The 142894-nt window shown below is 27.4% G+C and overlaps 32 protein-coding genes across 33 annotated transcripts in view; 19 read left to right on the forward strand and 13 right to left on the reverse strand.

The window, feature by feature from the left end:
* The window catches only part of OCT59_019391 (uncharacterized protein), a 1411-nt gene extending 1044 nt beyond the window's left edge, over positions 1-367 (forward strand). The window contains exon 3 of the mRNA XM_025319780.2: positions 85-367. Within this exon, the coding sequence (XP_025172962.2) occupies positions 85-109 (25 nt within the window). The 3' untranslated portion in view covers positions 110-367. The remainder of the gene's footprint in view (positions 1-84) is intronic.
* Positions 368-2833: 2466 nt separating this feature from the next.
* On the reverse strand, positions 2834-3400 carry OCT59_019392 (uncharacterized protein; the record flags this gene model as incomplete). Its single annotated transcript, XM_066143501.1, has 1 exon — positions 2834-3400. The coding sequence occupies one exon, from the start codon at positions 3398-3400 to the stop codon at positions 2834-2836; it is 567 nt and encodes a 188-aa protein (XP_066005241.1).
* Positions 3401-8852: 5452 nt separating this feature from the next.
* Positions 8853-9628, reverse strand: OCT59_019393 (uncharacterized protein; the record flags this gene model as incomplete). Its single annotated transcript, XM_066143502.1, has 7 exons — positions 8853-8877; positions 8959-8988; positions 9066-9102; positions 9191-9199; positions 9271-9393; positions 9462-9494; positions 9553-9628. The coding sequence occupies 7 exons, from the start codon at positions 9626-9628 to the stop codon at positions 8853-8855; spliced, it is 333 nt and encodes a 110-aa protein (XP_066005242.1).
* A 205-nt stretch (positions 9629-9833) lies between these two features.
* On the reverse strand, positions 9834-12530 carry OCT59_019394 (uncharacterized protein; the record flags this gene model as incomplete). Its single annotated transcript, XM_066143504.1, has 20 exons — positions 9834-9857; positions 9938-10075; positions 10141-10199; positions 10349-10518; positions 10681-10821; positions 10912-10926; positions 11015-11056; positions 11128-11165; positions 11240-11271; positions 11357-11381; positions 11458-11472; positions 11545-11603; positions 11688-11715; positions 11792-11827; positions 11916-11950; positions 12047-12062; positions 12144-12152; positions 12243-12290; positions 12385-12420; positions 12528-12530. 20 exons carry the CDS (start codon positions 12528-12530, stop codon positions 9834-9836), a joined length of 969 nt encoding a protein of 322 aa, XP_066005243.1.
* Positions 12531-12761: 231 nt separating this feature from the next.
* OCT59_019395 (uncharacterized protein) lies at positions 12762-13665 on the forward strand. The gene is made up of 3 exons (XM_066143505.1): positions 12762-13080; positions 13152-13265; positions 13367-13665. Exons 1-3 carry the CDS (start codon positions 13041-13043, stop codon positions 13435-13437), a joined length of 225 nt encoding a protein of 74 aa, XP_066005244.1. The 5' UTR covers positions 12762-13040; the 3' UTR covers positions 13438-13665.
* A 429-nt stretch (positions 13666-14094) lies between these two features.
* OCT59_019396 (uncharacterized protein) lies at positions 14095-17177 on the forward strand. The gene is made up of 3 exons (XM_066143506.1): positions 14095-14400; positions 14480-14515; positions 14595-17177. Exons 1-3 carry the CDS (start codon positions 14182-14184, stop codon positions 16746-16748), a joined length of 2409 nt encoding a protein of 802 aa, XP_066005245.1. The 5' UTR covers positions 14095-14181; the 3' UTR covers positions 16749-17177.
* A 65-nt stretch (positions 17178-17242) lies between these two features.
* On the forward strand, positions 17243-20130 carry OCT59_019397 (uncharacterized protein; the record flags this gene model as incomplete). Its single annotated transcript, XM_025319777.2, has 16 exons — positions 17243-17279; positions 17349-17537; positions 17626-17643; positions 17753-17767; positions 17841-17901; positions 17985-17999; positions 18098-18213; positions 18286-18566; positions 18640-18662; positions 18737-18990; positions 19060-19126; positions 19209-19271; positions 19366-19457; positions 19547-19642; positions 19716-19833; positions 19902-20130. The coding sequence occupies 16 exons, from the start codon at positions 17243-17245 to the stop codon at positions 19954-19956; spliced, it is 1500 nt and encodes a 499-aa protein (XP_025172958.2). The 3' UTR covers positions 19957-20130.
* Positions 20131-23954: 3824 nt separating this feature from the next.
* OCT59_019398 (uncharacterized protein) lies at positions 23955-24209 on the forward strand (the record flags this gene model as incomplete). The annotated part of the gene is made up of 1 exon (XM_066143507.1): positions 23955-24209. One exon carries the CDS (start codon positions 23955-23957, stop codon positions 24207-24209), a length of 255 nt encoding a protein of 84 aa, XP_066005246.1.
* Positions 24210-25888: 1679 nt separating this feature from the next.
* Positions 25889-26677, forward strand: OCT59_019399 (uncharacterized protein; the record flags this gene model as incomplete). The annotated part of the gene is made up of 2 exons (XM_025327097.2): positions 25889-26576; positions 26646-26677. The coding sequence occupies 2 exons, from the start codon at positions 25889-25891 to the stop codon at positions 26675-26677; spliced, it is 720 nt and encodes a 239-aa protein (XP_025172956.2).
* A 1664-nt stretch (positions 26678-28341) lies between these two features.
* Positions 28342-29540, reverse strand: OCT59_019400 (uncharacterized protein; the record flags this gene model as incomplete). The annotated part of the gene is made up of 4 exons (XM_066143508.1): positions 28342-28350; positions 28415-28954; positions 29072-29422; positions 29523-29540. The coding sequence occupies 4 exons, from the start codon at positions 29538-29540 to the stop codon at positions 28342-28344; spliced, it is 918 nt and encodes a 305-aa protein (XP_066005247.1).
* Positions 29541-37095: 7555 nt separating this feature from the next.
* OCT59_019401 (uncharacterized protein) lies at positions 37096-38483 on the reverse strand (the record flags this gene model as incomplete). The annotated part of the gene is made up of 6 exons (XM_066143509.1): positions 37096-37343; positions 37421-37621; positions 37705-37917; positions 38119-38145; positions 38226-38370; positions 38478-38483. 6 exons carry the CDS (start codon positions 38481-38483, stop codon positions 37096-37098), a joined length of 840 nt encoding a protein of 279 aa, XP_066005248.1.
* Positions 38484-38521: 38 nt separating this feature from the next.
* Positions 38522-40119, reverse strand: OCT59_019402 (uncharacterized protein; the record flags this gene model as incomplete). Its single annotated transcript, XM_066143510.1, has 5 exons — positions 38522-38526; positions 38610-38771; positions 38856-39245; positions 39324-39477; positions 39889-40119. The coding sequence occupies 5 exons, from the start codon at positions 40117-40119 to the stop codon at positions 38522-38524; spliced, it is 942 nt and encodes a 313-aa protein (XP_066005249.1).
* Positions 40120-40376: 257 nt separating this feature from the next.
* On the reverse strand, positions 40377-41511 carry OCT59_019403 (uncharacterized protein). Of its 2 annotated transcripts, XM_066143512.1 has the most exons (5): positions 41166-41511; positions 40927-41079; positions 40714-40861; positions 40623-40641; positions 40377-40550 (listed from the first exon to the last, which is right to left on the reverse strand). In XM_066143512.1, exons 1-5 carry the CDS (start codon positions 41419-41421, stop codon positions 40491-40493), a joined length of 636 nt encoding a protein of 211 aa, XP_066005251.1. In that variant the 5' UTR covers positions 41422-41511; the 3' UTR covers positions 40377-40490. The 2 variants fall into 2 exon arrangements, with proteins under 2 accessions (XP_066005251.1, XP_066005250.1); XM_066143511.1 differs by having other exon boundaries at positions 40377-40641.
* A 103-nt stretch (positions 41512-41614) lies between these two features.
* Positions 41615-44719, reverse strand: OCT59_019404 (uncharacterized protein; the record flags this gene model as incomplete). Its single annotated transcript, XM_025319775.2, has 6 exons — positions 41615-42377; positions 42470-42804; positions 42873-43127; positions 43253-43416; positions 43928-43968; positions 44595-44719. The coding sequence occupies 6 exons, from the start codon at positions 44717-44719 to the stop codon at positions 41984-41986; spliced, it is 1314 nt and encodes a 437-aa protein (XP_025172953.2). The 3' UTR covers positions 41615-41983.
* A 553-nt stretch (positions 44720-45272) lies between these two features.
* Positions 45273-46031, forward strand: OCT59_019405 (uncharacterized protein; the record flags this gene model as incomplete). Its single annotated transcript, XM_066143513.1, has 6 exons — positions 45273-45397; positions 45461-45495; positions 45590-45616; positions 45741-45755; positions 45839-45916; positions 45997-46031. The coding sequence occupies 6 exons, from the start codon at positions 45273-45275 to the stop codon at positions 46029-46031; spliced, it is 315 nt and encodes a 104-aa protein (XP_066005252.1).
* Positions 46032-63957: 17926 nt separating this feature from the next.
* OCT59_019406 (uncharacterized protein) lies at positions 63958-64410 on the forward strand (the record flags this gene model as incomplete). Its single annotated transcript, XM_066143514.1, has 1 exon — positions 63958-64410. One exon carries the CDS (start codon positions 63958-63960, stop codon positions 64408-64410), a length of 453 nt encoding a protein of 150 aa, XP_066005253.1.
* A 3885-nt stretch (positions 64411-68295) lies between these two features.
* OCT59_019407 (uncharacterized protein) lies at positions 68296-70185 on the reverse strand (the record flags this gene model as incomplete). Its single annotated transcript, XM_066143515.1, has 8 exons — positions 68296-68382; positions 68466-68855; positions 68929-69099; positions 69217-69431; positions 69498-69551; positions 69622-69698; positions 69768-69991; positions 70069-70185. 8 exons carry the CDS (start codon positions 70183-70185, stop codon positions 68296-68298), a joined length of 1335 nt encoding a protein of 444 aa, XP_066005254.1.
* Positions 70186-75035: 4850 nt separating this feature from the next.
* Positions 75036-76790, forward strand: OCT59_019408 (uncharacterized protein; the record flags this gene model as incomplete). The annotated part of the gene is made up of 5 exons (XM_066143516.1): positions 75036-75061; positions 75305-75719; positions 75789-76025; positions 76158-76499; positions 76554-76790. The coding sequence occupies 5 exons, from the start codon at positions 75036-75038 to the stop codon at positions 76788-76790; spliced, it is 1257 nt and encodes a 418-aa protein (XP_066005255.1).
* Positions 76791-79560: 2770 nt separating this feature from the next.
* On the forward strand, positions 79561-80038 carry OCT59_019409 (uncharacterized protein; the record flags this gene model as incomplete). Its single annotated transcript, XM_066143517.1, has 3 exons — positions 79561-79700; positions 79795-79843; positions 79913-80038. 3 exons carry the CDS (start codon positions 79561-79563, stop codon positions 80036-80038), a joined length of 315 nt encoding a protein of 104 aa, XP_066005256.1.
* Positions 80039-80249: 211 nt separating this feature from the next.
* OCT59_019410 (uncharacterized protein) lies at positions 80250-80807 on the forward strand (the record flags this gene model as incomplete). The annotated part of the gene is made up of 2 exons (XM_066143518.1): positions 80250-80451; positions 80677-80807. The coding sequence occupies 2 exons, from the start codon at positions 80250-80252 to the stop codon at positions 80805-80807; spliced, it is 333 nt and encodes a 110-aa protein (XP_066005257.1).
* Positions 80808-84152: 3345 nt separating this feature from the next.
* On the forward strand, positions 84153-84800 carry OCT59_019411 (uncharacterized protein; the record flags this gene model as incomplete). The annotated part of the gene is made up of 1 exon (XM_066143520.1): positions 84153-84800. The coding sequence occupies one exon, from the start codon at positions 84153-84155 to the stop codon at positions 84798-84800; it is 648 nt and encodes a 215-aa protein (XP_066005258.1).
* A 5576-nt stretch (positions 84801-90376) lies between these two features.
* On the forward strand, positions 90377-92719 carry OCT59_019412 (uncharacterized protein). Its single transcript, XM_066143521.1, has 4 exons — positions 90377-90687; positions 90832-90994; positions 91179-91303; positions 91557-92719. Exons 1-4 carry the CDS (start codon positions 90427-90429, stop codon positions 91803-91805), a joined length of 798 nt encoding a protein of 265 aa, XP_066005259.1. The 5' UTR covers positions 90377-90426; the 3' UTR covers positions 91806-92719.
* A 395-nt stretch (positions 92720-93114) lies between these two features.
* On the reverse strand, positions 93115-94296 carry OCT59_019413 (uncharacterized protein). The gene is made up of 6 exons (XM_025319772.2): positions 94219-94296; positions 94021-94147; positions 93884-93927; positions 93736-93813; positions 93487-93661; positions 93115-93413 (listed from the first exon to the last, which is right to left on the reverse strand). Exons 1-6 carry the CDS (start codon positions 94266-94268, stop codon positions 93258-93260), a joined length of 630 nt encoding a protein of 209 aa, XP_025172944.1. The 5' UTR covers positions 94269-94296; the 3' UTR covers positions 93115-93257.
* An 88-nt stretch (positions 94297-94384) lies between these two features.
* Positions 94385-95135, forward strand: OCT59_019414 (mitochondrial 54S ribosomal protein uL16m; the record flags this gene model as incomplete). The annotated part of the gene is made up of 1 exon (XM_025308893.2): positions 94385-95135. The coding sequence occupies one exon, from the start codon at positions 94385-94387 to the stop codon at positions 95102-95104; it is 720 nt and encodes a 239-aa protein (XP_025172943.2). The 3' UTR covers positions 95105-95135.
* OCT59_019415 (uncharacterized protein) lies at positions 95093-97312 on the reverse strand (the record flags this gene model as incomplete). Its single annotated transcript, XM_025319771.2, has 10 exons — positions 95093-95387; positions 95457-95538; positions 95605-95629; positions 95689-95754; positions 95822-95906; positions 95993-96466; positions 96593-96664; positions 96737-96785; positions 96863-97019; positions 97087-97312. 10 exons carry the CDS (start codon positions 97310-97312, stop codon positions 95343-95345), a joined length of 1281 nt encoding a protein of 426 aa, XP_025172942.1. The 3' UTR covers positions 95093-95342.
* A 158-nt stretch (positions 97313-97470) lies between these two features.
* On the reverse strand, positions 97471-98573 carry OCT59_019416 (Ubiquitin-conjugating enzyme E2 7). Its single transcript, XM_025319770.2, has 6 exons — positions 98463-98573; positions 98359-98394; positions 98253-98298; positions 98066-98184; positions 97820-97998; positions 97471-97744 (listed from the first exon to the last, which is right to left on the reverse strand). Exons 1-6 carry the CDS (start codon positions 98524-98526, stop codon positions 97670-97672), a joined length of 519 nt encoding a protein of 172 aa, XP_025172941.2. The 5' UTR covers positions 98527-98573; the 3' UTR covers positions 97471-97669.
* Positions 98574-101209: 2636 nt separating this feature from the next.
* On the forward strand, positions 101210-103387 carry OCT59_019417 (uncharacterized protein; the record flags this gene model as incomplete). Its single annotated transcript, XM_066143522.1, has 16 exons — positions 101210-101238; positions 101407-101445; positions 101511-101549; positions 101616-101654; positions 101722-101760; positions 102148-102185; positions 102253-102292; positions 102359-102399; positions 102489-102504; positions 102570-102608; positions 102675-102713; positions 102907-102920; positions 102987-103028; positions 103110-103151; positions 103231-103272; positions 103350-103387. 16 exons carry the CDS (start codon positions 101210-101212, stop codon positions 103385-103387), a joined length of 576 nt encoding a protein of 191 aa, XP_066005260.1.
* Positions 103388-103440: 53 nt separating this feature from the next.
* On the forward strand, positions 103441-105276 carry OCT59_019418 (uncharacterized protein; the record flags this gene model as incomplete). The annotated part of the gene is made up of 15 exons (XM_066143523.1): positions 103441-103457; positions 103598-103624; positions 103704-103754; positions 103837-103877; positions 103966-104008; positions 104089-104120; positions 104180-104251; positions 104356-104377; positions 104476-104514; positions 104595-104635; positions 104728-104752; positions 104829-104860; positions 104940-104982; positions 105056-105083; positions 105157-105276. 15 exons carry the CDS (start codon positions 103441-103443, stop codon positions 105274-105276), a joined length of 633 nt encoding a protein of 210 aa, XP_066005261.1.
* Positions 105277-119319: 14043 nt separating this feature from the next.
* On the reverse strand, positions 119320-121132 carry OCT59_019419 (uncharacterized protein). The gene has a single exon (XM_025319769.2). It carries the CDS (start codon positions 121101-121103, stop codon positions 119880-119882), a length of 1224 nt encoding a protein of 407 aa, XP_025172937.1. The 5' UTR covers positions 121104-121132; the 3' UTR covers positions 119320-119879.
* A 9046-nt stretch (positions 121133-130178) lies between these two features.
* Positions 130179-131736, forward strand: OCT59_019420 (uncharacterized protein; the record flags this gene model as incomplete). Its single annotated transcript, XM_066143524.1, has 10 exons — positions 130179-130200; positions 130289-130335; positions 130429-130475; positions 130712-130750; positions 130943-130987; positions 131079-131122; positions 131338-131386; positions 131461-131500; positions 131586-131629; positions 131721-131736. The coding sequence occupies 10 exons, from the start codon at positions 130179-130181 to the stop codon at positions 131734-131736; spliced, it is 393 nt and encodes a 130-aa protein (XP_066005262.1).
* Positions 131737-139872: 8136 nt separating this feature from the next.
* Positions 139873-140738, forward strand: OCT59_019421 (uncharacterized protein; the record flags this gene model as incomplete). Its single annotated transcript, XM_066143525.1, has 3 exons — positions 139873-140077; positions 140202-140350; positions 140430-140738. The coding sequence occupies 3 exons, from the start codon at positions 139873-139875 to the stop codon at positions 140736-140738; spliced, it is 663 nt and encodes a 220-aa protein (XP_066005263.1).
* Positions 140739-141196: 458 nt separating this feature from the next.
* Positions 141197-142023, forward strand: OCT59_019422 (uncharacterized protein; the record flags this gene model as incomplete). Its single annotated transcript, XM_025311323.2, has 3 exons — positions 141197-141316; positions 141392-141775; positions 141847-142023. 3 exons carry the CDS (start codon positions 141197-141199, stop codon positions 142021-142023), a joined length of 681 nt encoding a protein of 226 aa, XP_025172935.2.
* Positions 142024-142894: the final 871 nt, after the last annotated feature.

The following is a 142894-nucleotide window of genomic DNA, read 5'->3' on the forward strand; positions in this document are numbered from 1 at the left end:
GTAAATATCAAAATTTTTAATTTTTAAAATCTTTTCTAAGAAAAATTTGCAACTACTAACAAAAAAAAATTTTTTTTAATTTAGTAAAAAATTTAGGATTGTTCCATAAAATAATTTCTCGCTCAATTTTCTAAATAGTATAGTAAAACATCTAATCCGTAAATCGGGTTATAATTATTGGTACTTTACTGCATTTCTTCATTTCAATAAACCTAAAATTTATCGTAAAGTATAAATGATGTTAATCTTTTAATTATGTTGCAGAAATCTTTTATTTGTTTTTCAATTTTATATTAAATGTACTGCAGTGTCACGTTTATATACAAAATAATTAAATTGATCCCTGCATCAACGCATATATATCGCCATATCACCATATACAGTATTGTATAATTTGTATATACAATTATTGTTCATATTAGGAGTTAAAAAGTTTATATGTATTATAAATGATTATTTTGTCATATACCACCAATTATCGTAATACCAGTATATACTATATAGTATATCTAATGGAACAGTTTTTTAAAAAATGTTGGAAAGCTTGTACAATAGTCAATAGCCCTATAAAAAAATTCTGGAAAAACTCTCATATTTCTAGTTTTTTATTCCAAAGAAATTCAGACACGTGATCATTTTTCTGAAAAATTTTTTATAGGGTAGATGCCAATCAAAGCAGTGTATGATTCACTCGAGACCATTTTTCACAATAAATATATATAATTTTTTTCAATTTTTATAGAAACTTTTATTAATAAGATCATGACCTTTTCAAATATATGAAATAATTTAGCAATTTACATAAGTTATAACTTTCTTACAATACACATCATTAAATGTTATATAACTTAAATTAAAGCAATTTTTATTAGAACCTTTGCAACATTTTTTACAATTAGGCGAAGCAAAGTTATAAAATTGGGTTCCATATCACAATTTGCCCTTTTTGAATTCAGCTGCTCCAGATTTTTTTTTAAAAAAATTTTTAACCAATAAGATTTAAATTCGTTATACAAATTTTGTACTTAAATACCATAAAGTCCCATATATAAGCAACCTTTTTTTGTTATAAGGATGCTTATATTTGGGTAGTATTGGCCAAAATTATCATAGTGTTGGTCAAGAGTGTTTATTTTCGGTAACATAAAAATCTGGAAGTGCTTATATTCGGGAATGCTTAATTCAAGACTTTATAGTATTTACACTAACTACTTATTTACCAAAAAATTTGAGAGATCGTATATTAGAAAAATCCTTAAAAATTTTTGCCTCCAATAAGTTTATATAGCTAAGATACACCCACCTGCCAAAAGTATCTGGGCACTTCTAAAAAATAACCATTAAATCACATTATCTTGACATTCAGTGATCAGGATTTAATGATTTATGATTCGTTGGATTCGTCTAATTGAGACGCATCTAACCGCAGTATTTTCAAGTCTGTAGGTTCAATAGATCAGAAGTTATCGATAAATGTTTAAAAACAGTAAAATGCAAATAACTTTTGATCCATCAATCCTAGAGACTTGAAAATAATAGATACAATGTACCTTAACAAGACAAATCTAATGAGGCATATTTCATCTTACTAGGTTTAATAGGGAAGAAAACGTTATGAAATTTGTATTTGCTAAAATTTTAAAGATAAAAAATGAATTAGCGACAAATTTGTGTATAGGTTTCTATCCAATGCCAGGAAACTGGTGCTTCTGTTCTCATATTATCTTCCGAAATATATTCTGCATACACAGAGTGGCCATTAATATGATCCTTTTTCCACAATTCGCATAAAGTTTTTCCAGAGTAAGCAAAATTCCGACGTGTCAAATTATCATCAATTACTTTTCCATTTCGCAAATGATTGCCATATTTATCATGGGAAAGAGTAATTCCTGCAAGTTTTTCAGATAATGATGCCATACTTCATTTCACAGGATTGTAAGCAGATTGACCAGGCGCATGTGTACGAACTGTCATGTAATCCAAATCTGCACTACGAAAATACTGACAATATTCTTTTATATTTTTTAAATGACGTGAATTCTCATCAGGTCCTCCATCTACCAGAAGAACTAAAATTGGACGATGCATGTTATTATTATCCAAAAAAGATGCCTGAAAGTTTTGAAGATATTGAATTTTCTTTAAATCATACATGTGACTTGAAGCTGTTGTTGAAAGCCATAATTCTGGTCATACAAAAATTGCCAAACGTTCTGATCGCATTGACCCATTTGTATCAGTTGGATCAATTACAAGATATACTGAGGGAATTAATTTGTGTTTTGATGATACTGGAAAATCATGATCAGAAATAGATACAGGCTGATTTTGTGATTGAACTGTTGAAAAAGTACGACCTACTGCTGGAATTCCCAAAGGAACTTTTGCTTTATCATCTTGTGAAATAATAATTGAATTTTCAGGAAAAGTTTCTGCAAATTGTCTAGCATCTTTTACCGAAGCTAAACAATAATGCCCATCTTCATGTGAGTTCATTTCATTTCTAGATACTGCAACATTCCTAATAAGAGCTGGATGATAATGACATTTTGCTTGGGTGGAATTTGGATGACGTGGTAAAAGATATATTTGAAGACAAGATTTTGACATATATTGTTGATAGTTTTCTTTCATAGCTGTTCAAAGATGAGAAATAGTGTGAACTTTAATCCACTCTTTTCTTCGCTGATTATCTGCTGAACCGAATTCTACACATGCATGCAACTGATCATATAATTCTGGATTTTTGAGAGCATAGGAATTAGGAAGGTCTACCTGAAGAATCATATTTTTCTACAATATTATTTTCTAATAATTGCCGTTTTCGTTCCTAAAGTTTTTCTTGTGCTGCTGCATGTCGCTTTAAGTAGTTAAGTCGTTTATTTTGTTGTAGTATTACTTGTTTTTCTGTATTTATTTGATTCACAAGATGTGTACACATAGAACTATCTGTTGCCATATCAAGCATAGTAGTATATTCTGCTACTTTTTTTTGTGCACGTTCCTTTTCATTAATAGTATAACGTTGTGCTGTTGCATTTTGTGATATCTGATTTTCCTCATTAAATTCAGAACGGATTTGTGCAGTTTCTTGTATAAAAGGTCTAGGAGGTTGGGAATTTCTGAAATTTGAGACTTGAAACCTATATCTTGCTAATGGAACTGGGGTAGTTAGATAAGAGTTAATTATATTTTTAATTTCATTTATATCATTTTTTTTTATTTCAGTCCACTTTGTATTTGCTTCCTCTAACAATTGTTGTTTTGGTAGGTTTGGATTAGAAAGTTTAACCATCTTTTGATATGCTGATGCATTGCAAAACTCATGGTAAAGAAGTGTTGGACTCTTGTATAAATATTTTTTTTCAAATTTTGGGCTTGTCAAAAATGTTTGCATAGTTTATTTTTTTTAAAAAAAGCAATCGTGAGAATTTAGATTATCAATCAGCCACAGTATTTGATCACAAGGGGGGGAGGGAGTTGAACTCTATATTTATGTCTAAACACGTGATTTCTGGCTCTTCCCTTACAACTTCAGAGCGTAATTACACCCCTTTGGTCAAATGAAATCAACTTTCTAAATTAATTGAAAATTGTTCAGCAAGGTCGAAACTACCTACATGCTAATTTTTATGGGTATAAGTATAATACTTATGGAGAAATTGACATTTTTTGTAATAGTATTAATTTTGAATTTTTCTTTTGCTGTTTATTAACTTTATTAATTGAATATTGTTAATCTACTTGTATATTATGTTTAGTTTAGCTTCACAACATATTTAAAATTGGATTTAATAAAATATATTAATTAATAAATATATTTTATAAATTATATGTGTTATAATAAAAATTTAATTAGGTTAGAAGATCAATTTGCTTATTTTTATATAATTTTTAAGGTTAGCAATAGAGTTCTGAACAGGTTGACCAAATTCAGGTAACCTGAACCTGAATTTATCAGGTCAGGTTTAGCAATTGCAATTCAGCATCAGTTCAGGTTGTAACATCAATATAACCTGAATGACCTGTTGACCTGAAACTATGATTTTATATAATATAAATGATGGTATTATAATTCACTTTTTATATTGATTTTATATAATAAAAGTGAGCTGCGATATTGGGATTCACTTTTTTATATTGATTTTATATATAAAAAGTGAATTGCGGTATCGGGATTCACTTTTTTATACTGATTTTATATATAAAAAGTGAATTGCGGTATCGGGATTCACTTTTTTATACTGATTTTATATATAAAAAGTGAATTGCGGTATCGGAATTCACTTTTTTATACTGATTTTATATATAAAAAGTGAATTGCGGTATCGGAATTCACTTTTTTATATTGATTTTATATAAAAAAAGTTAGTTGCGGTATTGCGATTCACCTTTTTGTATGATTTTAATATAAAAAAGTGAATCGCAATATTTTCAAAAAAAATGTTTTGCACCATTTTTTTTGAAAATTTTCAGGTTTCAGTTCAAGTCAGGTCAAACAGATAACCTGATATAACCTGACCTAACCTGACCTGAAAAAAAATTTCAGGTCAGGTTTATCAATTAACTTAACCTAACCTGACCCATTCAGAACTCTAGTTAGCAATGCTTAGCAATCATAGTAAAAACCTATGCTCAGAGCTACTAATAAAAAATATTTTTGGGACCTTACCTATATAAATATTTTCTGGGGTCCTGTGGTTGTCCTCAAAGTAAAGTATGAAAACATTATGAGAAGAAACCACTCAAATCTGCTAATTATTTTTTGGCCAAATGTAATTATTGTAAGACATATTAGCCTCGTGGTCATCCAAATAAGCTAAAAGATCACTTAGCAAACAACTGTAGAAAAGTTCCAGAACTTGTTCATTCATTCTACTTAGGTGTACACAGGTCAAAAAGTGAAAAATCAGGCATCAATTAGTCACCAATCAGTGCCATTTGCTAACTTTTGATCCAGTAACAGAAAAGAATGAAATATAGCTCATTGGAATCATCTCAACAAGACGAATCTAATGGTAGTAAAATTGCAATTAAATAAAATATAAATGATATTTTTTATTTTTATATTATACCTATTTTCTCATCAAGTATTAATTCTAAAAATGCGATTTTACTACCATTAGATTTGTCTTATTAAGACGATTCCAATGAGCTATATTTCATCCTTTTCTGATCACTGGATCAAAAGTTAGCAAACTGCCTGATTTAGAGCTCCGAATGGATCAGGCCAGGGTCAGGTTAATTGATCAAACTGACCCGGGAATTCCAGTCAGGTCAGGTCAGGTCAGGTTATATCAGGTTATCTGTTTGACCTGACCTGACCTGAAACCTGAAAATTTGCAGAATTATTTTTATTAAAGTATTGAAAAAAAACGGTACAAAACTTTTTTTTTTTAATATAATATTATGAAAAAAACGTTTTTGTAACGTTTTTTATTAAAATATTAAAAAAAATATTGCAAAACGTTTTTTTTAATATAACATTATGAAAAAAATGTTTTCACAACGTTATTATTGAAATATCAAAAAAAACGTTACGAAACATTTTGAAAAAAAATTATTTTTAATATTATAGTAAAAAACGTTTTACGCAACGTTTTTCTGAAATATTGCGATTCAACATTTTTATATTAAAATCATATAAAAAAGTGAATCCCAATACTGCAATTCACTTTTTTATATTGATTTTCAGATAAAAAAGTGAGTTGTGATATTGCGATTCACTTTTTTACATTGATTTTATATAAAAAAAGTGAGTTGCGGTATTGCGATTCACTTTTTTATATAATAGGCAAGATAATTCTTATTCAAATAATAAAGATATCAATATAAAAAAGTGGAATCAACATCGCAACTCACTTTTTTTATATAGAATCATATAAAAAAGTGAATATCTATAGCTACTTTTATTATATAAAATCGAATATAAAAAAGTGAATTGCAATACTGCAACTCACTTTTATTATATAGTAGAATCAATAGCTTTCGGTCAACCGAGTCAATCAGGTCAGGTCAATCTTTATACCTGACCTGAATTTTTTTAAAAAATCTCATACCTGACCTGAATTTCAGGTCAGGTCAGGTCAGGTTACCTGAATTTGGCTGACCTGTTCGGAGCTCTAGCCTGATTAGTAATGGTATTTGGCAAAAATGCTAATCATCACTAATCAGTTACCAATCAGCTACCTGATTGATGACCGATTGGTAACTGATTAATACCTGATTTTTCACTTTTCAACCTGTGGTAGTTTCTGCATGAGATTTTGAAAGGGAAGATACTTTTTCTTCACCAGAAAGTAATAATAAAAGAAAAACTCAGGTGAATCAGTGGGAGTTAACTGATTAGTTTAAGTCAATTATAAACATAAATTCTCAAAAAAAGGCTTCTATTATTTGTGCTCTTGTGCACGTATTTATATGTTATGGTATTCTGTTCTCAATTATTAAGAATCCATTTTTTATTGAATTTTTTCATGAAATGAAACCAGAATATGAGCCTCCAATAAGCAAATTGCTAAGTGATAGACCTTTAAATTAAGAAACAGCAAGAATTAATGACAAGATTAAGAAATTTCCCGAATTTGCTGCTAAAAATTTTTTTTTATTATATGATACTTCCTTCTTCCTTAAAGTGAAATGGCATACCACTAACAGATAATGAAAAACTAATGATAATAAAGTATGCATAATTATCTTCCAAAGACTAATTTTACAAAAGAAAGTCATCTGGAGCTTAAATTACACAAGTAAGTTGCTGAAATACTAATTGTACCAAGAGTACAGTTGAGAGTATTGCATTAGACTGGAATAAGTACAGTGATTGCACATTTACACCACATAAAACACTTTGGATGGCCTAATCCAACTTTAAGCATGAAAAACTGGAAGTCAATATTGGGTTTCAAATGAATTACAAACACTAAAACTATTGGAGCTAGTTTAAATACACAAGAAAATGGTACCATTTTCTTGCATTAAAATAGCAAAACAATATGATCATGAAGTTTTTATATGTCATCTATTACTATGAACTACAGCTTAGAGTTTCACAATCTGACCCGACAGATCGGGTAACCTGATAGGTTTAAAGATGTTAGCCATAATTCAAAAAAGTGTCGTAATACAAAATTTTTATATACCGTAATTAATTAAGGCTATAAAAATCTTATAGCCGTAATTCAAAATTTTTTAAAAAATAATTAAGGCTAACATCTTTAGATAGGTTAACCCGAAATATTCAGGTCAGGAATTCGGTCAGGTTAGTACTGATTGGTACCTAACCCAACCCGTTGACCTGACATATATTTGGGTTAAATAAATTAAATAACGCTGAAACTTATAATGATTCTGGCGTTTTTACATGTAAAATCAAAAAAAAATGCTAAAACTATCAGTTTCAGCGTTTTTACATATAAAATTAAAAGAAACATGCCAGAACCAATGATTCCAGCATTTTTACATGTAAAATTGAAAAAAATGCCAAAACTAATAATTTTAGCATTTTTATATATAAAATCAAAAAGAAAAATGCCAGAATTAATAATTCTAGTGCTTTTACATGTAAAATCAAAAAAAATGCCAAAACCATCAGTTTCAGCATTTTTACATATAAAATCAAAAGAAAACACCAGAACTAATTATTCTGGCGCTTTTATATATAAAATTGAAAAAAAATGCCAAAACTCAGTTTCAGCGTTTTTACATGTAAAATCAAAAAAAAATGCCAGAACTAATTATTCTGATACTTTTACATGTAAAATTGAAAAAAATGCTAAAACTATTAGTTTTGCATGTAAAATTAAAAAAAATGCTGAAACTATCAGTTTTGGCATTTTTACATATAAAATCAAAAGGAAAAATGCTGAAACAAATAGTTTCAGCGTTTTATATATGTTGTAGGTGAAAACGGAATCTATGTGGATTCCGAATCCACATATGTGGATACGGGATGTTGGGCCAGAATTAAAGCATAGTGCCGGACTATGATTTCGTAATGCTGGCCAAGATCCGATTTCCACCGGTATTCAGAAACCACATACAACATATATAAAACAAAAAGTAAAAAATGTTACAAAATGTTTTTTACAATATTTAATAATAAAATTTTGGTAACCTGAGTTACCCGAAGTGATCTGAATACTTTTAGGTCAAATGGGTCAGATAGGGTCCCCGACCTGACCTGACCCGTGTAGAACTTTACTACAGCCAATTGAAGGTGTTTAAGCAGTTGTAAAAGGTGAAATTGTAAGATCCTAAATTATTGCCTGTTTGAAATATACTTTTAAATGCATTAAAAAATGAAATTAACTTAAAAGATTATAATGAATTTTAGAAAAAAGTGCTTAAAATACCAAGGCATATTTTAGTATATTTTGAGGCTAACGAAAATGTCCAATTAATTAATAAAGAATCTAATAATTATAGTGAATCCAATGGTGATACACAATTTGGTGTAATAATGATATTATACTATTTCTGAATATATACTAATAAGATTTATTTAAAAAAAAATGAAATTTAATTTATTAAAAAATTTTTTATTGACATTTTTTTTGATGTACAAATCTTTTTGCACTGGATCATATTAATTTATTTAATTAAATCAGTAACTAATACAATACAAATATTACATACAGTAAACAAGTAAACCAAAACTTTGAATGCATAGAAGTTGATCTTCTGATACATCACATGTTAAATGATGCTGACATTGATAAAATATTAATATTTGCATAGCTACAAAAATAATAGATTTCATGAGATTTCCACATAAGATCTTAAGAATATCTGAAAATTACAAACCTTTAAACAATTTCTCCATATCACCATAATATCCAGTAATATTCTCAACCATTGCATTTCCTACAACTTCTAAAAATTTGATCTTCATATCAATTGCGCTTCATCCTGAAATTTACCTGATGATTTTGGCCTTTTATTTCATTTCATTACCTTTTACATAATTTGCTCTCTATTTCTCTACTGGAATAAATAATAAATCAAATTTATCATATATGATACAAATAAAACCAAATATGATATACAATATAATAACATACATTTGGAATCTAATTTTATCATTTAAATCATCAAATGCTTTCAGAATTAGAGGATTAACAAATGTTTCCTATAAGTAATCTCCAATGTATTCGCATTATGAAGAATGTTAAAAGAAAAGTTGAACAAGCATATACTAAAATGAAATATGAAAATTAAATGGATTGTGTTAAATTATACAAGTAATAAGATATACAGTATGCTTACAATTGCCAATAGATATCTTGCACCATAAATTTTCATAATGTTTTTTGAAATCAAATTCATCTTTGAAAATAACCTTTATTGATGATGTTTGAACATTATCATCAAAAACAGATTCCACCTTTACTTCAAGGGCAAGTGCATAACTTATCAACCAGAAGTTTAATGCTTTCTTCCCATTTTGATCAACATACCATATTCTGTTTTTCTTTGGCAGATGGTTTCATCTGAAAGAAATGAAAAATTATTAATCTAAACTGATGTGATAGTTAATATAATACATACTTCCTCCCAGAATTTTCTTAACTAAATTTTTTTCAAAGAGGTTGATGATATGATATTTACAGTTCACATTTTCCATCTTTGAAATAAAGAGTTGAACTTTGGTTAATGACTCCTCATTTTCATTGACTTCTTCCTATTTTTCAAAAAAATCGTCATCAAAAAAATTGTCATCTGACTGAATTTGTACACAAGAACGTTGAACAGGAGTGCAATCCAGAGATTGGGAGGAAGAATGGTTACAGGAGAGTATTCTTCGGCTGGTCTTTTACTTTCTAAATGTGTTAAAAAAGAGAAGGTTCTCCCTCCTAAATCATTAGAACAATATACTTATGATTAAAAAGAGGGATCTTTTAATTGTATAATTGAAAATAACTAAAAGACCTACAAGTTCACTTTCTTCTTCCTTTTTTGACATAGTTTTAACTCTATTACTGAGGATACCCAACTGCAGTTCTTGGGAAATAACAGCACTTTTCATGAGATGATTATTTCCAAGCTTCAGTATATTACTGGCAACTTGCAACTAATAAAAGCAGTTACTGTAAATAACTTATTATGTGTTTTAATGCAACTTGAATAGAGAACAACCTCTAGAATCCTGATCCGATGTAATTCAGTCTGCTCTTCCCAGAATATTTTGACAGAATCTGATTTCGTTTCATACGAATGTTTATATATATATATATATATATTCCCAAAGAATAAGAATTATACGAATTTAATAATAATAACAATATTATAAATACAACTTGTAAGAATCTTAGGAAAAGACGAAGGTGATGATTAAACACAACACTAGCTCTGGGACCCAGGACGGAGCTGAAGTGTAGACATTGAGCCGTGTAGACTCCCCCAGAGGAGAATGCAACCGCCCCGTTCAGGATCATATGCTCGTCAACAGAGTTTAGAACCATTCCCATTGCAAGTACGTAACCCGCAACAGTAGTTGAAGATGTATCTTTGGCTCTGCCTTCATCAAAAAACAAAATAAATAAATAAATTATATCACCTTATAATCATCAAGCGTTTTTGTATATAAAATTTGCAGATTGTTCAAGGTCTTTAGCGTAATTCAAATGCTCAGTATCTTTCTTAAGTTGCTCATCTGGACACGTCTTTCTACGACACCTCAAAAAAGTCTCGAGACTTGGAGTATTTTCTTCCCAGTATTCTGCAACAAATGTAACGTAAAGATCATTCAATAATTGTTCTACTAAAATTGTAGGCTTTTTCTTCGGAAAGATCAAGTGAGGTTCAAGAGATTCGAGTCTAAAAGAGAAAAAAATGAAACTTTAGTAACCGTTTCATTATAAAACAATTTGAAGAAAAAAACTCACCTAAATCCGCGTCCAAAAAAACCGAAAAACCAACCACCTAAAAAAGAAAGAAAAAAAAAGAACTGTTAGTAACAGTTCGTTAAATTAAATAAAAATGTAGGAGAAACTGAAAATGGGAAACTTACACGTACAAAAAAAGGATCAAAGAGATCTGATGAGCAAGTTGCCTAAAAAGAAGAAAAAATGAACTGTTAGTAAGTTCATTGAAAAAAAAATAAAGAAAGAATCTTAATTTTACTTGCAGAATCCCGTATCAAAAGTAACTCTCCCAACCGTCTATATAAAAAGAAGAAAACAACATTTCGTTAAAGAAACTAAATTCGAAAAAAAATATATTCCGATTCCCTTACCAAATCTGAAATCCGAAATCCATGTGTCCCGTCTAAAAAAAAATAGATAAAATCAAAACGTTAACATTTGTTTCGTTAGAATTAATAAACTAGTAAAATAGAGAAAAAAAAACTTACCGAAAATGAACTGCCTACCAGTCACCTAAAAAAAAGAAAAAAAAAAATAACGAAACGTAAGTAAAGTTTCGTTAAATACAAAATTCATGTTGAAAACTCACCAAAATCCAACGTGTCTAAGAACCTTCGAAAAAAACAAAAACTCTTGGATCGGAAACACCTTTTCCGTTGAGTTTTTGGATTTTTACGTGAGAATGTCCTTGAATCCTTCCAGGGTTTGAGGGAAATTTTCCAAAGAACCGATCACCTAAAAAAAAAGAAAAAAAAATAAGCAAAAGTACAGTAAGTAAAGTTTCGTTAAAATATGAAATCTAAGATATTAAAAACGTACCGAATCCAAGATCCAAAGTACCAGTCGCCTAAAAAAAAAGAAAGAAAATAACAAACATTAGTAACGTTTCGTTAAAATAAATAAAGAAAACAATGTAAACTTACCAAAATGCCACGTGCAAAGGAAGTCCACAGAACTGCCTAGAAAAGTAACGTTCAGTTAGAACGTTTCTTAGAGAAAGAAAAAGAAAAAAACGGAAGTTTTCGTGACGAAACGTACGAAACTTACCGTTTTCCGAATTTCTAAATTCCCAGAAACGGACCCTACAAAAAAGAAAGGAAACGTTAGTAAACGTTTCCTAATAAAAGAAAATTTTTCTAAAATAAATATTATAAGCTTCGTAACGAAACGAAACTTACTTACAACGATCAACTTCTCGCAGGGAAGAAGATTGTAGTTATTTCACAAATATTAGTCTTGAACTTGGACTTTTGAATGAAGGAGGGCGAAACAGACATCCCGAACCTATAAAAAAGAAAAGGAAGCGTTAGCAAACGTTTCCTAATAAAATAATTAAAAAAATAAATCCAAGTTTCGTAACACTACGAAACTCACCATTTCAAAGCTTCCGAATTCAAAGCTTCCGAATTCAAACTCTCCGACCTACAAAAAAAAAAATTAAAGGAAACGTTTCCTAATAAAAAATTAATAAAAAATTAATTTTAAAAGTTTCGAAGCGAAACTCTTCGGAACTTACCGTTTCCAAATTCAAGGTCGAACTCGCCGAAAAGCCCTACAAAAAAAAAAAATATATATATATAGAAAAATGTTAGTTACGTTTCCTAAAAGAAATTTTTAAAAAAAATTAATTTTATAAAGTTTCGAAGCGAAAAAACATACCATTTCGTTTTTTGAAAGATTCCGGTAAGGGTGAAATTGAGGGGAAGCGAAAGAAATTGAAGACCGTGAGAGAAAAAATTAAACTTTTGCTATGTAAAAAGCTTAATTTTTTTTCGCTATACCGCAGCAGGCGCAGCTGAAGCTGCGGAAAATTATTAATTTGATATCACGTGATACAAGTGATACATAACTTAATATAAATAGGATGCTTTCCCCCGAAAAAATATTTTTAGATATATATACTCATATACACACACATATATATATCTATTGATTTTAATACTTTACGAAAAGCCTCTCCTCTGTAAACAAGTAGATGCCAATTAATACCTATAGGGGGAAAGCCATTGCTACTCCCTTCACCTGTTTATAGTGACAAAAAGAGGGAGTACTGAAATAAAATAAAAGGCCAAAATTCTTGGATAAATTCTGGGATAAAGTATAATAGAATTCTAAAAATTTATATAAACATAAACAATATGGATCAGATTTTTAGAAGTTGTAAGAAATGCAATGGCTGAGGATCATGGTGATATGAAAAAATTGTTTAAAGGTTTGTAATTTTCAGATATTTTTATCTTAAAAACCTTATGCAGAAAGTTTATGAAATCCATTATTTTATAGCAATGCAAATTTTAATATTTTATCAATGTCAGTACCATCTAACACATGTTACATCAGACTCCTATGATGAGAAAACAGTTAAAAGTGTATTAGCTCAATTGTTTGGCAAAACTGGTTAGTTAATTGATTAATTTGTATTGTGTCAGTTACTGATTTAATTAAATAAATTAATATCAGATTTTGTCTTGTTTTATCATTTATATTTGACATTATAGAATTGAATTATGGATTACTATTTAAAGTTGCAAGAAGTATCACAGAAAGTACAGAAATATTCACCATCTGATGAAAATCCTCTAGAAGATCACCATCTAAAAGGAAATCGGCAAAACAGTAATAGTTTAGATACCTAATATTTTACATCACATTTTGCATGTCATAATTTGAAAAAAAATAACATTAATTAGTTAAATAATAAATGTAATAGTTTATGTAGGTTTACATTGGATCTAGTTAGAATTGCTCAATTATGTGATTTCTAATAAAACTCGTAGCGATCTTGCTACTTAGCCTAAAAAAAAAAAATAATTTTGTTAATATTACTCCAATCACTATGAAATTATCAGTTACTAATAAATTTCTACTAATGAAACGATTCTAATGTAGATTTATTTTGCTAATTGGTATTTCGGATTTTATCATAATACTTATTTATTGTTAAACAGTAAATGGCATATCACGTGATAATCACATAATATTTGGGTTGTGAAATTTTGCTATACTTTTTATGTATATTATGTATATTGTATATTTAATATGTTTGTGATTTATTATTATTGAAGATCTACTATAACATGTGTTTAAGGGAAAGATCCATGAAGTATGATTTGCATGCTTAAGGAAAATTTTAATATAATTTTATGCGCTGGGACAACCTGAAACGCTGATACATGTGCTTACCATATGGAGGTTATCTGACGACTGACGCTAAACGTGTCAATAAACTGTTCGATCAATTTCTTATCTTAAAATAATTTTACTCTCGTTTATTTTCTAACACCAATTTAAAAATTAAACTATCTACATTAAAATGGGGAAAAAAAGTGAAAAGAAAAAGAAAAATCAGCAAGTTACTCAACAAGAAGTACCATCCCCAAGTGGGAATAAATCCCCAATTGTAAATGGTATTTCTACTGAGAATACTGAGAAACAAAATGTTACTGTAGAAAATTTAATTACTGAGAATGAGAAGTCAAACGAACAAACTATACCCGAAACAATAACACAAAAGAGCGATTTCAATGATAAGGTTTGTTATGCGTTCAATGCTAATTTTTGTAAATTTTATATGAATTATTGAAACATTATATTACTATTAATATCAACAGAAGAATAACAAAAAGGAAAAGACAAAATCAAAAATTGTATGTGACAAAAACTAATTAATAATATAATTACAATAATTGATATCTCTGCATATATTAATTCAAACCTATTTTTTAGACGAAGAAACCAAAGAAGGCTTGTTTTTTTAGCCTATTCTCGATTAAGAGGCTTATCCTCTTTTATATCCTTACTGTCTTTTTCTGGTGCAACGGAAAAACTCAAAAACAATGCAATTCGTATGAGGAAGCGTTTTGTTTTAACGGAATCTCTCAACATATTTTAAATAATGATTTTTTTCACAAGTTCATTGAACCAGCAATAACTGTGGTTAAACAAAATGTTGATGTATATGGCAAACAGGCTTTGAATACAGTTTCTATTCAATATGAAGCTCATGCTAAACAATATGTCAACCCTTTGCTTGAATCTGCTCAGCCTCATTTGCAGACTGCAAGAGAAGTGTCTGTCGAATATGTATATAATCCAGTTGCAGAAGGACTAACCAAAGTACAAGAGTATTATAATGATAACGCTAAAGTGCATGTGGATAACTATTATAGTCAAGCAGTGAAATTATCCGCTCCATATGTTAGTCAAGCTCAAGAGCATGTGTCTTATGTCTATGAACAAGCTTCAGAGTATAACAAAAATACGGTTCGCCCTTGGTATCACAAATCGGTTGTTCCTTTTAAAGATAAAGTTATTATTTATTATGATACAAAAATGGTACCTTTTGTTTATCATATCTTGGAGATTATTAAAAACACCTATCACGAAAAAATTATTCCCGCTTACCATAATCATGTTGAACCACATATTTTGGAGCTTTTTTTAAAACCTAAGACTGAAAAAGAGACCAAGACTGAAGCGGAAAGGAAAGCCAAAGAAGAGGCTAATAGGAAGGCTAAGGCAGAAGCGGAAAGGAAAGTCAAAGAAGAGGCTAATAGGAAGGCTAAGGCAGAAGCGGAAAGGAAAGCCAAAGAAGAGGCCAATAGGAAGGCTAAGGCAGAAGCGGAAAAGAAAGCCAAAGAAGAGGCCGATAAGAAGGCTAAGGCAGAAGCGGAAAAGAAAGCCAAAGAAGAGGCCGATAAGAAGGCTAAGGCAGAAGCGGAAAAGAAAGCCAAAGAAGAGGCCGATAGGAAGAAGGCCGAAGAGGAAAAGAAAGCCAAAGAAGAGGCCGATAGGAAAAAGGCCGAAGAGGAAAAGAAAGTCAAAGAAGAGACCGATAGGAAGAAGGCTGAAGCGGAAAAGAAAGCCAAGGATGAAGCTATCAAGGCTGAAACAGTGGCCATTGCAGCTGCTAATAAGGCTGTCCGTAATGCTCTCAATAAAGAATTTCCTCTCGTCAAAAAAAATCTTACTTTAGCTCTCGATGATTATGAAAGGAAAGCTACATCCATGGCACAAGAAACTTTACGTGAGATTGAAGATAGAATCGTATCTTTAAAAAAATCTGGACCCGAAGATCTGGTAAATTTAAAAAAATTCGTAGAACAAATCAAGAAGGATAGCACAAAAGACCGTAAAGCAAAATTTAACGAAATAAAAGATTCGGCGAAGAAATTAGTAGATAATATTAGAGAATTGATCGAAATTTCGGAAAAATCATTAGATATACTAGAGGAGGAAAAATTTGATGAATTGAAAAAAGAGTTTAGTATTAATCTTGTTTCTCAAATTTTTACAACTAAAAATAATATTTACGATCAAGCTGACAATAAAGAAGTAGATGATAAATTAAAGGCTGAGATTGAAATGACAGCCAATAATATTGCTCAAGAATTAAATGAAAATAAGAATAATGCTTCGTTAAGAGTTCGGGAAATCTTTGCATTAATTAAAAATAAGATAGGTTTATTGAAGTCTATTGTAGATGATGTAATTAGAGATATTCATTCTTATATTAAATCAGAGAAAGAAATTTTAAAAAACGAAACTAACGAAAAGATACCTGAAAAGAGCGAAGAGAATGATAATAAGAATATGGATGAACCAATTATAGAGTCAAATTCTGTTCAAAACCAAATACCGGTGCAAGTAGAGAAGCCAACAGTTAAAGAAAAGACATCATCTACTCAGGATCTAGTTTTAGAAATTCTCAAAGCTCGGCAGGATCCAGTTTTAGATATACTAAAGAAGGGATATGAATTATTTAAAGCTAACGAGGCAAACGAACCAACAGTAAAGGTTCAATCTGTAGATAATGAAGATGATGAGGATGATGAGGATGATGAATCTGAAAGCGATGAATGTTTATCAGATGATCAATAATGTAAAAATAATATTTAGGCAGGTCCGTTTTTTTTTTGGTTTTTTTTTGAATTAAATTCTTTCTATAAACTATATACTTTACCTTTTTGGTATTATGAATTCATTAAATTATTATTAGTTTCTTTTGGTTGGACAATTTTTTTTGTAATATCCATATGTAAATGATAGATTTAAATATTATAACGGAAAAATTCGGTCATTTGATCAAATATAGTTTCCTGAAAATTCCGATATGAATTTTAAACGCATAAATGACATAAATGATTTCTAAATATAAATTTTGAATTACAACGAATAGAAATTTAAACTTTAAATTTTACTTTATCTCCACGGAACTTGTCGGATATGATTCTATTGTGAGAACGAAAAAAATAACTCTATATAAATTGTTAAATAAAGCTGCACGGTGTAACTTTGAAACTTTTTTACAAAAACTTATTTAAAGTACAGTAGGTCGAGAAAAACTTGGTATTTTTTCTTAGAATTGTAAATCAATGATTTTTATAATACCAACGCGAATGTTGTCGACCTGTGAGTAAATCTGTGCTAAAATTATTATTAAATCCATTTATATTAATTTGTTGTTTCTAATACAAATAGGTAGTCGAACCTTATTAACACGCGAGGTTTTATCACAGACTTATAATAATGTTCGTAGAAGTTTTCACCAAGATACTACTTTTAGTAAAAAGTTCAGTTTATTAACCGTGTCTACTAAATCGTCTTCGATCCAATCCATCCAATCACCGTTTGCCAAAAGAAATGTTGCTTCGTTGGGAAAAACACAAGGTAAATTGATTTATATTTAAAAATAGATTCGTCGATCAGTTTTAATTTTATGTAATCGGTTTCACCAATTTCCTTTTTTTTTTATTAGGGAGATTGGTTATACTAGGTATCATTGATAATTTCATTAAATATTTTTCATGTTTGAAACTTAATTTGAATTTTTTTTAAATAAAATTTATTTTGCAATTATTTGAAATTTTTTTTTCAAATATGAGGATCTGGATGGGCAGGTAAATTTTTTAATGCTAAAGTTAGATGCATGTTACTGAATAAAGATTAATTTGATCATTTGTCTTTTGTTAGGATATAAATTGATACAGGATATGGATACTAAACATTATGAAGTTATTGTTGTCTCTCCAAGGTAATATATAAAAATAATATGCGCAATTTATCATGATTGTATTTTTTTACTGATTCATTCTTTATTCTTTATGATTTAACTAGGAACTATTTTGTCTTGTAAATAATTTCTAGTATATACATATTCATGTTACAAACTGTATTTTTCTATTTGGACTTTTATTCCCAACTAAATACATATATATTTGCACATATAGTACTCCGTTACTTGCATCATCATCTGTAGGCACTTTGGAGTTCAGGTGTATATTGGAACCTATAAGGAAGTATTCTCCTAAAATCCAATTTTATCAGGCTTATGCAGATACCATAGGTAAATAAATATTTCAACATTTCTCATCATTTAGTTATTTCTCACTAACTTATCTAATTTATTGATATGTAGACCTTAAACAGAAGATAGTTTATTGTACCTCTAATCTTGAACGCAGTAAAAACAAATTCTCTCTTAATTATGATACTTTGGTTATAGCCGCTGGAGCAAATTCTAATACCTTCGGCATTAAGGGAGTTGGAGAAAATGCATTATTTTTAAAAGATGTATCTGATGCTCGCAGAATACGTCAAAGAGTGATTGAATGTTTTGAACATGCGGGTCAACCAAACATCACAGAACAAGAAGCATTTGGATTACTTCATTTCGCTGTTGTTGGTGGAGGTCCTACTGTAAGTATTATCACAGATGCCTTTTTATTAGGAAAGTACTCGATAAATATATTGAAAATTTTTTCCATTTAAGGGTATCGAATTCAGTGCTGAGCTGTAAGTAAATTTATCATTTATTTATGAGATACTTTTAATAATTACACTTCTCTACTAATAACTTGTATGAATAGGCATGACTTTATTACAGAAGACATGGCTCGTTTATATCCGGATTTGATTAATTTAGTCACAATGAGCGTGTATGACATAGCGCCTCAAATTCTTGGTTCCTTTGATCAATCTCTTAGAGAATTTGCTACTAAAAAATTTACAAGAAAAGGAATCAAAATCAGAACAGGACGTAAAGTAAAAGAAGTAAATGAACGTAAACTTATAATTGAAGAAGATGGAGAAGTGCCATATGGCATGTTAGTTTGGGCAACTGGTATGATATCTTAGCTAATATGTTAAAATATTTTGCATGTATAGTAATTAATTTGTTAATTGGTTATAGGGTTAACCGATAATCCATTAACACGGTCAATGGGTAATCAAGTTGTGAAAGACAAGTCGGCAAAAAGGTAATATTTAATCTTTATATTGAAATCTTACCTATAATGACTTTTTTTGTTAAATTTAATTAATAATTTAATTATCTATTAGACTATTAACTGACGGTTTTTTAAGGGTTTTAGACAAAGAGTCTTTTCAACCTATAGATAATGTGTAAAGTTAAATTCTATTCTTATTACATAATATTTTATTTTAATTTTATACTTTTTTTGCAGAAAAAACTTTAATCAATTTTTTATACAATTAGTTATGCTTTAGGTGATTGTGCATCAATTCAAGATTATGATCTTCCTGCTACAGCTCAAGTAGCTAATCAAAAAGCTGTATATTTGAGAAAAGGTATAATAATAATATATATTTAATTTATTAACTATTATTAAATATTTTATATTTAATTGATTTTATTTTTTATGAAATTATATTTATAGTTTTAACTCAAATTGCTAAAGATAATCCAATAATGGATATAAAACCTTTCAAATTTCTTAATCTTGGAAGTATGGCATATATTGGAAAGAAGGAGGGTAAGATAATTGTATTTTTTAATTGATTTTTTTTTATATATTTCTTTCTATTTAATTATATCATTTTTGTCAGCTGTTGTTGATATGACACCTGTAAGCAACAAAGCTAAAGAAAGTGGTAGATTAGCATGGATATTTTGGAGATCTGCATATTTTACAATGACAGTTTCATTGAGAAATAAAATGCTAATGTAAGTATAAAAAATAATTTTAGTAATAATATTTTAAGGAATTAATTTGATTTTTGCATTTTTTTTAGTCCTATGTATTGGATTTTAACATGGTTATTTGGAAGAGATATTAGTAGATTTTAAAAATTAATATTTGTATTTTTATTATATATTTTATCAAGTTTTTTTTTTTAAAAAAAAACAAATATATTAAAAATTATGTAATTTTATAGTCTGATTTGCTATTTAATTAATTATAAAAAATAATTATATATATTATTATTGATAAAAGTATTAAATAAAAACTATTTGTTATATTTAAAAAAAGAATTTTTTTAACTATCACCAGGGGTGATGATCACCGGTAACTAAAATTATGACAATAGATTAGCATTAAAAAAATATAGTGCCAGTAAAAATTGATAATCCTGACCAATGGTGATGATTATAAAAACCTTTTAAAAAAAAAAAATTATAATTTTATATTTATATTGGTAATAATAGCCATATTAAATTGGCCAAACCAAATTTTATTGGTTAAAATTGATGATTTTCGAATCCATAATTCTGGTCGAATTTTGCTTAATTCTGGCCAATTTTATAATGCCAGCCTAAATTTGATAAAAATTGAAAAATGCAGTTCAAATATAATATTGCATTTATATAAAATAACTTTCAAACTACTTATAATAAATTTACTAATAGTTTTTACTTTAATTATATTTATATAGTATTAAAAGTTTATATTTAACAATTTATTTATATTTATATTTTAAATATATTATTTATTTCTTTTAAAAAAATTTGTAATTTTATATCTAATTTTGCAAATTGTATAAATATTAATTATAGTACCAAGAGTTTATATTTAACAATTACTATATTAATTTTCTAAAAAATAATATATGTTAACTATATATAGTAGTAGTTTAATAATTTTTTAACCAAAAACATATATATATTTATATATTTAATAATTAGATTTTAATAATTTCAGTATTATTTAAATTAATTCATTAGAATGAATTAAATTATAGTAAAATCATCTTTTTATAATCAATATTAATAGAATTATAGTTTAATAAAATATTTAAATATAATTTTAATCAAATTTATATATTAATTATAAAAGTTTGCTAATTTGCATTCTAGATGAAAATCACACAAGATGATAATTATCACTCAGATGATTTCACCAGTATTTGGCTTATCATATTATTTTTATACATGGCCTGGTAATTTCCTATTTTCGTATAAATACATAATTCGTAATCCTGGTAATTAATTACCAGATTTTTTGAAAGAGTTTAAAATTTGTGTGCATCTACGCATATGTGCACCCTCATGGATATATTATATATAAAAGTCAAAAATGACATTCTAAACCCTTCATGGCTCATTAAGTAAAGTTGTAGAATAGGCAAAAATACGCATAATAAATAAATTATTAAGGCTCAATAATATGTACGTAAGAGTTGCGGCATGAATATTTAAAAAAAATCAGGATTTTACTAAAGTCACGTGATAAATAATGATCGACAAATTTACTATATAAAAATTACCACGTATGCGAAGCACAAATTTTATTTCCTTTTTGAAAAATACGTAAATATATAATTATTTATGTCATACGTAATTAGTGTAAATATTATTGGTTAATCATGGGTCATATGCTTTTTTTATACAAAGTCATTAGTCATATCAGTGGGATACTACATGTGATATAATTATATCACATATGGTATCCTACTTACTCTAGATTATAGTACCACATGTAATCTAAATATCACATATAATCTAAATACCGCATGTAATCTAAAATATCACATATAATCTGAATATCGCATATGATCTAAATATCACATATAATCTGAATGTCACATATAATCTAAATGATGTGATCTAATTACCACATATAATCTAAATAATATGGTCTAAATACCACATATAATCTAACATTTTATTATTTCTTATACCATTTTTACATTCTAGTTATGTCTTTAAGTCTTTCTTGATATTTGTGTTTTTTATGTTAATATACTTTTATTACCATAATTACCACACACATATATAATCTAAATATCACGCTTTTCTTCTTGTTTTTGAATCGTTTACATGCTAAATTTTATAATGCTATTGTCGACCTTTTGTAGCTGTTTGAATACCTACTAGTTTTATGTAGGACCGGAAAAACTTATAATAAAGGTCGGACCGGACAATAGTAAAATGATGGTTTTGCTGAAATTAATAAAAATTTTTCTTAAGTAATTAAACTAAAAATCTAACAAATCATACAGAAATGTCTGAAAAATAAAATGAATCATAAATTATTCTTTTAATATCAATATTAACTGAGATTATTAAATTTTCTGAAAAAAATTTTATAATAACGCGAACCACTTTTTAAAAAATTTACTAATTATGCGAACCACCTTTTTGTATTACACAGAATATATAAAAATCTAAATTGAATGTATAAATCATGCATTTAACTCTAAACTTAAACAGATAAGTTTAATCCACACATTTTGGCTTCATTAAAAATTGTATATATAAAAAATTCAATGGATTTTACTAGTGTGCCAGGTACTACAGTGACCTCCATTATAGGTTTTCCCAGTCCTTTTTATGTCGAGGTGATAAGCTTCTGCGCCTGATTAGGTGCTGGATTCTATATTGGAGTATTTACCCTTTGCGCCTATTTGGTTGCCTTTCTCGATACTGAATAAAGAAAAAAAGGATGGCGCAGTAATTTGATCTAGATCTGTGATTAATTTTAGCTGGACACTATGTCATAATTCTGGCCGATTTTTTGGGTATGTAATTTGAGAATCCAGTCTGGCACCATGGTATTTACCTAGTAGCTATCATGGAACTGTTATGGAACTGTCATGGAACTGGTAGTTTGCTAGCTTGGATGCTGAGTTGTTATATTCAAGTATCTGGCCAAAATTGTGAAATAATGCTGGCCGGTACTGCATCTTACTGTACAGTCACGTGACTTTCACTGACCCATGGGTCAGAGAATTTGAAATGCAAATATAAATATATCACATCTTATCCTATAAAAAATCGTCAAAGAAGGTACCAAAAGTACTTTGTTAAGTTTTTTTATCGTCCCTATAAAAATTTTCTATCCCTTCTTGAGGACGCTCTTAGGAATAATCTTGATATCATTTTTGGGCTTCTTAATACCCCTAGTAAAAGTAAAGTTAAAAAAAAAAAATATCGAATCCATCTTATATGTATGCCGTCACCAAGAAAATTTGTTAGTGACGCTCTTAGTGATACTCTTAGTGACACCCCTGTATACTTTTTTTGAAGTTTGGGAACGTTCAGTTGTCTTCCTTTATATCTGTCACTATGTCACTAAGAGTTACTAAGAAAAAGTAAAGTTTTAGGAAAAAAATCAAATTTTCTATGAGTATCAGTATGGTATATCTATCGATATGCTATATATATATATATATGTTATATGTATGCTATATTTTTATTATACCTATAGATAAAAAAAAATAAAAAGTAAAGTAGTCCAATTTTCTTAGTGACTTTTAGTGGCATGGTGACATTCATCTAGAAACCTTTTGATGGCTCTAAAAATACGAAATAGCTATAAATTTTGTCACCAAGAGCGTCACCAAGAGCGTCATCAAGAAATTTTAGTGAATTGAGTTCGTCTAAAAGGCCATAGGGATAGTGACAACTTTTTATTCTTGTTTAAGTTCTTTCGATTAGCCTAAAATTACTTGAGTGGAATCTCTTTGGGACCATCAGCTTGCTTAGCCAGCTTTTTCTGATAGTAATGTTCTTTTGATCTATATTTTTTTGCATGCGTATCATAATAGTCATATTTGGATCTTGTCATCTCTTTATATCCGCTTTCTTTGCAAGCAACTTGCCTAGAATCTCGATGGACTTTACATCCTTTTGGATTATAGCATCTCCGATTACACACTTCGCCAATCTTAAGAATATATGGACAATAATAAAAATTTCAGGGTGTCACCTTTTTTCCGCCTTCCATTTATGTATATCGATTAATAATCTCAGATAATTAATTTCATTTTAAACTTTTTTTTGCGAATAATATACCTTGAAATTTGGTATAACTATAAATTATCGTAAATTGCTTGAGAAAAAAAATGACTGAACAATCCAAGCTTTCAGAGTTCCTCGACGCGCCCTCCACCCTGTACTATTGTGGGTTTAAAGCCTCCAATATAGGTAAATCTTTATATAAAATTCGTGATGATAGTGTTAAATCAAGGCATTTTCTAGGTGCAGATAACGAAGATGAAATAGAAGCCATACTCTCAAAACGTGAAGGCCATTCTTTACACAAAATTATTGATGGAAATGAGCCACTCCGTCCTGTTATAGACTTTGATTTGCCATAAGAGGTGTACAATAACATTAACCCTAAACTTACGTGTAAAGAAATACTAGATTTACTCAATCATGCCTTTAGGGATGTCTGTCTTAAAGATGTTAGCCTTAATTATTTTTTAAAAAATTTTGAATTACAGCTATAAGATTTTTATAGCCTTAATTAATTACGGCATATAAAAATTTTGTATTACGACACTTTTTTAAATTACGGCTAACATCTTTAGTCTGTCCACTGGTCAAAATTAATACTATCGGATACCTATCAGGTACCTGATATATGTACAATATATGTGATATATGTGTATGATATTTAACAATGCTACACATATCAGGTACCTGATATGTGTAGTAGAAATGTAGAAAAACAGTGACACATCATGTAAATATCACATATACAGTACATTTTACACATATCGGATAGTTAAATATCAGTCACATATCATAGACTTATTGGGTACCCGATATATTATGATATATATCATATAGATATCATACAGATATCATACAGATATCAGACGGATAGATATAGGATAATGATTTCGTATTAATACTAGTAGATTTATAATTTAATTCAGGCAAAAAAATTATAAAATGCAATTATAATTTGTATTTTTTTTTTTAATTTTAATTCAAAACTTTATTACAATTTAAATTTATTTACACTTTTTAATTAAAAAAAACAATTATACTAATTATACTTGAATATTTGAATAAATATATATAATATATAACTTTTACTAAAAGTAGCATAAAAATAAAATCACTTGTTTGCTTATACCTGTTTGATTATTTAAAAGAAGCATTAATGATAAATATATTAGTAAGAGAAAAGAGAATGTTATTAAAAAATATTAGTATAGATATATAAATATAGAAAATATTAGTAGAAACATTAGCAGAAAGAAAAAGTTAATAGAATAAAAAATGTTAGTAGAAAGAGAACGTATATCAGTAGTAATATAATATTAATAGAAAATATTAAATAGTAGAAATATTAATATAGTAGAAAAAAATAATAGAAAATATATTAGTAGAAGTATTAGTAAAAGGAAAGAAAGAAACGAAAAAAATTGGTAGAAAAACATTAATAAAGAAAAGAAATATTGGTAATATATACCTTTTTATGCATTTCTAGATATAACAAATAAAAAAATATATAAAAATATGTATTTCTGAATATATTAAATAGATAAAAAATTGTTTTTTAAGTAAAAAAAAAAATTGAAAATGAAGAAAAGGTTTTAATAAGATAAACAAAAATGTGAAATGTAAATATTTAAATCATGTGATTACATGATACAGTCTACCCTTGATATAGCAAAGAAACCGTTCTGCACCTCAAATTCGTTATAGCAAGTTAACGAAGAATTTGAAGAATTTGATTGGTTACTTCGTTATAGCGAGGGAAAATTGACATATTTTATTGGCTAAGCGTCACGTGATTCGTTATATAAAAATTCGCTATAGGAAGGGTAAACTGTAATAATATTACGTAACTTACCACATATTATTTTATAGCCTGACATATGGGCTAATCTGACGCATAAACCAAATGTCACATGGCAAAACAATGTGATAAAATCGTGATTATTATGATCACTCAAAATTTGGATATGATTGGCTAATTATTTGAAAATCAAAATTACCGTGATTTGTGAAACAGGTCTAATTTTTATTCTTTAGAACAATGAACGCCAAGAATAAAAAAAGCTCTTTTAATAAAACTACGTGTTCTTTATGTCAATTTACTGACAATTCAACCCGTCTCTATACAAAAACTAAACTTTCTTTACACCAAAGACAACTACATCCCAATAATCACGTCATTCCACATATACAACAACTTTTACTTGATAGTATTTCTGATACTCAAGTTCGAAGTTTTTGGAGTTCCTTGCTAGTCAGAATTGAAAAAAAGCTTTCATATCACCGTTCCAAAAGTGGAGTCAGGCAATTGACATGTGAACCATTTAGTGAAGAATTATTTGTTAAAATTTTTTCTAATGAGGAAAGCTTCACCTATATACCTTATTTAAAAAAATATAAATGCGTATTTACAGGAGAAGCAGGATATAACCGATTAGGATACTTATTTGATTGTAAAGATTGGGGAGAAAAAAATCACGTTAGCGGAACAAAGGCTTATGTGTTTATGGAGAATGAAGAGCGGAAAAAGGATGTAACTTTTATTTGGTCTGATTTTGTAGTAACAAGAATTCGTGATGGCAAAAAACCTTTAATTTTACATAGTCCAAAATTGGTGGTTTCTTTTACAATTTTTGCCGGTTATTTTGTTCAAAGTCAAGAGGATGATACTAATGCAAACATTTTTAAGAAATGCGAAGAATGTATTATGAGTGATAACTCAAATAATGGTACGTTTTATTTAATTAAAGCTAATAATAATTTGTTTTATTAAAATTAATTCCATTTTTAAAATATAGAACCAAATTTTTATTTAGAAATTAACATTTAATTTTGTATATATGTTTTTCTTATTTTACGTTATAAAATTTCTCATATTGTTAAAATGTCATTTATAAAAGCTAACAATAGAATAAAATTTTTCGATAATCTTTCATATTTTTCACAATAAAAGATATTTTATATTAGTTGTATAATATTTTATAATTTTTTTTTTATTTTTTATAATTATATAAAAAATCAAGGATTTGAACGGATGATTCTTTGTTTAATACATCGGGGTGTATCATTAATTAAGTAGTATAATTGTCTATTTTCAAACGACATGATATCATGTAAAACGGAATGATTGTTGTTATTATTTCTTCCTCCCATAGTTGTCCCCCCAAAAAATAATTTCACCTAAAAATAAAAAAATAAATAATTAGTAATTTAACGCCAAGCAATTAAGTTACAATTAAATCATACATGTAAATGATTTTTCTTTTCTATACTTGAAGTAGAAAACTGTCTCATATTTAATCCTTTATGTTGTAATTTCCTTAAAAATTCTGGAATATGAAATACAAAAATATGCATATATGGAGTTATATCAGTAGGATTAAACATGCCTCTCTTTTGATTGATAGAATTTGATTTTCCGATAGTAGGTTCACAAAACAACTTGATCCAATTTTTCGCATTAACCTCAAAAGAGTCAATTTCAGCATCAGTAAATGAATCCTTGCATAAAAATTGATATAAACTAAAGAATTCTTTCCATAAAAATGATATTTTTCTTCCACGATCAACAGCAATAAATTTTGTTACATCAAAATGTTGTAACATTATCAATTTATCAGGTCCAGTCAAAGATGTCCAATCCCAAGACTTTCCTTTGAATTTTGATTCAAAAAACTGGAAATGTGTCAAACCAATTCTTTGCATTTCCTTTTCAATTAAAATTTTGGTAGCCTTTTTAAATTCATTTAAATCGATCATTAAATCTTGGAATAGACAATCCATTAAAACATCAGTTATTCTTAACATGACATGTAATTCGTCAGGGATCCAATGATCAAGTTCGATTATTGGAAAAAGACTTGGATGTTCAATACCTAAATAAATTCAACCTTTTGCAATATTAGTAATAGTAGAATTATTATCACAGACTCTTTTATCAATATCAATTTTTATATAAATAAACTATCAAATAAATACCTTTCTTATTTTCTGAAATATTCCATTGTAAATTTAAGTTTCCACGTGAATCTTTTGGGCATTCACAAAATAAACAAAAATATTTTGAATTTGCTGCTTTTAATCCTTTAACGAGAGCCATAAATTTCCAATCCCCACTAAAGTAAAATTCAATGCTCCATGTAATGTTATCTTGGTCAATAAATCCAGCACTTTTTAAAGAATCTAATTCATTACTGAATTTTGAGACCGCAATAGAAAGTTTTTCATATTGTTCTTTACCTATGTATAATAGGATACTTGATAAAATTTAAAATTAGAATACAATAAATAAATTACATTTATTTAATAAAAATTGATTTTACCAATATTGTTTATCAGGTTTTAATACTTCATCTCCTTCATTAAGTAAGCACATTGTAAACATAACGTGAGAATATTTATTTGTAACTATATGACTGTCACCACCAAATTTTAATTTAATATTATCGCCAATATTTAAAATTGATTTTTTTTTCCAAATTGGTATCAAAGTATTTAATAAATCTTTAATAGAACGATAAGAACAAATTCCACTTTGATCATTAGTTAAAGAAAAATTAGAATTTACAGAATTATTATTAGAAAAATTATTAGAAGAATTATTAGAATTATTTTGTACATTATCTAATTCTATTTTACAATTATAAATTGGAATGATTGTTTCCATATATTTAGAAATTTCATTTCGCCTATTACTAATTTGATATTCTCTTTCAAGATTTGGACTAATAGCTGCCAAATGTCTATACCCATCTCTTGGTATTAGTGCTTCATCACATGCACAAACAACCGCGTCCTGACGAATTCTAGTAAAATCTAAATTAACTTTTGATAGATCAATCCCAACTATTTCATCACCAATTTCGAGTTCAATATATCGAATTTTTGTGTTATCAAAATTTTGTTGTTTTAAAATTATTTGTGATGCCCTTTCAATATCTTTAGCTAGTAATTTTATACACTTGTTTTGTTGTGAACGTGATGTAAGAGCAGTGAAAGAATTTTTACGATTGATAGGTATCAAAATAGATTTTCGTGCTTCAATTAAACAAGGAATATCAAAACCAAATAGAATAGTTCCAGAAATACGAGTTTTTTTATTTAATAGCTAAATATTTTTTTTTTAAAAAAAAAATAAAATAAAATAAAATACAATTAACAAACAAATTCAATATAAATAATGAACAAAATAAAAATGATTAAATATAAAAATTCAATAAATTACCATTAAAAAGTCTTTGCCAACACCCGATGCAGAATTATTATTTGAGATATATCGATCAATACCTTGTGAATCTTTCCAGTTAAGTATAAACTTTACCGTCCCATTAGATGAATAATTTGTTTCGCAAATAATGTCATACCCTTCTAAAGTTGTTTCAACTTTATAATTATCTGGTATTTCATATTCAGGGCAATTTTTTGATGTTCTCTTTGTTTTTTTTACATTGGAAGGATAAATACCTAACGAATGAATAATGTACTTTCTCGAATGAGATTTGCCACCACTTTCATAATAGATGGTAGTAATTATATTGCTATTTGGATAATCATGAATAAAAGTGCGATTTGAATTCTAACAAAAAAAATAAATAAATAAATAAATAAATAAAACACAACAATAAGTAAAACAAATCAAACAAAAAAAATAGCAATATAATAATTTTTTTATATACTTGTTCCATATTATCCATTATAACTAACTGAATACTTTAAAAATTACCAAATTGGAACGTAATAGCAAGCGAAATTTGTAAAATATTTCAGGTATCGTTAATGTTAACTCAAAATAAAGAAAAATAAGGGTATTATTTATATACTTTAAATGTTTGTACTTTAAAAATTGGTATATTTTAAAACAAAACCAGTTTATATAATATAAGAATGAATAACCAATAAAACGACGATTCCCCGACGATTCTCCACTATATTGTTTTGTTGAGAGAAAATATTTTCTTCGCTCTCCTATTTGGCGATTATCAATATAGATTGTTTTGTTACACAAATTCCATATATATCCCTCAATTTTATCACCTGATTATTACTTAGTGAGTTGAGTCCGATTAGCCCATATGAATACATTTATAATTAAATTTGGTAAAATTACGTCGTAAAACAAAAATTTCTCAATCCAAACGACCCCTTGATTAAAAAATTATCAAAAAAAAAATCTTTCCAAATGAACCCTTAGAAAATTTCTCATCAAAAAAATATTTGAAATGACCCCTCTAGTTAAAAAATTTTTTTAAAAAATCTCTTCAAATGAATCCTTAGAAGATTTATTAAAAAAATCTCAAAAAATCTCCCAAATAAATTCTTAGAAATTTCTTTATTAAAAATAAAATGTCCCAAATGATCCCTTTAGTTAAAAAAATCCCAAAAAATAATTTTCCCAAATGAACTTCTAGAAATTTTCTGTTAAAAAATATCCCAAACAATCCCTTTGGTTAAAAAATTCTTAAAAATAATCTTCTCAAACAAACTCTTAGAAAATTCTCTATCAAAAATGTTTCAAACGATCCCTTGGTTAAAAAATTCTCAAAAATAATCTCCCCAAATGAATCCTTAGAAAATTCTCTATCAAAAAATGCCCTAAACGATCCCCTTAATTAAAAAATTCAAAAAATAATTTTCCTAAACGAACTCTTAGAAAATTCTCTATCAAAAAATGCCCTAAATGATCCTTTTAATTAACAAATTCTCGAAAAACCATTTCTCAAACGAACTCTTAGAAAATTCTCTATCAAAAATGTTCCAAACGTTCCCTTTAGTTAAAAAATTCTCAAAAATAATCTCTCCAAATGAATCCTTAAAAAATTCAATTCTGGGATGGTGTTGATTTACCTTCTACCGATTTGCATCCAACTGGTAAAAGAATCCAGATGGTGGTAATTTGCTGCAGCAATGACATACCAGCTGCTAGAAAATTATGCGGTCATATTTCAGCATTAGTTGGCTGCTATCGATGCTATAAAATAGCTAACATCAGCGGAAGAAAGCTTAATTACGGAGGGTTTGATGACATGACCAAGTGGTTCGTGCAAAAAGATCTAAATGAACATCGACGCAATGCCGAACGTTGGCGGTTGTGTAAATCTAAGTACGAAAGAAAAAAACATGTTTCCAAAACTCACGTACGTTGGTCAGAGTTGTTAAGATTGCCGTATTTTAACCCGATCAGATTTCTTGTGGTTGATCCAACGCATAATTTATTTTTGGGAATCGCGCATTGGATCGTGAAAAAGTTGTGGATAGATGGTGGGAAAATAACAAAAACCCCATCTTAAATTGATGGAAAAAAGAGCAAAAAAGATCCAAGTTCCAGTTGATTTAGGAAGGATACCTTTTAAAATAGCAACCGGAGAAGGATTTTCTGGATATACAGCTGATCAATGGAGGTCGTTTATTATGATTTATGCAACACCGATTATGTGGGATCTTTTAGATGAGGCTGATAAGAAAATTTTAGCAAATTTTGTAAGAGCCTGTACTTTGCTTGTTTGTCGAATTGTTAACAAAAGCGCACTGCTCGAAGCTCATTACCGACTGCACCAAGTAGCTCGTTTAATTGAGGAAAATTACGGACAGGAGAAAATAACTCCAAATATCCATTTATCTCTCCACATCGTTGAATGTTGCCAAGATTATGGACCGCTTTATTTGTTCTAGTGTTATTCATTTGAACGAATGAATGGCGTATTAGGTAAAACACGTTGATTGTTGAAAATCAAAATTTCTAATTGGCAAATTGGTAACGGATAAACTTATTGTTTAAATAGGTTCCCTTCCTAATAGTAAACGTACTATTGAATTAGAATTGTTGCGTATCATCGTGCAAAATTTGCGGTTAGACAGCTTAATATCCGCCTAATCGGATAATGCAAAATTGATGAATGCATTACCTTTGGTTCAATCTCGATTAACAACTGGAAGTTTGGCAGCTTATGATGGGTTTGATTTTAATGAACTTTACTATTTTATGCAAAATTTTCATCAAAATATCGATAACACGATTACTACTGGTAGCGAATAATTTTCGGGAGAGATGCTTACTCCAAGAAATCGAGTATCGTTACCAAATGCCACATATGAACTATTGGTAAAATATTATAATGATATATACGATTGGAATTTTACATCAATTGCTGATTTAGCTTCGAGTGATTTATCATCAGAAGATTCCAATCAATCAATCGTTGTATTGCCAATCGTAACCCAATTTGGTCATATTCGGATTGCTGCTGAAATTTTTGGGTCAAAAAGTGCACCCCGATATCAAAGAAGTTCATATATTCTGGCCAAATTTATACAGAATGATGAGTCCATAGACATTTACCCTGGTCATGTTCAGTATTATTTCGAGCATACAGTTCAGCTGCCAATCGGTCCTAAGACGCATCGGCTCGCTTTTGTCAACTGGTATTTATGAAGCTGGCAAATGAGAAAACAAGGTTTCATTGCAGAATCGGCAATTGGGATGATAAAAGTTGCAACGTTGAATTGTGGAAATATGATTTCCACAAATTATCTAGAGATGCCATCATGCCGATTCATAACATATACAGTCGATTCTTACCTAGCAAATTTACAGTTGGCACACAAAATCCAACTACTTATATGGCAGTCATACCAATTAATAGACAATTTCATTTGTAATAAAACAGAGTTCATTTACATTTAAAATAAGTTATCTGATAAATAAATTTATAATTTACTAACAATCGGATTACAATTTGTTTTAAATTTATAAATTACTAACAATCGGTCACTATTTGTTTTAAAGAGAGCAATCGGTAAATTAAACTAAATGATAATTATCAATCGGTAAATTTAAACTAAAAGATAGTTATCAATCGGGTATTAATCTGATTGATACCCGATCGAAGTGTACACCAATTTCTAACTATTGAATAAATCAGGTGACCGATCAAAAAAAAAGTTACCAATTGGGTAGATACCTGATTGGTCAGCATTTTACCTGTATTTATTAACAAATTTATTCTTTATTTAGAATTTATTTAGGATTCTGAAGATTACTAAAATAATTCAAATTTTAATATATAATTAAAATTTTAAAATGTGATATTTCAGTTAATATTATACTCAAAAAGATGAATTATCCCTATAAAAAGTATTTATATTTAAGGGAAAATGTCATTGGCGACCCGTATCGCCAGTGCGACCCTAAATCATTTGATCAAATTTGATTGGCTAACTAATATTTACAATTACGTCAGCCTTCAGTTCTTTGTTATTATTTTCCCCTTTTTTTCGTTATTCTTTTTCCCTCCTTTTTTTGTTTCCTTTTCTCTTTATTTTCGCTTTACTTGTTTTATTTTTTGACTTTTTTTTCATTTTATTTCCCTTTTCTCTTTTTTGATTTTATTTTCCTTTCTTTTTTTCCTTCTTTTTCATTTTTTTTTGGTATGTTTTTTCGTTCTTTCTTGCTATTTTTTGTTTTTTCTTTTTTTATAGGTCTTTGAGGTTCTTTACAGTTTTACAATTAAGGCGTACATCCTTTTTTTCGCCTTTGTTTTTTAATTTGTTCTTTACTGACTCTCTACGTTGTTCTTTAACTCCTTCCTTTTCAACATTATGTGACGCGTTTTACTCTTAACTTCACAGGTTTTGTTATTATTTGTTCTTTAACTCACTTGTTTATAAGTTTCATTTTTTAACCTTATTATAGGCTTTTTTTCGCGTTAAGTATTTTTTTCTTTTTTTTTCTTTTTTATTCTTTAGGTTCTTGTTTTCATTATTCTTTACTAACTATATTTTCTCTACTTTATGCCACTCTTTGACTTCGCAGGCTTTATTTTTCAATGTCATTGGTTTTGTTCTTTGATTTCATGAGTTTCATTATCATTTAATTCTTCAACTTTCTTCGTGGGTTTTGTTCTTCATCTCGATTTTGTTTTTTACTCTGTTGTTGTCATTTTTTTTTTGTGTATCAAAATTACTAGTTCTGTTAAAAATAAAATATAAATTTTACAATGTTTCTCTATTAGTAAACTTTAATAATTGATTTTTAACCATACAGTATATCATTATTTTATTGCGTAAATCAAAAAACTTTTTGCGAATTAAAGTGTTGCGAATTTTTTAACGAAAATAAAAAAAGTTGACCAATCAAAATATAGTATAAAATCACGTGATTAGGGTCGCCATGGCGACAGGGTCGCCATAAACTAACGCCCTATATTTAAAATATAATTAAAAACTTTTTAAAATATATTTAAAATATACTTAAAATATATTTAATTTAAAAATTGCGAAATACTTATAATATACTTAAAATGTATTTAAAATTATCTTAAAATATATTTTTAATATATTTAATTTTTGCCCAAATACTTAAAATATACTTAAATTATATTTAAATTAAAATTTAAGTATATTATAGATATATTTTTTACATACTTAAAATATTCTTATAATATATTTCATAATATATTTTAAGTGTATTTTAAGTATGTAAAAAATATACTTATAATAATCTTATAATATACTTAAATTTTAATTTAAATATAATTTAAATATATTTTAAGTAATTAAATATATTAGACATATATTTTAAGATAATTTTAAGTATATTTTAGATATATTAAAAATAGGGTTTTGTTTTTTATCGCCATGGCGATGCATCGCCAGTGTCACGTGATTTTATAATTCCGGCCGGAATTAAAAGATCGTCAAGAAATTTCCTTTTTTGGAAGTTTTGTGTAACAAAAACTTGAATTTTGCTGAAAAATAAAATTGCCTTTTTTGGATTGTGTAACGTTACCTAAAGATCCAAAAAAGGATATTTTGGCCAGCGTTATAAAATTTGGCCGAGATTAAGCATGTAATGTATAGGAAGTGACAAATAGTATTTTTTGCACTGAAAAAATTCTAAGTCCCCAGAATAAATAATAAAAATGGAAAACTAGAGGATGTGACGCGGGGTGACAAATTATTCATATATGTAAAGTCACGTGACACTTGCGACACATCGCTATGGCGATTTTTTATAAAATCCTTAAAAATATATTATAAGTATTTTGCAATTTTTAAATTAAGTATATTTTAAATATATTTTAAGTATATTTTAAGTATAATACTTTTTATAGGGTATATATTAAAATATTTATTTTGTTAAGATAAATTTAACAAGCTAAAGATCATTAAATCCAATTACTAGATCCCAAAATAGTAAAATCTAAAATTTACATATAACTTTGTATATTTAAAACAGAAATTAATTGTAAAGTTTATATAAATTCAGATCTGAATTTTTTTAGTAACCTTTAGATTCTATTTATTCAGATTAATTTTATTTGATTTTAAGAATTCATCTTTAATTTCAAATTATTTAGGTTTACAAAAGGCAATCAAAATTATCCGGCCATTTTATTTTGCTAAAATTTTGTTGATCATGATGTGTTAATGTTATATAAATAAGATATAATTTTGTATTTATAATCACAATAAACAAATTCCAATGCTTCATATTTTTTGAAAATATATATGAAGTCACCCTATTGTATGAATTTTATAAATTTTACAATTTTGTGTAAACAAACTTAAAAATATTAAAAATATCATAATTTCGCCAATATCGATCTGATCGACCTGTGCTTACCACCATTCGAATCGTCTCAATGAGACGGATCAAAAGAACTATAAATCGGAAAATTTCAATCACAGGATCAGAAAATATTGTAGATGACATTTAGGCTTTTAGAGCGTAATCATGTGATAAATATCGATCTTACAAACATTAAATTATTACCATTCAAATCCTCTCAATGAGACGAATCTGATGAACCCAAAATTTCAAAATTTCAATCACTAGATCTTAAAATAACCTTAACATACAATTTTAAATTTTAAAATTCATGAATTTCGCAAACTCGAAAAATTTATAATTTACATAGTATTACATTTGCATAATACCTGTAATTAATATGTAATATAATGGCATAATACTTTTTCAACATTATGCTTGCATACCTTATTAAATTTTCTAATAAAACTACTTGAAAAGTACTATGTTAAAGTTGCATTGAAAGGTATTCCTCCAGAATATTATAAAAAATCTATCAATAGCATATCTCTGTGAATTGGGGAGTTATTTTTGCAAATGGAGATAGAATTTATTATTAAAATTTTATCTGAATTAGTAAACAAAGACATAATGAATTTGTTTAACCTAAATTTTTATTGCTATATTATATATATATAAATTATTTCAACTTGAAAAGTGGCCGGATAATTCTGATCGCCCTCTGTATTTTAATTCAAATTTTAACAGTTGGAATTATTAGCTATGACTAATAATTTAATATATATGGTTCATAAGAAAATTTTCAAAATAGTGGAAAACTGAAAAATATATATATACGTATATATATAATTCAAATCAGTATTCTAAGATTACTATTTGGATTTACTAATATATGCAGATATTCAAATTCAATTAGAATTGAAGGATTAATTTTAATTGACCAGATTACAGATTAAAACATTACTATAGGAAAATTTTGTATTTATATTGTAAATAGTTTTATTAATAGTTTTAAAGTGTTATAGTTTCATATAAATTATTATAATTGATATAAATTTACTTTAGAGATGTTTAAAAAAACAGAATAAAATATGTTAATAAAATTAGGTTAAATCATCTAGGTGAAATCATTCTAAGTTATAATAATCCTATAGGATATATTATATAAAAAAAAAAGTTTTTTACTTCAAATCACCGGGGGTGAGTATCACCGTTGGCAAATTTTACTGGCACTCTATTTATTTAATGCTGGTCGATCGTCATAATTTCAGTCATCGGTGATCATCACCCCCGGTGATAGTTAGAAAAATTAAAAAAAAAAATATATCGTCATTAATTTTATTAACTAAAAAATTAATTATAATTATTTATGAATTATAATTCAAATTAGATAATTTCATATCCTAAATATAAATTTATAAATTTATGTAAATTTATACTTTATATATATATCTACATTGTTTTCACAATAAAATAGATATTGTGATAATTTGATATATACTTGTTTATACAAAAAAAATATTTAATATGTAATATATATTATATAATGATTTTTTTCTCCAATAAGTTCGATATTTATATTCAATCTTTGATTGTAACAGAATAACTAACTAGATAATAATATATATTATAATAATTCAACAATACAATAATAACTAATAAACTATTAAAATCTTTTACCTTTTCTAGGTAATATCTCTTTATTACCCATGAAGCTTACCATTTGGCCTACCGTTTAAAGCTTCCAAATTTGGATTTTTTACTGCCTTGGTCTTTTTTCTCTTAAGCTTTCTCCATTGGCCATTTGACAAATTCATTTCAAATATGAAAGTTTCTTGAATTTCCTTGCCTTCATTAGGGATTGGCGTCTTTTCTTCATGTAAAATAATATGGCGAATCTCATCTTCATTACAAGATACTCCACTTGATATACTCATAAGTTTTTCGCGTTCTAATTATTTGGGAAAATAGATATTAATATATCATAAATAGATAAAAAAAAAGAGATGTATTTTTGTTCAACATTACGTTCTGGTTTAGTGTGATGTCCACCTAAAAAGTTTATTATGAGCTGACGGTTGTCTCCGTGAATCTTATTAGATTTATCAAGAACTGCTCCGCAATTCATTTCGAATTGTTTTCTCATTGTTTCAGTCATTTCGATCTTGGGTATTTCTTCAAATTGTGATTTTGGCAGTTCTAAATCTGCAGCCATAGGATGTTCAGATACTAAGGGGAAGAAAAATAAAATAAAATAAAATATATGGGATTAGATAAATTATAATATGTAATAATAATGATGATGTTATTACCTGATGATACTGGCTCAGCTGTAGTTGATGTATTAACTGGATTTGAACCCGAACCGTTCTGTGATATCATAACAGTGTTGAAATTATCTGTTGAGTTATCTGGCTGATATAGATGCGTTGGTGATAATGAAGACGTAGGTGCCACCGCTTTCTTAGGCTTCTTGTGTGGCAATTCTTCATCCGATACAATTTCATCTTCAACTGTTTCATCATCTGTAAATATAAATTTATGAATATTAATTAAACCGATTAATAAATTATCGATTCGAATATATAAATTTAAAAAAATATTATTTAATAATTTTATCTATGAATTTGACATTGACATTTCATAACAATAGCAAATAATTTTAAAATAATAAATGCTAATTGCTATAAAGGCTATGGTCACAATGTGAAATAAAAATACTTTACTATTAATTTTCTTTTTTTTTCGTGTAACTGCTAAATAAATAAATAAAATTTCCTAAGTCAGTAAAACATAAATTAATTGTTTTGTTCTTAATAAGAGCGAATCTTACCGGGAACATTAGTCGGTTGTATGTCACCCATTTCATTAGAAGCCGCTGTTGCTGCTGCCGCCGCCGCCGCTTTTGCTGCAGCCTTTTCACGTTTTTCTTTCTCTTTTGCTAGTCTGGCTTCCTCCTTTAGTTTTGCTTTCTCAGCCTTTTCACGTTCTTTTTGTTTTTTTCTCCTCTTCTTCGCGTCTTTTTTCTTCTTGACGTTTTTCCCGTTCCTGTCTTCGCATTTCTTTCATTTGTTGTTCCTCTGACCGACATCATAGAAGAGAAAGTAATTTACACATTATCAAAATTGGCTACACTGAAATATTCCAGTCAAAGGAAAAAATATACATCAAATAATAGCCACACAATATGATAAAGTACTATGTGAAATATTCGTACCCATTTGTGTTTTAAGTTTTGTTTCTTCTTGATTTCGTGTTATAGTTGTTGCTGTTGTTATATCAAGCATTTGAATTTTCGTCGGTTTCACATATTTTTTTCCTTGAGTAATTTTTGGCTCTGTTGGTGAATCTGGTCCTTGTGTAGATCCAGAAAAAGATCCTTATAACAGCAAATCGGTATTAGGAACAATTAATTATTATAAGAACATTTATTTAATATATTAAATAACGCAATTTTAATTACCACGAGAAGGATTCGGAGGTCTGTGGAATGGTTGTGACAATTGTGAAGGTCGACGTTTAGGAGGAATAAATAACGAAGGCCCCGATGAAGTAGTTGATCGATTCGAAGGAAGGCCTTGTGATGAACCAATCCGATTCTGATCTGACATAAAATTAAATCCTGTTGCATTGACAGGAGAGGTTAATCCTGGCGAAGGTGGTGGCATTGCTACATTGTTCAGGGCATGTAAACGTTGTTGCTTTGATATTTCAATTCCCTGCCTTAAAGTAAAATGTGAAGAGGGCGAACGAACAGCTTCTGTGTTGATTGAAAGAGTTGAAAAGGCATCACTTATGTCACGATCTATAAAAGCATATTCTGTCGGATGAAATTTTATTCCAGTTTGTTGTACTTTACATTAAATGGTACTTTGTTAGTTTTGAATTTTAACAAATTTCCGCTTTAAAAATAGAAGAACATATATCTTACTGCGTTCCATTAAACTTTGAAGTCCAAGCTGAGCGTCCTCAGGAATATGTTGTTCTATGTTAAGGTCAAGTGTACCTGTGGATGGATAATTTTGTAACATTTTTGATACTAAGCGGACCCACTCGTCATTGTCATTGCATCCATTTGTAATTATCTAAAATTTGACATAATCGAAAAGAATAGAAGTAGATGAGTAAAGATTCATACGTAATAAAAAAAGATGGTTGTATCAGTTACAGTTTATTGAACAGGCGGTTAAGTATATTATTTAGTTTTAAATTTACTTAAGGCATTCCTCAAGATGTATTATTTTATTCCTCTAATAGTAATAATATCACAAGTAAACTAAAACTTTTCTTATACTAAATTTTATTTTTGGAATATAAAATGAATGACAATGTCTAAAAAAAGCGCGATGCCATAAAATCAGATGTAATGCATAAAAATTTTCGTATTAATAATCAACTCGAACATTACATATTTGTTGTTTGCCATATCTTTAAAACGCGATTCAATTTACAGTAATTTTTTTAAGCGATTACAGAATAAATCTTGCAACACATACCGCAGTCAGTTCATTTCCCATACTACTCAGCAAGAGTTTCCTAATGCACAAAAGTGCAAACAAAACTCCCAGCTTAATGTTAGAAGGATATAAGTTCCAACGACTACAAATATGCTGCAGTATTTCCCTTGTAAGTTCCGGACCTACGATCGAAGGAAACAACCAAGGATTGGTTGACGACTGAATCAACCAATTTTCAACTCCTTCTGGCGTATTGCGATCCGCGGCCATTAATAAAAGTTTATAAGTGCTTCAGTGGATAAAAATTACAACTTTCACAGTAGCGTTACGGACAAGTCTTTGTTGTTGAAACCGAACTGAATGATCAGTGCACGATCCCAAGTTGGGTGGAGAAGAATCTACTATTTTATACATACGTGTGTAGCTGGAGTGTGAAATAGCAGTTTTTGGTCTTTCTTCAAAACAAATTCACGTGATCATATAGTTAGTAATTGAATCAGCAAATCAAATGAGTTATCCGGGTTGAGTTCATTGCGATATATCATGTGCATTTTTTATTTACAAATGAAAGGAATTAATTGTATTTAAATATGCGTAATAAGTAATAATGAAAAGAAATTCAAGAAATTAATGTTTGTGAATTAATTTTGCGAAATTATTTCCAGAAAAAAGGAAGTTTGTGACTCGTTGGCTCCCATGCACTAAAAAAAAATAAATAAAAGATTAGTTAAACCATCCGATAAATTTATTTATTTTTCAGTTGATATTTCAACCTTGGGCTCAGTTTGACGTCTATAAAATTAACAATTATTACGTTATTAAATTAGTTAAACAATTAAATATATTTAAAAAAAGGAAATTAACCTAAAGCAAGTTTGAATGAATGATTTTTCAATCTCTTCTGCATTTAATTTGTATGCGCCTTGAATAAGTACTGACGGAGTAGATTGTCTCATAAAAGGGTTTTCGATAAACGCACGACCGTTATAATTCGCAAAAAGGATGGGTTGTTCTAGAAAATTTAAATTAATTTGAGTATTCATAGATAATAATGTTTAATCAATATATTTCACATACTCGGAAGTGCACGAATTTGTTGTTCATTTAAATGAATTGTTTTTTTCTTCTTTCGGGGAAAGTTGGGTGCTTTCCAAGCGAGAGTCGCGGCACTGTCTGCGTTATCTGTATAAGTCCTTTTAACCGACCTGTGTTGCGCCACAATTGAAGAACCTTTGTTTTTTATAAAATTCGTCTCTTCACCTTAGAATTAACGAATTGACAAGACCTTAATCATAAATTTTCGCCTTATACATTACTTGTCTTTTTAAACCTTCGAGAATCTTCTTCAATGTTAACTTCGTCAGTTTTCTTAGGCTTCGGAATACGTGAAGAAGTTCTAATAGCTTTTGTCTTGATACCCGATTTAGTTGATTTTTTAGCTAATACTTCAGGAGTCAAGATCTCGGATGGAAGTTTAAAAATCTGCTGATGGCAAACTTTTTCAAAGTCGACTAGCTTAAAATATCTAAAAGATACATGTTCTGGGATGACTACTTTAGAATTTGAAGACATTAATATTTCCTTTAATACGAAAGTTGGGAATATTTTATAGTTAAAAAACCAAATCAAAATCAGGTTAAGAATTATTTAAATAAGTTAATTATATATGAACATTAATTTTATTTACTTTTAAATTATATAAATCACGTTCTTTTTATCAATGAATATTATATATATATATGTATAATAAATTTTTCTTAGGAATGAAATATATCTGGAAAATAATAGTTGCTTATATCATGTAAATAATAAAACAAATACTAAATTATGCTAAATTCTTTTAAAATTAATCAAACAAAAATAAAAGTATGAGATTCTATCAAATTTTAGGATTTTTATATTAATATATAGAACCTATACAAATTCTAATAGTAAAAAAAAAAATATAAAGGATGATAAACAAAGTTGTACCAAAGTATCCACAATATTTTGACTGATCGCCCAAAAGAATAAATTTCACCATTGCTTTAGAAAGCATGAGAATCAGGGCATAAAAAAAAAATTGTTCAATACAAATAGATTTTCACTCAATTCTTTAACTTTGGAACGACTTATTAGGCAGATAACTGTAATTTTACCGATAAGGATGGTAGTTATGTTGTCCACGTACTTGGTGGCTACTGTACAATGCACCACCCGAACCACTATTATTCATGGAACTAGAATAAGAGGACCGAGTAGGTCCACTTCGAGAACTGTTGCCGCCACGACCATACATAGGAGAAGTCGGATGGTGGTGGTGGTGGTCTCTATAATTACTTTCATCCCGACCGGGAGAGTGTCGATATGCACCTAATCGACTGCTAGAACTTGGTCCACCCATTGCTGAGCCACTCCCAGATGATGGCCCACCTGAACCATAGCCGCTTTCTCCTCTTCCGTACCATTGGCTGTAAGATCCTCCACGACTTCCGGAACCTCCGTAACTGCTACTACTACCTCCATATTGACTATTATAACCACCATACCTACTAAATGTTTTTAAAATAAAAATATAAACGTAAAATAAACAATATATTAATAATAATTAATAAATTTCTAATTTGCAATCAAATATTACCTTGAAGAATAATAAGCATTCATAGCATTATATTGAGCATACCCGCTAGGATAAGAACTTGGATAATTATAATTGGGATATTGGCCGTATCCACCATAGCCCGAATATGAACTAGGATTGTAACTGCCAAGACCAGAATATCCCCCGGAACTCCCATCTTTCCCAACACCGGACATTCCATATGGGGAACTATATCTGCTACTAGCTGAGCTAGCTGAAGAGGATAAACCAGACATAGCAGCCGCGGCTGATGCTGGAGACGATGATCCGTAATTTCCTTGATAAATATTAATTCTTTGTGATTTGTGTTTAGGCATTGCACGCTTCACTTCAACCTATATATTAAAATTAAATTGATTAATAAAGTACAAATAAAATTACAAATAAAATAGAATCAATTTACCGGTTTATTTTGAATTTCCAAGTCGTTTCTACCCATAGCCTTCTCAACTGGTTCAGAAGAATCAAAAGTGATAAACCCAAAACCACGAGGTCTACCAGTATCACGATCAACCATCAAGGTCGCATCAATGACATTTCCAAATTGAAGGAAATATTCTTTAAATTCTTCTTCAGATACTTCCGGCGCAATACCTCCTACAAAGATTTTTTCGGTTTTTTCTTGTTCTTCACGTGGGATGGCTCGTTTGGGATCAATCTATATTTTAATATTGATTTACATAAATCATTTTTTATTCACAAACATGAAAATCGACAATATCAAGGTTTTCCTTAATTTCGGGCAGTACTATGAAGATTTGTGATTATAATATTCCTACTTACAATTTTCCCATCCAATTGATGTTCTTTCACCAATACGGTATTGACAATGGAAGGATCTACAAATGTGAGAAAACCAAAACCACGAGATCTCCCTGTATTCGGATCTCTCATAACTATACAATCCGTTACTTCACCGTACTGTGAAAAGTATGATTTAAGGCTCTCTAATATTAATTTAATTTATTTAACCATAGGGAATTGATTTGGTATTAAAAAAAGAAAAATAAGAAGATAGATGAATAAATCGTTGAAAGTATTTAATAATAAATATTTTATTCAAAATTGAATAATAAATATTGAAATATTCAATGAAAAAGTAAAAATAATTCGGATTAAAGATGATCCACTCAGAGTTCTTGAAAAATGATGCTCAAGCTAATCAACTTTCCATTGAACTTCGCAAATCCAAAAATAAAATAATAAATGACAAATTTCTCTCTTAATAAAATTGCATCCTATAGAATATCTCTTATGTTTGATTGTCTCTTTAATAAATATATGAATCAACGATGAGAAAAAATTTTTTAACTAACGACAGATTGTCGACTAGCATCTTTCATATTAAATATATATAAAGAGAGCGAGAGAGAGAGAGAGAGAGAGAGACCACAACGCATAGGAAATAAAATAAATTGTAAAGAAGGCTACGGTAAGACTAAAATACAAGAATCTTACCATCGGTTGTTTCCCAATTAAGACCTCCTATGAACATCTTTCTACAGTATTCAATGTGAACGATTTATGGTAAAGGAATACAGTTGATAGATAGATAGATAGATAGATGTATTCGATATATATAGATATAATAATTTATATATATAAATAGTGTAAAAAAAAAGTATTGGGGAAAAAGAGAAACCTATTAGTTGTAATTTATCTGCAATGCTCTAAAGAAATAAAAATAAACCTAACCACAAAAAAAAAAAAATATTATATTATAGTATCTTCGAAAATTTTATATTTCTCCCTCTCCCTCTCTTTCCATGCTACATCATAAAATTGTAATCCAGATTTCTTTGTGTTATATTTCTCTATTTTATGATTTGTATAGGCAATTTCCTTCCTCAAGGCTAATAATTATAATTTTTTGTGTATAACTATATGTGTAAGTTTGAGTATTAAAAGCCTCTCCAGAGTTTGCCTTCTTTCGATTTTCTTTCCATATATTAGAAATCATAGAAGTGCATCATGAAGAATATTCCTGGATCGCTGGTTTCGAGCAAGACAAGAAAAAAAAAGATACGGAAAAAAAAGAGGGGGAAAACTCCACAGAAAATTGCAATCTAAAAGTTTCAACTAAAAGAAAATTGCAAAAAATATTATCAAAGCGATGATACTTTACCCTTCTTCGTGTGTTGATGCTTTATTATTTTCTTCTTTTTTGATCATCATATCAGTTTCTTGAACTGATCTTCCATCTTGTTTAGAATCTGATGATTGGCGAGATGACGAACTGTCGGCTGCCATTGTGAACTATTTGTTGCTTAATAATTAGTTTTTTACGATTGATCTTTTGGTTCGAATAGTAAACTCCTTCACTGAAAAAGCCTGATGTTTATAAATATATTTGACTGTTAAAAAAATGTATTTCAATGTAAAAACTACCCATTAGTAACTTACTATATATATATTTTCAATAAGAGCGGGCTGAAAACTGGGACAAAAGGTTATTAATTACAACTCCTCTGTAACACAGTTTTTATTTGTGTAAGAAAACATTGTAAATTACTAATACGTAAATTATAACACTGCGCCAAATCTTTTGTAGTATTGACGTAAATTGAAGAAAATGAATTTACATATAAATCATGTGAACACATGAAATTAAAGATATTATGCACCTAAATGGCTTCCATCAAATTATATTATTTTACCTTAACAACAACAAGTATTACAACAAAAAAAATTATTATTACAACAACAACAACAGCAACAGCAGAAGCAGCTCTAACCAGCTAAACAATATTGGTATCATTATTCCTTTGCTGATGGCAAGATTAAAGATAAGACAGTAAGAACAATGATATACAAAGAAATGCTACAGTATTTACCTAAAGTCACTCAAGGCAATTTGCGAATTCGAACTTATAGAACTAAAAGATTTCTTATGCTATTTGGAGAAAAGGGTTGGGTAGATAGAATTAAGTCAGTCACTTAGCGCGAGCGATATTTCTAGATTAAACAATGCTCAATTTCAAAATATTATAGACTAACGATAGCAGAAACGATCACATCTCAAACAAGTAGGACTAATCCAACCTATATTTTTGCAACAAGATATTGGTTTAGTAGTTATTATGGCATTACTGATGACATCATGCCCATTATGCAAATTAGGTCATGATGATGAAGAAAGTATAGAAAGTAGGTATAAAGCCGGATCAGCATGAAATTGAGATAACTGCATAATCTGGGGTCTCTATGAGACTGCTCATGTTTCATTGTGATATTTTTAGGGCTAATTTATATCAACTATTACCTAATTTAGATTGTTTGCAGTCATGTAAAAAGAAAATAACCGAGTCTGAATCCCAAATATCTGGATTGGCATGCTCAAATTAACTGGATTACCATGTATTTTGACAGATAAGATTCGGTCCAACTTATATAAAAAATATAAAAAAGAAACTGGACATGAGCCATGGCAATTGTCAGATGTGATAAGTATGTCAGCACCTCTGATTTCAAGCCTATCTCTTTCGAAGCCAAACCTTATCCAGAATTAATTATCAAATCTATGTTAGAACATTTCACACGAAATAGTTTTAGGTGGAATTAATAATTATAATTTTGCATTTGCTCAACCATGGAACTTGCCATACCCTATTTGTGATGGAAAACATGGGAATTATGGATTACATGGTGAATGGTATAGAGAATATTGTCTTACCTGCGATCGTAGCATAGACGATCATGTAAGATCGATCAGTTACCTCAACTGAAATGCACAGTATGATATCGGAAAAATTTTTGCTGAAAGAATAGAGCTGTGTTACGTAAGATTTTTGCATATTTTTTTTTGTATTTTGACCTATTTTTTTCTCATACGATCAATAAAGCAAAGGCGCAATTAGCGCAATTAATTTACCAAATTTACAGACACATAATAGAATGGATTGTGAGATGTATGCATATATATTTTTTTTATTGATCCAGAACATGATCAATATTATGTATCACAGGTACAAGTAATTGTGCCAAATAATTTATTCTCAAACTTTCTCATATATTCCCAAAATTCTTGTGTACACAGTGTATATTATTATTAAAAAAAAGGGCGCTTAATGATCTTTACATACGGATAATGTTAAATTCTTTATTGTTAAATTAAGAAGGCTGTTGATCAGATTTTCGTGATGTAATCATATTATCGTAATTTTTCCCAGAAGTGTATTAGTAAAGCAAAAAAATTCAAATTAAGCTTACCATTATTAATTGCTCGGCTAACTTCTTGAAACATGTCATCACAATGTTAATCAATTTTCCCGCCTCTATAGATGTCCCAAAATAAAACAGACATATCTCTTCTTGTTATATATCAGCATTTTGATCTTTGCCGAGACTATCATCACGCGTACAATTGGTGCAATATTACTTCCTGTGATGGAATATTATCTAATCTAGTCAATTTCACATGCATTGTCAGCGCAGTAAAATTTTCTGAAAGATCATACTGGAGATAAAAAATTTAAGCAATAGGAATGGAATGTTGTGAAAATGAATCGTGATGGTTAGTATGAATCAGAAATAATGCATTTTTAACTCACTTGCTGACAACTCCAAAATTTATGCTAGGTCCGAAATTACTTAATCTCGTGAACTAAAATCAAAACTTTCTCTGTTATCTGCGTGGGTGGGATAGATATAGTTTTATTTCGTGTTTATAGAAAAGAGTATGAGCCTAATCTTATAGTTAGCAATATTAGCGATGGAAACAAATTAGTTGTAGATATTTTTTGAAATGTGAGGGAGTAAAGGAATAATATGATGCTAGAACTCACATTAAAAATGGCCTAGAATCCGCGTACACCCTGCCTCTTTGATAGCATAATACAGTACATCTCATTTGCTTCTTTATCATTTTTCACTTCCCTAATAAGAATTCACTCATGTCAGGTTTTATTTTTTTAACACATGCATATGGCAAATAAAAAAATTTTACGTATAAATAATGATGCTTGCATACAATTATGTACTTATCTTTGATATGGAATTTGGAAATCAAAACTTTTGATCATAGTAAAATGTAAAAATAAATAATTTTTGTATAATCTTGCCAATAAATTAAATACTCTGATAGCATGTCGATTTCTATGCCTATTTTGAAATGATCTATGCTTATATCAAAATGGTCTTATGTCAATTTAGTACAGTCTATGTCTATATTTCATAAGGCGATTTCTCAATCAAAATTGCCTAATTTGATATTTATTTGCCAATTTTTAAATTATTACGTAACCTATTAGGATGTCCTATCCTGCTTTTCATATCTTTTCATATAAATATCCATTATTTGTATAGTAATTTATATATATTTACAATTAAATTTTTACAGATTTTGATATTTGTTATAATAATAAGTGTATACAAACATGAATAAACTATTATTATTAATAGTTTGTTACTTTTTTATTTATTATTACAGCTTAATACATTTATAGATGGTTTTTACTTCAAATTACCAGGGTGATCATCACCGTTAGCCAGAATCATCCCTTTTTACTAACACTATATTTTTTAATGCTGTTCGATTGTCATAATTTCAGTCACCAGTGATCATCATCCCCGGTGATAGTTAGAAAAATTCTTTATAGATAATGTACATTTTTTAATTTGTAATATGGTTTCTTAATTTACAATGAACATATATATAATCTTGTAAGTATTAATACATATATTCTCTAAAATTTATTTAAATCGTAATAGATTTTTCATGTATAGCGTAATCTTTATTATTTTAAATTATTGTAAATAATTATCATTATTAAAAATAAACATTATTACTTAACATTTTATTCAAAATAGAAAAGAAACAGTTTATAGTTTTCTAATTACTCACTACCTATATTACTTTCAGTAGCTCTTTAATACTTACCAAAGCTTCTATAATATTTTAAGATGAAGTAATTTAGCTACAATAAACAAAGAAGCATTAGAATCTGAAAGCCCTATTTTTAAAAAATTAAAGTGAATTTAATAATAGTTAGTACTTCATATTATTAAAAGCAACAAAATCTCATAAGGATGCAATAAGATAACTTCCAGCTGGCCATTATCTGAAACGAATAAGGTTGCTTGTCTAAACTTCTTCAAAATCCTACAATTAGTTTCGTCAAAATTTTACTATAGATTTATTATAGTTTCGGCAGAGTTTTGGCAGTTTCGGCATTTATAATAAGTTTTGGCAGTTTCGCCTTTCTCCAAAGTTTTGCCAGTTTTTTAATATAGCTTTAATATAGTTTCGGCAGAATTTCGCTTTTTGGCGAAACGCCATCTTGCCTAAACCCCTAAGTTTCAGCAAGCAACTTTAGAAACGAACTACCGGTAAAATACTTTTTAGGCAATTCAAATATTGCCTTGTGAGAAGTATACAGTCAACTCCCTCTATAGTCACTCCCGTTATAGTCACATTCTACTATATAGTCACACCAGTTGAATGTTCAAAACACTTTATTATTAAAATCTATCCTATATAGTCACAATCTATCTATAGTCACTATCACACCTATCCTCAAAAATCTTATATTAAAAAGAACCGTTTATAATCACAGTTATATAAAGAATATATTAAATAACTTGGCATCTAATAATCGTACAAAGATGTATCATAGCTTGTTAGAATCGTCTCACTGAGACGAATCGAATGGTGGTAGTTTTATCCTTTTCCGATCACTGGCTGACGAGTTATTCAACAAAATGTTAAACATCGGCATTATAATATTTCTTGATTTACGTTTACTGCGCCATTTAACATTTTGCTAGATTTCTCAGTACCTAGTGATTGTAAAAAGACGATTTATAGCTCGTTGGAATCGCCTCATCGAGACGAATCGAATGGTAGTAAGCTCATCTCTCTGTGATCAATATTGACGGAGTTACTACTTAAAAACCATTTAATATTTTTTAATTTCGGAAATTGATCTAGTGATTGGATTTCGATGTATCTTATACCATTAGATTTGTCTCATCAAGACGAATCGAATGGTAGTAAGATCGTCATTCTAGGATCAATATTGGCAGAGTTATTATACAAAAACCATTAATATTTTTTTAATTTTGGAAATTAATCTAGTAATTGGATTTCGACGTATTTTATACCATTAGAACCGTCTCATCAAGACGAATCGAATGGCGGTAAGATCATCTCTCTACGATTAATATTGGCGAAGTTACGATACAATAAAGTTTTAAGTATAATTCTGGCTAAAATTATGTTAATTTTTGGCCGGAATTATGACATACAAATATAAGAAATTTTTTATATAGTCACATCTCTTTATAATCACCAAATATGGACTGTCCCAAATGTGTGACTATAAAGAGAGTTGACTGTACATTAAAACTTGATTCTATTGAGTACAGTATAATTAGCAGCATGTATCACAGATACTCAATTACTTTATCGCTAAAATATGAAAAAGAGCAATCAAGTTCACTTTCACTAGTATACATAAGCATTGTAATAACTGAGAATATAATAAAATAGAATATAGATAAATAATTATCTGATAGATAAATAATTAGCCGATGGATAAATAATTAGCTGACAGGTAAATATTTATAGTTTAGTTTAGTCACGAAATAGTCATAAGATAATATATCTTTTATTTTCTTAAATTTTTATTAGAAAAAGATAATAAATAGTAGAAATATTTTTCTTAAAATGTATAAATATAAGTAGATTTCGTTGGAAATTCCGCAGTTCGACTTTGATAAATAAAAAATTTTAGTTCGCCATTAATAACAACTAACATACTCTTTAGCCTTTTCTTATGAGTAAAAGTGCATAATTGGGAAAAATAAATTAATATGAAAATTATTAAATTTGGGGAAATTATCGCAAATTAAAATTTGGGTAAAAAATGATATTTTGTAATTAATTTTATTTATTTTTTTTTATTTATTTTAAACCAGAGATATTATTCAAATTCAATACGTCAGTGACAACATACGATAATTAATTTTATCTTATAGGTGGCATGTTACATTATGGTGAATGCTTCGAGAAGTTAAAAAATTGTTGTCTTTATACAAAATCTGAATAAAAAAAATAAAAGAAAGTTTATGAAATTATAAATAGAAATTGAGAAAAATATTACTATATATGAAAAAGGATATAGTAAAAGAAAATTATATAAGAAAAATGTTACTATATATGAAAAAGGATATAGTAAAAGAAAATATATAAGAAATATTAAAATATTATTGAATAATATATGAGAAATAAAATTAAATAAAAATATGTGATATATTGAAAAAGTATATATCAGAAAGATTAATGAGATATTCAAGATAATAATGAAAATAAAATTTATAATGAGAAAGAATTTTACATATTATAAAAAGTTAATAAATGATTGAAAAATTTAAAAATATTATGTGAAAAGAAATTATTAGTAACAAACCTGTAAACTACTATACTTCTATAAAGAGGGTAAAGGCAAGTCTGGTATAAGTTACTAAATGAAAAAGAAAATTTAATAATATTAGTAAATATAAGAAATATTATTATTTGATATATGAGAAATAATTTTATTACAATAAAAGAATTATAAAATGATGTGAAATATTATAAAAGATAATAATGAATTATATGAAATAAAATAACATAATAATGATGTAATATAGAATAAAAAGAAAATTGCATAAGCATATTACGTAAACAGTATAAAACGTAATAAAAAGATAATAAAATATTTAATCAGAAAGAGAGAACATGAGTTCAGTTATAGAAATGAATAAATAAAATAAGAATTATACTGCAACAAGTCATGTGTTAAGGTGTAGTAAAAATCACATGATTAAAACGTAGTAGAAAATGAAATGTTACATAAGTCACGAGAGTAGTACAAGTTAGAGATGCGATCTGGATGAAATTTTACAATCTGTGATCCGCACGGATCAATCCGGATTATCATAGGATTAAATTCGGATAATCCGGATTAACTTCAAATTTTGGGTATCTCAGCATCCAACGATCGTATAGAGATGCACTATAGCTCATTCGAATCGTTGCATTGAGACGATTCGAATGAGCTATAGTACATCTCTGTACGATCACTGGATGCCGAGATAATTGGCAAAACGTGAAACATCAGCATTTTTATTTTACGATCATGCAAAATTTTACATTTTGCCGAATATCTCGGCATCTAGTAATCGTATAGAGATGCACAATAGCTCATTCGAATCGTCTCAGTACAACGATTCGAATGAGCTATTGTGCATCCCTGTACGATCGTTAAAAAAAATTTTATTAAAATTGCTTTATTTTTCATAAAATTAAATGAGAGCTGAAATTTGATAAAATTGCGGGCAAATTTGCCCGCAGTTGCTTACAGTTTAAGGGATAAGATAATAAACGAAAAATAAAATAATATGAAATAAATTTGAATAAAAATCTTTGAAAGTTAATATAAGAAAAAGATTAAAGTTATTAAAAATTTAATTTTGATATAAAACTGTGAGAACCCTAGTGTAAATAAGAGTACACTGGAAGGATCCAGTATAAATAAGCCTTTATTTTATTAGTGATCATATTAGTCTGATACTGGGCGGCCCCAGTATAAAGAATGCCTAGCTTTGATCACAGTTACTTTGCGCAAAATATAGAGATTTTATAAATAAAATCGTGATTATAGATTATATTATAGAATATATAGAAAAATTATAGAAATCAAAGCAAATATTAGAATTTAAATTATATGATAAAGAAATAAAAGATAAGATAGTAATTTAAAATGATATTAAATTAATGATAAATTTTATAAAATATAAATAAAAGTGAAATTGTGAAATATTTAAATAGATAAAAAAATGTCTGATATATATGATAAATAGGACCCCGGATATCTAATATAAAGGTCATAATGGACTTTTGGCCAAAAACACCCCTTTTTGCTGAAACTCAAAAAATCGTTTTTTGTAAATATCTCAGCATCCAGTAATTCAATTTTAATGAACTTTTTTTATTTTGTAGCCCTCATTTAGCTCTACAATTTAAAAAAAAAGTTCATCAAAATTGGACCACTGGATGCCGAGATATTTATAAAAAACGATTTTTTGAGCCCCTGAAAAATGGGCCAATCTGCCGAAAGTGTGACTTATGACCTGTTTTGGAGATATCCGGGGTCCTTGATGAATTAGAAGAGATTAAAAATAGACATGAAATAGAGAAATACAGTGAATTGAGAGAAAAATATCAAGTAGATCCTTCATGTCTAAAATGTTATAGTACTGATGAAATAGAGATAGGAGATTAGTTTAAAAGATTTTGGAAGATTTTTCAAAAAGTAATACTGGAAGCAATGAATTATAACAGAAATAGTGAAATACGTATGTAAAATTAATGAAATACATAATATTGACAAGAAAAGATGGAGAAGAAAGGTATCCATCTAGTAAAAAGAAAAGAAATAAAGAATCTGAGAAAATAAGAAAAGAAGAAGAAAAACTGTTAAATATAGTTGTAAGGTCGATTAGATATAGAAATAAACCAGATTATAGAAAAATAGGAATTATATTAGTAATAAAAGTAATATGTAAACATTATATACTTAGTGAAGATAATGAGTTCATATTAGATGATCAAACAGAAGACAATTTATTAGAAAATAAAGAATTGTTAACATATAAATATATCATAGAAGATAATAAATTAGATATAAGATTTGCAAAATTTAAAGAATGGTTAAAAAAAATAGAATTAGCAATTATTAGATATATAGGATATGATACTATAAGAGATTTTAAAGAAATATTACATTTAGAAGAAAATATAGCAGAAGAAGAAAATAGAGAGAAAGTTAAGAAATTTCAGAAAAATATAATATACCGATGGTAGGATGGAAATAAATACCCAAAACCATGGATGTAACAGATATGATAATAGAGAAAATTGTAAAAACAAAAGGTTTTGTTGAAGAATATAATGACATAGGAGAACTAGAAAGTTCAGATGACATAGGAGAGTCAAGCTCAAATGAATAAGATGAACATATAGAAAAAATATATAGAAATTATTGGTTAGAAAATGGCTATGAAATTGATATTAAAGAAATAAAAAAAATAATAAATTTTGGAGTAAATTATGAAATAATAAAAACCAAAGAATTTATGAATTTTTATAAGACTATTGAAGAATTAGATGATAAAGGAATAAAAGAAGAATTAAAAATATGGCAGTATATGTATACAATAGAATGTCTTAGTGTTTCGATCTGGATAAAACCTCAAATATTTTAACATGGGATTATGATTAAAAAAGGTTACAAATTTCAGCTTTGAGTGGACTATAATTTCGGCCAGAATTAAAATAATATTATTCCATAAATTTTTATTAATTTTGGTAGTTCCAGCCTAAATTAACCGAGCCGGTATCCAGATAAAAACCGGATAAAACTGCTACAGATCGAAACTTTAGAATGTCTATCATGTAATAAAATGATATTGACAAAGGAAGCAGTAGAATATAATAAAAAGTTTATAGAAAGAATATGTAAAAGCTGTTATAAAAAAGAATTAGAAAATTTAAAAGATGAGAATGAATTAAATAATGAAACAGAGATTGAGAAAAGATTGGAATGATTGAAAAATCTAATTGAAGGTTTAGAAATTGAAGTTTTTGATAGAGAATTATTAAGATTAATAAGTATGGAATATAGAGATGTTGATATCTTAAGTGCAGACTTTATAAGGTTATTTCAAGAATATAAAAATGAATCAGATAAAGAAATAAAGAAAATATTAGACGAATATCTAAGAAAATTTGATATTGAAGAAGAAAATGAAGATTCAGATAACTCAGAAAAGATCGGAGAAATATTAAGTCCAGAAGAACATGAGATTTAGGAAGAAAATATTAAAGGTTTTGATGAGAATGAATTTGAGAATGAAAATGAAAATGTTATAAATATAGAAGGTTTTGGTTTAAGTCAAAACTCAGATTCGAATAATTCATTGAATATTAAAGATTTTGATAACAAAAGTGAAATATCTGATTACAATTTACAAGATTTATTTCAAGAGAATATATTGTTAAATATGGCAAATCAAGATCAAATAAGAGGATAATAGAAAATGCTTTAGGATTCGCACCTAATGCATTAGATAATGCATTAGGAGCAGAACAAACTTTAGCAGATAGAATTCAAACTGCAGGAATAGGAGGAATAATAGGTATGCCAACTTTTAGTGGAAAAGAAGATGAAGATGTTAACGATTGGATTAGACAGTTTGAAGTAGCATTTACGGTAAGTGGAAGACCAGAAGAAAATATTAGACAAAATAAAGCAAATATAGCAATAACATGTTTAAGAAAAATCACATTACAATGGTATAATGAAGAAAAAGAAAAAGTAACAGCTAATTTGGTAAATTGGTGTGATCATAATGATAATAGAAATTTGAAAAGCAAATTAATCAATAGATTCACTAGAGAAGATGTTAAAAGAAGAAAAATGATAGAATTAACAAGGATTAAACAAGAAATAAATAAAAGTGTTAAAGAATATACTAGAAGGTTTAGGTTAATATTAAGAATTGCAACTAGAGGTCAAGCATTACATGAAATGTATCAAGTAAATTATTTTATCCAAGGATTAGAACTTATGTTAGAATACCAAGTTAGAAGAAGTAGTTCAACAAATTTAAATGATGCAGTTAATATAGCAAGAAGAGAAGAAGAAGCTAAAGGTAAATTGTTAATAAAAACAATAGGTTTAAATATAGGACAAGTAGGATAAGAAAAGAATATGGAAGAAATTTTGAAAGAAGAAACAAATAAATATAAAAAAGAAAATGAAATGTATCAAAAAATGCAAAAGCCAGTTAATAAAAAAGATATTGATGATATAAGTAAACAGTTAGAATAATTTTAAGCAGAAATGTTAAATGAAGTAAGAAGAAGTCAATCAAAAGGAAATGTAAATAGAAATACAAATACAGGATTATGAGATGTTTTGAATGCAATGAAGTAGATCATATAAGACCAGAATATCTACAATTAAGACAAAGAAATAATTATAGAACACAAAATAATTTTAATAGGAATAATAATAATGAAAGAAGAAATAATAATAATAGAAATATAAATTTAATGGATTACAAAAGATATGACATTACGAAGTTGATCAAATGTTAGACTTGTATTCATCAAACACAAATTATTTAATAAATGCTTAAATTTTATATTTACTGAATGCTTAATGTTTTATGAATACCTATTTGTATTTAAAATAAGCATTTATAATAGATTACAAATTAAATATTAATTATTAAATACTTCATATATAATTGCTACTTTAATAAACTACTTAAAAAAATATTTTAAATTAATACTTATTAATTGCTATGAAAAAAAATATCAATTAAGCATTTGAATTTATTATTAAAAAGGCATAGAATATAAGCATTTAGATTTTGTTATTTTTATATTAAGTCTTAAAGAAAAATGTCCCAAATTAGTATTACGCGTATCACATGATATAGATAATCTTTTTTTTACAAATTTTTTTTCAACGAAGCTTCACCTTTTTTACCCTTCTATTTTTCCTTTCCTCTCTTTCACTTTCCCATTTTTCTTCCCTTTGTTCTCTTTTTTACTCTCTCTATTTCCATTTCCTTTATTCTTTTCCTTTATTCTTTCCTCTTTTTTATCCTTTCCCCTTCTGTTTAAAAAAAAAAGTTAAAATCAACCACAAAAAAAAATCCAAACTTTTTTAGACTAAGAATATAGGGGTTTTGCAGTGTAATATATGCAAAACTACTAAAATTAGTTTCATAAAATCATCTTAAAATGCGAAACTGCAAAACTGTCAAACTGTTTTGACATTTCGCTGTAGTATATCATATGATATACATATAGTTCTAATATTTATAGATCATGATCATATTCAATATATATATATACTATATATATACAATTTCGGTTTATTTGGTTTATTTAAACTAAAAAAATTTTTAGTTCCAGTATCGGTTATGATTATCGATCTGATCAATTAATAATCTTTTTTATATAGAAATTCTTTAGAAAAAAAAAAATTTACTATCACGTATAAAATGTTAAAAAGCTAAAAGCTAATTTAATGAAATTGTAAAAAAAAAATATTTTTATAAAACCTTTTATCAAGTAAAATGATAAAAGTTAATTAATTTTTTTCTTTAGAAATGTTCCTGTTTGGTAAGTTGATTTATTTTTTTTATTATCATTTTTCATTTCTTTGGTTCTAATTTTGTTTTTTTTTTATTAGATTTCGGTTACTTCAATTTTTATTATTTTATAGAAAACCACTTTGAAACTAATTGCACTGGTTTAACATTTTCTTTACCGGTTAAACTATTTTTTTGTAAATTTCAGTTTTAAGTTCAAGAAATAAATTTTTTGGACGCAGAATTTTTGTAAAGTGTAAATGGTAAATTTCATAGTGAAACTTATCATTTTTTCCTTTTTTTTTCAATAGAAACGCTAAATAAGCTATTTTTTTGTAGGTTTTTTTAAAATATCGGGCAGTAATATTGAAGCTTAATAATAGTAAGTTTCATTGTAAAACTTTACTATTTCTTCCTTTTTCCTGAGCTTGGATTTCGGTAAAGAACTCTATGGTAAATTAAAGGAAGAAATGTGTGAAGCTGAAATTTTTTCTTTTTATTTAAGAATATTTCTAATAATGCTAATGTTTGTTTCATTCTTTTCTATAGGAACGCATCTGGACTCAGACTTTAGCTAGAAAACTTTATGAAAGATAAGTTGTAAATTGAAGGGATCGGAATTGTATTTTGGGAGCATTACTAACATTTCTTTCTTTTTTCTTTAGGGATAGCTTCATTTAGACTTTTGGTTTCTTTGACACGTGAGTCTTTTAATACATTTTTTTTTATTTTTCTTAATTTAGTTATTTTGACGAACTGTTATTAATAGTTCACTTTTTTTTTTTTTTAGTTTTTAGCTTAACTAAAAATAAAATAAATTGTGTAAGTTTTGATTTTTTTTACTAATTTTTATTTTAATATTTTTAACAAACTATACTAACAGTTCTATTCTTTTTCTTTTTTAGGCAGATCTTTCAGGTTTCTGGGATTTAGACGTTAATAGACAGCTTGAACTTTTGAATACTTAAATGCATAGAAATTTGGTAAAAGAGGGGCCATTTTTATTATTCTTTAATGAAATATTTACTAATATTTCATCTTCTTTCTCTTTTTAGATGGCTTCTTTTTCAGGGTCTTTAAAGAGTGCGTATTATGGTATTTAAATTTAATTTCTTAACCTTCTTTAATATAACGAAACATTAACCAAATGATTTTATTTTTTATTCTTTTTTAGGTAGTTTTCAGTTCTTTAAATATGACATTTCAGTAAGTAATTTTTTCTTTTATTTATTTAATGAAACACTTATTAACGTTTCGTCTTATTTTTTTTTTAGTCAGCTTCTTTGAAATTTCTTTGGCACAGATTCGTAAGTTTTTTTTTTCAATTTTTTTTCTTTTTTTCTTTTATTTATTTTTGTTTATTAACTTTTGTTTATTACTTCTTTTTTTAGTCAACTTCTTTTAAACTTTCTGAGTACGAATTTGTAAGTTTTTTTATTTTAATGTATTTCTTTTAATGAACATCATTAATGTTCATTTTCTTCTTTTTTTTAGACGGTTTGCTTTTCAGATCTGGATGCATTGGATTCAAGTAAGCTATTATTTTTACTTTGTTATTTGTTTTAATGAAATGAATGAAACGTTTTCTAATATTTAGATTTTTATGAATATTAGTAGGAAAAATCAAAAATAATTTTTTGAATTTATTTCTTTTAGCGAAATGTTCTTACTGACGTTTCAATTCTTTTTTTTTTAAGCGATCAGATTATTGGATGCGTAGATTTTGATTGGTATTAGAATTTTTCTTTGATTTATTTCTTTTTAACAAAATGCCTTATTAACGCTTTGATTTATTTTTTTTCTAGATGTTCAGATCTTTGGACGCGTAGAATTTTAGTAAGGAGAATTTTTTTGAATATATTTCTTTTAGTGAAACATTTTTATTAACGTTTTAATTTTTCTTTTTTTAGATGACTTGATTAGGACCCCAGAAACTATATATAAAGATTGTTTTAAAAAACCAAAAATTTTATATGAACTTTACCCAGAATCTTATTGGCTAACTGATCGAAAAAGGAAAAAATTCATAATAAAATTGGTGTGACATTCCTTTTATATATTTAATTTAACTAAATATAGCAAGATCTTCAAAAAATTTTCCTTATAGCTTTACCCATTTTAACGGTAACCTATCTATAGAGTTTCTGGAGTCCTACCTGATCTCTATATATAGTGATGATCTGTGGCTTGTGATAGTTCTGTTCTGCTTTCAGTTTTTTTATACCGCACTTTCTACTACTACTAAAGAGTGTATGATTTAATTTTGTTTCTTTTTGGCTGTTACTGAATATAATATCCTATTATATATGGAATTTCACAAATTTCTAATTTAAATAGTAGGAAGGTATGAAAAAGTAAATTAGTCATAATATAAAGATACTATATATTATATGTAAATATGTAATATAATAAAAAAAATGTATAAAATATAATAATAAAATAAATATAATAATAAAAATTAATTAAATTATAATGTAATAAAATATCAATACTAAAATGGTGTTTATTATATAATTAATTTAAGTATTTTAGTTATATTAATTTCTATTAATCAATTAGCAATAAAAAAATAATGCTTATCAAATACAAGCTGCGTTGAAATTTGTTTAATAAGCACTTAAATTAAATATTCTTAAAGCATTTAATAAATGATTGGTAAATGCTTGGTTTAACTTCGTGATGATTACGATTAAGGTTGCTTGTCTAAACTTCTTCAAAATCCTACGATTAGTTTCGTCAAAATTTTACTATAGATTTATTATAGTTTTGGCAGAGTTTCGGCAGTTTCGGCATTTATAATAAGTTTTGGCAGTTTCACTTTTCTCCAAAGTTTCGCCAGTTTTTTAATATAACTTTAATATAGTTTTGGCAGAATTTCGCTTTTCAGCGAAACGCCATCTTGCCTAAACCCCTAAATTTCGGCAAGCAACCTTAATTACGATAATAATAAATATTATGATAATGATAAATATTATAATGATTACGAAATATCATATAATTATGAAAAAGAAATATATCTAACTTTAAGAAGTGGTAATCATCAGTAAATTTTTTGGGGTGCGGATCCTTAGGGATTTCAAAAATCCCATAATTAGTAAGGATCCTTCATTAAGGAACCTTTTCCACCAGCGAGAATTTCCTATTATAAAATTTTTATGGAATCCTCAAGGATCTTAAATTTACCAATAAGGAATCCTTAAGGATATTTGTTTTATATTTATTTATTTATATTAACAATAAAATGTATATTTTATTATATTTATTTATTTATTTATTAATAATATATTGCAAATTGCAATTAACAAAAGTAATGAAAACAAATAACACTATTTATATATAAATTATTATACCATAATATATGAATTATTATAAAATTTACATATGACTTATATTCCTTGAACGATTTGAGGCCATTCATGTCTAATTCTTTCAAATAATTGTGATTTGATACACTTTAATGCATCAGAACCTTTTGTTGTAACGCCAGATTCAATATCATTAGTCATAATACCCTAAAATAAATTGAAAGAATTATGGTTAAAAATTATAAAAATTAAATGAAGTAAAAAAAAAAAGAAAGACTTTAATTACCGTTATTATAAAGACTAAAGAAAAAGCAAATGAGAACACAGATTAAGAGGTTATCTTAGAACGCTTATAGAACCATATTATAACATAGTTCTGAAAATCTCTGTTTTTAATATTTAAAACTGAACTTATGAAGTTGAATTAACAGATGTTAGTAAATGTCTTTTTAAAAGAAAAATAAAAAACCTTTTACTCCTCTAAATACATACCTGACTCCATATCCAAAGTCCAGAATCAGCGTCTATGAGAAAGAAGCAAAGGAATGTTAGTAAACATTCTTGAATAAAGGGAGACAAAAAAGTCTTTGGCCAAATATTTACTTAGTTCTATATTCAAAATCAAAAAGGCAGGAATCTACAAAAGAACATTAGTAAATGTTCTTAAAAGGTAAGTTTATTCACTTTTTACACCTTTGAGCAATACCTCAATATAAGATCCAAGAGATCCATTTCAATTATAGAAAAAAAACAAAAAGAAACAACCTAAAAAAAGAGTGAACGTTAGTAACGTTCTATACAAAAATTAAGGTTGCTTGTCTATACCTCTTCAAAATCCTACAATTAGTTTCGTCAAAATTTTACTATAGATTTATTATAGTTTCGGCAGAGTTTTGGCAGTTTCGGCATTTATAATAAGTTTCAGCAGTTTCGCCATTTTCCAAAGTTTCGCCAGTTTTTTAATATAACTTTAATATAGTTTCGGCAGAATTTCGCTTTTCGGCGAAACGCCATCTTGCCTAAACCTCTAGGTTTCGGCAAGCAACCTTAACAAAAATCCTTGCCAGTATGTATATATCTGTGTCGTCAGGCTGGTAGTGTGTCTCGCTACGCTCACCCACCTCGGCCTCATGACTTCGCAGTACTTACATCCCCCTCCGTAGGGCAGAAAATCCCTATATATCTGAAACAATATGAAACAAGATCTGAAACATAATAATATAAGCAAAAAAGGATAAAATAAGGGAAAAGAGAGGAAAATAAGAGAGAATCAGAGAGGTGTTTCGATGTTTCAGATGTTTTGGCAATTTTGGTAAAAGTCAGGCGAGGACAACCCCCCCAGAAAAAGTTTTGATTTTACCCCCCAGATCCGAAACTTCTGAAACATCTGATGAAACAGATTCAGGATTCCATTCATTTTCTTATTGGAGGCAGTGAGATAGCAAACCAAGTGAACAGGTAGGTTAATAGCCCCTAGAAGGACTGTCGAGTCACAAAAGGATAGCCGGGTATAAAGATGTTAGCCTTAATTATTTTTTAAAAAATTTTGAATTACGGCTATAAGATTTTTATAGCCTTAATTAATTACGGCATATAAAAATTTTGTATTACGACACTTTTTTGAATTACGGCTAACATCTTTAGCCGGGTAGGAGCGCGGATCTTTGGAAAAAATATATTCGGCAATTGAAGATTAGGTAACTATAAGTAACATACAATGATGAACTTACACGCAGCCACTTCTCTTGCCAAAGACCTCGGACTTGATCTTGTAGACATCTATGGAATCCGTAAATAGATCCAAATGCGGGCATTACCCTTCAACGATCCCGATATAGTAAGAGAGATGGTCAGAAACCTTCCGATCAAAGAATTCAGAAAACATCTCAAGATAAACAGACTCTGGTACAACGGTTGTAAAGCCGAGTTGTGGAAGAGGCATAAAGAAGCCGAGGAGGTATACAGCAGAGCGGCAGATAAGTACAGGGAAGCTGATAATCCTGCAGAGTCATATTTTTTGTCCAGATTTTTACAAGGATTGATGACTATGTAACCATATCATCAGGTATCCTTACATTTTTCAACAAGGATTGATGGTGATAAGGGGGTGACAGGTTGGGTACCGCAGTTTTTGTAGTATGCCGATCATGGTGGTCACATGTTGGACTATCATTGGATTGACTTATCTAGGTAGATCTTAGGTTAAAGGATCGTTCGCAATGAGGTGGGTGTCCTTTGTTTGAGATCGTTCGCAATGAGGTGGGTGTCCCTTAGGGGATTGCACGACACTAAAAAGTTCCCCATCGGCTGGACTGCACGACACTAAAAAGTTCTCTGAGGTCTTTGTGAAATAGGTTTGTTATCCATAGTATGTAGTCAAATAGGGGAAATTGAATTTTAGGTATTTCTGATAGTGCTAATGGTAGCTCGGAGGTTCTTTACCGATTCTAGGAGTGGGTACGGCGCTGGATGGGTTACGTATAGCATAGTCGACTTTACTCATTTTGAAATATATTTGGGGGGAGTAGCCGTAGTTATTTATATAGAGAGGGTGGGGTTTTTAATCTTAGCTTTTCTTACATATTTGTAATTTCGGAAGATTATTTGTTCTTTGTTTTTCTATTAGTTCTGCACTTGTTGCGGTACTTTATAGATACATTTTGTCTTTCCCTGCAAGTTTAAAGCATTTCGGCATTAATTAATAAAATTCAAGCCTCAAATGCTTTATGTTTATCTCAACAAGGATTGATGACCACGTAATCTTCATCATTAGGCATTCATGAATTCTTAACATAAACTAATAAATTTTTAAATGTTCTCTAATAATTTCTAATATGTATTAGATGGAATAGCATCCATTTGTTCATCTGGCCATTTGTACAATAATGTTCAGGATTCCATCCATTTGATTTGTACAACAATGTTCAGGATTCCATCTATCCATCCATTTATACGTTAAAAATATAGCATTAGATGGAATGGCATCTATTTGTTCATCTGGCTATTTGTATAATAATGTTCAGGATTCCATCCATTTGATTTGTACAACAATGTTCAGGATTCCATCCATCCATCCATTTATTAGTCCGGAGCGTAGCGAAGGACTCTATATGTTCTAGCCGTGGTGGTATAAAATATCCCGTTGTCCGTCCGCTTGTTCTTTGAGTCGACGTTTAATTGGTTCTTATATTACACGAAATTATCTCGATCAGTTAATTGAGCATGTGATTATCTACCTATATACTGATAAGCTCCAGACTACGTAACGGTTTACCGTTTCCCTAGTACATTAAAAATATAGCATTAGATGGAATGGCATCCATTTGTTCATCTGGCCATTTGTACAATAATGTTCAGGATTCCATCCATTTGATTTGTACAACAATGTTCAGGATTCCATCCATCCATCCATTTATACGTTAAAAATATAGCATTAGATGGAATGGCATCCATTTGTTCATCTGACCATTTGTACAACAATGTTCAAGATTCCATCCATCCATCCATTTATACGTTAAAAATATAGCATTAGATGGAATGGCATCCATTTGTTCATCTGGCCATTTATACAATAATGTTCAGGATTCCATCTATCCATCCATTTGTCCATTTGAACATACACATCAGAAATGAACACTTTACCTTTACTGAGTGGTTATAATATTATTCACCATGATGCCTCCATGTCCTAAATGTGGAAAAAATAATTTTAAAAGTACTCGAGATAGAAACACTCATCTGAATCACAGAATTCCATGTATACCTAAAATTACTGAAGTAATTAGCTATCCAGAAACTATTCCAGAACCTTCAGAAGTTGGAAATAACCTTCCAAACAATCTAAAGTATGGTGGTATATCATCTGTAGAAGAGCTTAAAGCAACTATAGATGAACTTGCTTCACAAATGTGAGCAATTTCTTGGCAATTAAAAAATACATCAATGGATATTAAGGGAGTGTCAGGTGATATAACAGATTTATCAAATTAGCAGGAAGCAGCACAAAGTAAAATACAGGATCTTGAGGAAACAATGTCTCAACATACTGCTTCAACTAAAAATTCTGTTCGAAACCTTCAAGAAACATTATCTCAACATACTGCTTCAACTAAAAAATCTGTTCGAGATCTTGAGGAGACAATATCTCAATATACTGCTTTATCTAGTAAATCAAGTATTCATAGTATTCCACTTTCAACTGCTAGTTCTAAAACTTCACAATTTACATATGATCCTACAATAGCAGATTTAGAACAGACTGAAGAGGATAAAGAAATGGCTAGATTATATATGAATCAACTTTTATTACTATTGAGATCATGTCCACTTGATATTGAGGAATTTAAAGAAGGAAATAATATGTTACAATGGCTTTTTGCTAATAATATAATAAGAGATGATAAATCATTTTGCTGGCTTTCTGCATTATTATATAGTCCAAAGCCAACAAGAATTTCTTTAGGGAATCCTGGTAAAGAGGATTAACTTAATTTGCTATCTCATCAGTTCAAACTAGTGATTAGACAAAATTTTGAAAGAGTACTAGATAGAACATTTAAAAATTTATTAGTTTATGTTAAGAATTTATGAATGCCTAATGATGAAGTTACATGGTCATCAATCTTTGTTGAAAAATGTAAGGATACCTGATGATATGGTTACATAGTCATCAATCCTTGTAAAAATCTGGACAAAAAATATGACTCTGCAGGATTATCAGCTTCCCTGTACTTATCTGCCGCTCTGCTGTATACCTCCTCGGCTTCTTTATGCTGCTTCCACAACTCGGCTTTACAACCGTTGTACCAGAGTCTGTTTATCTTGAGATGTTTTCCGAATTCTTTGATCGAAAGGTTTCTGACCATCTCTCTTACTATATCAGGATCGTTGAGGGGTAATGCCCGCATTTGGATCCATTTACGGATTCCATAGATGTCTACAAGATCAAGTGTGAGGTCTTCAGCAAGAGAAGTGACTGCGTGTAAGTTCATCATTGTATGTTACTTATAGTCAGTGTTGTACATGGGACATGTCCCGCCAAAATTTTAATGTCCCAGACATTGTCCCGTCCATGTCCCGTTCACGTCCCGTCCAAAAATTGTTCAAGTTTACAATTTGTCTTATCAAGACAGCACCTAATGGGCTATAATTTATAATTAAGATCACGTGATTTTAATGTTCCAATGTCCCGGACATTGCTAAAATCTTTGGACGTGTCCTGGACTGTCCCGTCCCGTCCTGTCCATAGACATGTCCCGTCCCTATGACAACACTGCTTATAGTTACCTAATCTTCAATTGCCGAATATATTTTTTCCAAAGATCCGCGCTCCTACCTGGCTATCCTTTTGTAACTCGACAGTCTTTCTAGGGGCTATTAACCTACCTGTTTACTCGGTTTGCTATCTCACTGCCTCCAATAAGAAAACGAACGGAATCCTGAATCTGTTTCAGATGTTTCAGAAGTTTCGGATCTGGGGGGTAAAATCAAAACTTTTTCTGGGGGGTTGTCCTCGCCTGGCTTTTACCAAAATTGCCAAAACATCTGAAACATCGAAACACCTCTCTGATTCTCTTTTATTTTCCTCTCTTTTCCCTTATTTTATCCTTTTTTGCTTATATTATTATGTTTCAGATCTTGTTTCATATTGTTTCAGATATATAGGGATTCCCCGCCCCACGGAGGGGGGGATGTAAGTACTGCAAGGCCGTGAGGCCGAGGTGGGGATGAGCGTAGTGAGACATACTACCAGCCCAACGACTCTGTCTTTGTTTCAATGAAAATTCAAAGTTAATATCTACAAAAAAGGAAAATGAACATTACTAACAATTTTATATTAAAATGTAAATAAAACTCTAGAAAAGGTATATTAATTCATTTCATTACCAATTTCACTTTTTATTTTTTGTTTTCATTTAATTTTATTTTTTTATTATTTAAGTTTCGGCTGCCTGGATTTAGACTTTGGTAATGGCTTATAGAGTTATGATAAGTCTTTCTAGTTTAAATTTATTTCGCTATTTTTTATATTTTTTTTATTATTTATTAACTAATTTTTTTTGTTATTTAGAGTTTATTTATTGGTTTGAATGGTAATTATGAGTTTTAAAATCTAAAAAGCCAAAAGGGTATTATAGCAAACGAAAAGTGTTATTACTTTATCAGAGTATATGAAATGAAAGCATCGGTATTGTAGATAGTTATCCAAAAAAAAAGATTGGCAATCAGATCTTTTAAAAAAAAGGGATAATTTTTTTTCCGAAATTTGTAACGGATAAATATTACACTTATGATTTAGGTTTTTTTTTTAAGATCAAAAAAATTTTTTTTGGTTTTTATGATAAACCAAGTTTTATTCTATATATTTGATAATTTATTTAGTCTCATTTTTATAAAATTTCATATAAATTACTTTTTCCTTCAATAAATAGTTAAGAAGTTGTAATAATGTGAAGTCTTCAGTAAAGAACCAATTTTATATAGTTTTTTTTAAAGAAATAGTCAGTCATACTAAATTATTAACTACTTATTATTTTATAGGAATGGAACATAGGCTATTGGACACTAAGATTGCTGGAGAAACTAGGGGGTTTTGGCAAGTTGGCGAAATACCAAAATAGCAAAACTTTGCCAAAACTATATGAAAGTCTTATTAAAAAGTTGGCGAAACTCTGGAGAAAAGCGAAACCTGACGAAACTTATTATAAATGCCGAAACTGCTGAAACTTTGCTGAAACTATAATAAAATTATAGTAAAATCTTAGAGAAACTAATCGTAGAATTTTGGAGAGGTTTAGACAAGCAACCTTATTGGACACCTAGCTTTGAATATGGAATTATGGAAGGTATAATGGTTGGAATTAAAAGTAAGGGAGTGCAGTAATTTTTTATAGAAAAAATACTAATTAGGACATGAACACAGTTTTAGGACTTGTAAACTTTGGATTTAAGATGGATCCACATCTCAAAAAAATTACTGATGATAGATATGGAGAAGATTTAATTGATGAAATGGAAATTAAAGATGTTTCAATACCACCAAAAAGAGAATATGATATGAAAATGGATATTGATGGTGAAAGAAGAGGAGGATTTTCTACTAAAGAAGAATGAGATAAAACATATCAATTAAGAAGACAATATAATCAATGTGAAAGATGTGGATTAAAAGGTCATTTTATAAAAGAATGTCCAAATTCAGGAATGAAAAGAGGAAACAAAAATATTAGAGTAAGAGTTAATATACCACCAGAAAAATATGTAATGGATATGTTTAATGAAAAAGCAAATATAACATATGGGCAAATTTATAATGAAAATCCAAAATTTAGAAAAATAACTAGAGATTATAATGGATATAGTAATGTATAACTACACTCAAACCAACCAATAAAAAGTGTAGATAATAAAAGTGAAACGGAAGGAATGAGAAGTGAAGTTATAATAAAAGGAAAATTAGTATCAATAATAATAGATTCAGGAGCATCAGTTAGCTTAATATCAGATAAATTAAGAAAAGAATTAAATATTCCAATAATAGAAAAGAGTGATATTAGATTTATAATGGCTAACGGAACAAGAATTGCATCAAAAGGAAAAATAGAAATAATAATAGAAATAAATGAAAATACAGAAATAATAATAATTATGGATGTAATTGAATCAGTAGAAAAAGAATTAATATTAGGAAATGATGTATTAAAGAAAAGAAAAGGATAATAGATTATAATGAAAAAGTATTAATATTAAAAGAAAATGAAGAAGAAATTGAAATACCAGTAGAATATGAAAAAGTACTAAGAGAAAATGGAAAAGAAACTGAAATACCAATAGAATATGAAAATAATAATGAAAATATTAATGATGATAATAATAGTGATGATAATGAAAATGAATATGAAGAAATAAGTGAACGAGAAATGTATTTAATAAATAATGAAGAAAAAGGACATATTATAGAGGAAAACTATTAGGTCTTGGCTATAATAATAGAGAGATATTAAAGATGTATAAAGAATGGACAAATGAAATAAAATATAAAGATTTAAAGAAATTACAAGAAAAACAATTAAAAGATTTGGTTAAAAAATATGAAGATATTCATCAGGAAATTAAGTGCACGTGAAATAGTGCATTGTTTTATGTCAGCACAGATCAGCGTAAAATCACATGATTCTGTGAAGGCAACACAGAACAGTGCGTTAAATCAGCCTGTAACATTGCACAAAAAATTGCTACGAACAGTGCGATATTTTATTATTTTTATTTACTGCTTTACATAATAATATTATATTATTACATTATATCATAACAACTCAAATTATCTAAATAATAATATTATGCCAGTTTTACCACATTTTCCAAATTTTATTATTCGGCTTCTTGCAAAATTTCATTTTCGTCTAATTCACTATTATATTCACTATTAATTTCATTATTGTTATTTTTTTTATTAAGCTAAAATTTAAAATGTTTGATTAAAATAAGGAAAAAAATAAATATATAAAACAAAATACAAATTAATTTAATACTTTACATACCCATTTTTCTATAATAGAATCAGTATCCCATTTATCCATCCATTCTTGTACTTTTGATGATGATATTTCAACCTGATCATATGATGGATCTAATAACATCCATGCAACTGTAATACCGAATTTAATGTTATTTTCATTTTGCAACTCTTCTTTCATAAACACTTTTCGCAAAATATCTTCAATAAGTGAAGGAGAATTTGGTTCATTATCTATTTTATTCCACAAATTAGATTTTGCTTGTTTAACTTGTTCTGATTCTTTCCAAGATCTGACTTCCGTGGGACTGGCAAACTTGTTAAGTTTGTGAGAAATTAAGTTGAAAGTAGCGTAAACTGCATCTTTTATCTTGCGTACGTAAGAGCTCCTATAATTACGAAAATATTCCAATGTCTATAATATAGGTATTAAAAATTGTAAATTGAATTTAGTTTTTATACATTAAAATTTTGATAAAATTTTTTACAATTGAATATCCAGCATTCCAGAAATTATCCCATCCACTTGAATCTACAATTTCTTGTAATTTTTTGGGATAATCAGTTTGAATTTTTGATTTGAAAACACGTTCAATATCTGCATCTGACGGATTTTTATTTTCTTGAAACAATTGATGACAAGCTTCTGTCATTGGAACCTAAAAGAAATATTATAAAATAGTTATATTTATATCTAACTAAGATAAAAATTTTATATTATTACCTACATCCCATCACAAATGTTTTGTATCCTTTCTTTTCAAACGTTGCTTTACTTTTCCCTCCAGTTGATGTACTTGATTATTAGTAGTTAATGATGGTTCTTTTGTTAAAACTGCAAGCATGTTTTGTAGGAGTTTATGATTTTCATAAATATCACTTTTTAACTCTGCATATTTTTCCTGCAAAGTTTCAATTGTCATATGTTGCTTCAGCTGCTTTTCGAGGATTTTTTCAAGAATAGAATGAGTATTTGCATCAAGTTTAACACCTAAATTAAAAAAAATAAATATAAAATTATAATTTGACATAATATTTATCAAAAATAACTGCTTACATTTAGATGGTAAATTACTAAGTTCATGCAATTTTTTACGCTTAAGCTGTGCATCTTTAATTGTAAATACAGTTTAGATAATCAAAATGATACTATATATAGAAAAAATTTTTGTAACACTCACTTATCCTTTCGGTTAGATGAGATGTTGATAAATCAGGTGTATCAGATTCACTGTTTATCGATTCTCTTTGATTTTCGCTAAATATTAATAAATTTCATTATTAGATATAATTTTAATGTTATAAACTCCTTACAAAATGCATATACCTTTTATTAGTATTATTAATCATAGAATCGTTCAAATCATTACTATCAGATACAATAGTTACAACCGGAAAATCTTGAGAAGTAGCTTGATGTTCAATATGTTCTTTTGATAATGATATGTCTTGCGATATGGAAACTCGAGAATTTTTTTGTTTTTTATTTTCTTTCAAATTATTCCTTCTTTTTTTTCTGTTTTGTACTTCATCAGTTTTACTTAATTTAACCTATAAAATTCACGTAATAAGGTATATATAATATACATTAATGTTAGAAATATCATAAAAAATATTAAATAATTTACTATAGTTGTTTTCTCATGAGAAGTTTTATTAGTTTTGAGTAATTCTCTAAGGGATATGGCAGATTCACTATCTGTAGTAGTATTACAGTTTTTTCTCCTTCCTCGTCTTGATGACATTGTATTTAAAAAAAAGAAAAATGTTTGATCTTCTAAGATATGAAGATTATAATATTATGATGTGATTTGATCAATTGATCGTAATGCTAATATCATGATGTAATCCAACAAATTAATAATTTCAAAATCACAAGACTTAATTAATATATAATTAATTGAAGTTACCTAGGTAGATAAAATTTTTTGTATTTTTTGTATATGATTTAATGATAAAAATCTATTGTATATTAAACAACAAAATTTTTTGTACAGAATGTTTAACTGTCCATATCAGAATTGTAAAAGAACCTTTTCACGCCATGCTGCTCTTCGTGAACATATAAAATCTCATAAAGGTCAGGCCTATTGGGAAATATTAAACAGTGTTTCAGAAGATTCTTGTATAGAAAAAGTAGAGTGTTCCAGAGAATTTGTGATAACGGTAATTATAACAATGTGTACTTAAATTTTATACTTTTAATTAATATTGTATAACCTTTTATATACTTTTTATAAAGGATAATGTAGATGAACGTGAATACAATGTAGATAACGATCATAATGTAGATGATGATAACAATGCCATTATGGAAATTGTAAATGAAGATGTTGTCAATGAAAATATTGCTGATGAAAGTGTTGTAGACAGAAGTGTCATAGATGAAAACATTATGGATAGAGGTATTATGGATGAAAGTGATAGTGATACTGATTTTGAAACATCTGAAACCATCATCGATATTGAGGAAGAGCCAGTTTATGATCATATTCATAACTACACTTTATATACTCCTAAACAAACTGATAAAATATCCTTAATTGATACAAGGTCTATTTCAAGTCGTAATATACCACAATTTCCTGATGCTGCATATTCTGAATTTATGGAGCTCATATCAACACATCACTTATCTAATTTAGCTGAAAATGATATATTGAAATGGTTTTGCAAACACCATCTCTGAGACGATATTATTTTACCAACAAATACAGCACAAGGTCACGAATTTGTTAGTTCTATGGATATTAAACATTTATTATATCTCAAAACAAAAATATTAAAATATGAAGATGAAGAATATTTTCTTTATCATCGACCTATTTTTGAAGCTATCAAAGAACTATTATCTAATATCGATATCATAAATCATTGCCAATGGAATTGTTCACCGGATTATATTACCAATGAAAATGGACATCGTGAGTGTGTATATGGAGAGCAATGGTCTGGAATGTAGTGGGAAAATGCTCAAAAATCAATTGGGACAGGATTAAAAAAGGTTTTATCTATAATATTATATTCCGATGCAACTACATTAGACCATTTTGGCAAAAGTTCAGAACATCCTGTTTATTTATCATTAGGTAATATACCTAATTGGCGTAGAAACAAACAGGATGCTAAAGTCTTATTAGGAATTTTGCCTAAGCTGAAACCACTTCATAATCGTAAAGAAAATAAATCAGAATTTGCATCTGCTAAAAGGATGTTATATCAATATTGTTTTGATATTATGACTAAACCAATATATGAATGTGATGGATTAGATATTAAAACAGACAATCAAATAATTTGGGCATTTTCTTTTCTATCAGAATTTATAGGTGATCTGCCTGAAGATGCATCATTAACGTTAACTTACAGCTCATCTCGGAGTAGTCATCCTTGTCATATTTGTACTGTAACAATTGATGAATTAAATAATATTAATTTATCGCAATCTCAAATAGAACTAAGAACTCCCAATAATATGCAAGTTGTAATAAATAACAACCTTTGTCATGAACACTGGTCAGAATAATCCATTTCGTCCAAATTTCAAATTGACGAATGTTGGACGAATGTTGGTCTAAGTTTGGCTGATCATTGCCAAAAAAATCGTCAAAATTAAAATGGACGATTTGCACAGTTCGCCTGCCACTTGGCAATCACAAATCGGCAAAAATTTGTTATTATCGGCAAAAGATCGGAAATAAAACTATTCGTCAAACTTCTATTGGTCAAAATAGTCCATTTCGTCTAAATTCAAATTGCCGAATATTGGACGAAATGGAGTCTAATTTTACCTAATTATTAATGATTTTTATATACTGTATTTAGCTTATTTTTAATTTTATAATAACAATCAATTATATTTTGTTATTTCGTTTTATCAAAAATTACATATTAAAAAATTACATATTAAACATCTAATATCTACAGTATCTATCTATTTACACCAACCATCTATCATCTACCATCTATTGTTTACCATCCACTCATCCAAACAATCTTAAAATTATCTACAAATAAAAAAAACGATTAATTAAGTTTCTTCAATAAAAAAAACAAATTAAAGTTTTGATATTCGAAAGCTCACCTGGAATTCCATCCATGTTGTAAGCCGGAGTCCTTACAAAATTAAAAAAATAAAAGAACCTAAAAAAAAAAAAAAGAAAAATGAAACATTAATGATTGTTTCGTTAAAATGACTGATTTAAAGAAGAAAATTTTCTTACCGAATTCCATATCCAAATACTTCAAAGAATCGGCCATCTACAAAAAAAAAAAAGAAATAAGATATTAAAATATTTTATTAAAAGGTATTAGTTATTTTATTTCAAAGAAAAAACCCCTTACCGAATTTTTTACATGTCCAAAGATCCAAAGAACCGGTTACCTAAAAAACAAGTAAAATATGAGTAAATGTTTCAGTAAAGATTAATTCAAAGAAGAACCCTTATATAAATACTTCTTTGCTGAATATATACGTTTCTAAAGATCTAAAGTGTCAGCCCTTAGCCCTCTAAAAAAAAAAAATCCGTCCTACAAATGAGAAGAAATCCAATCTAAAACCGAAAGAAATAGTATCTGCAATCCAAAACCGAAAAAGAAAATTCATGGAGCCGTTCTACACAAAAGAAGCTGAAAGAGAAATCCAGAAAATCTGGGAGGCCAAAAAAGAAATCTAAGGAGCTGATCTACAAAAGAAAAGAAAGTAAATCTAGGAAGACGACCTACAAAAAAAAAATAAAATAAAATTAAAAATAAAAATAAAATTAACAATTAAAATAAAAAAAATATATATTTTTGACCTGTCATGCACCAAAATGTAGAATGAATGGGCTTTGGCTGGCTAAAAATAGGATCCTCTACATCACATACTTTTAGAGAAGGAACGATACTCCAACCCTCTCCACAAAAGCTGAAGCTTATGCTATATTTGCGGCTTTACTGACTATTCCACATCCTCACAGGTTACAATATACATGGACTCAGCAAATTGCATCCACACGTGGAAGATCTGAAGATAGCTGTCTAAAAAATCTATAAACCCGTCTAAAAAAAAGAAAAAAACGAACCGTTAGAAACTGTTCATTAATTGTTTTAAAAAAAAGTTTTGAAGTTTTAACTTCAAAACTTACCCATATATCCAAAGCCTAAGAACCGAAAGCCGAAATCTACAAAACAGAAGAAAAAAAATTAAAAAAAATTTTTAAAAAAAATAATTTATTTTAAAAAAGTTTTGAAGATTTTACTCCGAAACTCACCTGTATCCAATGCCCAAGAACCAAAGGCCGAACTTACAAAATAGAAAAAAAAAATTTTTAAAAAAAATTAAAAAAAAATAATTTTTTAAAAAAAAGTTTCGAAGATTTTACTCCGAAACTCACCCGTATATTCAACACCCAAGAACCGAAGGCCAAACCTACAAAAAAAAAAAAAATTTTTTAAGAAAAGTTTCGAAGTTTTAACTTCGAAACTCACCTATATATCCAACATCCAAGAACTGAAACCGAAACCTACAAAATAAAAAAAATATAAATAAAAAAAAATTTATCCTATCAACGCCAAATAGAAGAATAAGGGCGAAAGAAAGGAAAAGAACGAAAGGAGAAAGGGTGAAGGAGCCTCATTAAAAAACAAGCTTTTTTTTAACTTGATCTGGATAATCTCGTTAAAGATTATGCCACAAATAGGTAATTGTGACGCAATTCCGCAAATAATCTGTAATTGTGGATAAATTACGGAATTGCAAAAAAAATACTTTTTTACATACTGTAAATAACATAACTTTAAACTTGATTATTATTTTCTTATCATTAAAGTAAAAGAAAAAATCATTTTTCATTAATAAATTTAAAAAAAGAACGATTTTTTTTTTAAAAAAAATGGATCGGCCGGTCAATTTGACGGTTATTGATGATTCGATTTTTTAATATTCATTCAGTCATAAACCGGATAATTCAACAGATATTGGATATTATCTGGCTGAAACACCTTTTTTTGGTGTTTTTTTTATTTAAAAATGATATATATATTAAATATTAAATCGCTATATTAATTAAATTAAAAAAGAAAAAAAATATAAAATAAGGCAATTCGGCCAGATATAATTTGACGGATATTGGATAATCTGTCAAATTATCCGGCCAAATTTAGATTCTTTATTTGCAAAAATGCATTTTTTTACCAATTCAAATGCATTTTTTTGAAAAATATGATAGAAACACATTTTTCTGTTAGTAAAATGTGTTTTTTATAATAATGCCACATTTGCAGACTAATTGCGGAATTGTGCAATTGATTGTCAAAATCTGCAATATTATTGATATTAATTAAAAAATTTGGTTAAAAATCGTCAAGTCGATCATCATTGTTAATAAAAAATCGATAAAAAAAAGTATTGGTCGATTTATGGTTTTTTTTTATGTTACAACTCAACCAAAAATCGACCAAAAATTGACCAGTTGATTTATGCCGAATTTTTTCCAATTTTTATAATTAGCCGAATGTGTGACGAATCACGTGATGACAATGACGAACTTTTGACGAAAGGTATTAATGCCGAAAGAAATGATTTCGACCAGTGGAATATTCTATTCATCCAATGCGAAATATCTTTTGGAAGTTCTCGTAAGAATATTTTATAAAAATTACTTTATCCAATATTTAACTTTAGAAATAATTTATTTATCGTACGTGCGATGCAAATTTTTATGTTTATCATTGCCATTTTAAGGGGGGTGGCAATGTATAAGCAGGTTGATCAACATAAATAATTTACAAAAAAGGAAAGTGGCGATGCATCGCACGTGCGATGAATAAATTTACTCTTAACTTTAAATAACTTAAAATAATTTTATATCCATTTTATAGTGAATTGAATATTTATAGTGCTGCAGTACCAGATCGCATGCATCATTGCGATCTTGGTTTATTCAATTATCAAGTTAATTTTGCTAGAAATTATATTCAATTATATTGTAGGAAAGATGGAATTAATGAATTTGATAAACATTTGGCAAAGATCCCACGTTTTCCCGAGCTAAAGATTTTTAAGAGTGGTCTTGGTAATATTGCACGTTTTACAGCAGCAGAATTTCGAAATATGATGAAACAATTGGTCTTTGTTATTGATGGTCTAATTGTTGCAAAACGCAAATCAAATTTAAGTTTATTTCAAGCAAAACAACATGATTCTAAGCTTGTAGATTTATTTGTATTCTGGAATAGAATGTATATTTTTAGCCGTAAGGATACTTTTACAGATTCAGAACTTGATAACTTTCAGGTACATTATAAAATTTTAAAATATATAATTATAAGTATTTTATTAATATTCTTTGATCTATTATTTTAGAAAATGATTATTGATTGGGCAAATAAATTTATTAATTTATTTACACCAATTGCAGATACTGAAATGAAATACCCAAAACTACACAATTGGCAACATCACATTATTGATGCTATACGAAACTATGGTACAATTAATGGTTTCACGACTGAAACTTATGAGTCGTTACATAAATTTTATATTAAAGCTCCATATAGAATGTCCAATCGGCGGGATGCAACTTCACAAATAATTAATTTGGTATAGTTCAATTATCATACCGTAACTATTAATTTATTATATAAAATTAATCAATCATTTATATCATATTAGGTGCGACATGATAGTATTTTAAATTATCTCTAAAAAATAACATCTCCACCTTCAATCAAGAAACATCGTCAAATTAAAACATTAGGTGGAATTGAGGGCAGCTTTACATTAGATACCTTTAATGACTTTGTTGATGAATATAGAACTACTCACTTTTTAGCATTAGAAGCTGAAAAAGCATTTGAAGTATTAATTGACTCATTAAATCAATATTTTGATCTTATCGAAAATATTACTGATAAAGATGTTGAAGCAACAATTATTAAGTGGTATACTAGTGCATTTATTAGAGAAGTTGATACTATACGAGCTAAAAGCAATTATTACAATGCACCTGCTTTTAGTGATATTGCAATTAATATGAACGAAGAGGAGGCTGAAAAATATAATACAATTGATGGAGTATGTTTTGCAAAGGTAAAAATAAGAATTATTATTTTGCATATTTTTATTTAGATTTTAATGTTATTTGGATTAAAAATTCCCGGTCATAATGAACAAGAATTGGCATTAGTTCATTGGTATGATTTTAAATACAATGACTTACACCGCTTATTTAAATATGATTGTCCATACGTAAAACATATTCCAATGTTTACTGTTATAGCAATTGAATCTATTATTGAACCTGTTCACATTATTCCATGTTTCAATAAAACAAATGAATATTTTGTAAATTATTTTATTTTTTAAATATAGTTCATCTATTTTTTGAGATTACACACGTCAAATGACCAAAAATAGGCAAAAAAATGGTACAAATCGCATAAACTATTCGCAAATTTGTATAAACTATTTACAAATAGTATAAGTTAATTCGTAAATAGCCAAAAACAGCCAAAAATAGCCAAAAATAGCCACTGCTTTTTGCGCCATTTTTTTTGCTGATTTTTAGCATTTCGACCTGTGTTAGTTAGGTACTGTATATTTTTCTTTTTTGTATTTGTTTCTTGTGTTTTATTTTCTTACTAACTTATTTTATTTCTTTTATTCTTTAACTTTATGGGTTTTGTTCTTTATGGAATTATGGTTTTCATCCTTTTGACCTTTTAAATTATTTTCATTCTACCTTTTTTATTTTTGTTCTTGATCACCTTTCTATATATTTTCTTCCTTTTCGTTCTCTTTTCTTTTTTTTGTTCCAATTTTTCCTCTTTCGTTTCCTTTTTGTTTTTACTTTCTCATTTTATTTGGTATTTCTTTCTAGATTTAAAGACACGTCTAATATTAAGTTTGAAGAAAATAGAATTTCGTCCTTTTCATTCTTTAACCTTGGCATTTCGTTATTTTTATTCTTTTACTTGTTATTTTCATTCTTATCTTTGATGTTTTGCCCCTTTCATCTTTTTAACTTTGAAATTTCATTATTTTCATACTTAACATTGCAGTTTTTATCTTTTTATCTTTAATATCAGGGGTTTTGTTTCTTTGTAAAATGTGACACGTATTGAAAGAATTAATTAATAAACGAAATTACTTTGGATTGCTATATTGTTTGTTTTAATTAATGCTTTAATTTTATTTTTTAAAAATATTTTTTATAAAAAAAAAGTGGGATTTTTTTATCGAAGTTAAAAAAAAATTAGTCAATTAGAGTTTAACCAATTAAAATTGAATTTTAAGAGAGGGTGAGTAATATCCCAGTTAGCACTTGTAATTTGTTTTTAAACGTAAAAAAAAAAATTGAAATGTGCGTAAAACAAGATATTAAACAGTGCATTAAACTATGCTAAATGATCAGTGCGCAGTTTTAGCTAATGATCATTGCACAAAATAATCAGTGTGTTGTTTATTGCTGATTGGCGATGATCATTGCAATGATTAACATATTGAATTTTACAGTGTTTTTTCAATGCATTGTTTTATACCGATCTAATTTACTGATGTTTGTATGTATAAAGATAAGAAATTAAGTAAAACAAATATAGTAAAATGTAATATAAGATTAGAAGATGAAATGCTAATAAATCAAAAAGCATATTGGTTACTTTTATTCTTAATTTTAATTTTATTGGTAATATAATATCTAATGTTTGATTGGATTGGCCTGAAGCTGAAAGTATCATTTATAGAATATTCATGATTATTATGTAGTCCAAATATATTCTAATAAAATGGTACGTAATTCAACATTTAAAAAAAAAAAAAAAAAAAATCAAAAAGCATATAGAGAAAGTACAGAAAATAGAGAAATAATAAAAAGAGAAATACCGTATTTTGCGGGCCACAGTACCCCCTATGCACAGTACCCTACACAAAAATTTTGTCAGATTTTTTAAATACCCAAATATTTCGCACGGAGACATTCAATTTTTAACCTCCAAAATTTATAAAATATCCGGGGTACAACACAAGAAAAAAAAACATATACACTGTATAATATCCGGGTATTTATTATCAACTTTATTTATTATATATGATATTACAATATGCAATACATTGTTAAAATCCTTCAATATAGAACATTATTCTTCATCAGAAGTTAGTTCTTGATTTTGATTTCCATCTTCTCCGCTACTATTATTACCACCATTGTTTTCTTTACTCTTACCTTTATCTGTTTCAATTTCCCATTCATTTTCATAATCATTTTCTTCGGTATATTCATTTTCTTCATCATCTGAATTATTTATATCTACCTCATCATCATCCTTCGGCATGCCTAGTAACTTATCATAATCAAATAAGTCATTATCTTCTGAACCATCGGTATTTGTTGAAACTCCACAACATTTGAAAGACCTTTTAATAAGATCTTTGTCAACATCATCCCATGATTCCTTGACCCATGTTGCAACTGTTGAATAGGAAGGTCTTTTAATCCTTCCAGCTGGAGTAAGAGCATGAATGGTAGAAGACATCCAATCATTATATCGTTCTTTAACCTGCAAATTATAAATAAATGTTAACAAAAATCAAAGAATTTATAAATAAAACATGCTAAATTGCTAACAATAAAAAATTTTAAAGAATTATATACAATTTTTACCTTAGCTTTAAAGCTTTTGTTAATTGCAACGTCTAATAGTTGCAATTTAGATGTGCAACCACCTGGAATTACGGCAATATTTGTATTTTTTTCTACCAACCAATTTTTAACAGAACTTACAATGGGGGTCTTCACAAAATTCGTGATTAAGATTATGATTGAGATTAGAGGTTAATCTGGTTTCACAAAAAACGTGATTGAGATTAAGCTTAATCTCAAGCTGATCGTGATTGAAATTTTATATGAAATTTCAATCTTACTCATCAAGTAAGATTAGAATAAGATTAGCATTAACTTCGTTAACCTGGCAAATTTTCTTGAATTTTTTTTTTCAATTTAAAAAATGTATGCATATTTTTTATTTAAATACTTTTGAACGCGAAACTATCGCAAAACGCGAACTTTTTTTTGTCATTTTCCTTAAACCGTTTTCTTTTAAACACTAAAAGTTTGTGATCTTTTTAATAAAAAAAAATGGAATCTACCCATGAAAATAAAAAAGATAAAAATACTGAGAAACCTATTAAAGCTTCAAGAGTCAGATGGACTGAACCTGCTATTAAAGCTTTATTGTCTTTTCTTCTTGAACATAAAGAAAAGCTTGAAGATTTAAAGTATAAACGTGGTGCTACATCTAATCCAGAAAGTGTTCAATTGTGAAAAGATGCTGAAGCTTTTTTTGACTTTTGAATTTGAACAATCTTATAGTGTTGTTCAAATTGCTAACAAGTGGAAGAATTTAGTAGATAATTATAAGGTTTTTATTTAAAATTACATTTTCTTTACTTATTATTTAAATTTATTAATAAATTTTTTTTTATTTAAGTCGCAACTTGCAGCTTCAAAAAAAAGTGGTGGACCTCCCATTGTTATTCAATATAAAGAAGAGATTGAGGCAATTTTGAATAAGGATAGGCCTACATTAAATCCAAAATCTTGTATTGATTCTTAAACCGTACTTACCAAGAATAGAAAATTTTGATCTTGCGCAAGAAGATTTTGAAGACAATAACAAGACAGAAATTACATATGAATTCCCTAAAATTGGTAGAAAATATACAAATAAACGTGAAAATAAAGAAGTTGATGTTAATGTAGATAATCAAAGCAGAAAAAAATCCAAAAATCATGGAGCTATTTTGGAAAATACTATTTAAAAATGGATGGAGCAACAAGAAATTAGGCAAATAGAATTTGACAAAAGAAGAGAAGAAAAAGAAAAAAGAGATCAAAGGGAAAGGTCAGAATTGCTTACAATGAAACATCAATCAGATATGATGTTATTTGGTTTATTAAATAATATTACAGAATGTTTGAGTTCTTTTCAAGGAAATTCAAATAATCAATCAGAAAAAAATTTACAAGGTATTTATTATTAATTCCAATGGTAATATTAAGTTTATTTATATGTCACGTTCAAATTCAAATGTTTGTGTTGCGTTCAAATCTTGATTTTTGCGTCACATTTAAATTTTGATTTTTGCGTCATGTACAAATTCAAATTTTTATTTTACGATCAAAATCTGATTTTTTATATTAAATTCAATTCTAATTTTAATTTAATTAATTTAATTTTAATTCAATTTATAGATGATTTGCCTCAATTTTCTTCAAATTTCATGTACTTGCAAAGAAATTTACAAACATCTTTACCATCTTTTGCACAATTGGATGATTCTGAATATAAAAATGATAGAAATGATAGCTCACGCACCCAATAATAAATAATGTAATTCTTTTAAATGTTTTATGAAATAAATTGGAAAATATATGTTTGTAATTTTTTTAATTCATTGATTTATTACTTAATTATCAATTGTATTTAAATATCTCCTCTGATGATTATTCCATAATAAATCACATATTGCATTTCTTATAGCATTACCTTCTGATGTTTCATTAACATTTGTTTCACTATTTACATCAGTTCCTGTATCATGATATTGTTCTTCTGGTGGTAAAAAATTGCGTCTTTCTTCACAAATATTATGGAGTATACAACAAGTAGTTATGATATGTAGTATTATTTCAAATGAAACTTTTAAACTATGAAGAAGACATCTCCATCTACCCTTTAATAAACCAAAAGCTTGTTCTACTTTGATTCTTGTTTGTGAATGTTTACGATTGAAATATGTTTGTTTTTGAATTAATCCTCTACCTATATCTTTATAAGGAACTATTAACCAACTAAGATTCGGATATCCTCCATCACCTAATATGTATTTATTATTAAAAGTTGTTACTAAATTATTAAACTTATTATATAGATTAGAATTTACTAAAATTCTACTATCATGTGTAGAACCTGGCCAACCAATACATATATCTAAAAAACTTTTTTTATGGTCAACCACTGCTTGTAAAACAATTGAATAAAATCCTTTTCTATTAAAATAATCTACAGGAAATAGATGAGGTGCTTTAATTGGTATATGACTACCATCAATAGCTCCAATAACATTAGGAATTCTTCCTGTACCTTTGAATCCATTTGTAATTTCATTAATTTCTGATTCTGTATTTGGAAAAACAATTTTTTCTGCTAGAAATTTTGTAACTATTACATTAATAAAATCTCTTAATGCATAACTAAAAGTTGATTCTCCCATTCCAAACCTATTACCTATAGACCTAAAACATTCTCCAGTAGCAAGAAACCATAATGATGTACCAACCTTTTGTTCCCATACAAGTCCAACTATACCAGGTCCTGTAATTTCTCTTCTTAAATGTGGTATTATTTCACAGTATAACCATTCAAATGTAGACCTGGTTAACCTAAAATGTCTTTTAAATTCAAAATCTTGCATATTTAAACATATTTCATTAAACCAATACTGAGATATTGATCTATTTAATCTTCTTAAATTGATTCACTCATTAATTTCTATTCTATTAAGTTGTAAATATAGCAAGTTTAAAGGTAAAATGTTAAAATTTTCTTCCTCTTCTTCTTGTTCAGTTTGATAAGTAGCAATTAAATTTTCTTCAAATTCATTATATTTAATAAGTATAATAATTATTAATATACAAATTGAAATTTGGAATTCCCTGTTCATTACTGAGAAAATAATATGTAATATAAAAATTTATGTAAAATTTTAAAAGAAAGTACGAAAAAAAAAATTTTTAAAGCATAACGGTAAATCATTAATCTAATGTAACACAAAAATTTGTGAATCAAGATTGAAACGTTAATCTCAATTTCAAGCTGATCTCAATCCCAATCTCAATCCCAATCTCAATCACGGGTTTTGTGAAGACCCCCAATATATTTAAAATTGAATTTAATAAAATATATTAATTAATAAATATATTTTATAAATTATATATGTTATAATAAAAATTTAATTAGGTTAGAAGATTGATTTGCTTATTTTTATATAATTTTTAAGGTTAGATATCAACAATGCTTAGCGATTATAGTAAAAACCTATGCTTAGAGCTACTAATAAAAAATATTTTTGGAACCTTACCTATATAAGTATTTTCTGGGGTCCTGCATAATGCGTAATGTTTGATTAAATAATTTAATAAATTGACTATAAATCATATATGTCAAAATTTGGCCAATTTTTAATAATTTCTGAAATTTGGCTGAAATGTATAACAGATCAGCTGATTTGTTACATGGTCAAAAGTTTTTATTTCGACCAGTGATTGTATTATCATTAATTTCTTGATAGTCATCCAGTTCTTCTGAATAAGTATCTACAGTCAAACTTCGATATACCGATATTCTATATACCGATAATTGCTTTTAACGATAAATTTTTATTGTCCCATTTCACAATTAATAAAAAAACCTCAATATATCATATTATATATAAATTCGCGTTGTAACATATAACGATACAAGTTCTTTGTCCCTTTATAGTAACGAATAGTAACATTGTATCGATATTTAGGTTACACATTCACGTGCACTTATCTTTTTTTGCTCTTTAGATGCATGCAACATTTCGGTATCTATGAAATATCATTCTTGAAATAATGCATTTAATGAAAGTATCAAAAATTCATTACAACCAAAGAAAAGAGATGTTTTAACGCACGCGCAAAAGCGTCAACTCTGTTAGATTCTCAGAAGACACCACGGCTTACTTAACAAGAACTTGCAGCCATATACCAAATCAAGCAAAACACTGTGCTCTGATATTTTAAAAAACAAAGATAAGTGGCTGCTTGTAAATCCCAATTCAGAAGAAGCAAATAAATAAAGAGAAAGGCCACTTTGCTTTCCTCAAGTGGAAGAAGCTCTTGCGCTGTGGTTAACAAATGCTCTTGCTGCAGGAGTTATAATTAACGGTGATATTTTACGTGAAAAGGCAAAAATTTTTGTGCGAGGGTTTGAAATTGATAATTTTACCGCTTCTAATGGATGGTTAGAGAAATTTAAACAACGCCATCATTTAAAAGAATATGTTAAGTGGGGTGAAGCAAACAGTGCACCATTAGAAACTTTAGAAGAAAAAAGGAGAAAATTACGTGAAATTATCAAGGATTATAACTTAAATGATGTTTTTAACTGTGATGAAACAGGTAATCAAGATCTTCTTCAAAAATCCAAATAATATTCTAACATTTTATGTTACTATTTTCAGGATTGTACTGGGACCTGGAATATTCAAAGACACTAGCACAAGGGCCACTTTCTGGAAAATAGAAATCAAAAAAACGGGTTACTCTTCTCCTTACATGTAACGCAACTGGAACTGAAAAATTGAAGCCGACCTTTATTCACACATACCAAAATCCACGAATATTACGCAGAAAAAAAAGGAAGAATTGCCAGTTAATTACTACTGGAATTCAACAGCTTGGATGCAAGTTTCGATATGGAATGATTATCTTACAAAATTGGATGCACGAATGCGATTACAACATCGCAAAATTCTTTTAATTGTTGATAATGCTCCAGTACATGTCATAAATGAAAATCTAAATTTAACAAATGTGGCTGTGCATTTTTTGCCACTAAACACTACAGCTTACTTGCAGCCCTGTGATGCGGGAATTATTAATTCTTTTAAGGTTAGTGATGGTTTTTTTTTATTCTTTTAATGATTAACATAAATTTTATTTTAAACTTTAATAATTTAGGCGCGTACCGGAAATTACTTATCAGAAATAGGATTGAAGCATATGAAATTTCACAGGAATTAAACAAAGGAGCCACCCCTTTAAATATTCATGATGCCATTAATTTTAGTAGTGATGCTTGGAATTCCGTAAGTCAACGGACAATTTCTAATTGTTGGCGCCATACAGGAATTTTACTGCAGGATGATATAGATGAATCAGATGACGAAACTGATGATGATGATGATCAAGCAATTCGGGATGAAATGGAATTGCAAGATCTAATTGATCAACTCCCATTCAATGACCCTATGAATGTGGAAGAATTTCTTCATATAGATGACTTTTTGAAGGGTAATGAAGGGTTAACGGATGACGAAATTATATCAATGGTAAAATCAAATAACGAACCAGAAATTGATCTGAATGAAGGACCTATGGAAATAATTTCAAAAGGAGAAGCTTTGAGTCATTTGGATAACCTTGTTGTATTTTTTGAGTATTCATCCGATGTTTCTGTTAATCCAAGTGAATTAAGTATATTACAAAAACTAAGACATCAAGTGTTGAAATCATATATTAATAGTTCAAAACAAATTACATTAGATAATTTTATCCAAACTTTGTAATGTGATATTAAATAAATACTAACTGTATTACATGAATAAAAATTATAAAATTTATAAATTTGTATATATGTGAAAAAATTTTTATACCGATATTGATCAACGTACAATATATATATCGGTATATAAGATTTTTATGATATAACGATAATTCGATCTACCGATGATTTTTTCCCAAACCAACAGTATCGGTATATCGAAGTTTGACTGTATACTAACATCTTTTATTAAAGAAGGTTGATTATCATTTCTAAATTTATTATCGAAGTCATACAAATATTGAAATGAAAACTAAAACAAAAAAAGAAAAGAAAAACAAAAGTGTTAGTTAACAAAAAGCAAAAAAAATATGACTAAAGATAAACAAAAAGCTAGAAACACTAAAAAAGGAAACAGAAATACTTGAAGGAAAGAAGTATCTTTAGTTCGCTTATCACCATCATAGATTTCTTGTTTTTCATTGATATTAAATATTAACCTGTTTGATATTTCTTGCAACATTTTAGTATGCAACTTAAGAAGATTTTTATCTTGGAAAGTATGACAAAGTTTTGCAGATAAAAGTTTAGAAGAAAAAAAGAAAAAAAGAAAAAAAAGTATTTTATTAAGTAAAGTATATGGCAATTTGCACAGTAATGAACAAATAATGACATAAATAATTTTTGCATAATTTGGCTAATACCACGTGATTAAACAAAATTAATAAAATCACATGATTTGTGTTTCGCACACTAGTGTATTTTAAGAAATATTCTAATAATTAAACTGATTTTATTAATTTAATAATTATATTTTACATCAAAGTAAAGGTTAGAACTATCCAGAAAAATCTTAGTCAGTTAAAAACTAGTTAATCAAAGGCTTAACCAATTAATTAACTAATTAATATAAAAAATATTTAAAAAATTTTTTTTGCTAAAAATTGTAAAGAAAATTATTTTTCATTAATATCATTATTAATAAATAGAAAAAAAATATCATTATTAATAAATAGAAAAAAAAATTTGGTATTAAAACTTTAGGTTTGAAAATATATGACTGAAATTACTAAGTTGCTGAGGTGTATTAAGTAAATCTAACCAGAATTATAGATTTATAGTTAAAGTAATTTTAACTGGTTAACTGTTTTTAACCAGTTAATTAACTGGTTAACTATGATCATTGAGTAATTATTACATTTTGTTTAGTTTAAACTATAGTTTTTAAATATTTTTTATTTATTTTTTTTTAATTTATACATAAAATTATATTGTAAATAGCTAAAAGTAAATTATATATATGAATAATATTTTTTTTTATAATTTAACATTTTTTACATATATTATAATATAATAATGAATTTTTATATATAATTTATGATATATGATATATTTTGACAATATTAAACGTGTTACAAAAAAATTTTATTTTAATAAAATGCAGTACTTAACATATTATAAGTAATAATATTTATTATACGTTATTATATATATGTTATCACTTTTGGTTATAATATCATAAACATAATACATTGTCATAATTAAATCGATACAATTTAATATCTTGTGATTACCAATTCCTGAAACTATAATGATTAAAAAACATAATTGTTCTGTTTTTTCGCCGCAATTAAACGATTAAAAAATTAAACAAATTTGACGATTTAAAGAAACGATTTTTTTAATTGTTCCTTTTATACCTTAGAACGATATCTTTAAGTTAAAAATCATCTTGCATTATCATTTAATTTCTTTTTATGTAAGATAATCTTACTAAAAAATTATTTTTTTTTTTGGTTATCATATCTTATGCAATCAGATTTTATCTTTTGCATCTTTACACAAACAAAAACATCATTTTTTTACTTACAACTTGTTACGTAAAAAAAAAAAGGTGGGTATAATACGATTTACAACAATACTAAGGTTTCAAACTAATGTAAACAAAAAGACTGAATAGGTATAATAATTAATAATTATTCCGTCAGTTTGAATTTTTTTACAATTGGCGTTCATATATATGCAAGAATTTTTATTTTATGCTTACACTAAAAAAATTTATTTTATATTATTGGAAAAAAAAAAAAACTAAAAAAAAAAAAACTAAATCAATACGCGCATGAATCGTAATTCGTAAAACCTTGAATCTCCCTGAATCTGAAATAATTAAATTGGGGTGTGGAGTGGAAATATGGCGCAGAGTTACTGTGCGAATGTTCGAATGTGCGAATTTCAAAAATCAGCCAATCAATAATCGCCATTTACACTAGTTTCAAATATTGATAAGATCAACAAATTATATTATTTATATCCGAATAAAAAAGAAAATTCCTTTCCTAATCAGTGATTACATTGTTATAAAAAAAAAAAAAGTTTTTTTACGATTTGCTAATCTCAATTGGGGAATGCCCCACTCTTGGGGGGTGGGTAAAAAAAAAAAAAAATTTTTTTTTTTTTTTTTAAACTCATTTACGAGAAAAAAGAAAATATATTCTTTAAAAAAACTAAAAAAATCATTTAAAATGATTTAATCCGAGAAACCATACATATATGTTGAATCACGTTATACCATAATTATTTCCCATTCACAACATGATAGTAAGTAAACCTTTCATTGTAAAATTTACCCTTCGAATGAATTAATCGACTCAGTGCTTCTTTCGAAGAAATTTTTAAATATTTTTTTTTTAAATATTTTAATATTTTTATTATATTATCATCATTTTACGTTAAAATGGGAAAAAAAAAAATTTTATAATTTTTTTTAATGGATTTCAGGTGAAATCATACAAACATTGCATTAGAATATGATCGGACGGGAAAATGAAAGAAGAAAATTCCTAACGAAAAAAAATGATTATTTTAAAAAAATAGAAGCAAAGACATGGGGAAATCAAATAACGAAAAAGAAATTTTTTTTTTTTCGCCCAAACGTATCAATTATGTCAAATAAACGAAGATCATTTCCTAATTATTTTTAATAGCAGATGTTGAATGCATAATTTAAATAAAACGTGCTTAAATTATTTGATGAGAGCAGGGACGATAATTTTTCGGACATAACCATACAATATGACAAACATGACAAAACTGCCGTTTTAGTTGGTTCAACAAAAAATCTAATCTTATCTTATTACAACATTCCTAATTAGATTAAGAGGCTTAGATTCAATCATTTCATTAATTATTTACGTTATTTACGCCATAAAATTATTATTATTAATTCAAAAGATGTATGACAACTTATTAAAAAAAAAAAATTTCCCTACATTATTTGTAATTGCTTGAAATGTACTACTAGGGAATTTCCATTGAAAAATTTTAAAATGAAATAACTTGATTTGACAAGCTAATATCTTTTTAATCATCTAATCTTATCTGACACGTTTTTAAAGTTTACTTTTCGTTTTTTAATATAATATATTATTATTATTATTATTATTATTATTATTATTATTATTATTATTATTATTATTTATCATCATTATTAAAAGAAATTATTTTCTTAATATTTAGTACAACCAATTACGCGTCATGTAAGGGGGATGAATATCTCAAAAAAACTTGTTTTTTTTTGAAATCCATTTATTGTTTTCATGCTTTCATTTAACGCCAATTTGACCGTATTGCGTTAGCATATCTTGGCCCCCCCACAATTTTCTTTCCTTTTCCTCGAGTTTCTAAGTTGCGATCGACCAAATAAATTTTATGTCGGTATATGACATAATTATTATCTGCAACCTCCCAAATCTAGATATTAATAGGGCTTTCTAAATTTTTTTTTTTATTGTATAAATAAATAATAATGTGAAACATAATTATGGGCTATTGTATTCAAAGCAATTGTTCATTGTTATTTTCCCCTAGATTAATACTTTTATATCTTACAATAGTGTCCTTAGGAATTTTCAGGAATTTCTCGGTTTTTACCGCAGCAAATAAAAACAATCGCGTGAATAAAAGATTTTTTTTGTTTATATTTTTTTGGTGCTGTTGTGGGTGTTGTGAGTTTGTGGCTATTTGGAATATTTGGAATGCCATGATCGAATGATTAAAATTGTGATGAAAAAATTGAATCATTTGACCAGCCAATAGAGCTCGTGAGAAAATGCCACTTTCCACCCCGCGAACGAAAAATACCTAAAATAGAAAATAATCAATATAAGGAAAAATAAATAAATAAATAAAAAAAAAAAAAAAAAAAAAAAAAAAAAAAAAAAAAAAAAAAAAAAATATATATATATATATATATATATATAATATAATGATATATATTATAATAATAATATATGTATGTATATAAAATATAATATAATATAATAAATATAATAATAATAATATAATAATAATAATATACAGTATATATATATATATATATATTATATAAAATATATATATAATATATATATCTGATATAATATGTATATATATATATATAAGAAGGAGTTATTGGCATATAATTATCATCAACCACTAGAAAGTTAAACTTTTCACACGAAGCAAATAATAAATAAAATTAAATCAAGATAAAAAAAATATTATCTTACATTTCATAACTGATAACCGAACTATAATAATAACAAATAATAAATCTGATAATTATTTATATAGACATTTTATTTTATTCATTTATTTTAGTTTAGTTTATAAAGTACATATTTTTTTTTTTATACTGTTTATACTGATATGCAGCTTCTGCAGCTTTACGTTCTATTTATTTTTATACTGCAGACACTTGAACAGGAACAGTAACCTTCTTTCAATTATATACCAATTACACCAAGATCTTTTTTTGGTGTAGGACCAAAAATTTAGAAATTTTTTTTTTTTTTTTTTTTTTTTTTGAAAGAGTATATGATCCCTCGCTTCATCTCCTACTCATCTCTCTTTTCTCCTATTATTTTACAGCCCTCCCCTTCTTCTTGCCTTTATTATTAAAAAATTTTATATTTCATGTTATACGCTTTTACTCTTATTAAATACCTTGAAACCGCCTACCCAATTCATATATAGAGGCACGAAATAACAACTATCCATCCCACCCATATAATATCAACTTTTCACTTTCTTACCTTTCCATAAATTCTCGAATTCAATTTTTTTGACCCTTACGATATATTAAATTTTTAGTGATCAAATTTAACGTGTTCATCTACTTAAAAAATGGAACCTGTGAACATTATACAACAATTTCAAAATTTAAATCTTGATTCTACACAAGGTGAGTAAAATAAGGAATTATTCCTTTTTACCTTTCTTTTTATTTCTCTTTTTTTTTCTATCTATTTTTCTATCTTTTTTTTTTCCTTTTTTTTTTTTTTTTATAATACCTCCGGCTTATCTCTATATTGTGTAATAAGAATATAATAATAATTAATAATATATATATATATATATATATACTGTATATATATATATTTATTTATAGATTACATTGTCTATTGTGTTTCTTTTTATCTTATCTTTTGTCTTATCTTTGTTACGCCTATTTCTCGATTTGATTTATTGTTTGTTTACCTCCACCTTTAAAAACCCCGATTATGGCAAATACATGGCAACACACAAGTAGTCTAACGTACACTACTTTTTTTTTTTTTCTCTCTTACGAATTTTATTTTGATATCGGCCAAAAAAAAGACTCCCTCTTCACAATGCCAATTTCTTCGCAAGAATATATGTATCACGAAGGTCATATAGATGATAACGAAGTCGCTGTTAGTAGATATGAAGGGGAGGATAATGATGAAAATTACGAAGATGATTTATATGTTTCTCCATCAAATTTTGAATCCATCATCAAGGATCCATATCTTTTAGCCTTCTTCCGCGAACTATGTGAAAATAGAAGTTATGGTTCCCCCGTTTCTAGTTTTGAGAGAACTTGCTATTTTAACGGTGCAAATTCATTTGCGGTAAATATTTAATTTGCTTTATAAAATTTATTTTGTTGGTGGCGCAGAACTTCAAAATTTTGTTTCTCTTTTTTTTTTTTAAAAAAAAAAAATTTATTATTTTTTTTTTAATATTAATATTTTTAATTCAATTTAAATTCTTAGATACCAAATCGCGGAGATTATATTCAGCCAGCTTCACAAAATATAGCTCATATCCTGGAGTTATGGTTGACAGAAAAATTATCAAATATTGGAGAAACAATTCCCATTTTGGAAGAATATCCTCAAATTTCCGCTGAAAGTATAATGACTAAACTAAAAGAGAGTAAGTTTTTCGCGTTTTTATTTCAGAATTTGTTAATACTAAGGTATTCCGCACGTGGTCCCTCATGTTTCAAAATTTTATTTAATTTTCCATAGAAATTCAAATTTTTTGTTTTTCTTTTTTTGCCTTTTTTTTTAAAAAAAGAAAAATTGATTTATATTTTTTTTATTATAATTTCCTTTAGCCGTTTCTTCATTAAACGGTCTGGAAAAAGTTCTTATAAATATCCGAGCTGGACATGTTTATTTATTACATATGATTGGCGATGTGGTTGTAATGGATCAAAATTGTGAACGGTTCTTTCAACAAGTAAGATATTATTAAATATAAGATATATATAATAAATATAGGATTTTGTATTACTACGATTATATTATGATTATTTGATACGAGAAAAAAAAAAAAAAGAATTACACTTTTGCAAACATAATGAGAATTATAATAATGATAATTTTTTGAAATACTTAAAAAAAAATTGATTTTTAAATTTTCTAGAAATGAAATTGAAATTTAGATATAAAATAGAGTCTTACTTATCCTTAACTTCTTATTTTTCTTATAGTTCCCGCTCTTTGTAAACGTATCTATTAAGGTACAAGAACACTCGCCATCAGTGCGCCACAACACGTGCCAAGTTCTAGTTGCTGTCGAACATGTGACCATGAAGGGAGAGAATCGTAATATTCCTTTATCATGTAGATTTTCTCATCAACAACATCAATCATTTGATGGTGCATTCACGAATACAAGAGTTGCTTCCTCACCTGATGGACAAACATTTTGTTTGTTGGAAGAATTGGCGACAAGATAGAGATACCTTTCCTGTGACGGTTAACGCTTTTGATATAGGAGTTTGTTAGCTAAAGTTTTTTAAAAAAAAAAACATTATATATCAAATTTCTTTTTTTATATGTTTATTCATGATTCAAAATCCTTTTTTTTAAATCATCTTACGTGACGGGTTAACCATTCGCATAATCACTAATCATTTAAAAAAATTCGTGTTTTAGTATAAGCTTAGTGGAGTGGATTCTTATTAATTATTATTAATGTTATCGAGGGCCATCGTAAAAAAAAGGTGACATCGGCGACACTTTTTTTTTTTTAATATCAAACATAGCATGCGCCGAGAATGAAAAAAAAACAACGATAAAAAAAAAAAATTTACTACGAGCGGGTAGTTCATAAAATGGTGTTGTGATTAATTAAGGACTAAGAAAAAAAAAAACGATAAGGAGGGAAAAAAATTAAGATAAAAAAAAATATATAATATAAAGAATCGAAACCACAAAAGAGGGGGGATTTAATGAAGGAGAAGAATATTTATCCTTTTGGTTTCAATACCTAAGATTCTTTGGGTTGGCGGACCCCATTTCTTTTTATGATCCTTTATTTATAGAAATAAGGTGGTGTTATTATTATTATTATTATTATTAATTCACTTATAAGATATATTTTGTGTGTGTGTATTAGTATATTATTTAATAGTTATGTATTTCTTATGCATTTAAGTAAAAAAAAGTAAAAGGACCCGGATTACCGGGGATAATAGTTAAGATTTTAAGATTTTGAACTCGATTTGGGGAAACAACAGATTTCGTACTATATTATATAAGGCACGTGTTGCGACACAAATTTGCATGTGATAAAAATGATAAAAAATGATTTTTTATATTACCCAAGTAAATTATATTACCCAAGTAAAAGTTTATTTGACATTATCGATATATCTACCGATATATCTCACAATCCTTGAGTGATAATAATATGGCTCCTAAAATATTTTTCACATGAAATGAAATTGATGATATTTAACGATAAGTATATCCAGTTGGTCACATGCTTAGATTTTCATATTACAGTAGTTCATAAATTGATAAACTTCACTTCAATGGTATTATTGAGAAAAAACACGAGAAATTTCAATATTTTGTTTTTAACGCGTTAATTTGAAACCATTCGATCATGTAGATTCATGTGGATTAAGTGACACGTAAAAAATCATTACCATTTTGAACTTCTTTGTAGATTTCTTCCTGCGATTGTTTTGATCCTTTTTATTATATAATTATATAACTGATAATTTAATCAAATTGTTAAAATCTAATATAAAAAAGTGTTTAAAAGGGTTAGTTAAATTTATTTTAAGTTATGTGCATGTCTAATGCAATCGGTTTTACATTAAATCTGAATTTGGATAAGTCTAATTTTTACTTGTTTACATTTTAACTTGTAAAAGATATCCAATTAGAATATAATCTAATTAATCTTCTGAATATGAATTTTTATTTATCAATTTTCTTGCTTTAACCAAACGATATTGTGCCATAACTCTTTTCCTTTCTTCAGCAATAATCCTTTTATTAGCAACATTTAAATGATTCATTTTCTGTCCTTTAGAATTATCTAAATTATCTTTCTACAAAATTGAAAAAATTAAAAGTGAACATTTAAAAAAATTTGATTTCATTTTTTTTAATAAATTAACTTACTTTTAAATGATTGATTTTATCACGTTTTTTTGGTATAACTGTTAATGAAGGGGGAGCTTGAACTACTTCACCAAATTTTATTTTATCTTTGAAATCATCAAAATCTTTAAAATTAACTTCTTCTATTAATTTTTTTATTTTTGCCTTTTTCTTCTCTTTTAATTTTTCTCGAAATCTATTAAACAGAAAGAAAATTATTATTAATTCGACATTAATTTTATAAAATAATGGATATTTATTATCATGTACCGTTTAGTTTTATCCTTTGCCGAAGTTCCTTCTTTCATTGCTTTAAGTATATCGGGTCTCATATGATCTTCTAACCTCCTATATTTGTAACATAAAAAATATTGCAATCAAATAATATAGAAATTAATTATAAAAATTTTAACAGTACCTACTAAAATCCAAAAATGATTCACCAGGTATTCTTTGTATAATCTAAATAAATTTTTATGACAATTTTTTAAACCAATAAGAAAGAAATATAAAATAAGATAAAAATAAAAATGAACATTAATATTTAAGAATTACCTGAGAATTATCTTTATTCATTTCGGAACTATTAACTTGTTTTTTCTTAAATTTATTAGCTAGTAATAATCTTTTAAAGTTTTTAGGAATATCGGATATTTTATCAGAAGTAGGTGGTGCATCATATCTTAAATAATACAAAATATTAATAAAAATATTAAAATATATTTAAACATAATCAAGAAATAAAATAAATACTTTGACTGTTCTGTTTCTATTCCTCGTTTTCTTTTCTTTTTATTAGGCATATTAAAGATCGAAAATGAAAATTTTTTTGATCATCAATGAATCGCATTTACATTTTTATCCAATCAAACGGCTGAGATTTTAATCTATTATCATCGGTAGGATTTGCTTGTAAATTATGGGCCATATTTTTATAATGTTCTCTTTATCTTTTAAAAAATTAAAATTTCCTCTAATACATTATTCTGCAGCATATGCAAAATTGACATCGAAATTTTCACTTTATTCTCTTCTTACAAAAAGAAATTTTCTTTTATTTAAAAATAATCAAAATTTATCACCTTCTATATCTTTACCGACCACATTCTTTCTTCAACGTCGTTACCGAGCGGAATTCGCTCCACGTCGTACAAAATATCGAAAGGCTCATAAAGGAAGAGTACCAGTACGGATAGGTGGTTCAACAAAAGGAAATACGATAGCGTTCGGTTCCTTTGGCTTGAGAGTAAAAGATGGTGTAAGATTATCTTCAGCTCAATTAACAGCTGCTCATACTGTTATTAAAAGAAAAATTAAAGTTATTAAAGGTAGTCAGGTTTGGATGCGTGTTTTTCCTGATATACCCGTTACTTCTAAAGGTAATGAAACTAGAATGGGTAAAGGAAAGGGTTCTTTTGAATATTATGCTTGTAGAGTTCCAATGAATAAAATTTTATTTGAAATTGGTGGTGGAAATATTAGAAAAGAAGTTGCTAAAGAAGCTTTAAGATTAGCTTCTGATAGATTACCTGTTAAAACTGAATTCGTGGATAAGGACGCTGAATTAAAACAATTAAAACAAGAACAGAAAAAAATTGAAAAGAAAATAGAAACTAATAAAATTATTCACATACAATAAAGTTTATTTAGAATATATGTATGTATGTATGTATGTATATTTTTTTTACAATATTTGCAAAATATTTTATTTGCAAAAGAAAAAAGAAAACAATTTTACAAAGTATTTCATCTATTAGCTTGTATATTTTTCATTAAACCCTTTTTTTAAGTCGATCGGTTTAATATACGTATATTGTAATTTAAATAGCTAAATAGCATTCATTTGTATATTCTACTATACGAATTTACGTACAGTTCTAAAAAAAAGAGCCTGTCGCTGGCTTACGATCTCGTAACTTAGCCTTAAAATTAAATTGTTCGAGTCAATAGTTATAGATATATATTAATATTTAAAAACTTTCCATTATTACCTCAAAAAATTCATTAACATCTTTAACGGTAACTGTCTTGCCTGATTCTCCGAATGGCTTTAAAAATTCAATAAGCTCATTCCTATAAACAAATTAAAATTATCAAAAGATTCGTAAAAATAAACAAAATTTATCCTATAATGCTTACTTGAATTGGTTATAAGCAAGTATCCCTATAAATTTATATGGTTAATAAATGAAAACAAAATTTCAGATACTATAGACCGCTTACCTTCGATTGCAGTGACTCGATCCATTTGGTTCAATGCTTTCATTCCGCAATCAAATAATGATTTTTCTAAATAAGTTATAAAGTAAATATACGCATAGTTATAAATTATTGTGATCCATAAACAACAACTTACGCGCGTCATCATCTTCTGGTGGTTCATAAGTCTCTTCTACACTGAGAATGAACTCAATTTGATGTTGTTTATAAAGTTCCATACACTAAATATGTGACCAAATTTATTATTATATATTATAACTTTTATAAAACACGTAATTTTTATTTTTGCTCTGTCTGTCATAAATACCTTGTGACAACGACACAATTCATCACGCCAGCCTCGTACACAAAATAGATCAATTTCTACTTCATTACTTACTATTTGCCAACTTTCACGCTTACACGTGTTAACATCATCATTCTTTGATTTTTTAAGTGAAACCACCGCGTTAACAACTTCTTTGCAATCATCAGCTTTATCATCTTCTTCAATCTTTCTTTTGTTATTTACAGGAGTTGAGAGTGAAATTGTGCTGGATGTCCCTTCGGTTTTAGTCGCGGCGATTTCATTATCCTTATTACTTGTTTGAGCGGTAAGAGGTAGTGACATTTTGTCACTTGATTTGGAATCTTTATTCTCATCACTTATCGCGTTAACTCGCTGATCTTTATTGTATTGGCCAGAGAAAAACATGTGCGAATTGAGATAAGGCTTTAAGAAAGAATATTTGTCAAGACACTTGTGACACAAATATTCTTCAAACGCCTCCAAATCAGGTAACTAAAATATAATAAGATTAATGTTAAAAAGCAATTTTTTCATCTTCGTGTAACGATTATGTAAGCGACATGAATCAAGTCTTATATAAATATAGTAAGTGGGCATAAATTTGTAGTTTTTTTATACCGAAAATCTTTTTCCTCCTTGCTTTTCTCCGCTTATACAATTTTCATGAAACCAATCTTCACATAATACACACTATAACAAAGAAATATTTTGTTATTATATTTAATATTAGGCTATCTTTAGAGCAAAAGAATTTGAAATTACCTGAAGCATATTATTGTCTTCCTTTTCCGGATCATAATCGACATTGCACCTTTCAAAAGATATAGATTAATAAAAAAAATTTAAAGGACAACCATGAAATTTTTTATTTTTATATAAGACACTAACCAACAGAATCTACCTTCATAATTATGATCATATTTATTATGCTCATTCACTGTGTTTCGTGATTTTGTTTCAAGCTTACAAGCTGCTTCTCCAAGACGAGTTGTTCCGCAATCGCACTTAAAGTTACGTTTCGAAAACAATTCAACAAGTTCATGATCTATATTGAAAAAGAGTATCGTCATTTACATATTTATTAATTATATTTAGAGGTTTTCTTACTTTACCTGAATGACATGAAATGGAACACGAATAACAAACACCACCTGGTCCATACCCCTCGCTTGGTTTGCAAGTTTTACAAGCGTAAACTGGCTGACGTATATATCCCTTATTATATGTACATTCGTCAAACCTTCCTGATAAAATTTCTCCCGCTTCCTCTTCTAAAAGTCTTTGTCTCTCTAAAATCTCTTTAACAGTTAACGTTTCTTTAGTTTCTTTTGTATTCATTGTAGTTATTTTCTTCTGAAGTTAAAATACTGTTAATACTGTTGTAAAACTGTAGTACTTATAATTGAAATGTGACAAATGACTAAAATTGGCTTGGTAAATATTTATCACATCATTAATTCAGTTATTTATCACATTATAAACAATGCACGTGATTTGATTTCTGGCGATTAAGCATATAAACAATTTAATATCTAAACAACTTATTTCTTGAAATAATTATTACAATTATGTATTATAATTTACTTACAGTTGTATATAAATTATTGTATTTGTCAAAAAAAAAGGAAATAACCTCTTATTTTAAATTAAAAAAAAAACTAAAACTATATTTATTGAAATTCATCTATATTATTATTACAATCCAAGTGTCTTTCTAACGGAATCTCTGACAATCCTATTAAATTCTTCACGATCACTTCTCCAAATTTTCTATAAACAAATGCATTAAATAATTAATTAAATGATAGATTAAATTAGATATAATCCCAGCGTTATTTTACTTACACAAGCCTCGATATTAGCACCACTTTCATCATTAGGTTCTGCCAACATACTAACTACACTCAATAAAATTTTTTCAACACTTTGAACCGGTGACCATCTCTCTGAACTACTTTCATACATATTTGGATCATCACCTGGAGGATGAAGAATCGATATACAAACCATTCCGTCGGGATAAACTATAAAGAATAATAACACATAATAAATTTCTATCCAAAAATTAATCAAACATCTAGAGATACATACTATTAGGATGAAACATTTCACATGTAAATTTCATTGTTGGCGGGGAGAGGGGATAATCTGTGGGAAATTTGAGCACAGCAGGAAAGATACCACCTTCATATGGTGTTCCTTCTGGCCCTCTACACATAAAAAACTTTTTCTGTCAATAAAGAATTTAAAATTTAATTTAGTTTGATTTAATACTTACGCTATTAATGCTTCCCACTCGAAAAATGAATCTTCGGAGACTGGCCCTATAATAAATTACATTTATAAACCTTTTTTATTGAAATCTTGGAATTGAAATATTTTACCTGCAGTAATACCTTCCGGAGCATTGAGGGTCAATTCTAATGATTTAATAAGTTTAAGTATCCAAGAAAGAATGTGAATTTACATTATGTTTATACACACTTGCCTTTGTATTCGGTTAATAACCGTTTAAGTGCTGTAGAAGCCATATTTCTTGAGCTTTCATACATTTTGGAATTTCGTTATACCCATATGAAGGCAAGAAATCTATGCTTAAAAAATCCAAGTCACGTGGTTTAAAATCAAATAAACAGAATTAACTGTTACACCGCATATGACCTATCCCTTGCTCCTAATCATTTTTGGAAAAACTGATTCAAATTTGCCATAATGCCAAATTCTTTATAATGTTTAAATGATTTGTGCTTATGAGGGTAAGCAAGAAAAAAAAAATAATTTGTACAATTGATATTTTAACAATAATAATAATGCTTTACTTATCCGTTTATCTGAAAAAATACTAATAAAAAAGTCCTTCCTTAAACTTTTTTATTATAACGATAACCTTTTTCCAAATTTTCTCATGATTTCTAAATTTTTTACAAGCGATTTTAACCAATTTTCAAAGGCAAGTTATTATAAAACTTTTATAATTTGCAATATTTGTGTTAACTAGTCATTTATTATATTTAGATGGATGTTATTTCCAATTTTTACCATACTATATATGATGAAAATGATAATGAAAATTAAAGCTCCGAACGGTTCCGGTTTGAACCGGGAACCGATCCGGAACCGGCAAAAAATTCGGTTCGGTTCTCGGTTCGGTTTTGGACTTGGAACCGTCCGGTTCGGTTCGGTTCTATCCGAAATTAAGAAAAAATGCGAAAAAACGAATATACGACTATCCAGTGATCGTACAAGGACGAGCCATAGCTCGTTGGAATCCTCTCATCGAGACGCGTCGAATGGTGGTAAAATCAAGTCTCTAGCATCGATAGATCACGAGATAGCATATGATGAGTGTTTCTTAAAAAATTTGCATTAGAAAATGATCCATTGATGCTAGAGACATGAATTTACCACCATTCGACGCATCTCGACGAGACGAATCTAATGAGCTATAATTCGTCTTTTTACAATCACTGGATGGTCGTGTATTCGTTTTTTCGCATTTTTTTTAAATTTTCGAACGTCAAAAATTAAAATTCCGATACAAGCGATTAAACGCCATCTATTGATTACACAAAGACGAATTTTAGCTCATTGGATTCGTCTCACTGAGACGAGTCGAATGGTGGTAAAATGATGTCACTAGCATCGGTAGATCGTTTTCTAATGCGAATTGTTTAAGAAACACTTACCATGGGCTATCTCACGATCTATCGATGCTAGAGACTTGATTTTACCACCATTCGACTCGTCTCAGTGAGACGAATCCAATGAGCTAAAATTCGTCTTTGTGTGATCAATAGATGGCGTTTAATCGCTTGTATCGGAATTTTAATTTTTGACGTTTGAAAATTTAAAAAAAATGCGAAAAAACGAATACACGACCATCCAGTGATTGTAAAAAGACGAATTATAGCTCATTAGATTCGTCTCGTTGAGATGCGTCGAATGGTGGTAAATTCATGTCTCTAGCATCAATGGATCGTTTTCTAATACAATTTTTTTAAGAAACACTCACCATGTTCTATCGCGTGATCTATCGATGCTAGAGACTTGATTTTACCACCATTCGACGCGTCTCGATGAGAGGATTCCAACGAGCTATGGCTCGTCCTTGTACGATCACTGGATGGTCGTGTGTTCATTTTTTTCGCATTTTTCTTAATTTCGGATAGAACTGAACCGAACCGGACGGTTCCGGTTCGGTTCCATTTCGGTTTTCGGTTCTACCCGAACCGCAAAAAAACCGAACCAAACCGACCCGTTCAGAGCTTTAATGAAAATAATACAAATAAAGTTAATGATGATGATGAATCTGATAATGATAGTCCATTAAGAGATATATATGTTGGACAAACATTTATGACATTTGAGATCCTTGAAACATGTTTAAAATGATATGCAAATAATTTGGGATTTGAAATAAAAACAGTAAAATGTGAAAAAGAAAATGGTATCTGGACCAAGAAAAATGTAAATCTTACACATACATCGGGAAATTTTTTAAGATGCAGAACTGCGGAGATCTGTAAAATTAGCAGATCTCTGCATTTTTTTTGTGAATTTATGCGGAAGTCTGTGATTTTGCAGATTTCTGCTTTTTATTTTTTACAAAGTTATGCAATAATCTGCAATTTTGCAAGTTTCCGATTTTTTATGTATGAATTTCTGCGGTAATCTGCGATTTTGCAGATTTCTGCTTTTTTTTATGTGAAATTTATGCGGAAGTCTGCAATTTTGCAGATTTTTGCTTTTTTTTCATTAAAATATCAGTTCGATCTGCAATTTCATCATTGATTTAATATTTAAACTTTAATTAACTCTAACTTGATTTAATACCTAAATGATTTTTTCTACATTACTCTTTAAAAAAAAAAACTTTACAAGACTTTAAAAAAATAATTTTTTCTACAACACTTATTACTAAAGAAAAAAACTTTGTGAAATAATTTTTCTACAACACCTTTTAGGAAATAATCTGTTAAAGATTCCAAAGAAAAAATATTTCTATTATTTTTTAAGCTTCGAAACTTATTAGAGAAATTTTTTTTTTAAAAAAAAAAATTTATTTGCAAAGTTCAGAGTCTTTAAGGCAAATTTGTCCAACATTCGGCACATAATCTGTAACATGCAGGGAAATTATAACTAAAAAAGGAGTCGTATTCCTTTTTTTTCTTTGAAAAAAAAAAAATTTTTTTTAATGAACGTCAGTTAACGTTCAGTTTGTAAGTCAAGAACATAATGGAGTCTATTGTCAATTTAATTTGGAGGTATATCACCTCTGAAACTTTAATTATTTTTAGAGAAAAAAAAATTTTTTATATTATATAGGTTCGGATGGAACCTATCGATGATTTTAGTTGGAATTCGGAGGTATGCTTACCTCCGAAATTTAATTTATTTTTTTTAAAAAAAAAATTTTTTTTTATATTATATAGGTTCCAGATAGAACCTATCAAAGATATTGGAATTCGGAGGTATGCTTACCTCCAAATCTTAATTTATTTTTTTTAAAAAAAATAATTTTTTTTATATTATATAGGTTCCAGATGGAACCTATCAAAGATATTGGAATTCGGAGGTATGCTTACCTCCAAATCTTAATTAATTTTTTTTTAAAAAAAACAATTTTTTTTATATTATATAGGTTCCGGATGGAACCTATCAAAGATATTGGAATTCGGAGGTATGCTTACCTCTGAATCTTAATTTATTTAAAAAAAAAATAATAATTTTTTATTTATATTATATAGGTTCCGGATGGAACCTATCGATAATTTTGAAATTCGAAGGTATATTAACTTCCGAATCTTTAATTTATTTTTTAAAAAAAAAATAATTTTTATTATATTATATAGGTTCCGGATGGAACCTATTGATGATTTTTGAATTGGAGGTATGCTTACCTCCGAATCTTAATTTATTTTTTTTAAAAAAAATAATTTTTTTTATATTATATAAGTTCCGGATGGAACCTATCAAAGATATTGGAATTCGGAGGTATGCTTACCTCTGAATCTTAATTTATTTAAAAAAAAAATAATTTTTTAATTTTTTATTTATTATTATAGGTTCCGTAGATGGAACCTATCGATGATTTTGAAATTCCTGGAGGTATATTAACTTCCGAATCTTTAATTTATTTTTTAAAAAAAAATAATTTTTATTATATTATATAGGTTCCGGATGGAACCTATTGATGATTTTGAATTCGGAGGTATGCTTACCTCCGAATCTTAATTTATTTTCAAAAAAAAAAATAATTTTTTTATTATATTATATAGGTTCCGGATGGAACCTATTGATGATTTTTGGAATTCGGAGGTATGCTTACCTCCGAATCTTAATTTATTTTCAAAAAAAAAATAATTTTTTTATTATATTATATAGGTTCCGGATGGAACCTATTGATGATTTTTTGGAATTCGGAGGTATGCTTACCTCCGAATCTTAATTTATTTTTTTTAAAAAAAAATAATTTTTTTTATATTATATAGGTTCCGGATGGAACCTATCAAAGATATTGGAATTCGGAGGTATGCTTACCTCTGAATCTTAATTTATTTAAAAAAAATAATAATTTTTTATTTATATTATATAGGTTCCAGATGGAACCTATCAAAGATATTGAAATTCGGAGGTATATTAATTTCTGAATCTTTAATTTATTTTTTAAAAAAAAAATAATTTTTATTATATTATATAGGTTCCGGATGAAACCTATTGATGATTTTTGGAATTCGAGGTATGCTTTACCTCCGAATCTTAATTTATTTTCAAAAAAAAAAAATTTTTTTATTATATTATATAGGTTCGGATGGAACCTATTGATGATTTTTTAATTCAGAGGTATGCTTACCTCCGAATCTTAATTTATTTTAAAAAAATAATTTTTTATTTAACGAACGCCACTAACGTTCGTTTTTCATATTTTTAAGTCCTGGAAGCCAAAGTACGGCTCCGGACATTTTTTTTTTAATTAAGTTATCTAACGAACGTTGCTAACGTTCGATTATAGGTCTTGGATGCCAAAGAACGGTTCCAGACATTTATTTTGAAGGTAAAACCTTTACCTTCAAAAATTTTTTTCATATTTTTGTTTAACGAACGTCGCTAACATTCGTTTTTTATTTTTTTTTAGGTCCTGGACGCCAAAGTACGGCTTCGGACATTTATTTCGAAGGTAAAATTTACCTCCGAATTTTTTTTTATTTTATTTATACTTACGAATGTTAATTTACGTTCGTTTTTACATTTTATAGATTCTGGATGCCAAAGTACAGCTCCGGACGTTAATTTCGAAGGTAAAACCTTTACCTTCGATTTTTTTTTTATTATTATTTAACGAACGTTAATTAATATTCGTTTTTATATTTTATAGGTCCTGGACGCCAAAACCAGCTCCGGACTTTACTTTGAAGGTAAAACCTTCGAAAAAAAAAAATTTTTTTTTTTGTTAACTTTATTGACGAATGTTAACTAACGTTTCGTCTTATTTTTTTAGATAAAGGAAGCCAAAACTGAGTTCCGGGCTTCCTATATCGAAGGTAAAATAAACCTTCGAATTTTTTTTCTTTTTATTTAAACGAACGTTCACTAACGTTCGTTATTCTTTTTTTTTAGGTAAAGGAAGCTGAAAGAACTTCCATATCGAAGGTAAAATCTTTGATTTTTTTTTATTATTTTATTTAATGAACGTTACTAATTCTAACGTTCATTTTTTTACTTTTCGTAGATACAACCGTACAAGAAACCGAAAGGCAGGTTCCGGTCTCTTATTTCGAAGGTAAGGCTTCGAAATTTCATTTTACTTTTTTTCTTTTATTTTAGCGAAACGTTTACTAACGTTTCGTTTTTCTTTTTTGTAGGACTACGGCATTCCGGACACTTTGTGGGCTCCATTTCGAAGGTATATTATCCTTTATATCCTTCGAAAGTGTTTATTTTTATTAGTTTTTTTTACGAACGTTAACTAACGTTCGTTTTCATTTTTGTAGGTCCAAGACGCCAAAAGTACGTGTTTCGGATTCAATTTCAACGGTAAATAACTTCGAAAAAAAAGGAGTCTCTTTTTTTTTTAACGAACGTTCACTAACGTTCATTTTTCTCTTTCTTTGTAGGTCCAGGACGCCGAAGGACTTTAATTTCGAAGGTAAACTTCGATTTTATTTTTATTTTTTATTTAATTTTTTTTTGTTTATTTTAACGAAGCGTTATTAACGTTTCAATTTTCTTTTTTTAGATTTCCGGCTCTCCTGAATTCTCCTGGACGGAATTTTGAAGGTATTTCTTCGAAATTCTTTTATTTTTTTTATTTTATTGTTGTTAAAGAACATTTCTAACATTTTTTATTCTTTTTTTTTAGATTTTCGACTCTCTGGTTTCAGCCTGGACGGAATTTTCAACATGGTTAGTTTCGTAACAAACTTTTCGTTACGAAACTATATTTTTTTTTATTTTATTTAAACGAAACGTTACTAATGTTTCGATTTCTTTTTCTTTTGTAGGTTTTCCGGTAGCCACCTGGATTGGACGGGATTTCGAAGGTAAAACTTCGAAATTATTGTATTTTCATTTTTTATTTGAACAAAACGTAGACTAACGTTTCGATATTATTCTTTCGTAGGTTGACGGCTTCCTGTAACCCTCCTGAAAAGAATTTCGAAGGTAAACTTTGAAATTCTTTTACTTTTTTTGTTTTTTTTATTTGAACGAAACGTTTACTAACGTTTCAATTTTCCCTTTTTACGGCTTTCCAGATGCCTCCTGGATGAAATTTCGAAGGTAAAACTTTGAAAAAATAATTTTTTTTTGTTTTATTTTAACGAACGTTCATTGACATTTGTTTTTATTTTTGTAGATCCAGAATGCTGCCGGACTTCCATATCGAAGGTAAAACCTTCGAAAATTATTTTTTATTAATTAATTTATTGACGAACGTTAACTAACGTTCGTACATCTTTTTTTTTAGGTAAAGGAAGCCGAAAGACAAGTTCCGGACTCCCATATCGAAGGTAAAACCTTCCAAAATTATTTTTATTAATTTATTTGACGAACGTTAGTAACGTTCGTATTTCTTTATTTTAGGTCCCAGGGTTCATTTAAAGAACTTGAGGTAAATACTTTGAAGTTTTTACTTCTTTCTTTAACGATCGTTATACTAATGATCGTTTTTCTTCTATGTTTAGGTCCCAGACTGCTGGGTTAGATATTTCGAATCTTTCTTGAAATTTTCGTTTGTAGGTATCTGTTGTTTGTTGAAATCGAACCAACTGGAACGAATATTCCAAACCATTAACAACATGTAAATGTGCAGTAAAGAGATGATGAATAGCAATGACTAGTAATAGATTTCAATTGTATTTGTAAACTTGTTAATATATAATAAAAAAGTAATTTTAATTATATAAATAAATTAGTAATTAATGCAATAAATTAATTTGTATTATTGTGACGCAGATTTTTACTGAAAAAAATTGCTGAGGTATTTTGAAGGTTTTTATTTAAAAATCTGCGCAGAACTTTGTTATTTATAAAATCTGCGCAGATATAATTTCTGAAAATCTGCGCAGATCTGCTCCCCAAAAAATTTCCCGATGTAATCAAAACCAAGTATCAGCTTGTATTGATTGTAGATATACATGCCATCCAAATTATTTTGGGCTGCTATAATTATAAGTGAAATTCCAAATTTAATTATGGCATTCTGAATTATTTTGGCACTTTATATAGTAAATTATATATAAACTAAATGAATTACGACATCCCAAATTATAATTATAGCATCCCAAAATAATTTGAGCAGTATGTATAATTGTGAATTACTAGTAAATGCAGCATATCATAAACATCCAAATCTAGTATTTATTAACAAATTTATTAGTAAACATAATTATACATTATACAATATATTTGCTCTTCAGAAATTTTCACTTATATCTAGAGTTCCAAATAGATCAAGTCAGGTCAGGTTAATTGATAAACCTGACCTGAAATTTTTTTTCAGGTCAGGTCAAATCAGGTTATATCAGATTATCTATTTGATTTAACCTGAACTGAAACCTGAAAATTTCAGGATTTTTATTAATATATCAAAAAAAAAATGGTGCAAACCATTTTTTTTGAAAATATTGCGATTTACTTTTTTATATTAAAATTATATAAAAAGGTGAATCACAATATCGCAACTAACTTTTTTTATATAAAATCAATATAAAAAAGTGAATTCCAATACTGCAATTCACTTTTTATATATAAAATTAATATAAAAAAGTAAAATCCAATATCACAACTCACTTTTATTATATAAAATCAATATAAAAAAATGAATCCTAATATCACAACTCACTTTTATTATATAAAATCAATATTAAAAGTAAATTATAATGCCATCACTTATATTATATAAAATTATAGTTTCAGGTCAACAGGTCATTCAGATTATATTGATGTTACAACCTAAACTGATGCTGAATTGCAATTGTTAAACCTGATCTGATAAATTCAGGTCAACCTATTAGGTTATCTGAATTTGGTCAACCTTTTTGAAACTCTACTTATATTATGCAAGATACCAAATAATGTTATAAAAAAGATATAATTTTATATTTAAGAATATCATCTGAATACTTCTGTCTTAAAAAAAATATTACGAAACAAATATTTCAATTAAGATATTTATAATTAAGATCTCTATCATGGAATATATTAGTAAATTTATTAGAATGCAGAACTGCGACAATCTACAATTTTTGCAGATTGCCGCATTTTTTTTACAATTTTTAATTTAGTAAAAATTGCACAATACTGCAAAACGCAGTTTCCATATTTTTTTAATAAAAAACAATAAATAATTTGCAATAATCTTTAAAATTGCAAATTTATCAAATACTCCAAACAAAAATCATTAGAAATTTTCAAAGTTTTTTATTTTATTTTAATAAACTTTGCAAAAAACTTTTATATTTATTATTTCGTAGTTTAAAAATAAACTTTAGCATAATACTACAGTCAACTCTCTATAAATGCATCCCCTTTGCACAGGTCGAAATATAATATACCAGTCATCAATCGGTCATATAACTGATTAGTACCTGATTGGTAGCTGATCTGTTACTGATTCATTCATTCAGATACCAACTGGTTATCAATCAGGCATTTATTTCAATCAGTTACTACACATCAGTTGTATGACTGATTGGTGCCAATTAGTGGCTGATTGGTGCCAGTTTAACAATCGGTAAACAATCAGCCATCTGTCATTTATATCAGAAGTTGACTGATTGGTTGCTGATTGGATATTGTTGACCATCAGTTATCAATCAGCTATCAGCAGGTCGAATTATTGTCAATCGGGTACCAATCAGACATATGTCTGATTGATATAGATTACAGCTATTTGTGAAATAACAGACCATTTAATTCATTTTCTGACTGCATATGAAATTTTCATACACAGTCATACGCATACTAGTAATATCTGCCTGGACTGTCAAACTCATTTTTTGAATTTTTCATATGCAATCATCCGCAGTTATATCACAATAATTCTAGCAGTTAACTATGCGTATATGACTTCGTATAGCTGCGTATGAAAATTTTATACACAATCAAAAATTGAATTAGCTTGTCCGTTATTTTGCAAATAGCTGTAATAGATGATTTGTATGTAGCCAATTGAAGTTCATTCAATAAATGTGCTTTATGATTTTATCTGATCTAAGACTTATTTTAACTGTTATTAGTAAACCGAATAATGATAGAAATCATAATAAAAATGTATGTACCCATATTATTTTTATATTGCATAAACTAATACATGATTTATTCTAAATAATAAACAATTTTGTTACCAATTGTATTAAAAGATTTAATAATTCTCCTAATTACCCACTACATGATGAAATAATGTGTATAAAATGAATAAAAGAATATACAAGGAATGATATTTAATAAAGAAAAAATAGGCAGAAAAGTCAAAGATTTTTATAAAAAAGAATATCGTTGGATGATTAAAGAAATAATTGAAAAAAGAAATATTACAATAATATTATTTGAAGGAAGTATTTTTAGAAAAAAAAAAATTAACTGTATGTACTAATTAATATACATAAAATTTGCAAAAGCAGGGGAGGGAGATCAGTTATTAGTGAAAAATAGGTAAATAGAATACAAAATATAGGAAATCACCACCATCATAACACTACTACCATCACTACCATCAATCGTCCATTTCAAGATAATTATCATCAGAAAGTTGGCCAGAAGGTTGGCCAGAAGGTTGGTTGGAAGATTGGCCAGAAGGTTGTTAGTTGGAGGATTGGTTAGAAGGTTTACTGGTCAAATGAAGGGCTACCGGATAAATTTCATATACCCGATAGCCCTATTATACATTTTTGATTTTGACCTGAATATATGGCAGCTATACTTTTCGTCAAAATGACAAAATACTAATTAAATTTATTTTGACAGACGTAATAGAACCCCGGAAAATACTTATATAGGTAAGGTCCCAAAAATATTTTTTATTAGTAGCTCTAAGCATAGGTTTTTACTATGATCGCTAAGCATTGTTGATATCTAACCTTAAAAATTATATAAAAATAAGCAAATCAATCTTCTAACCTAATTAAATTTTTATTATAACACATATAATTTATAAAATATATTTATTAATTAATATATTTTATTAAATCCAATTTTAAATATGTTGTGAAGCTAAACTAAACATAATATACAAGTAGATTAACAATATTCAATTAATAAAGTTAATAAACAGTAAAAGAAAAATTTGAAATTAATACTATTACAAAAAATGTATATTTCTCCATAAGTATTATACTTACACCCATAAAAATTAATATGTAGGTAGTTTCGACCTTGCTGAACAATTTTCAATTAATTTAGAAAATCGATTTCATTTGACCAAAGAGGTGTAATTACGCTCTGAAGTTGTAAACGGAGAAATGAAAAATTTGGAAGTTAGTAACATTATGAAAAATGCACTTTTCTCCATAAGTATTATACCCACACTCATGAAAATTAATATATATAAGTAGTTTCGACCTTGCTGAACAACTTTCAATTAATTTAGAAAGTCGATTTCATTTGACTGAAGTGGTGTAATTACACTCTGAAGTTATAAACGAAAAAGTGAAAAATTTAAAAGTTATTACCGTTAAAAAAAATATGCTTTTCTATATAAATATCATACTTAGCCTTAAAATACAAGTAGATATAACTTGCTGAATAAACTTACTTAAACATAAAAAATAATTTGATATAACCAAAGTGGTGAGTAGTGAAATTATATTTTAAAGTAAAACATATTTATAGTAATTTTATTTAACAAAATAAACATGTATAATATAGTAATTTTATATTAAAAATAATACACTGAGTTTAATAAAAATTCAAAAGATACTATTGACAGATAATTAATAAAACATTGAAAAAAAAAATGAAATTTCATCAAAAAAAAATTTTTGTTTATGTATTTATATAAAATTGTGAAATGTAATACAAAATTAACACTCACTGTTAGTGAAAATAAATAAAAATTAATTATAAATTCAATATATAATATTTTAAAAAGTTATATAAATATGAAAAATAAGCAACTAAAAACTCTTAGTATTTTAAAATAATACCAAAAGTATGCAATTTAATTATCTTACATAGTATAAAATTTTCTTAAAATTAAGCATTATAAAATTCTTACATCATAAAACTTTACTATGTTGGCTAAGCACCTTGGTACCTTACATATATAAGTATTTTCCGGGGGTCCTGACGTAATGTATTTTGACAGACGTAATTAATTCATAGTAATTTTATAATAAATAGTGAATTAGTCCGTTCGCCGAAATATGACATAATTAATTAGCGGAGAAGTATAATGGCAGCTAATCGATCCATCCGATTTGTGACCGATTCTTGGCGCAAATCATGCATCTTTAATGTAAATTTCAGTTTTGTCACATCAGACGATTTTATTATGAATATCAGCAGATAGAAAGAAATATCGGTACTCCTAAATATTTCTCAATTTATCTAGATTTTCTTCTGATATAAGTATAATGTAATTTCTGATATGTTTTATTTACTTAATAATTTATATATAATATTAGTACGATATTTATATCATATTTGTAATTTTTATTAAAAATAAATTGAATTTAAATATTGAATTTAATATTAAATGCCATGAAAAGTTTCCTAGTAATACAGTCAACTCTGGATATAACAAACTCTCCATTCCAGAAGGTTTAATTCAGTATATAGTGAATTCGTTATATAATATACCAAACTAGTTTTCTTTATAGGTAATTTAGGCCAAATTTGTAATGCTGGCCAAAATTATAATTTCTTTTAACATAAATTTTTGAAAAAATTACTAGTAATTCTGGCCAGCACTATAAAATTGGCCTGGATTACTATATAGTCACATATAAAGTTATTATATAGCTGATATATAGGGGCTGGTTAAATTTAGTTCAGATGAGTTATATAGTGTTTTATTATAAAAGTTCGTTATATCTAGTGAAATTATTTATAAAAAATCAGTTCTGAAAATTATGATTTAGTATAGCGAGGTTTCAGTACAAACAGGTTCGTTATAACCAGAGTTAACTGTAAATAATTAATACAAATTTAAATTAATAAATTGCTGATCTTTAAATACAAAACGAAAATTATTGATACTTTTTGCCAAAGACCTTTAAAATAAGTATCTATTCAGAACGGTATGAATATGAAATTGCCCATTCTGATGCATTACGAGATTATTTTCTATATACAATTGATCATTATACCACCTCTTCCTCCCTACTTTTATATTCTGAATATTTTCTCCTGTCAAATTAACATGTCGTAAAAATTTTGAATCTATAGATAAAAATTTAATTAGTAAAATGTAAATAAATCTATTTCTTATTTTATGTATATAATCTACCTTACTAGATCTCTATTGTTTATCGTACATATAAATCACATGGTTTGAATTTTTGTTTCGTGATGGGCGAATATTTCTGTTCTTTTCTTTTTGTACTTTTTCTTCGCCTGACTCTGAAATTTCATCTGAATGATAACTTGAGTCATTAATAATCGCTTCTAAGCCTTTAATCCAATCATTCTATGGTATAGAAGGCTGAAGATCTGTTAGCTTCTGATCTCTTCTACTTAACATATGATGAAATTCTTTCTGCCATCTCTCCTTTTTTTTGTAATATGATAAAATAACAAATAAATATTAGTATTAAAATGCAATGTGGGTCCTGTGATCACCAGACATTAAAAATAGGGCCTTTATGGTTAAGATACTCATTACTTAAACGAAATCTACTGACGATTGAAACGATCATTTGACAGTCACACGTGAATACTAGGTATAAGAGTGGTTTGTAGTTTAATTATATTAGAGTAGTTATTAGGGAATTTTACTTTGTATATATTTTCTTTATTTTTTTTACTTTAATAAAACTGCAAATGCGTTGCAGAAAAAAAAAAAAGAAAAAAAATTAAAATGTAATAAAAAAATCAATGCATATGTGCCGATTTTTGGAATTAGTCTAAATTAAGATTTTTATAAAAATTTAATATTTTAGTAAGATTAACATTACACAAATCTAAATTAAATATGTGTTACATATTTACGTAATTCAGATTTAATAAAAAATAAAAAAAAATTTTTTTAATCAATATTCAAAAATAATGGTAATAACCACTTCTTTTTCCCCATCACTGCCCATCACTTTTCCATCATTTTTCTATTTACTTTTATTAAAAAAGTTTATAAGCAAATATAGCAGTTATTTTTAAGTGGTAAGTAAAAGAAAAAACTTAATATTTTATATACATAGATAAGACATATTTTTTCATAATTTTTAGCTTTAATTTATTGTTTTTTCTTTGTAAAAAATACATGCAAATAAAAAATAATTATGATGTAAAATAGTTGTAAAATGAATAATAAGATATTCTTTTTTTTCAAAATAACTAATTATATATTTGTTTTTTATCTTTAAAATTATTTTATTAGATTTATTCTACTAAAATCCTTAAATGGCAAATAAAATCTTTTAAATAAAGTAAAAGAATTTGGGGATTCTCTTATGAAAGCATTTTTTGGTAAGAAATAAAATTTTCAGATCGGACTTTATGCAGGTGACAAAATCGTGCATTATTATTCCTGGAGATATGCTAATGTCATCATTTTACTGACATTCATTTGAAAGCTGAGAATTTGCTCTATCGTAAGAATCAAAGATCAGGAAAATTGGATCACTGGATGAGGCGTAATTAACGATCAAAGTCAAATCAAATTTAAAAATTAAAAATAAATATATTAGACGTAATTATTCACAATCCAGTAATTCAATTCATTCGATTTTAGGCTTATTAGATAGACCTCAATTTTCTCTTTCAAATGAATATAATTTCATTTGTGTAGCTTGCATCTACAGGTATTTAATAAATTTTTTTATATCAGATTTTATCAAACTTATAAAATTTTATATTAATAATATAATTGATGATTCCTAAACATCTACATATATTAAACGAATTATTTTAAATTTATTTTAAAGATAAAAGTTGGCATCACCTTAGGGAGCAAAGATCATTCAAATTGAATCACTATATGTGAAGTAATTAATGATCAAATTTAGATAAAATTCAATAATATACTGAACGTGATTACTGAACAATTAGTGATTCAATTCACTTGATTTTAGATTCATTAGATAGATCTCGATTTTCTCTTTCAAATGAATGTAAATTTATTTGTATAGCTTTTATTTCTACGAAGAATTATCAATGATTTTGTCATGAGAGTTATATTTGATCTTTTAAATTTTAATGATATCTTATATTAAAAAAAATTAAAAATTATATAATTAATTAGTTTTTTTTTGCATTATCTGGTATAAATTTATTATTCTTATATAAATGATAATTTATATTTGCTTTAATAAAATTATTTTTGTATAAAAAAATTAGATTCCAAGGATCGGCCCATATGAAACGTAAATATCTCCAGATCTAATGATCCAATCGACAAGCTCATTTTTTGCTCATATAGACCAGATTAAAGGCTTTCCGATGAGCTTAAATTTATAAAAACGGATCAGTGGATCCCAAGATATTTGCATTTAAGCATGTTAAAAAGTTTATACCTCAACTTTAAACGTAAATATCCCTGGATCTAATGATTCAATCAGCAAGCTCTTTTTTCGCCTATAAAGTCCAGAACAAGGGCTTTCCAACGAGCCTAAAATTATAGAAAACGGATCAGTGAATCTTGATATATTTGCGTTTAAAGATGGTAATACAAATTTTGACATAAAATAAATATTTTTATTGTTTGAAAATATCTATTATGATACCATCTTTTATAGTATGATATTTTTATTATACTTTTATAAACATTTATAGCTACTAAGACTATATATTTTATTAAAATATACTTACTTTTTAATAATATATGTTAAAAATTCCATATATATGTTGTGCGTCAAGTGTCGATTTGCGTCAGATGCAGCTGACGTACGTCAAATGTAAATTGATACTTGATGTGCATCACTTGAATCACACAATAAAGTTCTCCTATAGTAAAAAATTTTTTTTACTCTGTAAGTAAATTTGTTTGCTACAATAATTTACACATATTGTGAAAATTTTATGGCTATTTAATCTATGTTTAATTAAATATTGTGAATTTACTTGAAAAAACTTGTAATTTATTAATATTTTGAATGAAGTGTTTTCCATGAAACTGAGTCTAATCAATTTAATATTACAGGGTTACATATTTTTTAACAAGATTAATAAACTTATTTAATAAAGAAATTTAGTTTAAGTTTGAAAATTTTAGTTTAATTATAACTTAATTTTGCATATTTTATATCACAAGCATTGGCTGCATCTGACACAAATCGACACTTGACGCACAACATATATAATAAATGGGTTTTTATTAGTGAAATGGGTTTTTTTCACACCTCTTTTACATTTAATAATTTAAGTTTCGCAAATGTAAATTTTTGTTCAACTTATTATTTAGTCAAGTGATCATCAATCAGATGATTTTTTGGTATTACAAAACAATGAAAATTGTGAAAATCAATTCAATGATTCTTTTTAATGCAGAGTAGACAAATCAGCCCATATGTAATATTTTTTTATAAGTATATGCAATTTTTTTAACTTATTGTAATTTTTCAATTAACTTTATGTATATTATGTATTTCATTATTTTGTTTATTATTACTTTCTTTTTCAATAACTTCATTTTATTCATATTCATATTTACTTTTTTCTTTTCTTCTTTATCTCTTTCCTTATCATAATTGCATAAAGAGTTAGTAATATTTATTTTAGAATATGTAATTTTTATAAGAAAATTTCTAAGTTTATATGGGGTGTTTGTACACAGGTCATATAAATATAATTTTTACTAATTTTTTATTTTTTAATTTGAAATTGAATGCTACCAACATTATACGCTTTTACTTTTTATTCTTATTATATTACAGATAAATATATGTATTTTCACCTGCTCTGCAAGTTTACTTAAGGCATTAAAGGAGGTTTTGAATGCCGTTTTTAATCTACTAATACGACCCGTGTTTAAACACCCCGTGTACAAATAGAAATTGCCATATAATATATTAATAAATTTTCACAATTTTAATGTTTATAAATATACAATTAGACAAAATTTTTGATATGTGTATAACCGAATGTAAATTTTTTTTTTACAATAATTAGCATTATTATTTTTAACTTATTCTTTTTTCTTGATTTTTTTTATATATATTATTTAATTTTACAAATTATAAATAAAATTTTACAATTCTAGTATTTGTTTATTTATTTTCTTAAATTTTTATATAATAAGAATACTAATCTTAACGAGACTAGTAATTAATTCAAATTTGAAAATATATTAAAAAATTATCAGTTTAATATAAATTCATATTACTTATAATATATCAATTATTTAGTTTATTAAGGACCCACCTACTATTATTAAAATAGGTCATCCTGTAATAAGATTTACATATAAAACTCTTTAAAGATCCTACTATAAAAGAAAATTTTGGCGTTATATCATATAATTTTTTTTCTTTACCAATTAACCAATAAAATTTAAGCAAAGTTCTAGCGTTTCATACGAAAGTGAAATTTCTACCAAGTAACATATTTTAAGAAGAGTGGGAACTCGTTTATCGTAATCAATAAAATTTAGCTTAATTTAATAATTATTACATTTTATAAAAAGATAAACTATTTAACGTAATTTATCAATACAAACAATAATATATATGAAAAAATTAATTTAACTTATAAAATTTTTAAATAGATAACTACTAGCTAAAAATTTTTTGGATATTCAGGTTATACTAAATCAACTTTAGATATATAAATAATGAACCCAGTTTATATTACTCAATATCATATGTTATCAATTCCTTTAAATTTTTTCTAACTTTTAAAAAATCGCTATTATTACTATCATTCCATTTATTACTTATTTCTTTAATTTTTCTCTGAATTTCATCAACATTAGCATAATAATATCTAAAAATATATTAATAAAAAGTATAAGCTTTTTTTATAAAAAAATAAATAAATAAATTTAACATACATTACTTCAGGAAACCATGTTTTATTACATTTCTGATATGGAAATAAATATAATAACTCAATTTCAGCCAAAATCTATAATAAAAAAAAGCTGAAATTTAGTATTTTACAAATATATAACTTTATATTAAATGAATAATAAAAATCTTATACCTTTGCCTTCAATACCAAATAAGAAACTCTATTATTATTTTTATCAATTTCAATATTAAGTAATCCAATAAATAAATTCATAAGATATATAACAATTAAAAATGAAAATAAAACAATTAATATTACAAGTGATGGATTATTTTTATATGACCAATTAGATAAGGCACTTGAATCACCTAATAATAAATATATATAAAAATTTATCAATTGTTAAATATTATAATATATTAAAAAAAATAAATATATATATTATACCTATCAGAAATAAATATATTGCAAAAAGTGCAGTTTTATAATCTATAAACATATTAGTATTTTCATCAGGTTGTTGAATTATAAATTGATTTGGTTCAATTATTTTAGGTTTTTCAATAGTACTATCACTAAATACTTGTACAAACTTAGGAAGAGATCTACAAGGATTATTAGAACATCAAAGCAGGTTTCATTTAAAGAATAAACAGATTTTGCGATAATAAAATATAAAATGACGTGTAAAACTTATTATAAAAATTAACAATATTACTATAAAAGAAATAATCTGTTTTCCAACGCTAATAATTATTTCAAAATATATACCAAAAGATTCAATTGCCCTAAGAAATAATAAAAATTTTATATCTAAAAATAAACATGAAAAAGCAATTAATGATTCCAATTCTTTTTCATTACTTATAAGCCATATAATAGAAGTAATAATTGGAAGTATATATGCAATTATATCTATAATATTAAATAGTCATATAATTAGCTTTTTTTTGTTAAAATATTGGTTATTAAATATATATACATACCAAACCAGTTCCAAGGATCACTAAACCATTTGATAGGATTATAAAAAAATTGATAAACTTCAAAAATAAGATGAATAAATCCAAGTAAAATTGAAGTAATTAAAAGTGGTTTTTGAATATTATTATTATCACAATGAACTGCAATAGTAAAACATACAAGTAAAGTAATAAATCCAAGCCAAATAACTCTATAATAATATTTTCCATAAGTATTCCATTTAAAATTAAGTAATGCTTCTCCATCCCATGTTTTAAATATTTCTTTATTTATTGTTTCAGCAAATGGACTAGATTTTAAAAGCCAATTATAATTTTGTGAATAATTATTAAATTTAATATAAGGAATCATAAAAGTAATCATTGGTGTTAATGTATGTTTTGAAGATTTTGAAAAAATTTGATTAAAAATATAAGTAACTTTTAAGGTTATTTTCAATAAATAGGAATATTTTATCAAAATGAAAAAACTTAAATCAATTATTTGAAGATTTAGGGAAAAAGAATGAAGATGTAAATTATTTTTTTTGCGATTTATACTATAAAAAGGGGAATCTATAATCATAGTTGTTTCTAATGAATATCTTGAAATATATTCTGGATAATATTCATTTAATATTGGCATAACAGAAGTAATAACACTCAAAAATACCTTATTGTTTTTTAAATCCTTTTTAAAATAAAACATACATTTTTTATAGATTACTTCTATTAATTCTAATTTATGTTCTTTAATTGCAAAAGTAAATAATTCAACACCATATTTCAAAAGACTTTCCTTATTATCTACTATATATGAAACCCATTTATCAAATGACTTGAAACTATCATAATTTGGTAAAGGTAAATTAGGCTTTGAAAATACATCTTTATAATATTGTAATTTATCCTTATATTGTTCTTCATCTTTCATGATATATAAATCCATGAAATAAAAATAATTTAAGGAAATTGACTTATTATTTTCATTAAAATGATAAATAAAAAGACCAATTGTTGTAAATATAACAATATTATTACAATTAAATAATTTAGTTTTACATAAATAAATCTCCTTTTCAAAAAGTCTTTCAAATTTATCAAGTCTTTTACCAATAATATTAGCATCAGAACTGTTGTTAGAATCGGATCTATTAAGATCAGAATTGTTGTTAAGAACTTTTAATTCCAATCTAACTTCATATTCAGTTGCTTTTTTAATTATTATATTCCATATAAATAAACCTTCTTCATTCTCAAGTTCACTTCTGTTGTCAATCAAAGATTCTTCAAATAATTCACATATAATACTCATATTTGGATTAAATAAATTAAAGTTTATATCATCATAACCATCACTATTTTCTAAATTTGATTCTTTAGGATTTTGGGGTGAAACTATTTTTGATAATTGTTCTGTAAGTTTAATCTTCAGAACAAACCCATCTAGAATTCCAAATGCGTAATTGGTTGTAGTTGTTTTATTTAGAACGTTATTTGGAAAATTTTCTAAATTATTAGTTTGAAATTCCTTTAAACCATTTTTCCAACATTGTTTCATGACGGAATTACAAACTTCACTGTTTAGTATACAGCTGAATAATAATGGGTGTAATCCAATATGACTAGTATGATTCATAAACCTATATAATTGATCATCTAAATAAAGTAAATAAAGGAAATTATGAATCGATATTAATAAAAGCTAATGGTATAATACATAAAACATAAAATAAAAAGGCAAATACCATTATTTATATCCAAAGAAGCGATAGTAATTCCTAATTCAATTGAATAAATAATAATTTTATCTTCATCTTTAATTTCGCCTTTAATTTCGTCTTTGATTTCATCTTTGATTTTATCTTTGATTCTCAAGCAAATAAACTTTTCATTACTTGTAATATTAAGATCTACTGCTTTAAACTATTAATTTGTTAAAAATAGATAATAATTAATTATGGAATACCATCACATAGTTTTAAAACGAATGATTTTAATATAATTTACTACCTCATTCTCGTTTACAAATATGCTTCTGATTGATTCTCCGGTAAGGATATTCCATTCATAAATGTAATTATTTGAAAATAGATAAAATTTATCATGTTTTGATATATGATGTAATGGTTTAAAATCGTCGGGTACCATGTAAACTTTTTTACACATCCACTTGTTATTTTTAGTTTGTGTTGAAAAGACCCAAATAATATTTTTATAATCGTAAGTATCAAAATAAAATTCACCGTATAAAATAAAATCGCCTTTTGAACTAAAGGTACAATAAAGCATTTTATGCTCAATGTCAAAATTTAGTCGTATTTTATTGAAACCATTCATATCAATTATTTCTAATAAAATACAAGTTAATAAGCACCCACTAATTATGAATAAATACATATTAAATAATCATTACTCACTTAATTCGTTTCCATCATCAATATAAACAAGTTCCTTATTATCGGAAACACAAATTTGGTTGATTTTATTATCAATGAGTTTAGAATAATCTTCCGTCATATTTTCAACATCCCTCCTGGAAACCGAAAGAACTTCTTCGTTGTAAACAACAAGGTATTTTTCATTTGGTGATATTACTAGGTTAGACATTTCTCAAAATTTTTCTAAAATGAAAATCATGGAACATAATGTTATTAAGCGGAGTTATATACCGACAAATCTCATTATGAAATCAAAATCATATGGGTTACATTGTGCCGATCATTTTACAAAATGAGAATCAACTCGTTTATGTATTAATGATTTTTGATGAGTTTCGCCAATATTTTTTAGATTCTTTAATAAAGTGAGAAGTATGAAAATATGAAAAGTAAAGCTAAGCAAAAAATATTTTTAAAACACTGTGATTTCAGACTAAATATTCAATGGCGCTTTTATTTATATTTGTTATAAATTATTATCCTGCACACTTAAGCTCAAAACAAAACCGTAAATTTAACAATAAACAAAAATTTCGCGATAGAGATTTAAAAGAAGAGCAAAGAAAATTAAATAATAAAGCGACTCAAAACTTATATTAGGATGTTAGAATACACTTCAAAGTAATATTTCATGCTTTTTAACTTTTTTATTTAATATATCATACAAAATTAATAAAAGAAGATTTTACATTAAAATTCTAAATGATTCATACTCTTGACCAGTCTTCACGCGTGCTTGTTCTGTTGCGAGAGAAATATTTTAATATGCTTTTTTTTTACCATAAAAATAAAAATAAAATAATTTTACATAAAAAATACGAAAAACCAATCTGCATGAAAGAAACGACCTGAGCGAAAAAATACATCATGAAAAAAATAAATATGTATAACCCTCCCACATCATATGATTATCATGTGATTTCCTAGCATATGACCAATTTTAGTCTTATTTTCAATATTATTTTCTCTAGATAATTGGATGATGTATTTTGGTTTGCCAGGTATCCTCACTAAAGATTTTCTTTTTTGTGGGGATATTTTAGAATTAGAATGATTTGAGATGATAAGTCCATTAATAGCCGATGAAGGCAAACAACAATAGGAAAATGCCATTTTTTTTTTTAAAAAACGATGTTCAATGAGAGGGAGATTATTTGAAGAATTCAAGTTTTCTAACTTTTTTACAGGAATTCCAAAACAATAAACTGGTGCATTGCAACGACTAATAAACCAGTTGTTATTTTTTTTATTGTATTGAATAACCATCCACTTAATTCTCAAATCACATCGACGCTTTTTAGGATCTTCTCGAATAATTATAATTGAAAGTTTCGGTTTTTTATTATCTGGCCAAATTATTTGACAATTAAAAAAATCTTTTTCATTTTTGCCAACATTGCTAATAATTGTTACTAAGATGCTATAATCAGGTTTGTCAAAATGTTTTAAAATGCTCGGCGGTATTTCTCTTTGTCTTTCATAACACTTTGATATATCATCTAGATACCAAGGTTTTTCTAAGTATTCGGTCTTTTCATGAATGCAACCACCCGGCTTTAAAATTTGTTCGACATCAGGTAAAAATTGATAAATACTAATTAAATTTTTAAATTTTATGCATCTCCAATTTTCGAATTTTGTTAAAGAGCTAACCCATTCTTTGTCAAAATTTCCAGAAATTCCTCCAACTGTTTTAATATTAGAATAATTGTTTCCATTTGACTTTTTAAAATAAGCTTTTCCTCCCAAAATAACTTCGGTTGAAATAAATTGACCAAATCTTCGAATGATAGTATCAAAATCTTTAGAATCTATTGCTTCTTTTGCTGCTTTAAGAAATTCTGGAGTTGGTGTTAATTTAAATTTTAAAGATGCTTTACGGTATTCATGAATATTATAAGCTGTATTACTAGTTTTCAAATTTTTGTCATCCGCAAAAAATGAATTTATCCATGTCTGCTCATTAATTGTTATAACTTCATCAATATAGACTGTTTTATCAACCTCTATAGTAAATGCATTCTCAGTAGCTACTCGAGGATCTAAATCACGATCTAAAATACGTCCAAAACCTAATTTACATACTTCAATTATTTTATCTATATTTTTATCAATTATGTCCATATTTAATTTATTAGTTTATTTAATATTTAATATTTAAAAATTTTAAGTATTAGACCGGTTCTTTTTATGAGAAAATGCAGTTACATAGTTTTTTGTTGACAAAAAACTGCTTATTTATTTATTTTAGTAGAAATGATTTAGATTCCTAAATAGAAATTTACAATAAGCCAATTGTAACCATTTGGCGGTGCAACATGTAACAGTTGATGTGGTACAAATGTAGAAATGAAATTTATAAGCCAATTGTAACCATTTGGCGGTGCGACATGTAGCAGTTGACATGGTACATATGTGACAAATAACTAAACAACACACTCCAATCACGTGGAAAATATATGTTATATCCTTAACATATACCCCGGGTATACGACATTATCCTGTTCCCCCTTTTGTCTTAAATATGATTGGCTCAATAATCATAGCCACAAACCTTGTGCAACTTTGTCTTAGAAAATATTTTGTTTCGTGAAAAAAAATGAGTGAAAAAATTTAATTTCACATACAGCAAGAAAGAAAAAATTTGTTTAACACTTAATATGTTATATTTCAGTCTTTTCAGTTTATAATTTTATTTATTTTATTTGTTCTTTATTAAATTTTACTAATAAACAAACAAATGTTCATGTACACAGTAAATTCATTACAAAAAGCATTGGTTAACTCTATAAATACTAACTCTAACATAATATATGAATACTTTTATATCCATTAAACAACTTTTTTTATTCAACAAAAATTAGTTTTATTTAACCAAAGTGTTTAAATTATGTGACAAAGTATCTGCATATATAAAATATTACAAAAAAATAAGTAGTTCAAACTTCAAACTAATTTTGATAAAAATTAATATTTGAATAGTTTTATACCTGCAGAATAACTTTACTTAACCTTTAAGAATGCGTTCACTTTGAATAAGCTGTTGTAGTTAAATTATAAAGTTAAAGAAATAAACGTGGCACTAATTTTTATAGCAAAAACTTTTATAAAACTCCAGTACTAAAATAGCTTATCAAAAATTAATAATTATATTCAGAGTTGGATTTGGACAATGTCCAATTTCTAGAATTGGACATTTGGACAATTTCCAAATGTAGTTGTTCAATTGGTTAATTGGATATTGTTGGATTTAAATGTGTCCAATTGGACATATAGACATATGTCCAAATCCAATTGGAGATCCAATTGAACATGTCCAATTAATAAATTATAATGTAACAATGATAATCTCATTTTTTTTTTACTTTACTTTTTTCTCATTAGAAAAAATGCCTCCTCTAAAATATACCTATACTAAATATATTACAGTTTTAAATGAAAAAGCAAATAAATTTAATTATTTTGCTTTGTGTTGCTATTGCAAAGTCAAAGTAATTTCTCATTTAAAGTCTTGTAATAAATTTGAGAAACAGTATTCTGAAAATGAAAGAAATAGGATACTTTTTCCTGAGAGATTCAAGAAAAGATCAAACTGAAGGAGAATCATCTTTTTCTTATGAACAAAATTTTTCTTTTCCCTCTTCCTCTCTATCATACTATTTTTCTTTTTCGTCTTCCTCTTTATCACACCATAACTCTTTTTCCACTTCCTCTTTATCATAATATTCCATCAGCAAGTTTGAAAAGTGTTGATTCACACCAGTATACGCATTGATCAACACCAGCTAGTTGTTCAACGCATTTTACAATATTAATCAACACCTGTATACTGGAGTATACCAACGCATAATGTTAATATACGCGTCGTTCAACTCTAATGTGTAGTTCAACGCACTGTATATTAACACAACTAAATAAATTACATTAATTTATTTATTTTTACTCACCTTAGGAACCGAACCGGTTACCTCAATTACACTATTAATATATCAAATCTCACGATCTAACCATTGTACTATTATAAATATTTATTAAAATTAATATTAAGCATTACGTATTTTATGTAATGATATATCACGTGTGTCACGTGATACTGGATTAATAATTACCACTGCGCCACTGTGGTATAGCAAAAAAAAAATTAAGCTTTTTTTAGCAAAGCTTAATTTTTTTTTGCTCTTTCGTTTTTCCCATTACCTTTCGTTATCCCCTTCCCATTCGTTTTCCCATAACCCTTTCATTCTCCCCTTCCCTTTCGTTTTCCTATTACACTTTCGTTATCCCCTTCCCATTCGTTTTCCCATAACCCTTTCATTCTCCCCTTCCCTTTCGTTTTCCTATTACACTTTCGTTCTCCCCTTCGTTCTCTCCTTCCCTTTCGTTTTCCCATAACCCTTTCGTTTTCCCCTTCATCCTATAAAAAGTTTTATCCGTTATTCATGTAAAAACTCTGTAAATTCTGTAATATAAGGTTATTAATTCCTGAGATATGAGCCTTATACGGAAAAAAGTTGGAAGGTATCAAACTTCTGGTAAGTTTCGCAACGAAACATTGCGAAACTACTCTTTCATTTTTTAACGAAACGTTTTTTAGTAACGTTTCGAAATATTATTCTTTTTTTTAATTTTTTTAATCGGAACGTTGGCTAACGTTCCGATTTATTATTTTTTTTAAATTTCTTTAATCGGAACGTTGGCTAACATTCCGATTTATTATTTTTTTTTAATTTTTAATCGGAATGTTGGCTAACGTTCTGATTAATTTTTTTATTTCATTTTTAATCAGAACGTTGAAAAACGTTCTGAAATATTGTTTTTTTTAAAAAAATTCTTTAATCGGAACGTTGGATAACGTTTCGATTGTTTTTTTTATTTCATTTTTTTAACGAAACGTTTTTTAACGTTTCGTTAATAACTTTTTTTCATTTTTTTTAATCGGAACGTTTGCTAACGTTCCGATTTACATTTTTTGTTCTTTTTTAACGAAACGTTTTAACGTTTCATTATTAACTTTTTTTCATTTTTTTTAATCGGAAACGTTGGCTAACGTTCTGATTTTCTTCTTTTAACGAAACGTTTTTTAACGTTTCATAATATAATTTTTTTTATTTTTTTTAATCGGAACGTTGGTTAACGTTCCGATTTTTTTATTTTTTCTTTTTTTAATAAAAGCGTTTTTTAACGTTTCGAGTTATTATTTGTCTTCATTTTTTTTTAACGAAACGTGACTAACATTTCATTTTTCTTTCTTTTTTAGGTCCGCGAATTCCTAGACGTTTTCTAAACGGGATTTCGACTTTGGGTAGAATAGGTGAGTTTCACAACGTCCGTTGTGAAACTTTATTGTTTTAATTTTTTTTTTTAAGAAACGTTTACTAACGTTTCTCCTCTTCTTATTTTTGTAGGCCTACTTTTTTGGGTTTTTTGATGAATAATGCAGCTTTCGCTAATGAAACGTTGCGAAACTTTATTCTTTAATATTTTTTTTTTAAGAAACGTTTACTAACGTTTCTTTAAATTCTTTTTGTAGGTTTTTTTTTGGGAAACGGGAAAAAGAGTAAGTTTCGAAGCGTAATTTTACGCTTTAAAACTTTTAAAAAAAAATTGTTTTCATTTTTTTTTATAAGAAAACGTTTCTAATGTTTATCTTATTTTTTTTTTGTAGGTCTCTTTTGGGAAACGGCCGGGAAAAGGGTAAGTTTTGAAGCATTTTGCTTCGAAACTTTTTAAAAAAAAAAAAATTTTCATTTTTTTTTATAAGGAAATGTTTCTAACGTTTCCTATATTTTCTTTGTGTAGGACCTTCGGCGTGTTCAACTTCGGATCTTGGATATTGTAAGTTTCGAAGGGTAATTTTTTAATTTTTTTTTTAATTTTTTATTAGGAAACGTTTACTAAACGTTTCCTTTATCCATTTTGTAGGATCGGAGAGTTCAAAATGGACGAACTGTTGGGTAAGTTTCATAACGTTTCATTTCGTTACGAAACTTAATAATATTTTTTTTATTTTATTAGGAAACTCTTACTAACGTTTCCTTTATTCTTTTTTAGGTTTCGGGAAATTTAAGAAGAGGGTCTTTAAACGGCAAGTTTCGTAAGAAACTTTCATTTTTTATCTTTTTTTCTTTAAGAAACGTTCTAACCGAACGTTTCTCTTATTTTTTGTAGGTTCGATTTCCGGATTTGGAATTTTGGAAAACGGTAAGTTTCGTACATTTTGTTACGAACCTTCCATTTTTTTAATTTTTTCTTTTAAATGAAACGTTTAACTAAACGTTTCATTTCTTTTTTTGCAGGTTTGGTTTCTGGAAATATAAAATGGTAGGTTTCATAACATTTTTTCGTTACGAAACTTCCATTTTTTTATTTTTTTTAATTAAGGTTATTAACATTCCATTATCTTTATTTTTTTTTATTTAGGCTTCGGGATATTTTGAATTCCGGATGGTGATAGGTAAGTTTCGCAACAAAATGTTGCGATACTTTATCAATTTTTAATATTATTACTAATGTTTTCTTTTTTATTTTTGTAGGCTTCGGGTACATGGGATAATTGGATTGATTGGATTGTAAGTTTCGTATTATGAAACTTTATTTTTTTTAGTTTAAAACATTGTCCAATGTTTTTTTTATTTTTATAGGTTCAGGGCTTCCGAGGTGTCGATTAGGAGCGTTAGAATTTAAAATGGTAAGTTTCATTGCGAAACTTTACCATCTTTTTTTTATTTTTTTACTAATTAAACATTTCTTTCATTTTTTAGGAATAATTGTTTTCGAATATTCGAAAACTTTTTTTTTTATTTAATTATATAGATTTACATTAGACAATATATATTAATATAATTATCGCGTAGAAAGATCAATTAGTTGATTGTTAAAATCACATTCCACCTTGTTATGGTTGTGTACCAGGGGCGCTTTGTCAACGGAAATTTAGTACGTTGATCGCTTAAAAATCCGCGGCAATCCAATTATAACAAGAGGAATTTACATTAGATAATATATTTGTATTGATACTGTATTTTATCATAAATAAATTTACACATTTTATATAATATATATATTAATAATATACAATAAAATATATGTTTATAAATTAATACTACAATGTTAACTATTGTACGATGACTAAAAAATACCATTGCTTGACGCATTTTTAATATCAATATACACGTTTTTATACATTGTATACGCGTTTTTAAACTATTGTTGTTTTACTACGTGTAGCTTTACATTTAAATTGGTGTTGTTTTATGCGGTTTTAAACGTTTTTAAGTAGCGTTGATTGACAAAGGGTTCGTTTCCCTACGTTTTTTGGCGTTGAGCAACACATGGCGTTTTTCAACACTTTATACGCCTGTTTAAAACTTGCTGATGTCACATAGTATATTTTTTAAAAAATTATTTATAATTTATTTGGTTAATTAATTTATACTAATTTAAATTTATATTTCAGAATTTGAAATTAATACTGAAGAAAAATCTGCTAATAAAAAAAAAACAAAAATTATGTACTATATATCTCAACCAACTCTTTTTTCTAAGCAAGAATATACTCAATGGGAAGATTTAGTATTGAATTCTACTATAGATAATGGGTGGTCATTTAGATGGGTTAAAAATTAATCAAGTCAAAAAATGATTAATTTTGCAAATCCAGGATTGAAATTATCTAGTTGAAAAGTACTAGCAGGTCGTATTCTGAATACAAATTCAGAACATATTAAAAAATCTTTAATTGATACTGCACAAAAAGATGAACTTGAAGTTACTGTATATTTTGATGGATGGAAAAATGTCAAAAAATAAGAAATTATGAGATCAGTTTTAATTACTTCTGATGGACAAGTTTTAGTATAAGAAGGAGAAGATATAAGCAGAAATTGTATTCAATAGAAGGAAATTAAAGAATTTACATTAAATTTTTTAAGTGATTTAGATAAACAGAATATCAAATACAATGCTGTAATTACTGATTCTACATCTTCAAATCAAGCTGCAAGGTATATTAAATTGTTAATAGTAAATCTTAATGATTTAAATTAATAATTACAATTTACAAAATATTACCTTTTTTTTATAATTTACAGAAAACGATTGGCATCAGAATGGTGAGACTAAGGTTGCTTGTTTAAGCCTTTCAAAATCCTACGATTAGTTTTATTAAAATTTTACTATAGATTTATTATAGTTTTGGCAGAGTTTTGGCAGTTTTGGCATTTATAATAAGTTTTGGCAGTTTCACCTTTCTCCAAAGTTTCACCAGTTTTTTTAATATAACTTTAATATAGTTTTGGCAGAATTTCGCTTTTCGGTGAAATGCTATCTTACTTAAACCCCTAGGTTTCGGCAAGCAACTTTAGGCGAGATATTTTTTTTAGCCCTGTTTTGCCCATTAAACTAACCTAATTGTTGAAGAAATCTTTAAAGAATCTCCTAATTTGATTAATGCATCTGAAAAGGTCATTCAAATTATTACATACCTTAACAGATCAGTTTACTTTATGGCTAGATTACATGATAAGCAAAAAATCAAATATAATAAATATCTTGCTCTTCTTCTTCCATGTGCTACATGTTAAAATTTTCATTATCATTGCTATTTTAGTTTAATATGAACAAAGGCAGCTTTAAAGGTATATAAAAATTTAAAATACCTAATAAAATTAGCTTTTAATTTTATTTTTTTACACACATGCATATTTTTTTAGGTACTTATTTCAAATATGCTCATTTTATATCCTTTTTGTAGAGTGTTAAACAAATTACAAGCAGAAAATGCTCGTCTCCATGATGTACTTCATGGATTTGCTTATTTTTACAAAATGTGGCAAGAATATTCCAATTAAAATTTAGATAAAAAAATGGCTATACGTTTAGAAAAATGATGGGATATTTGGGAACAGCCCTTATTATTAATTTCTTTTTTTCTTCATCCTGAATATCAGAATAATCTTTTTATTCAAAGTAATCAATCAATTTCTTTTGCTTAATTGAGTGAATGGATGATTTACTATTTCTGTGTTTGGTTTAAATAATTACCTACTTCACTATTGGGAGAGTTGCAGAGTTATTGAAAACAAGATTTTCCATTTAATAATATGCCATTAAAATAATTTCGTAATGATGTACTTGGGTTTTAAAATTTTACATCTGCTTATACATCAGATTTAAGTGCATTTTCTACTAAAATATATGTTATTTGTATTAATACTGCCTTGGTTGAAAGACTTTTTTCTTCCATAGGCTTTTTTTATATAAATAAAAGAAACTACTTGGGTGTAAAGCTGCTGTCCAAAATTATTTCCTAATTCTGAAATAATTTCAGCTAGAATTTTGCTTCTGAAACTAATTTTGAAATCCCAAAATTCTTCTGAAATTCCTCTGAAATCCCAAAATCTTTCCAAAACTCCCAAAATTGTCTGAAACTTCTGATTGGCCTATTATAAAATCACATGACTTTATAAATTTGCTAAAATTTTATCTGTATTCTAATTCCATAATTCTGGCTCTATGGCGATCTTCCTGACATATATAGCTTCAATTTAAGCCTATATTCATTTTATATAACATTAGTGCATAAAGATGCACAATTTCCTTATATAGTATATATATTACACAAAGTGAATATCTCGAAGCTACATGTGTCAGGAAGATTGCTACAGAACCAGAATTATAATATTAGAATACAGTTATAATTTTGGTAAAAATTTTAATTTTGGTCACATGATATTATAACAGCCAATCAGAATTTCAAAATAGTTTCAGCATTTCAGAATTAAGTATTTTTCCTAAATTAATTTTACCATTTCAGTTTTGGCAAATGGTAAAATTTCCTAATTTCGGGCAGCAGCTTTACTTGAGTGTATAAAATTTACCTTAAATTTTTATTTATTGACATTTTTTTTAGCATATTTAATTATTTGGCTTTCTTAACTATCATAACTTATGGAAAAATGTCATTGGTGACCCGTATCACCAGTGCGACCCTAAATCATGTGATCAAATTTGATTGGCTAACTAATATTTACAATTATGTCAGTCTTCAGTTATTTGTTATTATTTTCCCTTTTTTCGTTATTCTTTTTCCTCCTTTTTTTGTTTTCTTTCTCTTTATTTTGCTTTACTTGTTTTAATTTTGACTTTTTTTTCATTTTATTTCCCTTTTCTCTTTTTTGATTTTATTTTCCTTTCATTTTTTCCTTCCTTTTCATTTTTTTGGTATATTTTTTCATTCTTTCTTGCTATTTTTGTTTTTCTTTTTTTTTAGGTCTTGTTCTTTTTCCAGTTTTACAATTAAGGTACGTCCTTTTTTTTCTTGCCTTTGTTTTTTTAATTTGTTCTTTACTTACTCTCTATGCCGTTCTTTAACTCCTTCCTCTTCAATATTATGTGACGCGTTTTACTCTTAATTTCACAGGTTTTGTTATTATTTTGCACTGGTCGAAATCAAAACTTTCGGTCATGTGACAAATTGGCTGATCTGTCACACATTTTGGCCAAATTTCGTAAATTATTAAAAATCGGCCAAATTTCGACATATATGATTTATGGTCGATTTATTAATTTTGTTAATCAAACGTTACGCGTTACGCATTACACGTATTAAAAGTTTAAAAAAGGATCATCTTATACATCCTTTTTTAAACTTTTAATAATTTTTTTCTTCCCCTCCCCTTTCCTTTCCTTCGTTCCCCTTCCCTGTTTCCCCTTCTTTCTCTTTCCCTTCCTTCCCCTTCCTCCTTTCACTTTTTTTACTTTTTTTTTATAGGTTCAGCTTTCGGGTGGACTTCCAAAGTACAGAAACTCCAAAGATTCGTAAGTACGAATTCTTTGGAGTTTATTTTATTTTTTTTAATATGAACGGTTACTAACCGTTCTTTTTTTACTTTTTTTTTTAGGTTCAGCCGTTTGGGTGGGCTTCCGAAGTATGGAAAAACCAAGTTTCGTAAGTACGAAACTTGGTTTATTTATTTTTTATTTTTTTAATTTAATTTAATATGAACGGTTACTAACCGTTCTTTTTTTACTTTTTTTAGGTTCGGCCGTTCGGGTGGGCTTCGAAGTATAATAGAAACCCCAAAGATTCATAAGTACGAATTCTTTGGAGTTTTTTTTATATTTTTAATATGAACGGTTAATACTAACCGTTCTTTTTTATTTTTTTTAGGTTCGGCCGTTCGGGTGGGCTTCTGAAGTATGGAAAAACCAAGTTTCGTAAGTACGAAACTTGGTTTATTTTTTTTTATTTTTTTAATTTAATTTAATATGAACGGTTACTAACCATTCTTTTTTTACTTTTTTTTTAGGTTCGGCTGTTCGGGTGGGCTTCCGAAGTATAGAAAAACCAAGTTTCGTAAGTACGAAACTTGGTTTATTTATTATTTATTTTTTTAATTTAATTTAATATGAACGGTTACTAACCGTTCTTTTTTTACTTTTTTTTTAGGTTCGGCCATTCGGGTGGGCTTCTGAAGTATGGAAAAACCAAGTTTCGTAAGTACGAAACTTGGTTTATTTATTTTTTATTTTTTTAATTTAATTTAATATGAACGGTTACTAACAGTTCTTTTTTTACTTTTTTTTTAGGTTCGGCCGTTCGGGTGGGCTTCCGAAGAACGGAAAACTAAGAAACCAAGATTCGTAAGTAAGTACGAATCTTGGTTTAATTTTTTTGTTTTTTTTTTAATATATGAACGGTTTACTAATAACCGTTCTTTTCTTTTTTTTAGGATCGGGTGGGCTTCCGAAGAACGAAAACCCAAAGATTCGTAAGAATCTTTAATTTATTTATTTATTTATTATTATTACGAATGGTTTACTAACCATTCTTTCTTTTTTTTATAGGATCGGGTGGGCTTCCGAAGAATGAAAACCCAAAGATTCGTAAGAATCTTTAATTTATTTATTTATTTATTATTATTACAAATGGTTTACTAACCATTCTTTCTTTTTTTTTATAGGATCGGGTGGGCTTCTGAAAAACGAAAACCCAAAGATAAAGATTTGTAAGTACGAATCTTTACTTTATAATTTTTTTTTTTGTTTTTTCTTTATTACAAACGGTTACTAATAACCATTTTTTTCTTTATTTTTTAGGTGCAGTGGGCTTCCGACGAACGAAAACCCAAAGATAAAGATTCGTAAGTACGAATCTTTACTTTATAATTTTTTCTTTTTTTTTTAATTTTATTAATGAACGGTTACTAATACCGTTCTTTTCTTTATTTTTTTAGGTGCGGTGGGCTTCCGATGAACGAAAACCCAAAGATAAAGATTCGTAAGTAATATACTTACGAATCTTTTTTTTAATGTTATGGAACGATTACTAACCGTTCTTTTGATTTTTTTTTTATAGGTTCGGGTGGATTCCGTCTTTCCAAGGAACGGAAAAAACTAAAGATTCGGTATGAATCTTTATTTTTTTATTTTTGTTTATTATTACGAATGATTTCTAACCGTTCTTTTTCTTTTTTTTTAGGTCGGTGTCTTCTGAAGAATGGAAAAAACCAAGATTCATAGTACGAATCTTGGTTTTATTTTTATTTTTTTTTTATAATATTAACGAACGGTTACTGATAAACCGTTCTTATTTTATTTTTTTAGATTCAGTGGGCTTTCGAAGAACAACGGAAAACCAAGATTTGTAAGTAAGTACGAATCTTGGTTCTTTTTTATTTTTTATTTTTATTTTTTATTACTACGAACGGTTTACTAATAACCGTTCTTTTCTTTTTGTAGGTTTCGAGATCTTTAGAAAAGTGGAAACAAGATTCGTACTTACGAATCTTGGTTTATTTTTTATTTTTTTTTAATATTATTATGAACAGTTACTAACCGTTCTTTTCTTTTTTTTTATAGTTTCAGTGGGTTTCAAAAGATCAAGATTCGTAAGTATATACGAATACGTGAATTATGTGATTGTGGAATTGTAGATTAGTAATACTTATTTGTAATATGCATTTATAAATAAAGTTGTGATTTATTGCGAATATTAAATAAAATGAGTTGTGGCTGAATATTAGTAAATAAATTTAGTACAAATTTGCAACATAAATTAAGTAACATTCGGAAAACTATTCACGAAAATTTGCTATCTGAAATTGTTTCGAATGTTAACTGAATTTTGGCCGAAATTTCAAGCTGAACTTTAGGCGAGTGGCAGCGAACTGCAGCCAAAAAATCAGCTAAAGTTCGACCAGCATTAGACCATAAATTAGCCTAAAATCGGCTGGTTGAATTTTGGCCGATTTGGACTATTTTGATTAGTGTTGTTCTTTAACTCACTTTATAAGTTTCATCCTTTAGCCTTATTATGAGTTTTTTTTCACGTTGAGTATTTTTTTTCTTTTTTTTCTTTTTTATTCTTTAGGTTCTTGTTTTCATTATTCTTTACTAACTATATTTTCTTTACTTTATGCCATCTCTTTTACTTCGCAGGCTTTACTTTTCAATGTCATGGGTTTTGTTCTTTGATTTTATGAGTTTCATTATCATTTAATTCTTCAACTTTCTTTGTGGGTCTTGTTCTTCATCTTGATTTTGTTTTTAACTCTGTTGTTGTCATTTTTTTTGTGTATCAAAATTGCTAGTTCTGTTAAAAATAAAATATAAATTTTACAATATTTTTCTATTAGTAAACTTTAATTAAACGATTTTTAGCCATACAGTATATCATTATTTTATTGCATAAAATCAAAAACTTTTTGCGAATTAAAGTGTTGCGAATTTTTTAACGAAAATAAAAAAGTTGACCAATCAAAATATAGTATAAAATCACGTGATTAGGGTCGCCATGACGACAGGGTCACCATAAACTAACGCCCATAACTTATAATATTATTACAGTCAAAAAAAGTTCTTGCTATAAGTCAAATAAAAGGAGAATTTTAACAGTAAAAATAACTGGAAAATATTATAAGTGCAAATAAAAAACTCAAAGATACAAATATTGCAATTTCAGTTGTTCAAGAACAGCAAAATGATGACCAATTTAATGTATCTGATAATGATGATAATTTTTTAAATCAATTTTCTGAAGATTCAGAATAAAATATTGAATCACCTCGTGAATAGAGAAATTTAATTAATAAATGGATTGAAATGGTAGAAGATGAGAAATCAGAAATTCTAAATCAGAAGGATAAAGAAAATAATAAAATAGTACCATTTATCAGTGTTGGCACATGACCGGATGTGACCTAAATGACTTAGTGACTAAGTCATTAGTCATATGGTCATTTTAGCTTTGAAGAATTTATGTGACTTGGTCATAACGATATATGATCACGTGATTTAACATGATTTAATTTTTACCGTTATAAAATTTCAAAATTTATTTATTATTTAATATATCATAAATTTTTACAACAAATACTATAAAGATTAAAACATATGAATTCATTTTTAAAGTGCTGAATAAATCTGATTTCCCTGTAAATAAGCAGGAAATCCTAAATTAGAAATGAACAAAGATCGTAACGGCCATTTTGCTGTCAGATCGTCTGCAGGATGAATTGTTCTTCCTCCAAAATTAAAGTCATTATCCATTTCACCATCTAAAAGTATTTCATCTTCAGAATGATCAAATGTATTTTCACGTTTAATAGCTTCAATCCACTCTTTAACAAATATATTCCATCCTTGTTCTTGTTCTTCAGTATGAGGTTCGAAAGAGTCATTTAAAGTCAAATTATTACTTTCATTTTCACCATTATCATCGTCACTAACCAACAAATCATCATCAGTTAAGTTATTAAATTCAGGATTATTTATATTATCATCTTCAATAATTGGTGTTGCTATATGTAAACGCTGAACTTTAGTATCTAATTCTTTTGCATTTTTTTTTTGACGATGATAAAGTATATCACTTCGAATCTGACTCATAGCTAATACTTTTTTGCTCTAAAATATTAAATAATATGAATTAAATTTTTGTGTAATAAATAAAATAAATATTGATATAAAACATACCTTTAATTTATTTCGCCTATTCGTGTGAAGAAAACCCATACTGCTCCACAATCTTTCAACGGATGCTGAGTTAATACAGACACCATGTATGTGTATCGCAACTTTTGCTAATTCTGGTCCAATACCAGCTGTAGAATCCCAATAATTTACCAAATTACCTTTAAATTGTGAAAATGTTTCAAGGTCATAAGGATCTTCACCATGTTTATATAAAATTATTTCAGCTACAATTGATGAAGGACGGGAATTAAAAAAAGCTTGATAATAGTATTTTAACCATTTTCCAATATGAGTCCATGTTAAATTATTATTTGTAACTTGAAAATTTTCTAATTTGTATTGGGGGTGGGGGTGAAGAACAATAGAAAGAATAAGGAGCGGCTGCTTCCACTCCACCCAACGTTTTTCGATTCTTTGAAGGCCCATTCGTGAACCAAAATCAGTATCTTGGTGATTTTCAAAAATCTTAATAGTATTTGCAAAACAATGTGTTACTTCAAACAATCGTGCAGTATCCTTCTGCAATTTATTTAAAAAGCCACATAGTGGATAAAGCATATATTGTAGTAAAAAAAGGGTCGACCAAAATTCTGAATCATTTATAGTATCAGCAATGTCATCAGGAAGTTTTCGGTCGCCATTTTGGCTTGAAGATTTATCTGCAGATGCTGAAGGTATTCCATTTTGATGTGTTACATTAGCCCGATGTGGATTGAATTTTGCTGAAATAAACTTTAATAAAAAAAATTTAAATATTATATTTTTATTGATATAAAATATTTATTAAACTAATAATATTTACCTTTAATGCTGCTTGAGTTTTTAAAATAGAATAAAAACAAAAGTAATAACTGTTCCATCGAGTATCTCCTGGAGATGCTAAACATATGTGTTTATTATAAATTCTCATTTGTTCATCACGAAGATTTCCAGTAAAATACACTGATTTATTAAAATAAGTAACTAATCGGACTGCTTCCTTTAATATTCTTTGATATAATTCTTTCTCTTTGAAAATGTCGCCAAAAACAAGATTCATTTGATGTGCCATGCATGGTAAAAAAATTTTACTTGGATATTTTCTTCTCATTTGCCGTCTAGAAAAAATAAAGTTAAATTATTTTTCCATTAATAAATTAATAAGTATTATAATAATGAATTAAAATTAGGTTTATTAAATTTACCTTGCTGCTGCATATTCGCCTGCTGAATCTGAGACAAATGCTTTTATACAAACATTTTTGTTTTTTGCGTCTTCCATCATTTCTTTTATATGTTGGATAACATCAGTTGTACGAGATCGCTCAGCACTTATTTCATGTGCTCCCCAAACCAAAGGTTGTCCTTTTGATGTAATAAATACTACACCCCATAATTGCTCCATTTTTACATTCGTCCAACCATCAAAGGCTGCCGTAACACCATCTTTATCATTTGCTGCGATTTTTACAATATTATGTTGAAGAGATTTAGCTGCATCTTTTAAGATTCTGCCACCAATTGCTTTACGATTAGGAAGAACAAGTCCAGGAGCAATAAATTCAAATAATGCTTTAGTTTCTTCATTCTCTACAAAAGAGAAAGGAAGACCATTAGATACTGTCATTCTAATGAATAGTTGTTCAAATCTAGGTACATCATTTGTTGACATTTGGCGACGATAATATGATGTTAATGATTTTTGTTGGCTGCCAATTGAGTTAAAACTTGATACTGTTGATGTAGAAAGTCTCCTTCGTTTTGCTAAATTTTGAATAGATTCATCATCATCATCAACTTCTATAATATCATTAACTTTGTCTTCAGGTACCGGCAATTTAAGGATTTCCTTTACTTCTTCTTCAGAAAAGGTTTTCTTAAAATTTTCACATTTAGCCAAGTGTGCACGACATAATCTTGCTTTATTTGATGTATAACATTCTGGTCTTAATTTAGCTTCTTCTAACCCCCCATCACAATTATTAATACAACTATTGCATACTGCAAACGCATTTCCTTTATTTATTGTATTTTTAACAAGTGTAAAGTACAGACGAAAATTATGTGGTTCCGGAGGCATTATTTATTTGGGTTGACGTTGAGTAAAAATTTTTTCGGTTAGTTGATTTACAAAAAAAGATTATCAATTAGAATTTTATTGGTTAATCAAACAAGGGGTCGTCGATGTGACGTGACCAAGGTGACTTATGGTCATGATGGTGCGTCGGGTTATTTCTGATATGACCGTAATGATCAATGACCATAGGTCACATGCGTAGTGACCTATGTCATTTAAAAAAAAACAAAATGACCTGGTCATTTTCCATCACTGCCATTTATTGGTCGCACTATGGATTTTGACAAGATTTTACAAAAGAAACATCTACTTATTAGTAAAAGAGCCAAGTAGAAGTTAGATGATATTTTTAATTTTGAAAAAATTCAGCCTTCTACATATTTGACATTATTACGTAATTTTTTTCAATTTTTAATCTTTTTTTAATTTAATTATTTAATTATTTAATTAATTTGTAGATGAAACGGAATAAAATCAATAAATTGATTACAATTGGTTAGAAAAATATCCAATGAAATAATTTGTATTTACTGTAAATAGGCAGATTTAATGTTGATCAACTACATACTAGTAATATTTTTTTTAAGTAAAATTGTGAATTATTTGTAAAGAATTAACAAAATTTACTTTTTAAATCATTAAATTTAAATAAAATTAAATAAAAATCAATTGGATATGTCCAAAAAAATTATTGGACATTGTGGACATATATCCAATTGGATATTCAATTGGATATTCAAATGCTCAATTGGACAAATGGTCCAATACTGATTACACATTACTTCATACCTTTATACATCTCAAAAATTTTACTTAGAAAAAGAATAAAAGGAAAAAGGAAGAAAGAAGAAAGAAAATGTGTATAGTTTATTTGATCAAAGCATAAACAAATAAATCAGTATGTGACATAAGAGGAGGAACAGGATAAGTAGCGTATACCTTCTGAAACACGTTAAGATTTCCCATTATATGATGACACATTCACCTCCACATGACTTGTAATTTTAGGTAAAATTAATTGTTCGAAATTCTAATATTTTCGTAAAAATAAAATAAAATAAGAAAAAATGTATTTGTAACAGCCTGTTACATACACTGGTAAAAAAATGATTTATCCTACACATATCTTACACATATTGGGTACTCAAAATGTAGAAAATCATACACAAATAATACACATATCATACACATATCGGGTACTAATATATATATCATACATATATCAGGTACCTGATAGGTATACTATATATATACCAAGTACCCGATATGTATATGATATGTGTATTATTTGTGTATGATTTTCTACATTTTGAGTACCCGATATATGTAAGATATGTGTAGGATATGTGTAGGATAGACCATTTTTTTACCAGTGATATCTTATTTGTAACATCCTTTTTTTATTTTTTTTGAATAATAAATTTAATATGTGTTTCACAAATAAAACTTTTATATGCAAAATTTAATTTGGAAAACTTTTACTTAATGTACTTAAGACAGTTTCATAGACAAAATTTTAAGTTATAAGCAGTTTCTTGAAATTTTTTAAAAAATTCTTTTGTCTTAGTTACACGACTGATCTTTTGTTTTTGTTTACATTACGCCTGATCTTAAATTTTAATTGGATAAAATTGGGGTTGTTACAAATAAGACGCGTAACAGGCTGTTACAATTAGATTTATCCATAAAATAAATAATATTTTCATAAAAAAAAATTTTTTTTGTACAATAAATCTTAATATTTTTATTCATATTGGAAATTTTAAATTTTTCTTCATCAGCAAGTTTGAAAAGTGTTGATTCACATCAGTATACACATTGATCAATACCAGCTAGTTGTTCAATGCGTTTTACAATATTAATTAACACCTGTATACTGGATATACTGGAGTATATCAACACTTAATGTTAATATACGCGTCATTCAACTCTAATGTGTAGTTCAACACATTATGCATTGTTGTTCAACGCACTGTATATTAACACAACTATACATATAATATATTAATTAAATTATATTTATTTTGCTTACCTTAGGAACTGAACTGATTACCTTAATTACACTATTAATACGTCAAATCTCACAACCTAACCATTGTACCATTTAATTTAAGTATATATATACATATATTATATCTTCTAGTCGTTCATCATTATTACTCCCTTTTTCTTCTTTCCTTTCGTCTTTCCTTTTCCCTTCCCCTTCTCCTTCGTAGTTCACATCCTTTAGTACCTCATCATAATCTTTACTTTCTTCTTTGTAGCTTACCTCTTCTTGTACTTCATCATTATTAGTACTCCCACTCTCTTCCTCTCCCTCTTCGTAGCTCACCTCCTCAAGTCGTTCGTCGTCATCCACTTCCTTCAGTTTTGTTCATATTCTACTTCTTTAGCAATTTCTCTAAGAACTTTATCAATTATATTATCGTAAGTTTTCACATGATTTTATAGAGAAGCACAATGACTGAAGACTCTTTCACAATATGGACACGAGTATATATATAGCCATTTTTTGAAGTTGATTTATGGTGAATAAGTTTTTTATTTGACGCTAGCAAAGTAGATTAATTTATATAAAAACATTAAGATTTTTTACATGTTGATTTATTATATTAACTTGTTTAACAATAAATTGACTATGTACCTTAATAATATTAACAATACTTAACAATACAGTATTGCTTGACGTATTGCATAGTTTATACAATGTTAACAGTTAGTGTTACTGATTACGATCAATTAAAAAATATATACATTAAATTAATCAATCATTGTGTTGTTTAAATATTTAGGTGAAGATATCAAATGATACCATCAGTTAACTGCGTAATGATACTGATGAAAATATTCACATTTAAGGTGTCAACAAACACAACAAACATCATAGAAATTAACGCATAATTATTATTATTAGTACTTTTATGATGAATAAAATAAAAGATTAATTAATACAGTAAACTGGAACGTCCAAAAGCAAAATTGAGCGTTGGATGAAGGTAATTATATTTTGTTGGAAATTTCACTTGTTAGAATTTACATCCTTGATATTTATAATTTCCCATTAAAATTTTCTCTTTTCTTCAAATTTAATCTCTTTCTTCTCTTTATTGCTCACCTTTACTAGTTGTTCTGTTCATCGTTAAACACTTTTATTTCTAGCTGTCCATAGTTACTCATTACGTTTACTTTATCAGCAAAAATTCAATTTGAAACATCACATGATTTCGTAAAAATGAAAAACAATTAATATTTTTTGCAATGTGATAAATAACGACTAATACTTTTTTTGCAATGTGGGCATTGAAATTCGAAGTGAAGAAATTATACATGCTTCCCAAATTATTTTAGGATGCTATAATTATAATTTGGGATGCCATAATTCATTCGGTTTATATATAATTTACTATGTAAAGTGCCAAAATAATTTAGGATGCCATAATTGAATTTGGGATTTTACTTATAATTATGGCCGTCCAAAATAATTTGGGTGGCATGTATAGAAGAAATGAATCAGATTTGTCATTGCAACACGTGACATAACTAATACTTTTTTGCGATGTGGATATTAAAATTTGAATGAATCGTTGTAACACGTGACATTATACCGCAATTTAGTCTTAAAGTAATATCTAGTTAAGTAATTACATTAATTATGTTTGTTACAAGTTACACTAAATACTAAGTAAGTATACTAATCATTAGTATACTTGAAAGTATCTTACGTATAGGTAAATCAAGTAGATCATCACACATAAGAGTTAAAAAATGATTACTTTTTTTTCTCACATTCTAATATTTTTTTTTCTCATTCTCACATTCTAATAATCAATTAATTCTCTCTTGTCAGTCATCTTTTTATCAATGGATAATGATGACAACAAAAATAATAATAATAAAATCAGCGGCAAACGCTTTTTAGATTTTAATAATTTAAAACATTTAAAACCTACTACTAGATCTAGTACTAGGTCTACTAGATCTACTAGATCGTCAACGAATATGAATATAGAAGTAATTATTTTAACTTTAAATTATTATATATATTTGGTTGTAAATTATTATGATTGTATAAATATACTTATATAATTAATATCTTTTAAATCAACGAACAAAATAATTTGAAAGGTTTTATTTTAGTTTTTTTTTGAACTTGCGTGAACGAATATCTAAAAATACATTATAATTAACAGATACTGAAGCCAATCATCAAACAATTTTAGACGCTTCACAAATAGAGACTCCAAAAAAGACGAAAATTGCAAGGTTAGATTTATTTCGTGATAGAGATATTGATGAGATTATTATCGGTACTAATAAAACTACCAAAAGATCTTCTCAAGTAATATCAGTTATCAATTTTATTATTGTTTATATTATTCATTATTAGTTTATTAAATACATTTTATTGTTTTCATCAGGCAATAAATGAATCATCAACAATATCCTTTTATATTCCTTCGGTGGTAATTTCTCCTCCTTCTTCTATTAAAACAATGATATCTGATAAAGCAACATCTGGTGGTAAAGCAGCATCTGGTAAAGCAGCGTCTGGTAAAGCATCTGGTAAAGCAGCATCTGGTAAAATAGCATCTGGTAAAGCATCTGGTAAAGCAGCATCCGGTTCTAGTAAATTACCATCATCCAGCGTTAAGGCAGTGATTAGTAAAGAATCACCATCAGATAATAATGTGACAACATCATCATCTAAAGTAACAGATCAAGATTAGATACGATATATATACTGTTTGTTCATTGTTGTTTTGTTAATAAATTATCAAATTGGTTCTTATTATTCTTATTAATGATAATTTATAGCAGTTAGTTCTGGTGAATTTGCCAAATTAATACAAATTAATCAAAAAACAGCATCAAAACTCAACACGATTATTAATAATCAAGAAAGGTTTAAAGCTATGTTAAACGAACAAAAAAACCAGATTTCAAATATAATGTCAGTATTAGATTCTTATCGCAACGTTGAAACTGAAGTCGAGGTTAAAAAAAAGGGTAAAACGAAAAAGAAAGACAAAAACTCAGATGAATTTTATGACGTAAATATATAATTTAAAGTTATGTATTTCTTTATATTATTTACTAAATATAACAATTTGTATGTATTAAGGATGCGATTAAAGATCTTTTTTATGAATTATTTCATGAACATCGACGAGTAACCGACTGACAAATGAAAAATCGCCTTAAAGAAAAATTAGAAAATGATGAAACATCCACCAAAATACTCATGAAGTTGTCCAGAAAAGGAGTTTCGTTCGATTATTTGTGGGATGATAGAATGCATTCACAAGTAAGTAGTATTTGTATTATATATTAATCATTAATTGCCAAATTTATAACAACTTGTTTATTTTATTAAATATAGTTACTTGCTGCAAATCGCGTTAAAAAAGGTTACTACATTAGAAAATTGAAAGAAAGTTTGTGGAGTACTTTCGGTATTAATAGAATAACGCCATTCAAAGATAATTTCAGCAAACAACAGATGCAAACATGGAAAGCAAGTAAAAACATTCAACAGGTTTATGAAGATTTATACAAACCGAGCTACTTAGATGATCCATCGTTTGATACTTATATTTCGTTAATAATTAAATCAGTTTTTGCATCTGATAAAGAGCGTACAAATGAAAACGCCATTTGGGTTCAATCGGTATTAGAAGTTATATTTGACAAGGAACACCTTTTGTCAAAAATCGATGCAGACATTGTCGATTTATGGACTGGAAATATAATAGATACAGACGTGGTAAGTACTCAACTGAATTGTATGTAATGTTTTAAATTAAATTGCTAGTAATATTATATTTCTTTATTTAGGATTCTCAAGAATGTGAATGTGAGTCTTCACCCAAAACACCTATAACACTTATTGACGATGATGATGATGAAATTATTGGAGTTGATCATCGTGTTGATGATGTTTATAATGAGCATACGATGGACGATAATCAAGCAGCTGATTTAGAAGTTGCTGATTTAGAAGAAGAGCAATAAAAATTCACATGACTTTTATAATTTAATATTATTCGTTGTTGTCATTTTTTGTCTTTTAATTTATATGTATTATTCTAGTATGCATTATGTATCAATTGCAATTTAGCAATATCATTAATAATATTAATATAATTATCGTGTTTCAGTTCGTAGAAAGATCATTCAAGTGATTCAGTTGTACAAATCACATTTCCACCTTGTTAGGTTGTGTCACTAGAAGTGCTATGTCAACGGAAATTTAGTACGTTAATCGCTTAAAAATCTGCGGTAATCCAATTATAATAAAAGGAATTTACATTAGATAATGTATTTAAATTGATACGTATTTTATCATAAATAAATTTACATATTTTATATAATATATATATTAATAATATACAATAAAATCATTGCTTTACACATTTTTAATATCAATATACGTGTTTTTATACATTGTATACACATTTTTAAACTATCGTTGTTTTACTGTATGTTGTTTTACATTTAAATTGGTGTTATTTTATGCGTTTTTCAACATTTTTAGGTGGCGTTGATTGATAAAGGGTTCGTTTCCCTACGTTTTTTGGTGTTAAGCAACACATGGCGTTTTTCAACACTTTATACGCCTGTTTAAAACTTGCTGATGTTATATGAAAATTTTGTAAATTTACATGCCAATTTTTTTTTCTTTTCAAATAAATCTTTAATAGTATTAATTTAATAAAAGTTATAAAGTTTTATTATAAGCAAAAACATAAAAATCTTAAGAAAGCTATTAAAAAAATAAATTGAAAACCATTCCTGTTTCAATATTTTTTCACCTTTTACACTATACAGAAGTTTGATATATAGTTTTTTTATTTTTATATTCTTAAATTTTATGATTACAAAT

The sequence above is a fragment of the Rhizophagus irregularis genome, chromosome 29 (genome assembly GCF_026210795.1).
Source record: "Rhizophagus irregularis chromosome 29, complete sequence".
Lineage (NCBI taxonomy): Eukaryota > Fungi > Glomeromycota > Glomeromycetes > Glomerales > Glomeraceae > Rhizophagus > Rhizophagus irregularis.

What these genes read in the sequence shown, in the direction of transcription:
- OCT59_019395 (XM_066143505.1), top strand. Translation starts at nt 13,041, where the DNA reads ATGGCTGAGGATCATGGTGATATGAAAAAATTGTTTAAAG. An exon ending in TATGAAAAAATTGTTTAAAG is followed by an intron (nt 13,081 to 13,151) that starts GTTTGTAATTTT and finishes ATTATTTTATAG; the next exon opens with CAATGCAAATTTTAATATTT. An exon ending in TCAATTGTTTGGCAAAACTG is followed by an intron (nt 13,266 to 13,366) that starts GTTAGTTAATTG and finishes TTGACATTATAG; the next exon opens with AATTGAATTATGGATTACTA.
- OCT59_019403 (XM_066143512.1), bottom strand. Translation starts at nt 41,421, where the DNA reads ATGTCTTCAAATTCTAAAGTAGTCATCCCAGAACATGTATCTTTTAGA. An exon ending in TCGAAGGTTTAAAAAGACAA is followed by an intron (nt 41,080 to 41,165) that starts GTAATGTATAAG and finishes TAAAAAACAAAG; the next exon opens with GTTCTTCAATTGTGGCGCAA. An exon ending in ACAAATTCGTGCACTTCCGA is followed by an intron (nt 40,862 to 40,926) that starts GTATGTGAAATA and finishes TAAATTTTCTAG; the next exon opens with AACAACCCATCCTTTTTGCG.
- OCT59_019396 (XM_066143506.1), top strand. Translation starts at nt 14,182, where the DNA reads ATGGGGAAAAAAAGTGAAAAGAAAAAGAAAAATCAGCAAGTTACTCAA. An exon ending in AGAGCGATTTCAATGATAAG is followed by an intron (nt 14,401 to 14,479) that starts GTTTGTTATGCG and finishes TAATATCAACAG; the next exon opens with AAGAATAACAAAAAGGAAAA. An exon ending in AAAAGACAAAATCAAAAATT is followed by an intron (nt 14,516 to 14,594) that starts GTATGTGACAAA and finishes CCTATTTTTTAG; the next exon opens with ACGAAGAAACCAAAGAAGGC.
- OCT59_019416 (XM_025319770.2), bottom strand. Translation starts at nt 98,526, where the DNA reads ATGTATGAAAGCTCAAGAAATATGGCTTCTACAGCACTTAAACGGTTA. An exon ending in TCCGGAAGGTATTACTGCAG is followed by an intron (nt 98,299 to 98,358) that starts GTAAAATATTTC and finishes AATTTATTATAG; the next exon opens with GGCCAGTCTCCGAAGATTCA. An exon ending in GTGCTAATATCGAGGCTTGT is followed by an intron (nt 97,745 to 97,819) that starts GTAAGTAAAATA and finishes ATTTGTTTATAG; the next exon opens with AAAATTTGGAGAAGTGATCG.
- OCT59_019412 (XM_066143521.1), top strand. Translation starts at nt 90,427, where the DNA reads ATGCCAATTTCTTCGCAAGAATATATGTATCACGAAGGTCATATAGAT. An exon ending in ACGGTGCAAATTCATTTGCG is followed by an intron (nt 90,688 to 90,831) that starts GTAAATATTTAA and finishes TTAAATTCTTAG; the next exon opens with ATACCAAATCGCGGAGATTA. An exon ending in AATGACTAAACTAAAAGAGA is followed by an intron (nt 90,995 to 91,178) that starts GTAAGTTTTTCG and finishes AATTTCCTTTAG; the next exon opens with CCGTTTCTTCATTAAACGGT.
- OCT59_019419 (XM_025319769.2), bottom strand. Translation starts at nt 121,103, where the DNA reads ATGGACATAATTGATAAAAATATAGATAAAATAATTGAAGTATGTAAA.
- OCT59_019413 (XM_025319772.2), bottom strand. Translation starts at nt 94,268, where the DNA reads ATGCCTAATAAAAAGAAAAGAAAACGAGGAATAGAAACAGAACAGTCA. An exon ending in TGAATAAAGATAATTCTCAG is followed by an intron (nt 93,928 to 94,020) that starts GTAATTCTTAAA and finishes AAATTTATTTAG; the next exon opens with ATTATACAAAGAATACCTGG. An exon ending in TCATTTTTGGATTTTAGTAG is followed by an intron (nt 93,814 to 93,883) that starts GTACTGTTAAAA and finishes TTACAAATATAG; the next exon opens with GAGGTTAGAAGATCATATGA.